Here is a 144,179-nt window from a genome sequence, read left to right as displayed (position 1 = left end):
GAATGTGGTTGTCGGAGAGCAGCAGCAGCAATCATCCAGGATCAACATCACCCAGGACATGCTCTGTTCTCACTGTTGCCACCAGGAAAGAGGTCTAGGTGCCACAAGGCTCATACCACCAGGTTCAGGAACAACTACTCCCCCTTCACCTTGCAGACTTCTGAACAACAAACTCACTTAAGGACTCTAACTTTGCTCATTATTTATTAATGAATTTCGGTATTTTCATGTTTTGCTAACATTCTTTTGCATACATTTCATTCTTCTAGAATACAGTTTACAGTTACCAGTAATTTAGAAATTCTGCCTGCCCCACATGAAAAAGAATCTTAGAGTTGTACTTGATACCATGTATGTACTCTCACAATAAATATGAACTTTGAATAAATCCCCAACTTATCTGCAGTGCCCAGATACTGAAAAACAAATAAAAATGTTGTAAAATCACCTTAGTGATTAGTGCCAAAAGACTTTGCAGAGTGTATTTAAAAGTAACTATTGCAACTGTAGGTTTTTAACTAGGACTAACTTTAAATTTAGACACACAGCGGGGTAATAGGCCGTTTCGGCCCATGAATCCGTGCTGCTCAATTTACACCCCATTAACCTACAACCCCCAACACGTTTCAAATGGTGGGAGGAAACCCCACGTAGACAAGGGGAGAATATACAAACTTCTTATAGACAGCACAGTATTCAAACCCCTGCCCCAATTGCTGGTGCTCTAAAGTCGTTGCCCTAACCACTAAGCCAAACGTGCCGTCCTAATGGGAATCATCAACCTTGCATTGTCTGCCATTTGAACTGGAGACATGTTCACTGTAAGTCATAGATGATAACTGTGGGGTGAGAAGGTTGTGGCTCCAAGGACTTGAACAGAAAGATCCTGGCTGATGTAATAGAGAAAAAAACACCTCTGACTGTCATTCTATTTGAATGGGTCGTGTAAACAAGGCTCCTAGAAAGTTTAAAAAAATAAATCTATGGTATTATTGTACAACAAAGCAGGGTATGTTTTCCACCACACATACGTGTTCCTCAACCAGCAGCTAAAAATAGATCCAAAAGCCAAATGCTGAAAATCAGAAATAAAACTGACAACTATGTAGATACTCAGCATGTCAGGCAGCCCATGTGCAGAGAGAAACAGAGTTCCATTGTTCACCCACCATCAGAAGTTTCGATGAAAGATCATCAAGTTGAAATGTTATCCCAATTCCTCTTTCCATGTGCACTGCCTAACCTACTGAGCATCTCCAGCACTTTAGCTAAACCTGGTTATCATTCCTATTCGAAGAAACTTACTGTGTGGGACAGAATTTCCCAATGACTACTTCAAAAGTAATTTATTTGCAATTTGGTGCTGTTGGACTTTGAAATTGTGAAGTACAAGTTGTGCTTTTTTTTACATATCCCAACACTACCTGACAGTTTCTCTTAAAAAATACCCTCTGGTCGAAACATTCAGCCCTTCACTCTGGCAGGCTAGCTTACTGGAATATACTGTACAACACATTTAATCTCGGATTCATTTAACACCATGAGGTCCTCATGTCAGTTTTGTTTATTAAACTTTCCAGCTGGCTCAGTTAAATCTAATGGGAGACAAAAAAAAACAGGGAAAAATTGCAAACAGCAATTATGCAGTTTCCTATTCTGTAGCTTTACTCGATTTCTTGCTGTGCATGAAGATGTTCCTCACTATGGATTATGACACATATATTTATTTTTCCTGTGATGATATTTAAGCAGTTGAAAGCCCTTACACGAAAAAACATTGCAGAGCAAATGAGTGTACTTGTGCTATGTTCTGATTATTTAATTAACTAAATTTAAATGTTTATATTAAATAAATTAAACATTTTAAATTTCTAATTAATTATTGATTTGTATAACGATTTAAACAGTTGGAAGCACTTATAGGCAGATGAAGGTTCCGGAACAAATCAGTGCACTTGTGCTAGGTTTTGGTTACTCCGTCTGATTATTACCACCTTTCTCTATTTCAACAACTTCTTCCTTCACAAAAATGTAAATTAATATGTGAAAGTTACAATTGAATCGACTTGCACCACTGTTTCAGAAGTGTTGCAACATTCCAACGGGATGATTTGTGTTTCGGAGAGTCGCAGCACTGATGGTCTCCCTATTGACCTATTATGCTTGAATGGCACATTGGCACTAATAGTCAAGCCACTGCCTTGCAGCAGCAGAGACCCACATTCAGTCCTGATCTCTGGTGATGCCTAGGTGAAATTTGTGCATCCTTTCTCTGTCCACAAAACTTTCCTCCAGGTGCTCTCCCACAACCCAAAGGCATGTGGGTTGGAGGTTAACTGGTTAAGAATGAGTAAATGAGTTTTATTGTCATACACAATGTATGGAAAGACTTGCTTGATGGAGGTTCTCAGTTACATAAAACACACGAGCAGCAATTAAAGTATAATTAAGACATACAATGAAACAAAAACATAATAAATATAAAAAGAGAAAATAAATAATAAAATTCAGAGTTAGCCAGTAGAGCAGAAAATGTTTTGTGCCTGGAGTGTTGAAAGATCTTTGGTGGACCTGAAGTAGTTTATGGTTCATCCTCTCCAACATTCTCCTCTCGGAATGATCCTCCCCCTAACCCCTGCCTGGTCTTCACCATCCCCCTCCGAACTTCCCCTCTCGGACGCAATGCACTGTCCTCAGTAGGGGCCACTTGTCCCCCTTCGCCCACACCATGACGCTGAACTCTTCTTCCGTAAGCTCAGTCTCCGAGCATACTTCCACAACTATAATTTTCCACCATCCCCCATTACAGATCCATTCTCCACTTTAAAACATCTTCCTCCTCCTGGACACCTTGTTCCAGTCTTCTACCTGCTCTAGTCCTTTGCCACCTTGACAAACTAGGTCATGATGGAACCATTCAGTATACTTTCCAAGGAACACCTGTAGAACATGCCAAACCTCCTCAAACTCGAGGTGCTGGCGTGCCTTTTTCACAGTTGCCTTGATGTGCTGCACCCAGGAGAGGTCCCCACACATGTTGACACCCAAGAACTACTAGCCCTCTCTTTCACTGTCCCTCCAATGAAGGCAGAAGTGTGGTCTCTTGGCTTCTCCCTCCTAAAGTTCGCAAGCATTTTCTTGGTCTTGCTGACATTGAGAGCAAGATTGTTGTCCGTGCAACCAGATTCTCCATCTTATATTTTGACTCATCGTTACCTATTAATTGGCCAACTACAGTGATGACATCAGCAAATCTCCCTGTTGGTGACTGGTAGAATCTGGGAAGAGTTGATGAGAATGTAGGGAGAATAAAATGGATTTGTGTACATCGCTGCTTAATGGTTGTACGATCATTGGGCCAAAGCCCCCGTTTCGATGGTGTTTAACTCAATAATTATTTTCCTTTGTTGGGAGTGAAGACTGTGGATATGGGGTGACAAACTTCCACTGTGCTTTCTGTCAATAGGACCTCCTGCAACCACAGTGTACCGGTGAGGGAAGGATTGATATTTAAGTTGGTGGATGTTTTCCAGTTAGTTGAATTGCTTTGTCCTGGAGCATATCCAGTCCCTTTGGTGTCCAAACCAGTGGATGTAAGAGGTGAGCCACAAATGGCAGGATGCACCACTCTATTCTTTTACTTTTAAATCATTCGTTTACCTATTATTATAGAATCGTAGAATTCAGGTTTAGGAGAAGGTTGTGAAAAATGTGCTATGATTAATCTTTAGTCTAACGTTAAAACTATATTTCAGACGTGTATATATATCTTAGCAAAAGTTCGTTTTGGGTGGTGTGGTGCACTATCGAACTGAAGCAAACACACAAAATATATTTGACATAAACTTCCACAGAGCTAGTTGTGAGGAGTGCTGTTGCAAGCTCTGAGAGTGTCTTCGAAGGGCCGGCTCTGGCTTATATCCCAGAGGGTGATTGACAGCCGACTGGGTGGGGCTTGGTCCATTCAGGTTGGCTGGTTGACAGCTGGCTAGGTGTCGTCTTGTCCCCGTGCTCTTCTGCAGGTACAGAGGTTGCCCGCTGCAGTAGGCCAGTGGTGGACCACCACAGGTGGACAGAGCTATTTACATTCTACAGACACACGTGGCTCTTTGAAGTTGGTAGCTGGCTTCAGCACAAAGACAACACATAAGCATTTTAAACACACATGGTTCTTTGAGATGGAAGATGGAGAGCCATTTGCAGAGACTGAATGGCTGCTGATGGAAATTGAGCCAAGAAATGAAAGGATTTAAGTTGGTTCTTGAGCTACTAAATACAATAGGCGTTATTTCTGAAGCACCGTATAAATGCACAGTCATTTTGTGTCCATGTGGGCAGACATCACAGAGGCATAAGTGGACTTGGATGCTCTTAGCACATCAGTGTGAAAAGATGTAATGAATTTCAAAGATAGAAATGATGTCACATACAAATGATGCAAGAGATTTGCCAGAAATATATTATTGAAATGGAAGTCAAAGAGTTTAGTTTAAGGAAACTTACAGTCCTGTTGAGACAGGATTGAAAGCAGCAATATTTCCTGCAGGGGGGGGAAAGCTGCCAATATTACTCCTGAAAAGGGGGAAACACGGAATAAGTGGCTTTGAAATCAGTCACTTTCCGACTGCTCTTTTAAGTGTAGCCTCATCGTGAAAGAAAACTGAAGACAGAAAACTTGACCTCCTGGAAAGACAGGACGTGTATTATCCTGCTCACAGGAGATACAACACAAGTGGCTTTTAAATAAGTAAGACCACTTCTCATTTGTGCCCAAAAGATGGTCACTCTTGTTTGAAGAATATCTCTGAAAGGCAGTTTATCAAGACTTGTGAGTTTAAAGAGATCTGAAAATATAATGTTTAAAAGGACTTTATAATTATTTCTGAACTGAAAATTTAAGATTCTTCAAGCGAGACCAAAATGATGCTGAAGTTTTAAAGTGGACTTTTCAGAGTTTGGGGCTTTAACACACACATATTTACATTTGCACATAGTGGGGGTTTAAATTTAAAGTTAGAGATAAGTAAGAAATGTCATGTTATTATAGTTGAATAAAAACTATTATTTTGAATTTACCACGGTCTGGTGATTTTTTTATCATTGCTGTCCCTTTGTTAGTGCTAACAATGTCCCTTTACTCCTTAACAAAGTTGAGAGGTAGTTAGTTCGTAACAAAGGCCATTTGGCCCTTTGAGCCTGCATCGTCATTCAATGAGATCATGGCTGATCATGTGACCTTAGTACTCCGTTCCTGCTTTCTCTGCATACCCCTTGACCCCTTTTATCATAAGGGCTATTTTGAAAATATATAATAAACCGGTCCCAAAAACTTTCTGTGATAGGGAGTTACACAATTTCACAACTCTGAGTTAAAGGATTTCTCCCCATCTCAGTCATGAATGGCTTCCCCCTTATCCATAGATTGTGACCCCCCCTTGTTCTGGACTTACCCAACATCAGGTACATTCCTCTTGAACCTAACCTGTCCAGTCCCGTCAGAACATTATATATCTGTACAAGATTCCCTCTTATTCTTCTAAATTCCAACAAGTAGAATGCTAGATTATCTATTGTAGAGGTTGTTTCCCATGGTGAGAGAATCTAGGACAAGAAAGCACAACTTCATGATTGAAAGGCATCTACTTAGAACAGAGATACTTAAAAATTTCTTCAGCTGGAGTGTGATAAATCTATGGAATTTGTGGCCACAGGAAGCTGTGGAGGCCAGGCCATTGGATGTATTTAAGACTGAGATTGATAGGTTCTTGATAAGCCTAGGCATCAAGGGATATGGGGAGAAAGCCAGGCAGTAGGGCTGAGTTGGAAAATAGATCAGCTCATGATTAAATGGGGACAGACTCGATGAGCTGAATAGTCTATTTCTGCTCCTATGTCTTATGGTCTTATTTTTTCTTCATATGTCAGTTCTGAGGTTAATCTACTAGGTTAAAGTTATTTACCAATAAATATTTTCCAAACTTTTCCCATTCCTTCATCAACACCATTTGAAAATTATGGAACTCCCTATCTTTGCCAGTGATACCAACATCCCAAGAATAAGAAAGACAGCGGATGATGCAGTTTATCCATTAATTTCCATTGCATTAAAACACCCATGAAGTTGACAGAAAAAAAAACACATATTTTGTTCCTGCTGTTGTTCACCAACTCATTTACTATTTTAATCATTTACATGTCAGATTAAAATATAAATTAAATACGCTGTTAGTAGACATGAACAGATAAATATAGATTAACGGTGCCTTGTGCCAAGTAACAATCTTCATATTGATATATATTTAGCTGATCCAAAGCATATCAAATCAAACCTTTATCTCCACTCATTAATATTGATGTTCAAAGTAAATTGTTGTTAACTTTTATTTAAATAAAGTACTTCAAATGTATACAAACATTATATTAATTGTTAATCAACTTGGGTGAGACCACTCATTGTTATCCAGGTAAATTACTTCCTCTCAAAACAAAATGATATCTAGGGAAAGTTCAGGGAGAAGAATTATGCCCTTTTGCCACTCAAAATGACAAAGCGTATTTACAACATATTCTGGGCTGTTAATGCATTCTCTGTTACCATATAATCTCTCCTGCAACCATGCCAATTCTTCCAAAACATTGTTGAGTTGTCAGAGAAGTAAACTTTCAAATTAGATGTTACATTTGACATCCAAATGCTCCCCTCAGGTGCACATAAAAAACCCAAACATCATATTTCAAAATAGAACAGGGAGCTTTTTCCTTCCCCCTGTCAAAGTGTCTAAAATCAGATTTCCCAGGCAGTGTACCTTCTTGTTTATGGGAGTTTGGTTTGCAAATTGGCTGCTGTGTTTCCGACCTTATAAAAATGACTAATTGTAATAAAGTTATTCTGTGTTTGTGACACATCCTACACCAGTTCAAGTTCCATTCATACCTCATACAAAGGAAAGTGGGTTGTGGTTGTTTTACTTGCTCCAGCAGTGCCTCTCATAGAATTCCTCACTGTACTGAGATCCAACCAGTGAATCTTTTTTAAAGAACTGTCAATGCTGGAAATCTGAAATAAAAACAGAAATGGTTAAATGCACAAAGCTGTCCAGGCAGCATCTGTGGCAAGAGATCAAGGCTTAATATTTCTGATCTACTGCATGGTGTACTCGATGTTGATCTCCTCTACATTGATGGGTCCAATGCAGAATGGGTGACCACTTCACCGAATACCTATGCTCTGTTTGCGGGTCTAAACTTGAGCCTCCTCATTTCAACTCCCTCAATCATTCCTACAATAACATATCTGTCCTTGGCCTCATTCATTGTCAGGGTAAGGCCAAATGTAAACTTGAGGAACAACACATCTTATTCCTCCTGGACTACCTTAGACATAATGACATAAACATTGATTTCACTCGGTAACAATTTTTTCAAAAGGTTTGCTTCCTGAAAAAAATTGTGGAATATGATGGGCAACTTCAAACTGAACACAAAGATGATTTCAGATTTGCTTTATCATGTAGGAAGTTGAAGAAACATTAATTAACTTTTATAGAATTTAGAATGTTTAATCACATAATGATGTTGATACATTGCGTTATTTCAACTGACCTAAAAATATTTTGCTGCTAATTTTCATTTGTATTCAGCATCTGATGCCTCTCTTGTCAATGTCCAACAATAGTTAGCCAGCAGTGATGGATTCTAGTTGCCCCGATACCACTTTTCCATGGTCGCAATATCCTGGTGAAAACTTTCACCATGTTCGTCATTGACTTCACCAAGATCAGCAGGGAAGTAGTCCAAGTGCGAAGGCAGAAAATTAATTTTCAATGACATTTTGCCCTTCATGTTTTTGTATGCTTGAAGTAGACTTAAAATATGAAAGGATATCAGAAAAATTGGTTATATCTAAAAAGCAGTATGTGGTAGGAAAATATAGAGGTGATTTTCGTGATCAGTAGCCCAAAATCCACAAAAGTGTTCAGGAAGCAAAATCTTTGTTGTCCAGTGTTTTTTTTTCATCTTTAGTTAACTCTCACCTCCATCTGGTTCCACTGTTTATCAATTCAGACAGAACCTACCACGACCTTGCATTCTCTCATGTAAGCACCTGCTGCTTCCACAGACAATATGGAGTTACATTTCTACAGAACCTTTTACATTCACTTTGAGACGTTCTAATAGCTTTACATCCAATGACATTGTTCAAGATATGTTCATTTCATACCATGGAAAGCAAATGAACCAGTTTGCAAGTTTGACAGAACTAGAAATTTTCTCCTCTGAATGACAAAGGATGAGAGTTGATTTAATAGAGGCATATAAGATTATGAGGGGCTTAGATAGGGTGGTCAGCTAATACCTTTTTCTTGGGGTGACAATAGCAAATACCAGAGGACATCTGTTGAATAGGGGAATGTTTAGGGGAGATGTCAGAGGTAATGGGTGCCTGGAATGCAATGCCTTGGGAGCTGGTGGAGGCTGATACAATAGGGACATTCAAAAGACTTTTAAATAGGCCTATGGATGTAAGAAAAATAGAGGATTATGGGTATGAGGTGGGGAAAATTATATTATTGTGGAGTCGGCTTACATACTTGAGAATAAATTCTGTTAAAATGCAATGGAAGAAACACTCCAGGTGTTGAGTGAGGTTCAGAATATACTTCCTGGTGGGATATAACAGAGAAACTCAACATAGTACAAGGCTCAAGACAAAATGCTCAGAGGCAAAGTGCCTGAATTACAATCACTTGTTTTCTCCTTCCTTGGATGTTATGTTTAATTGAAATTGGCTTAAACTTTCAGCCCAATTACTGCTATTATGGCAACTTAAAATGCAACATGTTGCAAATGGCTGAACTGACAGCAAATGATGAAATATACACTCCTACAAAATTACATCAAGCTTTAAATGCTGGCCAGAAAAAAAAAGCACTGAGTGTATTGTAGGTGTCCAACATTTTAAATTTAGACATACTGCAAGGTAACAGGCCATACTGGGCCACAAGCCCATGCTGCCCAAATAGACCAACAACTTCTGTCCTTTTTGAAGGGTGGTGGGAAACCAGACTATCTGGTGGAAACCCACACAGACATGAGGAGAACATACAAACTCCTTACAGACATGAACTCAGGTCAATACACTGTAATTGCATTGTGCTAACTGCGCTACAGCCTTACACTTAATGTGCAACACTTAATGTGCACATTCAGGAACTTTTTAAATGCACTGAAGGTCCCTGCCTTCACCACCCTTTAGGATATAGGTCTCCATTCTTTGAATACAGTGACCTTATCTCAACTCCGTTCAGGGGAAAGTTACTAGCCTAATACCTGGGTTGTAGCTTGATAAAAGGCTGAAGTTTAAATGAATGTGGCTAAATTGAAACACAAGACCCTCAGATGTCTTTGCAAGGTGAGTGTTGAGATGATATTTGCATCTTGTGGAATAATCTGGAACTAAGGGTCACTGTTTTAAAATAAAGGTTTTAAGATCGAGAAGTGACTAGATATTTTTTTTCCTCTGGGAGGGCCACATATCTTTAACATGCTCTTCCACAAAGCATGGTGGAAGAAGACTTTGAATTGAGCCAAAGGTAGGCTGGGGTGAAAGGCTCCCACTGGTATGATCTTTTGGGTTTAGTTTAGACATACAGCATGGTAACAGGCCCTCCTGGCCCAGAAGGCTGTGCACCCCCCAAATACATTAATTAAATGACAACCCCCGTACATTTTTGAAAGGGGGGGGGAGGAAACCTGAGCACCTGGAGGACATGCATGGAGACATGGGGAGAACTTACAGACAATACCAGATTCAAACCTGGGTTGATGCACTCTAAAAGCACTGTACTAACCATGTCATCCATGGGAAGCAGCTCAAGGTATTCTGTGGCCTTTTGCTCAAATTTGGGAAAAGAGCATATTGCCTTCATTATATAATTAAAGAATTCACGAAGTACAATTCACTCCAAGCAGTCTCATTTCACTTGGTAGTATGAATCCTCGAAAAGCCTGCTTCACTCTTCTACAATGTAAGATTATAGAAGCTGGCACAAAGCTTTCTATTCTTGAGCATGGAGTCTATATCATTTAAGGTGAAAGATTTAAAGAGGAGCTGAGGGGGTTTCACCACGCAGAGGGTGGAGGGTAGATGGAAGTGGTGAAGGTGGTTACAATTACAATATTTAAAAGACATTTCAACAGGTACACAGATAGAAAGGGTTTAGAGGTCTATGGGCCAAACAGGCAAATTGAACTAGTTCAGATGAGGCCCCTTAGTTGGCATGGACATTGGGTCAAAGGCCTTGTTTCTATGCTGTAAAATTCAATCAAACAGGGCCAGAATAAGCAGAGCTTCATCAATTTATAAAAATAAAACTAATTCTTCTCAACTCCAGCAACATCTACAGGCTTCAGCTTTAAGAGGCCACCCCTTCAAGAGTGGGTCAACTCCCACCCCAACCATTACTTTGGTCAGTGGTACTAGATTAAGAGTTGAAGTAGGACGCTTAGACAATCAAACGATTACATCAGTATTTGATGTTTTCTGCCACTGATACCTTACCAAAACTCAGTTCTGATGTTTTCATTTTATAAAATGAAAGGAGGACAGCTCATTCCTACTCTCAACTCTGACCACACCAGTTCCAACGGTGAAATTTCTTCCCAGTGCAGACCTCTCGCTGACCTTACTAATTTAACCTATTTCCAGTGATTGCATCAGCCACCTTCTCACTGGTACAATCCAGCCACCCTTGAACAGCTTCTTTTCATCTCTGCTTTTCAAGGGAGAGCAAAGAGTAATTTTGTTCAACTTCTTTAAATATATCAACTGTCTCAAATAATAATATTGATTAGATTTTAATATGTATATTTAACTTTTTTTTAAATATTCTTTCTTTTTTTTTAATGGCTCTCCTTAGGAGAGTTGGCTGAAGGGGGGGAGGGGGTTCTTTTCTTTTTTTTTCTTAGAAAAAAAATGTTCATGTTCATGTTTAATTGTTATATATGTTTTTTGAACGAATAAATAAAGCTTTTAAAAAGATTAATGGGCAAAACTCAAAAGGTTTGACCTGCTGAGTTTCTCCAGCATTGTGGCGATGCTTTGATACAACCTGTTCCCATCAGCTTTAGTCCACAAGTGGTTTTCTGGAATACATCCACCAGGAAGTGGAGCAAAAATGCACATGGAATTGTTTCAAGCAGCAATGAGGTGGGATGACCTTCATAATTATTGCTGTGGATTCAAAATGAGGGTGTCAGACACAAGACGACTGTTTCTAATTCTTCTAAATGTGCAGATTAATACTAGACTAAGGGTCACTATCAAAAATATTAGACTTCGAAACTTCAAAATACTTGAGTACAGAATGAGTCAAAAAGATGGAGGTGCTTCCATCTGCCCAATGAGTTGCTCGTTCTGTGTTGAAAACAGGCTGCCTCTGAACAGATTAGCAACCATCGCTGTGTTTATGGATTTTATTGAGGGTGTGACTTTCAGGTTAGAACAAAACCTGGCCTTTTGATGCTTTGGATCACATTTGGACCACCATCAAAAATAAATAATTTTTAGCTTGGTTCCAATTAGTAACTACATAATAAATGTTTTTAAACAACACAGATGAATACTTTCAAAGCTTTTCTGGAATAATGTCTGAAGTGCACCGCAAGAAAATCAGATGTCAGGGTCCACTGAAAAGAATCATATTTACTATTCTTCCTTCAGGCAAGTTGCTGCGTTAATACATGAGAATTATTCTGATCTGTTCTTTATAAATTAACCTTAAGCAGCCATTATATTTATTGCATAAAATTTAAACAGGATTAACAAACTCCTCTCTCCACAGAATGACAGTGTGTGTATACATACATATACACACACATTGTTTCTATGTGGCTTGGTAGTGGGGTATAATTGTGAGATCAGAATCAGAATTTATTGTCATGAACCAATCTCGAAATTTGTTGTTTTGCGGCAGCAAGTCTATGATCTACAGATGAGCAGCATTACATTCTAATATTCAAATGTGATTTGAAAATTCCAGGAGGAAGACAAAGATTTTGGGCTCTTGAACCTGCCAGCTTCTGACATAGAGGCAAAAGTGTAATTGCTCAACCAAGGTCTGCCAAACGAGGTGAATTACAAAACAGGGATCAGTCTGCTCAGTCCCAGTCAATCTCTGCTGTTGTGCAAGTTGAGGTCATACAATTAGTTAAGGTCACACAAGGAAAACATCCCAATGGAGTGCAAAATTGGGCGAACAAGAAAGGGTCAAAGATGCAGATGCTATAGTTGCCAATTTATATTTCATGCAGGAAGCTTACCAGCTGCTAACCTCAGTTCAATAATGATGCTCTTCCCGGTGACAAGTGAAAATCCAGAGGCTCGAGTACATTTTGTTGGCAAGTCCCAAGGAATCACAGTACTGTGTGCATTTCAGAATTGATGATACACTCCTTTCCCTTACAACTAGGGGGAAATAACCTTCGAGATATATTAAAAAGCAAAAGATCTCTTCCAGTTGTTCTGGCTAATATTTACCCTTCAACCAGCAATGTTAAAACTAGATAAGCTGAACATTATTAAACTGCTGTTTGCAGGTTCTGTCACTGTGAATTTATTTGAAGCAGCAGTCCAGTCATCCCTCAATGTCAGGAAACACAAGAAGTAAATGCAATTAATTCCTTAATGCACTTGGCATACCGTGTGATCAAGCATTTACTGAACAAGGCCTTAAACTAATTTGCTGGAACACAAGTATGGGAGAAATACTAACAACTTTAGGCAGACCATTCAAAGAACATGTGCTCTGTTTGAGGGCCAAACTGTTGAAACAAAAATCAGAATTCAATATTATTAACAGAATAAATAAGGAATAGGAATGACTTTCAGCTGTTGATAAACTACTATTTACATCTTTTAATTCATCTACAAAGGCGATGAACACCTACTATTACAAGGAAATGAATTCAAAATTCTTATACTTAATTAGTTAGAAGTACAAAATTACTTCCAAAATGATTTTTTTTATTTCAAGTCAAATATTTGTACACAAGTCCAGATCTGCCCAGAAATGCACTAAACTGGGGCAGGATTGTAACTGGTGTTTTTTTTTAAGGAATGTGGTTTATTTCAGTCAGGCAGTTGCTGGAGTGATTATTGTTTTGTGGATAGGACTTTCATCTCCTTTCCAGAGACATGAACACATTATTTAAGTACAAGAGGATAGGAAGGAGAGAGAGAATCTGGTGATGGGGTGTCAGGAAATTACCTCTCCCTCAATGTTAGCTAAAAAAAAAAGGAGCTGGTCACCGACTTCAAAAAGACAAAGCACACATTCCTGCACGGATCCATGGTTTGAAGGTGGAAATGATGGAGAATTTCAAGCTCTTAGGAATATAGATTACCATCAACCTAACCTAGTAGAACCAAGAGAGTGCACCAAAGGCTCCACTTTTTTGGCATGTCTCGAGGGTCTTTAATCAACTTTTACAGATGCACAATTGAAACCATCCTGTCCAATGGATCACAGTCTGATACAGGAACTGCTCTGCCCAAGACCCTGCAGGAAGTGGTTAAAAACATGGCTTCAGCCATCACGCAAGCCCTTCTCCCCACCGCCAACTTTGTCTACACCTCCTGCTGTCACAGGAAAGTTTCCAACATTCTCTTCTGCCCTCTCCTATTGGGTAGAAGCTTGAAAATACAAACTTCCACACTGAAGTTCCTTTCCTGTTGAGATCAGATTCTTAAATGGATCTGCCACTGGCAAAATATGATGCCAGTGCATTGGTTTTTAAACTGTATTTTTCTCAATGCCCTGAACTATTTCCCTTATTCCAGACAACTTGTACACTGTGGCTTACTTAACAGTTTATTTGTTATTACTATACTACCTGCTGTATGAGTGGACTTACCAAGACAATGCTCAAAACAAAGTGTTTTAATGTAACTTGGTACACATGACATGATCAATTCAATTATTGTCAAAGCTACTTCTCTAAGTGTAGTACAGAGGAAGGGCTCCACCTTCAGCAGTGCCATCCTTGGGCCAAGATATTAATCTCAGGGTCAGCAAGAATTCTCAGGCAGCTCTAAATAATCTAATTTCCCCATTTTAAAAAAAAGTTGAACCTTCCAGTTGCCCTTGAGAAATTTATCTCCCAACCCAAGTCACTAAAATAGAAAATTTAATCAGTATCACATTTGTTTTTATTTGTGGAAACTTGCTCCGTATAAATTAACTACCATCCTTTCTACTTTAAAACAGTCAGTCCTTCAAAAGTATTTTTATCTTTGTTAGGGAACTCCATGAAACCAATCATGTAAATACATGTACCTTCTTTTACTATGACCCAACTATTTTCCATCAATACGGGATTCAGTCCACAGCAGTTTTGAATTCTTGCCCAACATCATCGATCTTGCACAAAGGCTTATGAGCAGCAGAATTAAAAGGCGACTGGCCCTCAGAACCAGAATTGGCTGATACAGAACCGTTCTTCTCAGCAGCATTTTGTCTGCTTCACAGGATGTGATGCCCATTCTAATCACCCCCTCACATTTTATTCCAATACCATCAGTAAACAAATGGCAGTAAATAACACTTGTCAGAAGTAAACAAAAGCTTGACCCCAGACTGGTGTGCTGCAGCAGGAAGGGGAAAGAAGTTTCATTCATTTCATCTAGGTTTTGCAGGTACTGAGCAGTTTTGATTTTCCTACTGTAGCACATTGAAAGAACCAAAGACTTGTTGATCCAAACCAAGGCTTTTATTAACTAAAAGACTGGAGCATGTCACATGTAGGTTGATCAGTCCAGAATGACCTGGTCTGGTTAGGAGCAATCCTTTAAGACCTGCCAGTAGGTGTGGCTACACTCTCAGCCAATCACAGTCATCCTACACTTCTTTGGCTTGGCTTCGCGGACGAAGATTTACGGAGGGGGTAAATGTCCACATCAGCTGCAGGCTCGTTTGTGGCTGACAAGTCCGATGCGGGACAGGCAGACACGGTTGCAGCGGTTGCAGGGGAAAATTGGTTGGTTGGGGTTGGGTGTTGGGTTTTCCCTCCTTTGCTTTTTGTCAGTGAGGTGGGCTCTGCGGTCTTCTTCAAAGGAGGTTGCTGCCCGCCAAACTGTGAGGCCAAGATGCACGGTTTGAGGCGATATCAGCCCACTGGCAGTGGTCAATGTGGCAGGCACCAAGAGATTTCTTTAGGCAGTCCTTGTACCTTTTCTTTGGTGCACCTCTGTCACGGTGGCCAGTGGAGAGCTCGCCATATAACACGATCTTGGGAAGGCGATGGTCCTCCATTCTGGAGACGTGACCCACCCAGCGCAGCTGGATCTTCAGCAGCGTGGACTCGATGCTGTCGACCTCTGCCATCTCGAGTACTTCGACGTTAGGGATGAAAGCGCTCCAATGAATTTTGAGGATGGAGCGGAGACAACGCTGGTGGAAGCGTTCTAGGAGCCGTAGGTGATGCCGGTAGAGGACCCATGATTCGGAGCCGAACAGGAGTGTGGGTATGACAACGGCTCTGTATACGCTTATCTTTGTGAGGTTTTTCAGTTGGTTGTTTTTCCAGACTCTTTTGTGTAGTCTTCCAAAGGCGCTATTTGCCTTGGCGAGTCTGTTGTCTATCTCGTTGTCGATCCTTGCATCTGATGAAATGGTGCAGCCGAGATAGGTAAACTGGTTGACCGTTTTGAGTTTTGTGTGCCCGATGGAGATGTGGGGGGGGCTGGTAGTCATGGTGGGGAGCTGGCTGATGGAGGCCCTCAGTTTTCTTCAGGCTGACTTCCAGGCCAAACATTTTGGCAGTTTGCGCAAAACAGGACGTCAAGCGCTGAAGAGCTGGCTCTGAATGGGCAACTAAAGCGGCATCATCTGCAAAGAGTAGTTCATGGACAAGTTTCTCTTGTGTCTTGGTGTGAGCTTGCAGGCGCCTCAGATTGAAGAGACTGCCATCCGTGCGGTACCGGATGTAAACAGCGTCTTCATTGTTGAGGTCTTTCGTCCACTACCATCTGTACATGTACACATTGGTGATAGAATCTGTACTATCACACGTACATTCACCTTGATTTGGACAGAAGGCTTCACCAACATCCCACTGCTTTGCATAGACTCTCAGTGGACTAAATAGGGTCAAGTTGTGGGTGGATGACCAAAATCGACAATCATCCAAAAATAAGATTCATACAGAGTTTAGGAAGGAAATTTGAGCAAAATCCCCCAAATCACTTGGTGAAGATTTATCATTATTTAATTTGGGGAATTTTTTAAAAACGGCTGAGTTTTTTTTTAACCCACTCATTCTAAGCCACAAGAAAAAATATACACCACAGTAAATGACATTTTTAAATGAAACTGAAAAATGTGGTTTCAATTAGAAACACTTGCTGAGACAGAAAATTGGTAAAGAGCTCATGACATATATTACAGCAGTAAGTGCAGAAGTCAAACAAAGGCTACACCACCACAATGACCACAACCTAACAGTGTTAAACTCCCAGTGGTGCACAGACAAGTTGATGGACAGACTCATGGCAGATGAAGTTCAATGCACCTGCTGTTGGAAGAATGAGAGGCAGCATTCTAGAGCGCTGTAGACATAATTTATGTACATAAAATCTGAGGACAAATTAGAAAGTATTTGGGATTCTGAGAGAGTGCAAGAGCAAGGAGGCCTGCTGATGCACTAGTTTGACTACAAATGGAGAACTGTTCAACTGTTCCCAGTTTTGGAAGGGACCCTTTAGAAAGGATGTGAAAGCCTTAAAGGGAGGTGATGAAAAGATTTACTAGAATGGAAACAGAGAAGAGGGACCTCAGTTGCTTAGATAAACCACAAAAAGCTGTTCTCTTTGCAACAAGGAAGGTTGAAAGGAAATTTAATTCAGGTGCTCGTGATCATGGAATCTGAACTGATTGAGTGAGAAGAAATTGATTTTCCTGGTGGAAAATAATACACAAAAGTGTTGGAGAAACACAGGAATTATAGGAAATAAAGGGCAGTTGATGTTTCAGACCTGAGCCACGGATGAACTTTTACTTCCTATGAATGCTGCATGACCCGTTGACTTCCTGCAGCACTTTTGTGTACTGCATTGAACCCAAATATCTTGTTTATATCCGGTGGAAAGTTTGGGAACCAGAGATTGAAGACGTATTGAAAAAGAATGTATAAAGTTACCTTTTAATGGAATTCATTGCCAGAAAGAGAAGCAGCAGAGTCATTTGATGCTTTCAAAAGGGAACACTGAAAATAGGAGCAGCTAGCTGAGTCTGCTCCATTGTTTAAATAAGATCATGGGGTTGAACCGGCCATGGACTCAGCTCCACTTACCCCATAACCCTCATTTCTCCTATTATTCAAAATGCTCTCTGTGCATCTGAAATAGATTTAATAATGCAGTTTCTAATGAATCTTTATGCAGAGAATTCCATAGATTCGATACTTTCTGGGAGAAGTTCCGCCTTATTCCAGTCTTAAATCTTCTCCCCCACATCTTGCATCTCTGTCCCCTAGTTCTAGACTTACCTGTCAGTGGAAACAACCTCCCTACTTCTATCTTATCTATTCCTTTCATAATTTTATATCATTCTATTAGATACCCCCCTCATCCTTCTAAGTGTTCTGATGATGTCACTGTGCCCAAGACCATCATAGCTCACTCCAGTCAGAAGCCATGGATGACAGTGGAGGTGCGCGTGCTATTCTGGAACCGAGACGTGACCTTCAGTGCGGATGACAAGGTAGCCCTAGCTATTACAAGACCCAGGCTGTGTAAGGCCATCAGGGAAGCAAAGTGTGAGCATGCCCAGCTCATTCATGGTCACTTCATGGACAGCAAGGACACGCGACGCATGTGGAAGGGCATCCAAAATGCCACCAACCACAGGACTATATCATCTGCCAGGGCTGGTGAAGCCTCCCTCCCAGAAGCATTGAACAACTTCTATGCATGATTTGAAGCAAATAATGACATTGCAGCGAAGTAGTCCATCTCTCCTCCAAATGACCAGGTATTGTGCTTTGCAGTGGCCAAGACAAAGAGAGATCTAAGCAAGGTCAACCCGTGGAAAGCTGCTGAACTGGATAACATTCCCAGCTGAGTGCTCAAGGGATGTGCGGCTCAACTGGCAGATATTCTCACCGACATCTTTCATATCACCCTGAGAAGCGCCATGGTTTCAATTCAAAGCCATTACCATTGTCCCAGTGCTGTAGACATAATTTATGAACATAAAATCTGGTGGAAGTCACCTGTGTCCTGCCTCAATGACTACCCCTCTGTCGCAGTCACGTCTATCATCATGAAGTGCTTTGAGAGGCTCTTCATGGGGCACATCAAGCTCCTGCTGCCCCCGTCTCTGGACCTCCTGCAGTTCGCTTATAGACCCAACCACTCTACGGATGATACCATCACTACTGCCCTCCATCTAGCCCTCACCCACCTGGAAAACAAGGACATATGTTCAAAAGCTGTTTATTGACTTCAGTTCTGTATTCAACACAATCATACCTCAGTATCTGATAAGGAGGTTGAGCCTGCTGGATCTAAACACCTCCCTCTGCAAATGGATTCTCAACTTCCTGTCAGGGAGACCTCAGGTAGTCCAGATCAGTAACAGCACCTCCAAGACCATCACACTGAGCATGCCCCCCCCCCCCAAGAGTTGTGGACTTAGACCATTGCTGTTCACTCTGCTGACTCACGACTGTGCAGCTAAACACAGTTCGAACCACATCATCAAGCTCACTGACAACATGACCATGGTGGGCCTGATCAGTAAGGATGACGTGTCAGTGTTCAAAGATGAGGTGCAATTGCTAATAGAATGGTGCACAGCCATCAACCTGTATCTGAATGTTTAAAAAAAAACAAGAGATGGTTGCCGACTTCAGGAGGGCCTGAGGGGGACTATGCTCTGCTGACCATTGACAGCACCACCGTTGAGGTCGTCAAGAGTATCAAGAGCCAAGAAAGCCCAGCAGCACCTCAACTTCCTCCATCCTCACTACATTCTGCAGAGGATGTATTGAGAGCATCCTGTGCAACTGCATCATCGCCTGGTTTGGAAGCTGCACCACCTCGGACTACAGGGCCCTGCAGAGGACAGTGAAGTCAGCGGAAAAGATCATTGGGGCTCTCTTCCTTCCATGAAGGACATTTACAACACTCGATGCAGGTGAAAAACAATAAGCATTGTGAAGGACTTCACACATCCTTCTTGTAAACTGTTCTCCATTCTGCTATCTGGTAGGAGGTACTGCAGCTCTCCAGACCTTGTGTCCAGATTAGGTAACAGGTTTTTCTCCAAGCCATCAGATTCCTGAAATCCCAGAACATATGTGGATTGGGTACTGTGGACTGTTACTGTATATTCCTTAATATTTTAACTTCTATTCCAACTTATATTTATGTAAATATGTTCCATGGTCCTGGAGAAATGCTATCTCATCTTTACTGTGTGAGCATGGTATGAACGATAAATAAAGGTAACTTGACTTGACCATGAGGTGTGATGGATTATATCATATTTTATATTGATATATAGATATGTTTTTTGGAGGAGATAGATTGTGGGGGGTTTAGTGTTGGTCACAAACAAACACAAACACTTCACAACACAGATCTTATTTAAAATGCCAGAGCTTTACTCAAGCCAGACAGTCCAGGCTCCAAATGCCTTTGCAAAAACTTTGAAGAATGCCTATAAAGGACTTCATAAGTTGGACATGCTGCGGAGTAATGGATTAATGTTTAATAAGCAATAGAAGAATGGACTCAGAAGTTTGAGTCCGGTTCCACAATTGTCTGGTTGCAGTTTGCTGTTCTAGAAGGTCGTGGTTTTGCAAGCAGAGGGAGAGGAGACCAAACAGGCTTTGTCTAAGAGAAAGAGAGAGAACTGGATTTTGCAGTCATGCCAAGCTGGCAGCTTGTGTAAAACCCCATTTTGAAGATGGGTTGTAAGTTTTGAGTTCAGCCTGTTGAAAACACTTGTGGTCCATACAAGAGGAAATAACTGGCTGGAGTGTTTTACCTGAAATAAGGGAATCAAAAGGAACTCTGTAGTGACCTGCAGAAGAAGGTTATCATTTGGAAAACCCTGAAGGGGCAAGTTTCTTTGGCAAAACACTGAAATGGCTGAACAGAGGGAATCAGTTTGTTTGTATCCAATGATCAACAAATCTCTTTCAGAAAACCAACAAGGACTTTCCTGAGCAGTAACCATTTACCTTTAAGCACCAAAGCCTGGTGAAAATTCATAAATGTTAAATTCTGTGCACAGTATAAGAATTGGCTGGTGCCGGTGAACTTGGAGGAATGAGAAGTGAGATTGGACTGTGAATCAAAGTACTTTTCTGAACTTACACACATATTACATACACATGCACTTAGAATTAGAAGGGGGTTAAGTTAGGTTAGTTAATAGTAAAAAGTTAAAGTTTGATCCTGTTTTTATGTTTAAAGAAAATTAAAAATGATTTTTGTTAAAGTAACCATTTGTCTTGGTGAATTTCTATTGCTGCTTGGTTTTGGGGTCATCTGGGCTCATAACACAGACTACTCAACCTTTCCTAATAGGCAGGGGAGGTGTTAGCAATCTCGAGCCTCTTCCCAAACCACTAATGGGATTATTTTTTAGGTGCTAAAGGGTTTTAAATATTTCATTCTGTTTGCCGTCAAATCTACAACATTGTTGAGTTATTCATCATGTTGCCCATGTCCCTTAACTACCTCTACAAGAACACCATTGAAAGTATCCTGTCAGGTTGCATCACTGTGGGATAGGAACCGCTCTGCCCAAGCCTACAAGAATCTGCAGAGTTGTGTGCCTTCAGGAGAGTGAATTGGAGGAAACCATCTTGTTTGGACAGAGTACCTGGCCATCTATTAAAAACCTGTGCTGACCATCTTGTACATCTTCAACATCTCACTCTGGCAGGATGTGGTACCCACCTGTTTCAAACAGCTGTCAATCGAACCGATGCCCAAGAAAAGTGTAGTAATCTGCCTAAACGACTATTGACCTCGAACACTCATATCAACAGTGATGTATTGTTTTGAAAGGCTGGTGTTGAAGCACATCAGCTCCTGTCTGAGCGGCGACATGGATCTGTTCCAATTCACCTATTGTTGAAACAGGTCTATAGCAGGTGCCATCTTACTGGCTCTACACAAAGCCCTGGAACACCTGGACAGAAAATGATGCACATATCAGTATGCCCTTTATCACCTGCAATTCAGCATTTAACACCATCATCCTATCAAAATTGATCAGCAAACTCCCAGACCTAGGACTCAAAATCCCACTGTGTAATTGGATCTTGGATTTCCTCACCTCCAGAACACAATCAATGAAGATTGGTGAGAGCATCTCCTCCACAATATCTATCGGCACTGAAGCATCACAGGACTACATTCTTAGCCCCTGTTCTACTCACTCTACACCTATGACTGTGGTTTGGTACAATAACACCATCTACCAATTTGCTGACTATACTACAGTAGTGGGTTATATGAAAAGGGGTGCCGCTGTTTCTTGACCTACAGTCCGTGGACTGGTGATGGTCTATGGGTTTGTTATAGGTGGTCCATGACATTGGGGAATCTGTGTAGGAGGCCAGAGCAACAGCCAGACCCCTACACTGTTTGGTTGACTAGTCAAAAATTCTCAAAAGATTTTCCCGCAAGAACAGTGGTTCTCAACCTTTTTTGCCCTTGGCCCCACCTTAATTTTTCAAAAAACGTATGCCTCACCATTTGCAGATAAAAGTTATATATTCAAAAGTTTTAATTAAATCACCTACTGCAAGTATATCATGGTCAGGAACACACTGGAACACATATTTCATATTCAACTACTACTTCAATACATCAACCACCTCAAACACATATTCAACAATTGTCGTCACTTCAGTGGGAACCTTGCCCCTGACACTGGATGCAGATTTTTTTGATTCGAGGGACTAATTCAGTTTGTTTTGACCTTAAATATCCCCATTTTGTAATTTCCAATTGATTTCTTTTAGCTTGTAGCAAATCACTAACAGCATTGAAGCCACATTTTACTAAATAAGACTATGGAAAATGTATCAATAGTTCCCTTGCTAAAGTAGTCAAGTTTAGGTATTTCTTTTTGATCTCATTAGACAGTCATATCATGGTTCCTTTCAATTTGAAGAGTTTTCAGATTCATCATGTTGCAACTCAGATAACTCCTCTTAGGTTTCAGATAAGTCCACCAGTAATGGCTGAGTTAACCAAGAGGAAAAATCCATTACCTTTAAATCACAAAATCTATCGTTGAAGTCAGTAACCAACATTTTCAAATGGTCATCAATGACGTTTGTAACAGCATTAGGTACCTCACACTTAATCAACTAATAGAACTGACTGAAATTTCTTGGAGAAATATTCCTTTGGCGTAATTCTAGAAGTATCATGAATCTAAACATCTTTGTTTTTGCATCAACGAGCGTCATATTTGGTAAATAATGATCATCAAGTAACTCACAAAACCTTGCCATCTATTAGCAAAAGCTTCATTTCAAGTTTGTCCTTCAAAAACTTGCTGAGGAGATCAAACAGTTCCATAAACCCTTTGACAAAGTTTCCCTTTGACAACCACCTTACTTCAGTGTGAAGCAATAATCAAACATGTTCTGCATTTTTAATCGACACAAAACAAAACAGATGTTCATGTTTTGCATTAGCGTTGATGGCATTGATACACTTTATCCCAGAATGCAGCATCTTGTGTAGAACAAGGGAAATTTTTTTGGCCACTAAGTTTTTCAGTGGATAACACAATACACAAACAACATGTTTGGATTTTCATCCTGTTTTTTAACCCATCATAGCAGGTGCACCATCTGCAGCACAAGATGCAATATTTCCTTTTGGTATTTCATTTTCATCCAAATAATTTTTGAGCTTGCTGTAGATATTAACTGCAATAGTAGTTATTTCTAATGATTCACAAAACAACATCTCTTCTTGAAACTTTTACCGATCAATATATCTCACGTATGCCAATAACAGAGCCTTACTGTTCCAAACGGTAGATTCATCCAACTGTATTGAGAACTTTCATGATTTCAACTTCTCAATAAGCTGTTTTTTAACATTTTGACCCATGCCACCTATTCTGTTGCAGACAGTACTATTATGCAATGGCATTGGTTGGACATCTTTGTCATCCTTTTGCAGATCTGTTTTCAGAAACAATATTTCAAGTTTAATCAGTTCCTCCCCAATTTATGATTCTTCCCATGTTTTGCTATCAGCAGAGAAATTTCAGAGCTAACTTCAAGGGTACAATTCAGGGCTGTAGTTTGTGCAGCGAATAATATTCCAATTTTGAATTGACATGGTTAGGATGTTTTACCCTCAAAAGAGCTTCAAGATGGCCTGCTTTCATTGATTCATTTCTCAAAGTCTGTTGGTATAATAGGCAAAAAGATGCACATTCATCACACACAGCAGGTATGAACCCAAACTTAAAGAACTCCACTGAATATTGACGAACCTTTTGGTTGCTTGGTCTGCTCACTTTGAATATACAACAGCGCAAGCTCCCTGAAACAGATTAATACAACAGCGCGAGTTCCCTTAAACAGATTAATCAACATTTTATTATGTTTTAGAATTGAAAAATGTAATTAAAGTAATGATTGAATCAAAGGAAGAATACTGACCCTAAAAAACATGAAAAAAAACACTAGCATGGTTTCTGACATTTTTTCTTGCAGAGAATGCATCCAAACTGTGCTAGCTTTATGCTTTACTTTCTGGGGTCCCTATTTTTTTCTGATTTTGGCATCCCCCTCAGGCTGGCACCTGGAGCAGACCCCACCCATCAATATACTAGTGCACAAAGATACACACAGATACAGGTCTCATTCACTACTGAACTGAAAAAGTAAAGGGGTATGGACAGAGACATGATTGCTGAGATAATTTGGAATCCTCGTTGTCAATGAGATAATTTGGATGGATGATGATAAGACCGGTCAGCAAAAATATAATTATAAATGTTAACCAAGGATAACAACAGAAGAGCAAAAACAAGTTATGAAAATAAAAAGAACAAAATGATTTTACTTGGAAGTTACCACAATTGTGTTGGACTGACAGTATTGTCAAGTCACATCTTTCTCACCAACATAACAAATTTATTTTTTCAAACCAAACTTTTAATTATTTCCCAAAATATTCCTACACCCCACCAAAATATTCTTAAACCCCATGCCCCACCTTGAGAATCTTTAAGCTAGAACAAAGCTAAAATCCTGTTGGTTGCCTGGGAAGGGACTTGAGATTGCCAGCTCACCCCACCCCCCTGACACCGATGGTCTGCAAGTTTGTTATGATACTGTATGCAATAAGTAAAGGAATGCTTAAGGTGGTTCTGTGGGTAAAGAAAGATTGAGAACTACTGCATTATGTGATAAATCCACCATACCACTATGCTCAACACTGCAGTGAAATGCATGTCACTTGTATGAAGCCAAAGAATTCACTTTTGCATATCAAAAACCTGAAAGCTTTTAAGTAATGAATTATATTTAAAATTTGGCTTCTGTTGTTATTATGGAAATAACAGGAGTAGGTTGGCAGATGAAAACTAAGTGGAGCCCAATACTATGAACACCAAATCCAAGAATGTATATAGCAGTGTCAGATCAGATATCTTTCTGTATTATTTAATCAGGTCAAAGTATTATTATTGGGATGGTCACTCCTGCCATGATTGAGCATATTAATGCAATTAAAATGAAAATTTTACCTAAATTTTTGTATTTTTTTTCAATCTTTACTCCTAAATCCATTTTCAATTCATTAGATTTGATTATTTCCTTGCATATGTGGCAAGGGAAACAACCTCATACAAAAAAGATCATCTTCAAAAGACTTAAAGGAATGTGAGATTATCACTTCCAAATTTCACATTTTTTTATTGTGCTGTCAATAAATGCAATTTGTTATTACATTTTGATAATTTAGTCAATCACCCTTCGTGGCAATTTTAGGTTCTTCTTTACCCTTTTCTAAATTATAGGATAATCCGATAACGAGACACAGGTTGAGAATATGGGCACAATGTAGGAAACTTTTTGGATGTCATAGTTTTTTCTCTTGCCAGCCCTATTATATATAATCATCATTTTCAACCTTCCTTGTTAGACACAGGTTTTAAGGAGTGGAGCAAATTAGGCACAAAAGGTTTCAAGGATCTTTTCATTCGAGATCATTTTGCTTCTTTCAAACAATTGACAGCAACTACTTAATAGGCTTTTTTTTTTAGATACTTACAAATTAGGCATTTTCTTCAGTCTGGACTTTGATTTTTCTCAAATTCCCAAAATAATTGTTTTGATGTACTTTTTGATTTGAAGTTTTCCCATGGTGAATTGATATCAACTGTTTACAATAATTTGATGGACAGCCTCAGTGACTGGGATCAAGAATGAATGGGAACATAGGAATTCACCAGTACTGCCCCATCTGCTCAACATTTGAAAGAAGATTCACGTAGAAAGGAACAAAACAAATGATTAACTACCAAAATTAATATTGACGTAAAATCAACTAATCCCTTTCACAATAGATAACCTTTCCTTTAGAGCACACATGTCAAACTCTGGCCCAATTTGGCCCGCAAGATCATATCAAAAATGTATCAGAGGTGGCCCGCTGGCCGCCGCGCCAGTATAGTGCATGCACAGTAACCGCTGTGTCCCAGGGTGAGAGAGAGAGAGAGAAAAATCCTGGTCCTTGAAAAGTAGTGGTGGGTGGTTTTATAAACACGCCGTCGTGTCCCCCCGCCCACCCCCCAACCCTGGCCGGTGTCAGGGGAAGCCAAGGCCGCTTCCCAGCACCCGGAACCCCAGTGGCACAGCGTTTCTTGGAGCTACAGATGGAGTCGGGACGCCGGAGGGAAGATTGGGGCTCCCCGCCGGGCGATGGGGGCGCCGGCCGCCGGCCACCCTGCACCTTCCCACCGGACCAGCGGCGGGTGCCCGGAGTACACGTGGAGAGCGAAGCTGGTCAGGCAGGTAGGGTGGAACCCCCCACCAATCTCGGAAGTGGCGTGGGCTGGATCGGGATTAGCCGTGCTCACCTGCTCCTCCACCGCTGACCGGGATCCCAGCGTGGTCCTGAGCGCAGAGACTGCCCTGGAAAGGTCCTGGGACACCGGCACGGAAAGAAGAGCAGGGTCCGTAGAACATTACAGATCAGAAACAGGCCCTTCGGCCCTTTGACTCTACCTCGTGAAAACCCAACACTAGAGAAACTCAGCGAGTTAAACCGTATCCTTTATCCAGCAGAGAGGTACCTGACAATGTTTGGCCCTTGATCCCCCTCATCAATGTATGAGCGAAAGTCTGTGGTTCTCGTAAAAACACCAGAAGGGAGAAACTCAGCAGGTCAAAGGGGGTCTGGGAGAAACTCAGCAGGTCAAAGGGGGATCCGGGAGAAACTCAGCAGGTCAAAGGGGGGGTCCGAGAGAAACTCAGCAGGTCAAGGGGGAGGGGTCCGGGAGAAACTCAGAAGGTCAAGGGGAGGGGGTCTGGGAGAAACTCAGCAGGTCAAGGGGGGTCCGGCAGAAACTCAGGGGGGGCCTGACCTCGCCAGGACCGTTGCCCACTCCCCCTCCCTACCGCAGGCCGACCCACGACTCACGGTGACGGGGCCGCTGATCCGCCGAGATGCCGCCCTGCAGCGAGAGCCGATGCCCCCGCACTGTCGTTGTCCAACCTGATCGCCCGCAAACCCCGCCCTCCCGCACACAGGCCTGAGTAAGTATTATGAACTTTAATCTCAGGATAAAACGATCTTCCAATAGTTTCATGTCACAGTAATAAATATATTCCTGGTTAAAAATGGTCCTGCACCTGGATACAAGCTCATTAGGCATAAAACTTGAAAAGTGAGTAAATCAAAGGATATCTGTACCAATGGAAAAAGGGCATGGCAAATAACCCTGCTAGAGTTCATGCCCACAATCAGTCACCCATTTGATTGTTTCAGGAATCATGTTATTCTCCCACATTCTCAATAGCCCTCAGATTTTACTATTCGACAGCACACTAGCAACATTTGACAAATCCTCTATAGAGAAATATTATTTATTGAATATTTTATTTCTCATTTGTTAATGCTTCTGGAAAGAGTTTATCCAAAACTATTATTAAACATTTATTTTAATAAGAAAAAGTTTAACATTACATATGTTGAAAGAAGAGAAAACATGCAGATGTTGTTGAAAATTTTCAATAAATATTTAGTTCGGCCCTCGACTTAGTCCAAGTTTTTAATTTTGGCCCTCCGTGAATTTGAGTTTGACACCCCTGCTTTAGAGAATGGGAGAGAAAAGGGATCAAAAGAATAGAAAATTGTTTTTCGGGAAATAAATTATTATCTTTTGAACAAATGAAGGACAAATATGGAATAACTCACGGTACAATGTTTGCATACCACCAACTGAAAACCTACTTGAAGAACAAATTGGGAAGCAGGCTGAGGTTACTAGAAGGAAGAAATTTTGAATATGTGATTACAGACAGAATGATAATTAAAAGATTTATAACAAACATATACATCAAACTGCAAGAGAAAGAGAATGAGGAAACAAGCTGTAAACCCAAAGAAAAATGGGAACAAGATCTAAACATAAAGATAAAGAATGAAACATGGAAAAAGCTATGCTCCGGAACTATGAGAAATACAATGAACACGAGGTTACGCATGATATAATATAATTGGTTACACAGGCTATACACCAAAAGTTAAATAAATGGGACCCAACAGTATCAGGTAGATGTTTTCGCTGTAAGAAGGAAACGGGAACAACAGTACATGCAATTTGGGCATGTGAGAAAGTGGAAAAGTTTTGGGAAGATCTAAATCAGGTATTAAATAAAATCACAAAAAGCAACATACCAAAAAATCCAGAGATCTTTCTTCTAAGTAATATAAGAAGTAAAGAACTTGGACTCGATTTGGTGATAGCCTTAGCTGTACCAAAAAAAATGTATTATGTCAACCTGGAAATCAGAAGATAGCCTGAGAATACAGCAATGGTACATAGAAATTAATAAATGTATTCCATTGGAAAAAATAATATTTAATTTAAGAAATAACATCACAGTATTCAAACAAATTTGGGAACGTACATGGAAAACAACAGAGAAGTTCTACCAGGAACCTTCACCACCTAAAATGACAGAAGGAGAAGAAGACAAAATGAACTGACCCAGTGTATAAAAGTAGATGACACAAATTTCTTGTTTATTTTCATTGTGTGATGACATTGTTTAATGGGTTTAATGTATCATATATGTTGAACGTTGAGTGGGTGGGGAGGTGAAGGAAGGAGGGAAGGGAGGGGGGGAAAGGGAGAAAATGACACTGTGTATATTCAAGAGGGAAATGTTTGTGTGTATTTTGGTCAGTATGGTTCATATTGTGGAAAAAAAATAAAGGGACAGCCAATTAACTTGCAAAAAAAGAATGAATGGGAACAGGATTTGAATATATTATTTTCAGATGAGGACCAGGACACCACTCTTAATTTGATTAATGAACATCGTCCGTTACAATTTTAGGTGGTACATAGAATACACATGTCAAAAGTTGAATTCTCTCTATTTTATTCTGGTAATGATCCACTATGTGATAAATGTAAAATCTTTGAAGCTTCACTGATTCAGATGTTTTGGGAGTGCCCCAAATTAAATAGTTTTTGGAAACAAATTTTCCAAACTTTACCAGTGATTTTTTTTTTAAGATCAAATGAGAACCATCCCCTTAATTGCTTTGTCTGGTTTCTCTCAAGAAGATGTTCCACCCTTGACTTCAACTCAAAAAGAGAATCCTAGCTTTTACCTTGTTGATAGCCAGACGAGCAATTCTGATGAAATAGAAAGATAATTCTTAACGTACGCATATGCAAAGGTTGTATGATATTATGTTTTACTTAAGTTTGGAGAAAATTAGATATAGTATTAAAAATGTCAAGGTTGAATGCGGCAAGATGTGGGGCCCATTTTCAGATTACTATCACAACTTGAAGATTTTGTTGTGTGAATGTTCTGAGGATTCCCTGTCTGATGTCTGAGAGTCGCAATTCGATTCAGGTCTACTTACTATATGCAGGTTAACCTTGTTTAGTGGGAGAAGTAGGATTAGTGGGGGAGGGGAGGGGGGGTTCTTTACTTTTTTTCTTTCTGCTTTCTTTATTTCTAGAGAAAACCAATTAATAAGGACACATTATAGAATAGGACAAAAATTTATAGTCCCTATATGGGATTCTTAATTCCATCTTATTATTTTCTGTTTAACATCAGAATCCGAGGTTTTGAGCAAGATATGTTGCCTGATAATTATGGTTTACATTTTGAATTATAATTTATATATGTTATATTTATATTTCAAATTGAACTATGTAATCAGTTAGAAATCATCTATAAAGGGTTTTTTCTATTAAAATCAATTAAATATTTTAAAGAAATAAAAGATCAGATACTATTTATTGTCATGTTATAAAACAGATATGTAATATTTCACAAAATTGCCTTTTGCATTGCCCAGCACCCCTTACAGTCAGAGAAAGAGAAGCAAAAGAGATCACCAAGTGTCCGCAGCCACTCCAGCTGCACAAGACTTCAGTTCAATCTAACCATGGGCAATCCGAGTATTGTCAACTAAGGTCTTTTGTAAGGTCACAAAAAACAGCTAAAACAACAACTTGCATTTATAATCATTTATAATAGCATCAGTAAAACATTTAAGCGTTTCACTGGTGTGAAAAGAGACAAAAATGTCCAACAAAATCGTGTAGTCAAAGTCAAGTTTATTGTCATCTGATTGCACAAGTACAACCCGACAAAAGAGTGTTCCCTGGTCTTTGGTTCAAAACACGCAGATACACAACTAGACACAACATTCGTAAAAACAATACATATGTGGGACAAGTATTCATATATACAAATAAATTATTATTATTTCAGGAATATGCGAGTCTCCGATGGTTAGTTTGAGTAGTTCCTTTGATCATTCAGCATCCTCACTGGCCATGGGAAGTAACTGTTCCTCAACCAGGCGGTGCTGTGTCTGATACTTCTATTTCTTTTGCCCGGCAGGAGCAGCAGAAAGATGCTGTGTGCCGGGTGGAAGAGGTCCTCAGCAATTTTATCATTAGAAAAAATGTGACTGATCTGTGACCCATCTCCATCCAAGTACCTTTGTTTTATAACCAAAGTCACATGTACCTCCCCCAACCTTGTCTACTGCATTTGCTCTCCTGCTGTGGTCTCTTCCTACGTTGGTAAGGCCAAGCCCACACATGGACCATTTTGCATCTGTTCTGTCTGGAATGCCCATTCTGAGCTCCTGGCTGCATGCCATTTTAAATGCCCCTCTCATTCCCTCTCTGCCCTGTCCATCTTCACTGCTAGTGTGGGGCCCAATGTAAACTAGAGGAACAGCACCTTATATTCCACTCAATGGTATGAACATAGAATTCTCAAGTTCAAATAATCATTCTGATCCATATCTCTTCCATTCTTCCCACCCCCAAACTTTGCCCCTTTTCCCATATATCCCTACCCAAACCCCACCCTCTGGCTGGTTCCATTCTCTTCTATCCATATTTTGCTAACCTTCAGTTCCATCCGGTCCAATCTGCCCATCTCTCCATGAATAGTTTCTATTTATCACCATTATAGCCTTCTTTATTTTGATTCTAGAACTGGTAGTCACTGATTACCTTCCATCACCTTCATTCTGTGTGACTCATCTTCATTTTTTTTCTCTCTTGCCTCTTTCTCCCAACTCCTCCCCTCACCATCTGTCCATCAACCTTCACCCTTCCCTGATTCACCAATCTACCCATCTCAACCTTCCCATCCTGACCTCATTAGATGTTTTTATGCCAGGCCTTCGCCTCAAAGCCAGTTCCATCCACGGAGAAAATTTGAACTTACCTCTTTATGAAGCAGCCCTAAAAGGCTGCTCCTGCACTGCTTTTATGAAAAGTGACGCCTCATGACATCCTCCGGAGAACATGGAGATGGGGATAAGTGGTGCCATAGCGCAGGCTGTTGCCATGAGATCAAACATACACACCGAGCAATGGCCATCTTCATGACCCATAATCCCCCACGCAGGTGGAACTGCTCTGGGAAATGCGCTCTCAGTCTTGATGAAAGATTGCAATCCAAAATGTTGACAATTCTTTACTTCCTACTGGTGCTAATTGCCCCACTCTAGCTTTGAGCATTTTGCAGTCTCTTGTTTACAAGATCACCAAACCATTTTACCTTTGCAGCCTCAGGAGATTTTAGAAGATACAGATTTGGAACCTGCAATCAAAAGCACAGGGAAACAAACGATCTGTAACTTGATTGCTAATTAAAGAATGCCATGTCACTGTAACTTTGACAGTTTGTTGGTCACTGGTTGCAAGACTGATTCATTGACAGGCCTGCCAACAAATACATTCAACCCAAAGTCTTAAATACCTCAGAGTTTACATTTCAAAAGGGAGTACAAAACTGCCATAGCTATGGGAGTAGCTAGGAATTCCAAATGGTGCAGAGACAAATACACATGAGTAAAAAGTAGGTCTTTAATGGTGATGTTTACTTAAAAGGGCATGGGCCATGTGATCACAGGAGTAGAAAACCTGTTGTTTTCCAGGTAATAATTCAGACCATTTCTATCCAGAACCAGGAAAACCTGTTGTTATTATATTTTTTTTATTTTAGTAATAATACAGAATGGTAGAAGACCCTTCAGGCCCCATAAAACCCATGCCACCCAGTTACATCCAATTAACCTACCAACCGTACATTTTTGGAAGGTGGGAGGAAACAGGAGGACTCAAGAGGACTCAGAGGAAACCCACGCAGGTCACAGAGAGAACATTCAAACTCCTTATAGATAAGCACTGGATTTGAACCCAGTTTTCCACTTTCTGCGGCCTCTGTGCTCCTGGACATTTATGCTTCCCAGCCAGGTTGTGATGGGAGAAGGCCTTACAGGAAACCCTGTAAGGAATTCACTGCTTTCCCTGCAGAACAATCTGCAAAGAAAGAAATACACAATGTAGTAGAAACTCAGCAGGTCATACAGCATCCATAGGAGGTAAAACGTAATCAATCTTTTGGGCCTGGGCATGCCTGACGAAGGGTCCAGACCCAAAACATTGGTTACCCTTTACTTCCCATGAACACTGCACGACCTGCTGAGTTTCTCCAGCATGTTTCTTTGTTGCACTTGACCCCCCTCCCTCCCCCACCACCACCACCACCATCTGCAGACTTTCTTGCTTAACTGCAAGGAAAGTAGCCATCCTACAAATGGATAAGCACAGAAAAAGGCCCCACGGAACTTCTTCAAAATCTTGATCGGGGTCCTGACCCAAACATTGACTCTTTCCACCAGTGGATGCTAATTTATCCATCAAGCCCCTCCAGCAGTTCACTGCTTGCTACACAGCTTCCTGTCAGATGAGATTTGCATTTCTCAGTTAAACAATCACGCCTCTCTGGCAGAAAGAAGACCTGCTCACACCTTAAAGCAGAACAAAGGCCCACACGTTGCATGCCTGTGCAGTGTTAAGGCAGGGCTGGGCTAATCCCGTAGGTCCACACCATACAGTTGAACAACCTGGAACAAAATGTACACACTGAACAGCTGCCTTCTTGGTAGCTCCAGAAGACGACCTCATTCTAACATTAGCAGCAACCTGGTGGAAATGGGATGAAGGCCAGCCTCCGAGTCTGGTTTAATTAGGAGGAAAGAAAGTGAAGACAATATGGACTGGTATGGTCAAATGCAGGGTGAGAATATGTCATGTTACACCCATTACAGGCAACCCTATCATTCTGTGCTTCAGCGAATAACCTGCCACAGTCTGTGCAAATACCTGGAGGCATTCACAAATTGTTTGAACCACTCTCTAAAATGTAGACATTATTAGGACTTCAATGTCAACAACCAAGAGTAGAAAGGCAGCCCCAGCAATGGACATTCACAGCTGTTTGACCAGTCTTTGGCAGAAATCCCAAAATGCGAATAAAATTAAAATTAGAGGGATGAAGTATGCAGAGCTTTGGGGGGGGAAAAGGTGAAGAAATTGGAGAGACTAAATTCCTCTACAAAGGGCTAGCACAGACTCAGTGGGCTGAATGCCCTTGTTCTGAGCTGCAATGATTCCTATCATTTAATGCATCAGCAGAATCAGCTACAGGTCCTCTCCTTTGGGTTGTCTTAGAAGATTAGTCAACAGATACATCATCCTGAAGCCACCTCAGGTAGGTCTCGGTGGCTCCTGAGAACATAGTGTACTTTGTACTACGCTAATATTAAGTCATTAATTCAGCTTACACTATTACTTTTGTTCTTTATTCAACCATCAAAAGTGTGTGGCATCGTGCTAATGGCAACAGATCAAACAGCATTCTGCCTGAGTAATTTTAATAATGTAAACAACTAATGAAACCAGATGTTCTTCAAAATAGCTCATCCAGCTGTCAAACTGCTGCTGTAAGTAATCCCACTCCTTGCTACCAGCTGAGGGTGGGAGCAGGGATGTGGTCCAATTTTCACACTTAATCTTTGAACACCTCATCTTGAAGATCTGCTCGTTTCCACTTCCAACGCTGACAATTTCCTGCTCTACCTCCCCTACCATACCCTTGGGCTGGGAAGGAGGAACACAGAAAAACCTGTACAGGTGAAGAAATTAGATGTAAACCCTTATTTCATACTACCATCCAATTTATGGATTATTTGTAAAGTATCTCTCCTACCAACCTCATTTCACATCAATTGAGGTCAGGGAAAAAGGCAGAAGAAAGATGCATTAACCTAGCCCCTTTCATGTTCCATTCAAAATATTCCAAAGCGTTTTAAACCAATAAAAATCAGTTACTATTATAAAGTGGGAATGCTAAATGTCACCATATGAATATTATTTATTGGAGATTACGAGTGGGGAGACATATGCATTCCTTGTCACCACAGGTGACTTGAAACAGAGCAAAAACAAACTTTTATTGTCATGAAGAAATCTTGACCATAGGAGGAACCCCTACCCGACAAAACCAAATTCTCTCAATTCTACACAAGAAATATAGCAAAATTGCAGTGTTTAACTTGCCGCTGAGGGATTCCAATTCAAAACATTCTGACACCTCCCCCTTCACTAAATCAGGACCATGCCCGATGGGAGAAGTGTCTGCATTAACCTGGAGAAAATGACGTCAATGATTCACAGAATCACACAAGTCACAGAAGGAGTCCATTCAGCCCACTTTGTCAACCTTGGTTCTTTGTAGAGGAATCTAATTGCTCACACTAAATCCTGCAAAATGTTTATTTTATCAATTGTCTTTTATTTTCCACCTTTGAATATTTTTCTCTGAATCTAGGTGCTACCATTAACGCCGACATTTATTGCTCATAGTTAATTGCCCTTGAAAGAATGGTGGTGAGCCATCACCTTGGGCCATTGTGGTGATGGTTCTAACTCAGAGCTGGGGGCGGGGGGGGGGGGGGGGAGCTCAGGGCGCAAGGAATTCCATTACATACCCAGCAATAACGAAGGATAGCAATATTTTCCCGTCAGGATGGTAACTTAGATGGGGGCAACTATTGGTGGTGTTACCATGCACCACAGCCCATAGTTAGTTGCTGGGATGGAGATCATGGGTTTGGTGCAAATTGGAGAAACATTGCCTCGTGTTCCATCTGGGCATCCTCCATCGATCTCCAGTTTTGTGTAAGCTACTCTCCCTTCTGCCCCATCTCTTTCCCTATCCCCGTCTCCTTTCCTCTAGCTTAGTCTTTCCCCCTTTCCCCTCTGTCTCCCTTCCTCCAGCTCTGCACTCACAGAGCCACATTTTCTCCCCCAATCAGTTTTCACCTTTCCTCTACTGTCCTCTTATCCATGTTCAATTGTCAAGTGGCACGGTTGGCGTAGCGGTTAGCGCAATGCCTTTACAGCGCCAGTGATCAGGACTGGACTGGGGTTTGGATCCCGTACTGTCTATAAGGAGTTTGTACATTCTCCCCACATCTGCGTGGATTTTCTCTGAAGGCTCCGGTTTCCTCCCACCATTCAAAATGAACCAAGGGTGTAGGTTAAAGGGTGCAAATTGGGCAGCACAGACTTGTGGACCAAAATGGCCTGTTACTGTGGTGCACGTGCAAGATTAAATTTTTTAAAAATTAATTTTGCGTGTTCTCCTGTCCAAAACATTGGTTTTCCATCTTTACCTCTTACGGACACAGCAAGAACTGCTGAGTTCCTCCAGCTTTTTTGTTTTTTCTTTACTTACAAGATAATTTTGGGCTTTCTCCTGTATTATTACCATGAATTTCAATTTTGGATGAATTGTCTCAATTCAAGATTCAATTTTTTACTATGTAATAAAAACTGTCATATTACACCAAGTTGCCTGATGCACCTCTTACAGTTAGAGAAAGAGAAGCAAAAGAGAATCCCGCCAGAGTCACTGAGTGTCCGTGGATTCATCTCCAGCACTTCCACAGCCACACAGAGTCCAGTCCAAACCATCGGCAACCTGAGTTTTAGATTCGAAACTCCGACACGATAAAGAACCCTTTAGCGCCCTTGGCACCTTCTCGCATCCTGGTTCCAATACCTGGTACCCCTTCAGCCAGTTTTGAGCGAGTCCCTTGACCACAGTTTCCAGCAGCCCATAGCCTATGTGGGTTCCTCTCCTCGAGTCACCAACAGCTCGTGGTCTGTGTCACCTCACTGGTCCGCTCCCGAGGTCACCGTCCCTTGGGTCGTTTCCTCTGCTTCTCTTTCTCAGATGGAGGTTGGTCACCCTGTTTTCTGGTGCCCCATGCCAGTCCTCCATTTCCCCTGAGTCTGTAACCCCTCGAGCAGCTGCTGATCATTTGCGCCACCATCTTGGATGCAGACAGTACTTGTGTAGATTAAACTGCTTCTATCCTGATGCTCGTGTAAGTTAATTAAGAATATGAATCCCTTAATCCTCTTCCAAAGTCCAAGATCTTAGCTAATGATTGTGATGTTTCTTTTATTACAATAAATAAATGTGTTCTTTTTAAAACAACTAGATTTATTAACTAAGCAAACAGCATTAAAAACAGAACACACATGCAGACCTCATGGGAAAGCATCCATCTTGAATCTGCTAAAGATGCAACAACATTCGCAAGAAACAACATTCCCCAGATGCTGCACACTCCATCTCTGACTCCTCCTGGTGGTAGCACTCTATCACTACAATGATATTCTCATGAATGCCGATTTATTGCAGGTGCAGGTATTAACTATCACATTGAAAACATCAGGTATCCTTTATTTCAGTGTAACAAACATTTGCCTCGAAGCGACGACAGATGGGGCATTCAACTCTTAAAAATCAGATCTTAGCTCTTTAAACTACACCTCAACCGAGGAAGAGTGTTAGCACACCAGGGGATATCAGGGTTCTTTAAGTTGTATGGATGGTGGGAATGAAAGGGTTTTAATTGCTTCCTTTAATTTGTATGATCCCTTATGTTTTTGTCTGGCTGTTGGAAAGATAAGTGTGATTCAGCATACTTTAACAGCCTACGGTCCTCTTTAAAAGGGCACAAGACCACAAGGCTGCCTTTCAAGTAATAGTTTGGGGGTTAATGGCAAAACTAATAGTAAGTGTTACAGATCCTTCCATTGAATGCTATCACACCCCTATGTCTTAGGCATATACCTATCTTTTATCAACAACCTCAGAAGGCCTTCCACTATCCCAGAAGACAAATTATTCCAAATTGAATTCCACCTCATTGAACTCACATTTGGGACATACAACTCTGAAGAAGCATATCTTGTGTCTTTAAACAACACCAAGTGTAGGAACAACATTAGAATCATCCATAATACAGAAGCCCTAAAATCTAGACTGCTCAGGGATTGGGACAGTCTGGATTTTCCAGATTCTCAGGCAGTACTTCTGAAATTCAAATTCAAAGAGAATAGAGATGAACAGGTACATTTTGACAATAAATATTCAATAGCAAATACACCATGCTTCATTTATCAAAACAAGTAGTTTCAAAGAAAAATAAAGTCAAAGCATGACAAAAATATAAACAAACGTTTTTCACTACAAAAAAACACATGTAGTGCTTGAAATTATGTTTAAAAATGAACGTTGAAAAAGGAAACTGTAGTATACAAATGAATTTCTTTGAAGATTACCTGTATTAGGAGTAGTTTCTTGAGGAAGCGAACAGGAGGGAGACAGATCAGCTCGTTGAATGGTGCAACAACAACAACCTTGCACTCAACGTCAGCAAAACCGAGAGGATAATTGTGGAGTTCAGGAGGAGGCCAGGGGAACACGACCCAGTCCTTATCAAGGGCTCAGCAGTAGAGAGGGTCAAGAATTTCAAATTCCTGGGTGTCAACATCTCCAAAGATCTGTTCTGGAGCCTCCATGTTGATGCAATCACAAAGAAGGCTCGCCAGAGGCTATACTTTGTCTGAGGAGATTCAGTATGTCACCGAAGACCCTGGTAATCTACAGGTGAACCATTTTTAAATATTCATGTCATAAGATGATTATAATATGAACGTTTGCACGATGATGCTGATACAAAGCACAAAATTTCATGACATGTTTGATGCACCATCAATTACCACAAAAGACCGAGGTTGAGAAACTGATAGGCTTTCATTGACTATAGACTGGAGCAACACCCACCTCATCTACTGATCATGGCAGGGTGAATGGGGAGCATGCAAAGGGGTTATGGGTAGGATAGGTCTCAGGAGGCATGTCCAGCCAGCAGTAGTCAATTACAGTATAACAGTAGTTTACTATATTCACCTCTACTTTTTAATAAGTCTTTTGGGGTGAGAAAAAAGCAAATATTATATTACAGGTGAAGTCTGTTGTGGGGATCACCTCTGCCACTGTGTACAACAGGGTAATGGTTGGGGTGCAGCCGTGGCACCCTGAGCAGCCTGTGGGGTTGGTCTGTCGTTACCAGCATTACTGGTAATGACACATTCCAAGTGGAAGGGATAGTTGATGGGAGGGGGAGTGTGTGCTTGGTGACAACATTTGCTGGGGGTAGAGTGCGGTCAGCAACAGGTTCAGGGATCTCCAAGATAGGAATGGGGGAAGAGTGTCTGTTAGTGATTGATAGCAGTTACAGGGGCGACCGATGGTGCCAAATCACTGATCGAGACTGTGTCCTCGCGCCCATCAGGGAAGGCCATGTATACATACTGGGGGTTTGCATGGAGGAGGTGGACCCTCTCGACAAGTGGATCTGTCTTAGGTTGTCTGACATGCTTCTAAAGCAGGACCAGTCTCAGGGAGGTCAGCCAGGCAGGCATAGACTTCCTAGGGAAAGCAAACGCATTCATAAGGCGCATTGTTAGTGGCTGTACATCAGAGCTACTGTACAGAGTGGAGCGTGTCTGAGAGGACCTCTTGCCAATGGGAAATGGGGAGGCCCCATGACCACAGTGCCAGAAAGATGGTTTTCCAGACCATGGCATTCTCCCTTTCCACCTGCCCATTCCCTCTGGAGTTGGAGCTGGTGGGCCTGCTCGTAGCGATCCCTCTGGCCAGCAGGTACTGCTGCAGCTCATCACTCATGAATGAGATCTCCTGGTCACTGTGGATGAAGCAGGGGTACCCAAAGAGCATGAAGACATAGAAGAGGGCCTTGATGACTGTAACCGTGTCATGCCCGGGAAGGGGATAGCGAAAGGGAAGCGAGAGTATTCAATCGATGATGGTGAGGAAGGGAAAGGCCCCTTGAAGTCAATGCTCAGGTGATCAAAGGGGCGGGTAGTTTTGATCAGGTATGCCTTGTCAGGGCAGTAGAAATGTGGTTTGTACTCGACGCAGACCTGGCAGTTTTTAGTCATTGTTCTGCCTTCCTCGGTGGAGAATGGTCGGTTCCAGGCTTTAATGAAATGGAAGAACCTAGTCACTCCAGGAAGGCAGAGGTTGTTTCTGCAATCTGTCCATTTGGATACTGACACGTCCCACAGGATAGGGCATCCAAGTGCTCGTTAAGTTTGCCAGGCCGGTATAGGATATCGTAATTATGGGTAGACAGTTCAATTCTCAACCTGAGGATTATATCAGTGTTGATTTTGCTCCTCTGCTTATTATTGAACATGAAGGTGACCACCCACTGGTCCATGAGGAGGGCAAATTGTTTGCCAGTAAGGTGGTGCCTCCAGTGGTGTACTGTCTCCATGATGGCTTGGGCCTCCTTTTTGACTTGGGAGTGGCAGATTTCAGGGCCTTGGAGAGGGTGTAAGAAGGTGACAGGTCTGACCACTTGGTCAAGTGTGGCAGCCAGGGCGAAATCAGTTGCATCACCCTCCACCTGGGGACTCATCTATAGCATGCATCACTGCATTGGTGATGTCATCCTCGATACGGCCAAAAACCGTGTGAGCCTCTGCCGACAGTGGAAAAGAGGTGGCTTTGACCAATGGGCGAGCCTTGTCCACATAATTGGGGACACATTGAGCATAGTAGAAGAAACCAAGGAGCTCTTCAAGGCTCTGAGGGTGTGGGGGAAGGGGTAGCTCCAGTCGAGGGCTCATACTGTCGGGGTCGGGGCCAATGATGCCATTTTTGACCATGCAGCCGAGAATGGCTAGTCGGGTTGTCTGGAACACATTTCTCCTTGTTATAAGGTTCTGAAAGAATTTTCAGAGGTTGGCATCGTGGTCATGGCTGCAGATGGTCACATTATCAAGGTATGGAGAAGTAGCCTGCAGTTTATAGTGGTCCACCATGCAATTCATCTCCTGCTGGAAAATGGAGATCCCTTTGGTGATGGTGAACAGGACCCAAAGGAAGTGGTAGAGATGACCATCCACCTAGAACGCGGTATTCTGGCAGCTCTCTGGGTGGATCAGGAGCTGGTGATGGGCTGACCAGTTCAATCGTGAAGAACACCAGATAATGCACAATCTGATTAACCATATTGGATATGCAGGGAAGGGGGCACGCATTGAGCTGTGTGTACCAATTGATGGTTTAATCTATGATCATTCTGTTCTTTTCCCCATTCTTTACTATACCACCTAGGCCCTCCAGGTGCTATTGCGCCCCTTGACGATGCCATCACACAACAAATGCTGAACCTCCAACTTGATGAATGCTTTGTCTGCAGCACAGTTATGCCTGCTCCTGGTGACCACCAGCTTCCAGCTGGGGTGAGGTTCACAAACAGCAGTGGAGGGGTAACCTTGAGGGTCGACCTTGAGGGTCAAAAGCCCACAGATTGTGCACAGAGGGAAGCCTAGGAACTGTTCATTGAAAATGGTGAGGGGGGAATGGGGCCCATCAAACTCCAATATAATGCTCTTAAGTTGACACTGGAAGTCCAGCCCCAGCAACGAGGGCACAGAGCTGCTGCATGATGAGAAGCCTGAAGTGTTTGCAAACTGTGCCTCCAATGGTCTAAGTCACTACACAGACCCCATGGACGTCTACTGTATGGGATTTGGATGTGAATAATATCTTGTAGTTGATTGGCTATACTTTTGAAGAATAAGCACAGCAGTATTGGGATGAATAAAGCTTTCTGTACTCCCGCTATCAAACAGTTCATTGTGCGCCTATTTACCTGGATGTCCATCATGGACCTGGCAAGTTTGTGTGGTCCCTCTTGATTCACCAAGTCCCAGATCCTATCACAGTTCAATGAACCCTGTTCCCTTTGAACAATCCTTTCCTTCCTCAATACTGATCCCAAATTCCCATGAATTGGAACACACTTCTCCCACATCAATCTTTGAGCCACACATTCAACTCTCTGAACTTCTGGACCCTGCCCCAATTTTCACATGGCTCATGTAATCCAGAGATTAGCAACTTTTTGGAAAAAAAAAATTAGTCCCTAGCTCCTCAAACGCCCTTAGCAAAACTCCTTTCCTGGTTTTACTGACATCACTGGTACCCACATGGACCAAGACAACTGAATCCCACTGCAAATTCCTCTGCAGGTCAGATAAGATGTCCTGAACCCAGGCATCAGGCAGGCAATATTACCACCACATTTCTCTTCTCTCCCCACTAGTGAGTGGCTTCCTGAAGCACGGTGCCGCCTAGGTTGCTCATCCTTCCTGTAGCCCCCACTCCTATCCACACAAGGAGCAAGAATCTCAGACTTATGAGACAAGATCAAGGCTCCTCTACCACTGTCTCTTACCTCCCTCACATACAGTCACACTCGCTTGCCCCTGACCAGAGGCTGAATTTCAGGCTGCCATTATAATAGGTGTGACTACCTTCTGAAACACAGTGTTCAGGTACCTCTCCCCTGCCTGATGTGTCACAGTGTTTGAAACTCAGATTCCAGGTTATCAATTTTGAGCCTGAATTCTTCAAGCAACCAACACTTGCTGCAGATATACAACAGGGTCCGCCAGCTCCCACATCATGCAGATACATCACCTGATTCTGCAGGCCCATTTTATTTAATTACTTCTAATTTGGTGATTTTCATATTACATGGTATCAGTGCTATGCAATTGCTTAGCAAAAGGAGGTGTAAGGTGTTCCTTTAGTCCAATAGCCTACAGGTCACCCGTGGGTAAGGTGTACTTGATTAGCCTCCCAATCAGGGTTACATGAAGCCATGAATTGCAGATGGTGGATGGCTTTTACAAGTAGATTGGTATTTATGCTTGGAAAACTAAAAATGCTGGGCAGATGAATCTGCTGATCAATGGCCAGGGTTATCGGTCCAATATGGACACTGCAAGTGAAGAAGGCAATGGGAAACCACTTCAGCATTTCTCCCATGAATTCAACATCGACTTCAGTCTCAGCTCAAAGATGGAGCCTTCACAGAAGGAGAACAGGGGAGGCAACAACTACAATTCGGAGGATCAGAAATTGCGACAGATGAAGAAACATGATCACCCACACTAAATGGCAAGGCACCTGAATAAATAACCACTACAAAATCCTTGCCCTTCTCTTCACCTGTGTCTGCTCGCCAAAGCCTTGAGCCAAAGACTTGTTCCCACTATTAACATTGTCTACTTACACAAAGGGCTCTCTTCACTGGTCACTCTGCTTGAGCTTCCCCTTTTTATTGGTTACAGCTAATTAGCCAATGAGAAATTTAAATGAACACCTCTCCCATTGCTTTTTAAAGTCTTCTGTGCTCCTCTAACAGCCTTCTCTCACAGTCCCCAATGGGAATAAAAAGAGCACCTACCTCTCCAGCTAAGAGATTCCCATGAAGCTTCATTGTCAGAGAGCAGTATAGTGCAGTGTGAGGGCAAGTTTGGTCAAGGAGCAGTGTTCTGAAGATGTTGAGTGTAATGTCCATACTCTCACATGTTTTAGTGATAAAACTCAGCGCAGGTGCAAATACAAGTGTCATTCTACATACTGCACTTTTACTATGAAGGTTCAGGGAACCATGGTTCTGCAATGTAGTTGTTAATTTCCCATTAGTTTGGAAGATGTGCTCCACTCCTGTGGGAAGTTCATGGAGATGAAAAGCAACACTGCTATGAGAAAGATTGAGAGGTATATTGGTGAAGACCAGCATTAAACAACAAAATAACAAGATACAAGAGCAGAAGTAGGCCAATCAGCCCATCGAATTTGCTCTGCCATTCTATCATGAGTTGATCCATCCTCCCACTCAGCCTCACTCCCTGGCCTTCTTCCCCCATAACTGTTGATGCCCTGACTAATCAAATACTTGTCAATCTCTGCCTTAAATACACCCAATCACCTCACTTCCACTGCTGCCTGTGGCAGCAAGTTCTACAGACACACAACCTTCTGACAAAAGAAATTTCTCTGCATCAGTTTGAAATCGATGCTCTTTTATTCCAAAGTTGTTCCCTCTTGTCCAAGGCTCCCCTACCATAGGAAACAACCTTGCCACATCTATTGTGCCCAGGCCTTTCAGCATTCAAAATGTCTCTATGAGGTTCCTTCGCACCCCCACCACCACCAATCCTTCTGTCGTCCAATGAATACAGTCCAAGAGCTGAAAACGATCATCGTATACTAACCCTTTCATTCCTGGTATCATTCTAGTGAAACCTATCTGAACTCTCTCCAACACCAGCATATCCTTTCTCAAGGTGCCCAGAATGGTGCACAGGACTTCAAGTGAGATCTCACCAGTGTCTTATGGAGTCTCAACATTACATCTCTGCTATTCCTCTAGAAATGAATGTCAACATTGCATTCGCTTTCTTCACCACCAACTCAACCTAGAGGTGAACTTTTCGAATATCCTGCATGAGGACTCCCAAGACCCTTTGCACCTCTGAATTTTTTCCCAATCTAAATGATAGTCTGCCAGTCTATTTCTTCAACCAAAGAGTATAACTGTACATTTTACAAAACTGTATTTCATCTTCCACTCCTTTTCCCATTCTCCTAATCAATCCAAGTCTCTCTGCAGGCTTTCCCTATCCTCAGCACCACCTGCCCTACAACCCATTTTGGTAACATCTGCAAATTTGGACGCAAAGCCACCTATTCCAGAGTCCAAAACATTGATATACAACGTAAAAAGTTGTCCCAACATCGACCCCTGCGGAACACTACAGGTAACTGGTACCCAACCAGAATAGGATCTCTTTATTCCCATCGGTTTCCTGCCGACCAGCTAATGCTCTACCACGCTAGTATCCTTTTTATAATTTCATGGGCTCTTATCTTGTTAAGGAGCCTCATATGTGACACTGTGTTGAAGGCTGTTTTAAAGTCTAAATACACAACATCCACTGCATCTCCCATCTTTCCTACTTGTGATCTCTTCAAAACATTGCAGGTGGTTTACCAGGCGTGATTTTTCTTTCAGGAAACCATGCTGACTTGGGCCTATCCTGTCAGGCGCTTCTAAGTACTCTAATTTCATCCTTGACATTTAAAAGATATTTGGATAGCTATCGCATAATCTTGACTGCACTCACTTCACTTCCCAGAGATCCTTGCGAGTTCAGTATAGTATTATGTCCACCGCAGTGAAGATGGATCCAAAATATTCAGTTCTTCTGCCATCTCATCTCCCAGCATCATTTTCTGTTTGTCTTATACCTATATTTCTCTTACTCTTTATATATTTTAAAAAAGCTTTTAATATCCTCTTTGATGTTATTTGCTAACATCCTATCATAATTTCTCTTTTCCTTCCTAATCAACTTCTTCATTGTCTTCTCTTGTTTTTTTTTAAGTCTCAGTCCTCTTTCTTCCCTCTATTTTTGCCTCCTTGTATGCCCTCTCTTTTGCTTTTACTTACATTTTAACTTGCCTTGATCGCTACAATTGTCACATTTTTCCATTCACAATTTTCTTTCTTTTTGATATGTTCCCGTCTTGCACTTTGCTCATCTCTGGCAGAAACTCCTCCAGTCCACCCAAGAAGTTTTCCCCATTACTGTGTTTTTCCAATCGACTTTGGCCAGTTACTCTCTCTCTCTTTCCTTTACTCTACTGAACTGCCAACACATTGGACTTCAGCCTCTCCTTTTCAAATTTCAAAGTGAACTGAATCATGTTGTAATCACCTCTTCCTAAAGGTTCCTTTACCTTAAGCTCTCCAATCACCTCTGGTTCATTACATAGCACCCAATCCAGAACAGCCAATCCTTGGTGCACTCAACAAGCTGCTCCAAAAAGGCATCCCATAGATATTCCACAAACTCTCTCTTCCCTGAGATACCACACCAACCTGACTTTCCCAGCCATTTTTCATATTAAAATCCCCCATGATTACCATAATGATGTCCTTCTGATATGCCTTTTCTAGTCCATTTCCTGGCTACTGTTTGGAGCCCTGTATCCAATTGCCATTATGGTCCTTTTACCTTTACCACTCAACGCTCAAGGATACTACCTCTTCTAATTCCATATCACTTCTTTCCAATGATTTAATATTGTTGCTTACCAACAGAGCCAAGCCATCCCCTCTGCCTACCTAGCCTTCTGATACCCTTGGATGTTCAGCTCCCCATGACATCCATCCTTTAGCCACAAGTAAATAAAGGCCACATCATATCTTCCAATCTGTAGCTGTACTGCAAGATCATCCACCTTGTTTTTAATGCTACATCCATTTGAAGATTGGCATCAGAACAGTACAGTCCCTTCAAACCATGTTGTGCTAACCTATATAAACCTACTTTACATCAATAAACCCTTCCCAAACAGAGCAGTTGGAAAGGGAAATAGTAAATATAGGGAAAAAAAATTAGCAATGAAGGAAGATACAATTAAAAGAAGAGAATTGGCAGATAAAAAAATAAAATATGAAACACTACAAACATATAAGGTGGAGAAGAATATAATGAAGACAAAACAGAAATATTATGAACTGGGTGAAAAAACGCACAAAATCTTAGCATGGCAGCTTAAGACAGAACAAGCTAAGAAAATGGTATTGGCATCAAGGAAAAAAGACAAACAAATTACATATAATCCAAAAGAAACTAAGGAAAACTTTAGAGAATTCTATGAACAATTATACCAAACTGAAAACGAAGGGAAAGAAGGGAAAATAGATGAATTTCTGACTAAAATTGAACTACCAAAATTACAAATAGAGGAACAAAATAAATTAACAGAACCATTTGGAATAGTAGAAATACAAGAGATAATAACAAAATTACCAAATAATAAGACACCAGGAGAGGATGGATTCCCAATAGAATTCTACAAAACATTTAAAGACTTATTAATTCCGCCCCTCCTGGATGTAATCAACCAGATTGATGAAACACAAAGCTTACCAGATTTATGTAAAACAGCAATAATTACAGTAATACTAAAGCAAGGGAAAGATCCACTCTCACCAGCGTCATATAGACCAATATCTTTACTTAACACAGATTATAAGATAATAGCTAAACTATTAGCAAACAGATTAGCAGAGCATGTACCGAAAATGGTAAATTTAGACCAAACTGGATTTATCAAAAAAAGACGCACAACAGACAATATTTGTAAATTTATTAACTTAATTCATGCAGTAGAAGGAAATAAAGCACCTACAGTAGCAGTTGCTTTAGACGCAGAGAAGGCCTTTGACAGAGTAGAATGGAATTATTTGTTCAAAGTATTGCAAAAATTCAGTTTACCGGAGAAGTATATTAATTGGATTAAAGCATTATATAAGGGACCGTTAGCGAAAGTGACAGTAAATGGACATGTATCAAAGCAATTTAACTTAAGCAGGTCAACGCGGCAGGGATGCCCACTATCATCTTTATTGTTTGCGTTAGCTATAGAACCACTAGCAGAATTGATAAGAATAGATAATAATATAAAAGGAATAAAAATAAAAGACAAGGAATATAAAATCAGTCTATTTGTGGATGATGTTATAGTGTACTTAACAGAACCAGAACTATCAATAAAAGAATTATATAAGAAATTGAAGGAATATGGAGAAGTGTCGGGTTACAAGATAAATGTAAATAAAAGTGAAGCAATGCCTATGAATAATGCGGATTTCTCAAAATTTAAGAAGGAATCTCCATTTAGATGGCAAATGCAGGCAATAAGATATCTAGGTGTACAAATAAACAAAAATCTCGGCCAACTATATAAACTCAATTATTATCCACTAATGAAAAAATTACAGGATGATTTAGAGCATTGGAAAGATTTACCACTAACACTAATAGGAAGGATAAACTGTATTAAAATGAACATTTTTCCAAGGATATTATACTTATTTCAGGCATTGCCAATACAACTGACAGAAAAATTCTTCAAGGAGTTAAAGAAAATAATAACGAAATTTTTATGGAGAGGGGGGAAACCGAGGATAGCACTAGATAAATTAACAGAATGGTATAAACAAGGAGGCTTACAACTGCCAAACTTTAAAAATTATTATAGAGCCGCACAATTAAGATACCTATCAGATTTTTATCAAACAAGGGAAAAACCAGACTGGACAAGATTAGAATTAGATAAAATAGGGGAAAAGATACCTGAATACATATTATATAAATGGGATGAAAAATTGGTACAACATAGAAGTTCTCCAGTATTACATCATCTCCTCAATATTTGGAAGAAGATTCATGTAGAAAGAAATAAAACAAATTATCAATTACCAAAACTAATATTGACGCAAAATAAGTTACTCCCTTTTACAATAGATAACCTTTCCTTTAGAGAATGGGAAAAAAAAAGGGCTTAAAAGATTAGAAAATTGTTTTTCAGGAAGTAGATTCTTATCCTTTGAACAAATGAGAGATAAGTACAATATAACTGGAGATACAGCGCTGGCATATTACCAATTGAGATCCTACTTGAAGGATAAATTAGGAAGCAGTTTGAGTTTGCCAGAGGGAAGTAACCTTGAATATGTGATTACAGATACAATGTTAATCAAAAGATTTATAACAAATATGTATATTAAACTGCAAGAAAAGGAGAATGAGGAAACAAATGGTAAAACTAAACAAAAATGGGAACAAGATTTAAATATAAAGATAAAAAAAGGAAACATGGGAGAAATTATGTTCTGGAACGATGAGAAATACAATAAATACGAGGCTACGTATGATACAATATAACTGGATACACAGACTATACATTACACCTCAAAAGTTAAATAAATGGGACCCAACAGTATCTGATAGATGTTTTCGATGTAAAAAAGAAATGGGAACAACAATTCATGCAATCTGGACATGTGAGGAAGTAGAAAAATTTTGGGAAGATCTCAATCAGATATTAAATAAAATAACAGAAAACAATATGCCAAAGAATCCAGAGATCTTTCTCCTAAGTAACATAAAAAACAAAGAATTTGGAATTGATTTGGAGGATGCACAAAAAAGATTTGTTAAGATAGCTCTAGCCGTAGCAAAAAAATGTATTATGTCAACCTGGAAATTGGAAGATAATCTGAAAATACAACAATGGTATATAGAAATGAATAAATATATTCCATTAGAAAAAATTACATATAGTTTAAGAAATAATATTGAAATATTCGAACAAATATGGGAGCCTTACATTAAATACAATAGCGAAAACACACCGGGGACAATCATTACCTAAGTTGATGGAAGGAGAAGGAAAGAAAAGAATGGACTCAGTAGAATTTCTGGTGTATTTTTGTTGAGTGACAACATTGTTTGACTGGTTTAATGTAACCTAGATTGTATACCTTAAATGGATGGGAGGGGGTGGGTTGGGAGGAGGGGGGGGGGGAGAAAATGTCACTGTATATGTGTGAAAAGGAAAAAGTGTGTATCATGGCTAATGTGATTTATGGTGTGAAAAATAAAAAATTTAAAAAAAAATAAACCCTTCCCACCTAATCATTGAAGTTTCATACCATGAAAATTGTAAAAGGAAACAATACTTGTGAGTGGCAAATTTGAGGAAGGGGTTCTATAGATGGAGTCAAAAGCTTAACTGAAGCAAAAAAAAAAAGCATAGTGGATGTTCCCTTAGTCCTTGCATGATGTTGATCCTGTCCACTGTAGATCCAGCTGAATTGAATCCACAAAGTGATTCATGTAACAGCATTCCAACCACTGGTGTCAGAGAAGGATCTTGGTGATGACTTCCTGGAGGGAAGATGGCCAGACCTTAACTCCGCTCTTGTACCTCATTTCAGTTGTCTTCTTCCTTGAAGACAGTTGTGATCACGGTACCTCAAAAGTCCCCAGTATCCCTCTTTCCAGAAGTGGACAATGAGATTGTGAATGTGACTGGAGCTTATTCACTGCCAAGTTTTAGAATTTCTGCAGGAATTCTCTCTCTTCCTGAGGTCTATTTTTTTTTATTGAGTTGGAGTGTGACCTTGTCAGTCATGAGCGGAACTAAAGTCGACTTAAAATGTTGATGTGCAATGATGTCAATAACATTCACTTCAAAAGGCAAGGTTAAGATTGCTCCAGTGGATGCTGACCAATCTCTTGGTCCTTGATTAATTCATCTCTGTTCTCAGCCGAGGTGGGGGCTTGAATATCAAGGCAGATGACTGCGAGAGTGATGAAGACCCTGTGAGTGCCATCGCTGTCAGCGAGTTGTGGAACCCCTAGTCTTTAAGCATTCCTTTTTTCTTTGCTGGTCTCTGCCTTCACATCCCTGTAAAGCCATTTCCTTTTCCTTGAGGAATAGCAGATATTCCAAACTAGGAATGTTCAACATTTGGCATTAGTTATCCTCTGCTCATTCTCAAATTCCCCAGCCCTCAATGTTCTTGCAAAGATGCCAAATATCTCTTTGAAGGTGCCAGATATTGGACTTAAATCCTGTGACTTGCTGTACAGGTAGTTATACTATTCATGTCAACTGGGGCCCTACCCTCCAGCACTTGCCATCATACCCCCTCCTCCCCCCCCCCCACTCATGCTAGGATACCACAGCACATTCAAAAGTCTTGCTTTATTTTCACCTTACATGACAATATTTTTATTTATTTTTGCAGTCAGTAGGAGAGAAGTAAGGAAGAAACCAAAACGTGACTCAATTGGATGGGATTCCAAAAGATTTACAATCCTAAGGGGGCCATAACCCCAAAAAAAAGGTCGAGCATAGCTGAAACACCACTTATCAAGTTTCAACTAATGCTATTATTACCATGAAAGGGTTCTTCAGTAAACAACATGATCTTTTTGAGAAAAACACATCCATACAAGACCTTTCACTGCCTTAGCAATTTTACTTCTAAAGTGTAGCCATATGTGTAAATTACATCTACTGGGATAATAATACCACAAACTGCAGTTGTACCAAACCAATTTTCAACATGACACAATTTCAATTTAATTTGTGATATTTGCTACTTAAAAACATCATTTTTCAAGCTGGGGCATTTTCCCCCAAAGGAGACAGCAAGGAATTCCCAAAAAAACTGTGTGGTTGTTGGCTGACTAGAATGTTATTTCGGTGGTTGATACTAACTAATGTGATAGAGTTTCATTGCCAGAAGTTGTACGCTCCAAACAATAGCTCTCCAACCCATCCTCCATGCATCATTTAACAGAGCAACTATCCGACTGCAACTCCACCTTTATGGACACTATTGTTTGGTATATTATTTTTGCTACTCGTGTTAATGGGGAAGGAGGGGAGGTGGAAATGATACAGGCAGAACTAGTTTGGAGAATTGATCTTAGAGATGGAATATCAACCACTTTCCAATTTACATAATAAATTTATGGATTGTACAAAACTTTCAGACAAATGGAAGTTAAACTGACCAGTCATTTATTTGCCACTCTCACCTGTTAGCTGCTTTCATTTAGCTGTAGAACGATTTTCAATGTCCCTTATTAATTATGGATTTTGGCAGAGAATCAAAATCACTATATATTTTTCTAACCTGGCAATAATTCAGTAATTGAATAAACCATGCAAAGAATTCTGTCCCTAACCATCGCAGCACACAATTGTTTATTTCTAGCCCAAGTCCCCATGCAAATTTAACTTTTTAAAAAACTTTATGTAAGGCGTTGTTTTGCTCTATTGTACACTTTCACCATGCATTAAATTAGTAGGCCAGTTAACCCCTCAACTTCCTCCACCATTCACCAAGATCTTGGCTGATTTGATTGCCATCAGGCTCTTCAGCCCAGTTTTGTGCCAACCTACTCAACAATCTCATTCTTCCCTACCTCACACCCATTTGTCCAATTTGTCTTTCTTTTAAATGTCCCTATTGTAACCAGCCTCCACCACCACGCCCAGCAATTCATTGTGTAAAAGAAAACTCATCTCCCCTGCACATTTCTCTACTCACCTTAAACAGACATCCTCAGTTTAATGTGGCCCCAGGAAAAAGGTACTAGCTGTCCTCCCAAACCACGTCATTCATAATCTTCTAGACCTACATTTACATATAGTGTGTAGTTACCAGTAATGACCTTGTGGCAAACAATTCACTGCATTAGATAAAGACCCATTCATGACTTATTTGGATTTCCTGTTAACCAGGCAACCTTGTGTGCCCACCGACATTACTTCCAACATGAAGCTTTTATTTTCAGTAGCCTTGATGCAACACTGCATCAAATACCTCCACCATTTCTCACCAAGATGCAGTGCTACCGTAGCTGCTGCAGACATACCACCCAAAGGCCATGTGCAGGTTTAACTTGACTTGACAACGTCCCACATTCAGCAGCCCAGATCTCAAAGGTTATGGGATATGAGGGAGCAGTGGACCAGTGCAGAGCATCAGAGTGGGAGAACACCTCCCCACCAAGAAGAGGACCCCACAGAGTAGGAAGTCACAGCAGCATACCAAGATGAAGCTTGGGACTCGGCAGCCGAAGGCATCACACCAGGCTGCAGTCTCCTGGTGTCTGTTTCTGAGAACAAGGTATCAGGACCAGGATTCATGATGGGCTGATAATGAGCAGATCCCAAAAAGCCCCAGGTGCCAAATGCTAGTGGGGTTCAGAACCAGGGGTCAGGGATGTGTGACTTGGATGTCTTAAGCTCAGGTCCACCACTAGGCAGGACAGGAGCCCATTGGTTAGAGAGTGTAGGAGGCAATGCTATTAGAAGAGGCAGTGGACCTTAATGTCTCTGAAGGAATTCCTGCTTTTTTCTCATCTTGATAGCACCTGTGTTTGTGCCTTTCCAGAATAAAGGAAAAACTGTTCTATTTGCATAACAATAAACAAAATCTGGATTCTCATTTATCTACAGGATTACTTAATCAGCCAGGAAAGTGTTCATCATCTGAGCAGTTTCATGTCATGATTCCCTACCTACTATTCTCAAAACAGCCACCTGGGCAACGACAAGCAGGGAAGTTATCTTGCATAGAAAATCCAAGTTAATCATTTAATCTCGGATGCCTCAAGGGGCTCCATCCAATTGCATAACTGGCTGGCCAAATTGCATTTAGTTGAGAGATTTGTGAAAATGAGAAACTGTAAATCTGGGCATAGAATTTCAGGTACTACAGGGCACTAAAAGAAATTCAATCACAGTGTATTAGGGAAAGAAAAAGCTGAACAAACAAGCAATTATCAAGTTCAGGAGAGTTGACAAATGTCAAAATAAAAAAAGTTACAAAACTAATCATTATCTCTTTGCACTGGATATAGAATATGCTACTTAAAACAGAAAATACTAAATTTAAAAGTAATCCAATAGTAAAATTAATCTATCCATTTATCCTCCAGTTCATTTGGATTGATTTTCTACTACCATTTAAAAAACCTTCACCCTGCTACGTCATGAGTTTTTGCTTAACAATGTGCTTTTATGCAATAGCACAAAAACACCTGGTATTGAGATACCTTCACCAAAGCTGGTATGTTTTAAATAAGGAGATCAGAACTGCACACTGTATTCCAGATACTGTCTCATCAGTACCCCGTACAGTCACAGCAGAACACCTAGTATTGAGATACCTCTTACGCAACAGGCTGATTTTCAAAAACAAATATATCAGGTAATTCTGTTGCAAAAGAAAAATATTGCTGGTGGAAATTTGTCTTATAATTGATCATTCGAGTTTATTAACTCAACTGATGCTGTCTGATCCACTATGCACTTCTAGTATTTTCTAGATTGAGATTTCCCTCACACTGCTGTAAATGGCCACACAATTTTACAGCATTTAACATATAAATTAATACATTTAATCTGTATTTTGAAACAGATCTATACACCAAATTTTCCAGCCCTTATGTAGGTGATGGATATGCATTAATTCACCAATAATTTTATTCATCTGTTTTTGGTGAAAACAAGTTAAAACTCATAGGCTCAGCCTGAAGACTGAACAGAATTCACCTGTAACATGGCCACAGATGGTCATGACACTTTCAATCAACATGCTGCTTAGACACACCAATCAGTCCAGAGGCAATAATAAGCAGGAAGGTAAGTAAATGGAGCAAAAGGCTTTCAACAATATACTGGCAGGGAGAAATAAAGTAAGAGGCAGGAGATATGAAGAGCAAACAACATCAAGCAGTTTAAATGAATGGCTATTTCCACAGTCTGAATTCAATGAAAGAACTTTTATGCGTTTTCCATTTACCCATCGAAGGGCCAATTTAATTACCTTTATTGTCTGAGTGTAAACCATGTTATCAAAATATTTTTATACCATTTACTGTAAGTAGCCAAGATTTGATCATGTGGTTATGCTGTAATGACCAGAAAATGTTAAGTGAATGGGTACTGTGATTCATTAAAATTTAGTATACAATACCAATTAAACTGAATTTACTGGGAAAAGAATCTTTTTAGACTAAAACAGCAATTCGATTTCAATGTCTAAAAACAATGAAGCAATTCAAATTTAAAATAATGCAACTGCAAAGCAAGCAGATACAATGGGTTATCAAGACGACAAATGGGATGCTGCCTTTCATTGCTAGAGGGACTGATTTTCCCGGATTCTAAGAGCAGGGAGGTTCTGCTGCGACTGTACGGGGTACTGGTGACACAGTATCTGGAATACAGTGTGCAGTTCTGGTCTCCTTATTTAAGATATACTGGCTTTGAAGGTGATGCAAAGGAGATTCAAGGGATAGAGGCAGGAAAATTGTTTCCACCGATTTGAGACTAGAACTAGAGGACTTGACCTTGAGATGTGAGGGAACAGATTTAGGATAGAAATGAGGAAGAACTGCTTTTCCCAGAGAGCAGAAAATCTGTGGAATTCTCTGCTCAGGGAAACACTGGAGGCTGTCTCATTGAATATATTCATGATAAATGGATTTTTGCGGGTAGGTGGAGTGGAGTTCATGGCCAGGGCAGCCAAGATCTTATGAAATGGCAGGGCAGACTCAATGAGCCGAATGGCTTACTCCTGCATCTTTTTCTTGTTATGTGAAGTTCATTATCATATTCTTTAATAAAGGTCACAGTACTTCATGAAATTTACTGCAGCTATCATTAGGAATAAATTATTAAAGCAAGAATGAAAATACTAAAAATACAGATTTTTCTAAGGAGAAGGTATGAGTAAAGTGAGTAAATTGAGTTGAGACACTGTTCATCTTGTCTAATTCAATGATAGAATAGACTGGGAGTTGAATTATAAACTTGCAAGAACTGCTGAATACCTTTTACTGCAGACACTCTTATAGACTCTCTCTCTTTTTGACAAATGGCGATTGGCCCAACACATCCAAGACACGTGTTTTTCAAATTCCAGAGTTCAGGTCATCAATACCAATCCAATGCAAGAATCCCATTTCCATGAGTCGTGGACTTGAAGGGCTAAGATGGCCTGTTTCCATGCCATAAACTATTATATAGTTATATTAGAAGCAATGCATCTGTTACCTAATTTCTCATTGATACTCTTGCATCTTTGAAGAAAGATTGTCAAAAGCCAATGCAATCACTAATATAATTTTGTATTGTGAAGTGCTCAACCCTTCAAATTGAATATAGGAGAATCCATTATTTTTGTTTGGAATTGTAAAAATCAGCTTGCAGATGTGCTTTAATTCCTTCAATTGACACATTTAAATAAAGGAACGGGAATAAACCAAGCATATTGTAAATGCAGTTTCCACAATCTCAAAATATTGTACTGCAGTTCATAATGGTTCAGTCACAGAACTGAAATATTTTCTCAGGAACACACAAGAAACTGCATATTCTTGAATCTGGAGCAACAAAAAATCTGCTGGAGGAACTCAGCAGGTCCATGAGAAATAATACTTTGCCCATCGAGCCAACCCCGCCACTTAATCATGAGCTGATCCATTTTGGGTTGGTACAGTTGTTGAGGCGGTTAACACAATGTCTTTACAGCTCCAGAGATTGGGACTGGGATTTGAATCCAGTGCTATCTGCAAGGAGTTCGTACGTTTTCCCAGTTTCTGCGTGGGTTTTCCCTGGGGTGGGGGGGCTCCTGTTTCCTCCCACTGTTCCAAATGTACCAAGGGTATAGGTTAATTAGGTGTAAATTAGGCAGTAGGGACTCGTGGGCCAAAATGGCCCTATCACTGTGCTGTATTTGAAAATTTTCCCACTCAGCCCCACTGCCTGGCCTCCCCATAACTTTGATGCCCTGGTGGAGCAGAATCTATGGGAGAAAAAGAACTGTCAACATTCCAGGCTGGAACTCTTCATCAAGACAAAGTGCAGAGGAGAGATGACCAGTATAATAAAGATGGGGGCCTGAAGAAAATTGGTGAACCAGGGAGGAGTGAACAACGTCATAGAGGCAGATGACTGGAAGGTCTCAAACAAACAGAGAGAAAGGCAAGAGAAAGAGGTCTGATAGTGGAAAAGGATTCATACAGAGTGGAAGGGGTGATAAGTGGGACAAATGCTGCCAGTACAAGAATGTGAGAAGAGGTGAAAATATATTCTCAACAATCTAAAACCACAAGGCACTCTATTAAACTTTAATCAACATTAATGTCATATCCACTGGTGTCTAGCAAAAAGCTTTATTGTAGTAAAGTCACAGATGTATGCCGATTCCATTAACCTACTGCTACAAATACTCATGCATAGGCTTTAGCTGTTATTGCCATTCTAAATGCACAAAATACCAGTACCATTGAAATGGTGCTGTCAACTGTGGTAATTCTACTACTGGAATACCCAGGCTGTTTGCCTGATCGTTCAATGTGCGGGACTCTGGCACATTCATTCTATTTTAATTGGTCAGCCAGGTAAACCCAAGAGTTGTCCAAGTGGACCCCGAGAATAATAAGAGCAAAAGTTTAAAGTGACAGCACTAACAAAATAATAATTTGTGATATTTTGCACCATTTATAGAACAGACATCACCACCAGGGAAATACAAGACTTATGCATTTGAAACTGAGTCTGTCAAGTTGTAGAACAAAATTCTTCCATTCTGGTCCAATATCTTAACACCAATTTTTGAACATCTTGGAGAACCAGTTATAACAGAAGAATTTCCATCATCCAAAGAATGAGCAACTTGCTACTTTATACAGTTGTTAGGATACATATTGCTGCATTTGAACTATGCATGAATTTGCAGGACATGATGATCAAAAGACTAGAGGAATGAGCTGATAGAGATGAATTAAGAATGGCAGTAGTGCATGTGGGAGGCTCATGTGAAGATAATACATGGTACAAACCAAGTAGCCTATTTTAATGCTATGAATTACCAGTAATCCTGTACAGCTTGTGTTGTATGTGAGATCGGAGAGTGGACTCATTCCAACCATTCAGGCCACTCTAATGCAAGGAATTGCACACTATCAAATAACCAAAGTATACATATGACATGAAACATACATGTTGATACAAAGTATTTCAAATTAGTTGCTCTTGATGTTGAGGGAGTGTCAAAAGAAAGTAAACAACATACTTTACTGCTGAGTAGGCAGTGACAATGGGACATTTTCAAGTCAATGAGGTTCAGAGTACAACCAGCAACATTCAGGGTTATCCACTGAAACTACTTTACTGAAGAGTCAGGCAAGCATCTTGTTACTTCTAAGGGGGGAGGTGGGGGAAGCATTAAGCAATTTTATCTTTCATTTTTGTCATTTTCAGAATTTGGACTTTAGTGAAAAGATCATCGTTCAATGGCCCACCCCAATTCCTCTCGAGAAGTTTATGCGCTGCAATCCCTTTGGTGAAGGCATGGCCACTGCTGTTAGGGTAGGATTTCCAACAGCTAGACTCAGTGATGAAGGAAAGGTGTAATATTTCTCAGACATGATGGTGTGTGGCATGGAAACTCCTGGTGTTGATATTCCATTGGTAGACTTCTGTTGGAGTAACCAGAATGAATAACTACAATGAGCTTTATGGATTGATTGCTTTCATTCAGTTGGAAGGAAAGAACATTGAGGGTGGGGGACACGATGGGAAATCAAGTGGGCTGCTGTCTCTTGAAGCCTCTTCAGCATTTCAGCTGCCCTCATCCAAGCGAGTAGAGGGTATTCCACGTTAGTCCCAACTTCTACCTTAAAGATGGTGGAAAGAATCTGTGGCACTTGGCAAAGCCACAGGAGATGAGCATCTGACTGCTCTTGCAGCCAGAGGATTTCTGTTCCAGTTCAGTTTCGGTCTGATGGTGATGGAATTCAATAATGGCACTGAATAGACCCTCTCTGCTGGAGCTGGTCATTGCCTGGTAATTCTATGGCATGAATGCAACTAGTTTGAATTCTCTCTGGATCTTGTTAAGGCCATGAAGCAGAAGCAGAGTCTTTTCATTCCAGAGCATAATATCCAAACACGTCAGAAAGTGCGCACATAAGTACACACTCCCCTTCTACCCTGAATGGAAGACAAGTACCTCCATCAGATTTCTCTGCTGGTAGGATACCAATAATTTAAAATGTTCTTGGTGGACTGAAGGTATTTTCACCACATATTTGGTGTTTCATGTGGATTAAGTGCTGATTTTTAAATGTCTAAAAGCTTCCTGCCCAACAATGTTTTTATTCACTGTAAGCCTTCGTGGAAATCATAAGTGTGCCAATGTCAGGAGACAGGAGCATATAATTATCACCTGGTAAATGAGATTCCATTCACTGCTAATGTTAAACCATGCTTCACTGATCTCTGCAAGATACTGTGCATCCTTAACAGCCATGGAAACCTTCTTACAAGAGGAAACAAAATGATCCTGTATCTGAAACTGCCTGCATACAACAGAGATTAATTAAATGGCAGGAAATAAACAGTCTCTAATCACTGTCCCCAGGATTAAGCAGGAGTCCAATATAAAGACCACTACCTTTTCCATTAACAGTAACATGTTGGAGAAACAAAACTCATGTTACCACATGTCTTTTGCAGCTGCTATTTTTACCTCTTCAGTTATTCCTTCCAAGTAAGTTCAACTGTTTGCATCCGAAATGGAAAACAAAACACTACTTCAGGAATGAAAGCCACTCAATAGTCTGGAGAAGCAGGGCCAAATAAGTCTGAACTCCAAAGAAAACAGGAAAATCTTAATTTTATCCTTGGATACAAAGAGCAAGAAAATAAACTGCATTGTGCAAAGAATCATTAAATATGGCAGACAATTCCCAGACCATTTGAAGGGCTTTCCAATCACAGTCCAAGGGATTTCCGCACAGTTTGCTGGGCAATTTTGCAGAACTGTACCCGGTCATCACGCCACATCTTCGAGGCATCCACATTAGCCCCACTTTCATCATTAGGCTCTGTGGAAAGAATGTCAGAAGCAAAGTAAGTAGCGAATAAAATGACAGCAACCGCATGTCTAGAATGTTGACTATAACCAGAGGCACAGGAGTACAAGAGAAAACTTTGGTGTTGTATCTACAAATCAAATACAAGAATATGGAGTGATGAGAATAATGAAAGAAATTTGAAATCAAAAAAGATGAGGAGCTTAAGAGTTGCACATCACTAAAAAGGCCAGAAAGCACAAAAGACCCTAGGTAAACAGTGATTGGCCAAGTTCATGTATGGGCAGAATTTTAGATTATCTCGTGATGAAGACAATAGAATGAGGGAGGTCAATCGAAGGGCCTCAAACAGGAAATTCAGGTGATACAGGCAAAAATTGGAAATACTACATATTTAAGGATTTTAAGAAAGGAGAATGGACATAGGTGTCAGCTTCCAAGGACAAGAGGTTAGCAAGCGACAGTAAAATTATAATGCCCAAACAAGGAGAGCACGTGGCATCCAAAAAATGTGATAAAAAATATAATTTCAGAATGGTGCAAAATATCTGAAAAAAAATACCAGGTGCCCCTTCTGATCTTGGAAGAACCGACAAGTTTTACCTGCCAGCATACTGACAACAGAAAGGAGAATCTTCTCAACACTCTGCACAGGACTCCATCGTTCTGCACTGCTCTCGTACCCCATGGGGTCATCACCTGGTGCGTGCAGAATCGAGATGCAAACTCTCCCATCAGGGTAAACTGTGGCAATAAATCAATGATCAAATGTGAAAGGCCACCTCTTGACACAATTAAATATTCACAACTTATTAAATTGTCCCATGATGTAGATTCCCAACAAACAAGAAGCAAAACCTTCCTATTAGAACCACAGAACAAACACTAGTGCATAGAAACAGGTCCTTCTAGTCTGTGCCAAACTATAATTCTACCTAGTCCCACTGACCTGCACCCAGACCCCATTCCTCCATACCCTTCCCATCCATGTACCTGTCCAAATTTTTCTGAAATGTCAAAATTGAGCCTGCATTTGCCAATTCAGCTGGCAGCTTGTTCCACACTCCCTCCACTTTCTGCATGAAGTTCCCCCTAATGTTCCCTTTAAACTTTTCCCCTTTCACCCTTCACCCATATCCTAGAGTCTTTCATCTCTCCTCACCTCAGAAGAAAAAAGCCGACTTGCATTTACGTTATCGATACCCATCATGGTTTTGTATACCTCTATCAAATCTCCGCTGATTCTTGCAACTCTGTTCCTCAGGTTCTGGCAACATCTTAGAAATCTTCTTGGCATTCATTGAATATTATTGATATCTCTTCTGTAGTTCTATCTCTTCTGCACACAATACAGTAGAAGTCAGAAAATCTGAACGGTTCGGGGATTGGCTCGGTCTGGATTTTGGGATTTTCCAGATTCAAATTTAAGGAGGAATAAAGAAGAGATGAACAGGTAAATTTTGATCGTTCATTCATTAGCAAACACAGCATGCCCCATTTATCAAAATGAATAGTTTTAAAGAAAAATAAAGTCAACAAGCATGGTCGCTTGTTGCTGTTGTGCATCTGTGGTGCTTATACATGCGCACACACACATAAAAGCCTGCTAATTTTTTTAAGTTTGGGAGTTTCAAAAAGTCCAGATTCTCAAGTGATCCGGATTTCTGCCATCCGTTTTTTTTAAAGACTTCTACTGTACTCCAAATTTCATCTCACCAATGTCTTATACAACTTCAGCGTAACATCCCAACTCCTTGTGTTGGAGCCACTGTTAATACTCTTTGTATGTGTATGGCTGGCTCACTCCTTGCTGATTCTACCTATAACTCCTCCCCTTTGATTTCCCTAATAAAGGCGGTAACACCATAACCCCTTCCCCAGAACAAGCTCAGGTCTCGGGTAAGCAACATGAGACGTGCCTTCTGTTTATGGTAATAAAAGCCCATCAGTCAGGTAACTTCTAGTCTTTGGAGTTATTGATAGAGCATCAATTTTATTACCATAATTTTTTTGGAATGGACAAGTTGCTGCAACCAGAGGGGCTGGAAATCGACCCACGATCACTGGAAGCATCTGACATGTTCAAACTCTGGCTATGTTGCTTCAACACGTTGCTGCAGGCCTCTTAAGCGATTGTCCAATCCGATGCAGCCAAGCTGCACTTAATGTTCTCACGGGTTTGGCATTTACCCGATGGTCAGAGACTGTGAGACATTCACTGAAGCAATGGACTTTCTGAAAGGCCAGTACCTGGCCCAGGTGTGAATGAGGTCTACGCCAGGCACGTCCTCGCCACGAGTAAGCAGCAATCCGGGGAGTCGATCGATGATTACCTTAGGGTCTTGCGAGACCTTGGGTGGGACTGCAGCTGCAAGCCCGTATCAGCAGAAGAGTACACGGAGAAGTTGATCTGAGATGCCTGTGTAGCAGGCATTCACTGACTGCTAGGACAGGGTGAGCTGAAGCTACAGAAAGCCATCGAGCTAGCTAAAATCTGGAAGTAGCCCTCTGCTACGTGGACTATCTTGACCAATAACACAGCCGCCATGTGGGGAACGCGAGGGTCACCATCTTGGGACGCAGGATCGCAGACCACCCCACGTCCCAACCTGACTACAGCCGCCGGCGAGCACCCGAAGTGCTACTTCTGCGGCCAGCAGAAGCATCCCAGGAAGCGCTGTCCAGCGAAGGACGCGGTCTGTTCCAGCTGTGGGAAGAAGGGACACTATGCAAAGGTTTGCAAATACAAGCAACCTTCTAGCCCAAACAGCGCTGTGTGCGGGCAGCAGGATCTACTGACATCTTTCACTACCAACAAACTACAACAGCACCACACATTGGCCATGGGAGCCACCATCTTAGACTCCGCCATCTTACCAGACCACGAGCCAGTCCAGCGGATCAGACAGCGACGCTACTCTGGCTTCAGTTATGCTCAACCAAAGCAGCCCTTATTAGCTTGCCAGATCATTGATGGACATAGAGGCAAATGGATGCAAGACAAGCTGCATGTTCGATAGCAGAAGCATAGAGAGCTTCCTACACCCCAACACAGTGCAGTATTACTCCCCCGTGGTGAGAGCAGTGAGTCTCCATGGCCTCTAAGTCCCACTCGGCAGAGATCCATGGCAGCTGCATAGTGACGCTGACCATACATAGCATAGAGTGGAAAATTTTTAAACTCCTTGTGCTGCCGCAGCTCTGCGCGGATGTACTACTGGGGTTGGACTTTCAGTGTCACCTTAAGAGCCACCATGGAATATGACAGGCCCCATCACCCCCTCACAATTTGCAACCAACAGCTTTTAAACTGCCCGCCCTCCTTTTGAAACTTGTCTAAACTGCAACCCGCGATCCACCCTCTGTGCACGACCTACGGGCTCTCCACCCTCGGGATTTCCCTCCCACCTTTGTTCGCTAACCTCACGCCCAACTGTAAGCCCATCACCAACAGCAGGCAATAAAGTGCTGGGGACAAGGCCTTTATCAAATCAGAGGTGAGGAAGCTCCTGACTGAGGGAATCATTGAGCCCAGTACCAGTCCCTGAAGACCTCCTATTATACCCAGTGGGTCCCTAACTATGCAGATAAGGCCCACCCACTCAAAAGCCACCTCCTTTCCCCTGTCAGCAGAGGCCTGTGAGGCCTTCAGCCACATCAAAGGCGATATTACCAAATGTGCGATGCACACTGAGAATGAAGCCATCCCGATCCAGGTTGAGTGCGATGCGACCAATTTTGCTCTAGCTGCCACACTTAACCAGACAGGCAGACTCGTAGCATTTTTCTCCACACAAAGGCCCCGAGATTCGGCGGTCCTCCATCAAGGAAGAGGCCCAGAATATTGATGAGGCGGTGCAGCACTGGACGCACTATCTTGCCAGCAAACGATTTACTCTGCTGACTGACCCTTGTGCAGTCATTTTCATGTTCAATAACAAGCAGCTGGATAAAATCAAGAACGACAAGATTCTGAGGTGGAGAATCGAACTCTCTACCTATAACTATTGTATCTTGTAATGGCCTCGAAAGCTCAACAAGCCTTTGGATGTCCTGTCCTGAAGAACTTGTGCCAGTGTACAAATAGACTGTTCACAAACACTCCACAATGACCTCTTCCACCCTGGGGTCACCAGGTTCTTCCATTTTGTTAAAGCCCGCAACCTCCCCTATTCAGTTGAGGACATCAGGACGATGACAAGAACTGCCAGGACTGTGCGCAGTGTAAACCACATTTCTACCAGCCGGACAGGTTGCACCACATTTCTACCAGCCGGACAGGTTGCACCACATTTCTACCAGCCGGACAGGTTGCACCTGATTAAGGCCACCTACCCATTGGAGCACCCGAGCAAGATTTCAAGGGACCCCTGCCCTCTTTGAATCACAATGTGTACTTCCTCAACATCATTGATGAGTACTCACATTTCCTGTTTACCATTCCCTGACCAGCCACCATTATTAAAGCCTTGCACAATTTCTTCACCCTGTTCATATACCCCTACTATATTCATAGCATACGGGGCCCTCCTTTAGGAGTGATGAGCAGCGCCAATATCTGCTGACCTGAGGTATCACCACGAGCAGGACCACCAGCTACAACCCCTGAGGGAATGGCCAGGTGGAAAGGGAGAAGGCCATCATCTGGAAGGCATCCACCTAGATTGGAGGTCAAAAGGCCGGCCTGCCTCCCACTGGCAAGTGATCCTCCCCAAAGCGCTCCATGCAATCTGATCCCTCCTGTGCACTGCCACCAACACCACTCCACATGAAAGGTAGTTTCCCTTCCCCAGGATGTCCATAATCAGGGACTATGCTATGGTTGACATCCTCAGGGCCAGTCCTGCTCTGGAAGCATGTGATAAGTCACAAGTCCGATCCACTGGTTGAGAGGGCCCACCTCTTCCTTGCCAACCCCCAGACGGGCACAAGGACTCTATGTCCTTCCAGGACCTGGCACGTGCAGAAAACCCCAGGACTCCAGCCAACCAACGGGTACATCCACCTCTCCCACTATCATCCACCACATACCATACCCCAGCCCCAACTGTGTCAGTTCAGTTGTCAGACACACAACCCACCGACAATGACCAGACCACACAACAGCTGAGCCACAGCAGGTGCTACAATGGTCACGACGGCAGACAAGACCACCAGACAGACTGAATTTGTGATGGACATAGAACACATTTCACCCTGCCGGACTTCTTTTAAGGGGGGGGGGGGTGGGTGGTGAATATGGTGGAACCACTATTAATACTGTTTGTGTACAGCTGGCCCACACCTTGCCGATTGTCCCTTTTGATTCCCCTAATAAAGGCAGCAACACCATAACCCCTCCCCCAGAACAAGCTTGGCTCTTGGGTCAGCAACATGAGATATGCCTACTCTTTATGGTAATAAAACAGTGGTTCTCAATCTTTTTCTTTCCACTCCCATACCACTTTAAGTTTTCCCTATGCCATAAGTGCTCTGTGATTAGTAAGGGATTGCTTAGGGTGATAAGTGAGTGGAAAGGGAAGGTTGAAAACCACCGTTTTAATCGTCCCTAATTGACTCGTTATGTGCACGGTTTCCTAACTGCAAAGGAAATGGGCCAATGACAATTTTTCTCAAACAAAATATTTCAATAACAATTGGGTCCAGAGCAGTGATTCTCAACCTTCCCTTCCCACTCACATCCCACCTTAAGCAATCCCTTACTAATCACAGAGCACCAATGGCATAGGGATTACATAAAATGGGATGTGAGTGTTAAGAAATAGGTTGAGAACCACTGTAATAAAAGCATATCAGTCAGGTAGCATAGTCTTTGGAGTTATTGATAGCGCATCCCATACATAATACTTTGACTTGTGAAGGCCAATGTGCCAAAAGCTCTCTTTTTGACCCTACCTTCCCGTGGAACCTCTTTCAGAGAACTATGTATCTGTATTCCCAGATCCCTCAATTCTACTGCATTCCTCAGTGCCCTCCTATTTACCACATATGCCCTTGCTTAACTTGTCCATCCAATGCGCAACACCTTCCATTTGTCTACCTTAAATTTCATCTGCTATTTTGCAGCCCATTTTCCAACTGAGAAGTAGAAGCCATCAGGAGTATACAAAGAATGGCTTACCATTTGGGTGAAACATTTCTCCGGTGAAACGCATTTTTGGTGGACTCAATGGGTAATCGTGTGGGAAACTTAGTATAGCTGGAAACACGCCACCTTCAAAACACGTATCCTCGGGGCCCCTATTGAACAAATGGGAGACAGATTTATGGCACAAATGATTTACAGGGATCATATCCATTCCTACTTCCCCACCCCACACTTATTTGAAGTTGCTAAGATTCAACTACAATGGTATCATATTTTAACAGAACAAGATCATGTTTAGCTTGCTTGCAGCTCATGAGATCACAAATCAGAAGAATGCTTCTAGGTGTCAGGTTTATTCAACTCTTGTTTTAAGGAGAACATGGTAGTCCTTTTTCATTTGAAATTGCCATTCACAAATTGTACCAATAATCTCTTTGGCCTCCAACCCCTTTCCAGATTGATTTTTACCCAGCTCTGAACCTAGAGTTATTTTGTCAACTACTGTAATTAGACTGGCTTCAGATCAACTATCTTAAAGCAGAATAGTGGACTTGCAGGAGGGACCGTGAGAGTTCTTAGAAAGCCTAAATTAAAACCTCGATATATGAACTGAGAGGCAATTCATAGGATAGATGAAGGACATAAAGTTTGCCTTTTATTTAAAAACACAACTCCACGCACCACATAAATAGATCACCGTCATATATTCAAAAGAACAAGACTCACCTCAACAATGCAGTTAAAAAGGGTAACATTTTATGGTTTTGCCTATATGAAGCCTGAGAGCTAGCAAAAGGCTGCCAAAAGCAATAATATCCTAGATTTACATTTTTTTTTAAATCAAGACCAGGGAGATATGCATTTTGGAGAATATACAGCACAGAAGACACTTGGCCCAAATGCTTCAAGCAGGTATTTACAAACCTTATCCCATTCAACTATTGGCATAACTCTAGATTTCTTTGAAACATATTTATATGAGCCATCTTAACCAAGTAATTTGTTCATTCTCACTATCTGGTTTTTGATTTCCCCGTGGTATTTCTTACTGATAATCTTAATATGGTTTTGCTCTTGCCCACAAGTAGAAGCTCGCTCTCTCTGTGCCCTCACCTAATTTTTTTTTTTCTATTTTTGAAAGGAATCTATCATCCTTGCTTGATGAGTATATCTTTACAATTCTGGTATAGGTTAATCTTTTCTGCAACCTCTCCCCCATCATAATCATGCAGTTTTGTTGCATGCAAATGGGCCCTTTGGCCCAACTCGTGCATACTGAGATTTTACCCAAGCTAGTCCCATTTGCTTGCATTAGGCCCTTAACCCTCAAGTTTTTTCTTGGATAAGAGGGAAAGGCTTAAAAGGATTCTGAGCAGCTTTTTCACATAGAGGATGAGGACTATTTGGAACTGTATGGATACCTAGGTAAATATTAAACATAATTGTCCACAACTACCACTTTCTCTGGCAGCTAATTCCATATAACCACCGTCCTCAGTGTCCAGCGCTATCTATTGATTTATCTCACAGTTTAATTTGATCACAACAGTGTACAAATTGATTACTGTGATGGTCGAGAAGTACATTCTGAAAGCACCCTTTACGTCCATATCAAAGCAACTTAGTCAACTAGGTTTTTAAAAACTTTAGTCACTGATTTACCAAAGGCATGAACCAATTTGCTCACAGTCTAACAGCAAGTGGCTAGTTACGGTATAATCTGAATTTGAAATGTTGCAGATATGCTGAAAATACTCTGCAAGATGGACAGTATACGTGGACGAGGAAACAGCTAAGCATTTCAGTTCGCTGTCCTTTCAATTATTGACGTGCCCTGAGTCCAGGAGTTGAAAGATTTGGAAACAGGAATCGTCACAGGGTTTCACAGCTGGATTCCTCTAAAATCAATGGCAGTGCCCAATCATGTGAGAATTATGGAGGAGAAAAAAAATCTTCCACATTCCTGTAACAGCAAAGTCTGACACTGGACATTGAGTTCAGTCTGATTCTCGATCAAGAGGGCAAAGGAAAGCAAACTTTACATTTTAAAAATATTTAACTATATCCAAATTCTCTGCCACTGCTCCCTTAATATTGGATACAGCAATTACCCCAAATGGAAAAAAAAATATCAAGCTAATTGACCTGTAATTTCTTGACTTAGACTCCCTTTTGAGGGGCAATAAGTTTACAGTTTTCCAATCAGCCAGAATCCAATGCACTTACAATTCCTGCAACCATTTATTGTACGAATTTTGGACACAGAGGTCCAGGGAGCATGGCACGATAATAGGAATAACTGCTGATCAGTAAATTTTCACAGTTATTACAAATTCTTAAAGTTCTTCCCTCATTTCTGCTCTTTTTTTAGTCGTAGACCAATTTTTTTGTATATTCTACTGTGTTGACATATACAAAGTGTAACGCTTAAAATGTTGCCATTTCCCATTACTCTACATTTCTTTATATACTTGTGAAAATAGACAGCAAGAGGCTCAATTTCTTTCAACCTTATTCATATGATCTTACCTCCATTTTGGTTTAAAAATCATACATTAGTGTTTTAATTTTCCCTCCCCCAAAACTACTTATTTTTATTGCTTTTCATGAATTCAGTTAAAGAGGGTTGTTCTTTTGTAAATTCTGTATTTTCTGAGCCAGTTTTTAATCCTGCAATTTACACCCGATTCAAAAGCAAACTGCTGAAAATCTGCAACAGAACAGAGAACACTAGAAATTCTCGGAAAGTCTGGCAGCATTTATAGAGAGAGAGAGAAGACAAAAATAACGAATTGGATCTGGCCAACTGCCTGAAATTGTGCAGTAGAGCAAAGGCCAAGATCAACCTAGCCATCATCTTTCTGAATGGTAGTGAGGGCTTGAGGGGGCCCTGAGGATTGCTGCTATCATTTAACATAAGCTTGGTATGCCAGAGACAACTCCAATGCTATACTTCAAGAGGCTCATGGAATAATTTAGCACTGCACAAGTGTGTGAGGGCTTCCGTTTATTATGGACCTGAAAAGGAACATCTCCATTGGTAGTTGCATGGTTAACATGTGTATCATCCCAGATTTTGAGCTGAAATGCCTGGAACAGCAAGGACAAAAATGCTTTAAAGTTAGCCACTGTTAACTCAATGCTTCTGGACAGAATGAGAGTGCATTGTCATATACACAAGAACAATGTATAATGCACCAAAATTCTTGCTTGATGCAGCCACACAGGAGCACAATGACAATAGCACAAATATTACTCTTGCTACTGTTGAAAGCTACTGGAGGTCACAGTTTGGTTGTCTTGCACGAGTTGGAAATCTAGGCCAAAAATTGTTGAAAGGATATTTTCAATGCAAAATGTCTCGTTTAGTGGTTTAACATTAGCTTGCATAGAACGTCAATGCTAGAGTGTCTCATCGATTGGCAGGGCAGCAACAATGCTTTTAGCTTCCATCAGAAGGATTATTAATGAGGCCTCTAATAAAAACATCATTTGGCTGTTCCTCTTTAGAATGATTGCCCAGGACAAATGGTCAGCTGATGAGCAAATATTTGCCACTTGATTAAATCAAGAATTCCCTACCTCCCACAGGATCAAGAATAGGGAATTTGTCCTCAACCCTGTTCTGTCATTTAGTTATAATGCAAATAGTTAATAAAAATCAGTCTTTGCACTAACCTATATTTAGTGGTGTTTCACTTCCATTCAAACATGCCAACAGCAAATAGAGATAATTCAACTCCAACTAAGTCTCTTCAATTACATTGCACTTCTCAGCCCCCAGTCTTCATAATCCTTAATACCTTTACTCAACAACATTCAATCAATTTCACTTACAAAATTCTTCACTGATTCCTGGCAACAACTGAATTTTCCATTCTATTTGTGCAAAGATATTTCCAGCCATCATCACATAGTGAACTCTATTTTATGGTGGAGCTCGTTTATTCTGGACTTGCCCACAGGACAAAATAGTTTCCATGTACTATGCCAAATCCTTTAATTGTGCAAACATCTCAACCAGACCATCCAGGCAAAGTGTTTTCATAACTTAACCTTCATACTTTCGTCATTCTCGTCAATCTGTGCTGCATCTCTTCCCAGGCCAATGCATCCTTTCTCAGGTATAGTGTCCAAAACGGACTCTAAATGGGGTCGAACCAGAGTTCATCTATCACAGGAAGGTCATCCCACTTTAAGACAGTGCCACTAGCGAACAAACAGGTTCCATTTTTATAAATGCCCATCTCAATTTTCTCTGCAAGTTGGGAAATACACACAAAAAAAATCAAACATGGTAACAATTCCTCCATAGTGTGGTGATTAATGACATCAAAAGCAAACCATGCAGACAAGAAAGGACAAGTACTGAAAGAGAGGAAACAGGTTCTGCTGTTCAAAGAAACAGAATTCTGAATTTAATAACATTATGGAAGCTCGTTCATATTTGAGTGGGGGGGGGGGGGTGACCATAACCCAGGGATAGTCTAAACTTCAAACATCTCAAGTTACTGGCACTGTAAATGAAGCTTGCTTTAAAAGCTAACCTTAGCTATAATAAGCCTAACGAGTGCCTTTGAAACCCATTTTTGTTTGGAAAGCTAGCACACTCCCTCATTAAATGCATTTCTTTCCACCCAGTCACCTCAATAGCCCCTTACTGCAATTGCAGACAAGAGAAAAAGTTTTTTTAAAAACTCTAATTTCAATACTCTAGTTAAGAGCAGTTCTATCCTTTTCATATAATTATGACATTTTTTTGTTCAAAGTCAACAAATAGAATTTATTTTCATGAAAAATACACTGTACATTTGGTACCAGCAGTTCTGACATTTGGAGACTCACCAAAGGACTGAGCCTCCAGTGATGTGTGATGGCACAAGTCTTGAACTGTTCAAAAATCATATCAGCAGTAGAACTCTTTCACCAATCATAATGTCCTTAATTCATATCCCACTCCACTGACTCAAGTACATTACCAAGGATGACAATCTAATGACAATACGAGGGAGCACTTCAGCATTCACCATTGGAAAAAAAGCGGCACTAACGGAGCTGTTGTAACAGCAGTGCTGCCGCTGGTGCAGACCTGCAGAGAGTGGGGAGCAAAGTCACAGCTCTCCCCCGTAGGTCCAACTGCCCAGTCCGACTGCTGTCAGCTCTGCATAGGCTTTAAATGGCCTGTTAAAGGAGCCAACAGTGGTTTATTTTAAAATTCTGCAACCCTGGGTTCTGGACCCAAGATGGCAGCACCAATGATCAGCAGTGGCCACAAGGGGTTGCAGACTCTGGGGACGTGGAGGACTGGAGCAGGGTACCAGAAAAACGAGACCACTCTCCCACCCCATTTAAGGAGAAGCAGAGGAGACAACCCATGGTGCAGTGACCATGGCGGAAGACCAGTGAGGGGCTCGGAGGCTGAAGAATAGAACACACAGGCAGTGGTGGGCTACTGGTGACTTGAGGTGACGAACTTACACAAGCTGCTGTAGACTGCCGGTGACTGCGGTCAAGGGACTCACACCAGGCTGCGGACTGCTGGAGACTGGCTCAACACTGGCTGAAGGGGATACCAGGTATGGGAACCAAGATGAGAGATGGTGCTGGAGTGTTCCTGATTACATCAGAGTTGTATACCTGGAGTTCGGGGCACTGATTATATGGACCATAGGTTGGGTGGCTGCGGGAGAGCTGGAGGCAAAGCCATGGACATTTCATGACTTGGTGGGATTGGGGGCAGGGGGATGAAATCTATTTTGCTTCTCCTTCTCTGGCTTCAAGAGACACTGGGCAATTTTTGCTGAAAGCAAATCTTTTCCTGCCTTATGGTAAAGGAAATTTTATGTAATAAACACATTTTCTGCTTTATTACATTGATAATAAAATAATCTTGAAAAGAATAATCTTGAACCATGGCTGAAGTATTCTTCCTCTCAATCTCATTATCCTATCATCTCCCCATAATTTTTGATGGCTTTACTAATCATGTCAACCTTATCAACCTCCACTTTAAATCTAATCCAATGATTTGGCTTCCACAGCAGTCCGTGGCAACAAAGTCCACATTCAGTACACTCTGGCTGGAGAAATGTTTCCTCATCTCTGTTTTAAAGGGACATCCTTCTATTCTGAGAATGTGCCCTCTGCTTTCAGATCTCCCACTACTGTAAACATCTTCGACACGTCCACTTGATCCAGCCCTTTAAATAGTCAGTATATTTCATTGAGATTCCCCCTCACCCCCATCCTTCTATTCTCCAGTAAATACAAGCCAAGATCAATCAAATGGTCCTCATATGTTAATCTTCTCACCCCTGGGATCATTACTATAAATCTCCTCTGGACCCTCTCTAACACTAGCACAACTTTCCTGAGATGGGGACCAAAACTGCTCACAATACTCATGTGGTCTGACCAAAACCTTACAAAACCCTATCATGACATTTATATTCTTGTCCTCTGGAAATGAATTTTCCTTCCTTACTACTGACTCAACCTGCAAGTTAACCTTTAGGAAATCCTGCACAAAAGATACCCAAGTTCCTTCAACCTCTGCTTTCTAAATTTTCTCCCCAGTTAGAAAATAATCTAGGCCTTTATTCTTTCCACTAAAGTGCATGACTATACACTTTCCCATGCCGTTTTCCATCTGCCATTCTTTTCCCAGTTTTCCAACTTGTTAAAGTTCCTCTGCAGGCTCCCTGCTTCCTCGACACTTCCTGTCTCTCCACCTATCTTTGTATCATCAGCAAATTGGCCAAAAAACCATCAATTACATCATAAAAATCATTTACATACAAAGTATGTAATGACCACTGTAACATTGCCTTTCTTTCAAAGTCTGTATACAACTCCCATCAGGGACTTTTTTTTTACCCTTCCAGTTTCCCAACTACCTGCAAGGATTCTACATCCTCTGATCCAAGGTCTCTTCTTGCTAAGGATTTAATTTCATTTTTTAAACTAACAGAGCCACCCCATCCCATCTGCCCACCTGCCTGTCTTTTCTGTAGGATGTATATTGGATGATAACTGTGATCCTCTTTCAGCAACATCTCCATCACTCCCTCAACATCGTACCTGTCAAGCTCATCTACCTTGTTTCGTACAATGCATGCATTCAAATACAACACCTTCAGTACCGTGTTCAGCATCCTGCTCTCATTGACTCCATGTTGCCAAAGTTTAAATGATCTCTTTCTAAACTTTGTCCTTTTATCCACCTTCCATATCCCCCCCCCAATCATTCTGGACACTTCCATAACCGGTCCTGTGCTTGCCTTCTCTTTCACCTTAAGAGTTTCCAAATCCTTGCATCCACCTTGCCACTATTTAGTTTAAAGCTCTATCTACAGCCCTAGTTATCCACAAGCTATGTCCCTCCAGCCTGAAAAGGCACCATTTATTCCAACTCTGTTCACTGCATGACAGCCAAGTTTCAAGCCACATTTACACACTTAATTTAATACCTACAGCTCATAATTTATACACCAGCCACTTTGGTGCATCTTGCCAAATGGCTTCTGAATATACATCTACCTGTTCCCCTATCAAAGTTCCTTATCATATGGTTAAATAATTTGAGCAAATTTATCTAACATGATTTACCCTTCATAAAACCATGCTGACTGAGTTAATTATATTGAGCTTTAGAACTATAGAATAATACAGCATTGAACTACTAGTCGCACTGACCTATAATACAATACTTGCATTGAAAACATTTCTACCACATACAACCTGCTGACTTATAATGGTGCATGAAATTTTCACATCATCTTTTCCCTTCTCACACTTCTATCCGTTCTGGCACTCTTGCTCCCATCCCCCTGCAAATCTAGTGATTAGTAAGGGATTACTTAAGGTGGTATGTGGGTGGAAAGATAAGTTTGAAAACCACTGTTTTATTCGTGCCTAATTGACTCGTTATGTGCACAGTTTCATGACTCCAAAGGAAATGGGCCAATGACAATTTTTCTCAAGCAAAATATTTCAGTAACAATTGGGTCTAGAGCAGTGGTTCTCAATCTTTCCCATCCCCACCCACTCACTAACCACTTAGTAATCTTACTAATCACAAAGCACCTATGACATAGAGATTACTGAAGGTGGAATGTTAGTGGAAAGAAGTTTGAAAACTACCATTTTAAATGAATCCGAAATACAGCATCTGAACAGGTAAACACTAGATTAAAATAATTGAGGTGTCATGTGATTTGTACATCAGATAAATCTGTCTGCATACCATACAAAAACAATTGTTTTTCTATCTAAAGTATTAAACATATTTTTTAAAATGCTTTTAAAGCACATTCTTTTCTGGGTGTACCTTTGCATTATAGTCAGAATTATAGAACATATAAATGGGCACTTCAGCCCAACTCATCCATGTGACTACACACTTACTTGAGCTCGTCCCATTTGCTTGTTTGGCCCATATCCCTCTAAATATTTCCCACATTTTGACTGAGTCTTTCATATTGTGAAAGAGCAGGATGCCTTAGAGTTTGTCAAATTTGTTGAGGAAAAACTTCTAAGTCAATACATCAGTACCAACGCTAGAGGGTGCAATACTGGATCTCCCATTAGGAAGTGAGACAAGACAGGTGACAGGAGTACATGTTGGAAGACAGTTTGGGTCCAATGATCATAATGCTATTAGTTTCAAGATAATTATGGATAAGGTTAGGTCTGATTCTTGGGTTGAGATTCTAAATTAAAGAAAGAGAAAGGAAAGTGTGGATTGTTTTCTGGAAAGGATAGGGTCAGTAAGTGGAAGCCCTTCAAAAGGTGAAATTTGGAGTGTTCAGAGTTTGTCTGTTTTTGTCAGGATTAAAGGCAAAGTTAACAGGCATAAGAAACCTTGGTTTACAAGGTGTAACAAGCCCAGAGGACCCCAAAACTAAGCAGCAATAGAAATTCACAAAGATAAATGGTTACTAAAATAAAAGTTGCTTTTAATTTTCTTTAAACATAAAAACAGGATCAAACTTTAACTTATTATTATTAACTTAACTCCCTTCTAATTCCAAGCTTACATGTATGTAACGTGTTCAGGAAAGTTCTTTGCTTTAATAGTCCAGTCATTCACTTTCCTAAGTTCACTGGTATTGGGCAATTCTTATACTGTGCACAGAATTTAACATTTATGAATTTTCACCAGGCTCTGGCGCTTAAAATTAAATGTTTACTGCTCAGGAAGGTTCTTGTTGGTTTCAGAGAGATATTTGTTGCTCATTGGACACACACAAGCTGATTTCCTCCAATCAGTCACTTCAGTATCATGCTGAAGAAACTTGCCCCATCATGGGTTTTCCAAATGATAACCTTGTCTTCCAGGTCACCACAGAGTTCCTCTGGTTTCCCTTATTTCAGGAGAAACACTCTAGCCAGCCATTTCCTGTGTAAGGACTACAAAGGTCTTCAATAGACTGAACTCAAAACTCACAACCCCTCTTCAAAATGGGGTCTTTCAACAAGCCTGTCAGTTTGCCATGTCGCAGCCTCAAAAGCGACTGCAGAATCGACTTCTCTCTATGAGAAGAATACGGTTTTTCATTCCTTTCTCTCTGCTTGTAAAAACCAGAACCCCTCCCAAGGCTCCGATCCCAATCCTTGAAAGATCTTTATCAGCATTTGAGCCTGGATTTTTCCATTTGCACCTGCTTTGGAAATTCTTTCCAAAGCAGTTCCATTGTCTTTGCAAAAATCACTGGAGCCTGAATGTCCAGCTTCAGCAAAGCTCTTACATTTCAAATGAGATGTGAAATGTAAGTATCTGTTTGTGAAGTGACCTACACTAAACCACCCCAATCTCTTTTAAAAACATATTTATATATAATATAACCTGTAACAAGAGATATTAGGAATCTGGTCAAGAGAGAGGTGTATAGCAGATATAGGCAACAGGGAGCAAATGAGGTACATGTGGAGTATTAAAAAAAAGAGCATTAAAAAAAAATAACCAAGAGAAAAATCAGGAAGACAAAAATTTGCTTTGGAGGTGAAAAAAAATCCTAAGGGCTTCTGTCGGTATATTAAGAGCAAAATAATAGAAAGGGACAAAATTGGTCCTCTTGTATGGAGCCATAAGAGATGGGGGAAAAAAGTTCTTAGGGGTCTTTTTTTTGCATTTGTATTTGTACTTTGCATTTGTATTTTAGAGTATAGGGAAGTGAGGCAAACAAACAGCGAGGTCATAGAACATGTACAGATTAAAGGGAAGAAGGTATTTGCGGTCTTAAAGTGAATAAAGTTGGATAAATTCCTAGGGCTTGACAAGGTAATCCCTTGAGGAAGGCTAGTGCAGAAATTGCAGGGGCCCTGGCAGATACATTTAAAGTGTCCTTAACCACAGGTGAGGTGCCAGAGGATTAGATGGTAGCTTGTATTGTCCTATTTTTTTTATATAAAAGGTCCAAATATAACCCAGGTAATTGTAGGCCAGTGTGCGTGAGATCAGTAGTTGGCAAGTTATTGGAAGGTATTCTACAAGTATTTGGATACCCAGGGACTGATTAGGAATAGTCAGCATGGCAGGTCGGATTTAACCAATCTTAGTTTTTCAAGGAGATTACCAGGAAAGTTGATGAAGGAAAGGCTGTGGATGTTATCTACATGGACTTTAGTAAGACCTTTGACAAGGTCCCACATGGGAGGCTAGTCAGGAAAGTTCAGTGGCTCAGTATTCATGGTGAGGTATTAACTAGATTTGACATTAACTATACAGGAGAAGCCACAGGGTGGTAGTGAATGAATACCTCTCCGAATGCAGGCCTGTGACTAGAGATGTGCGTTAAGGATCTGTGCTGGATCCTCCATAATGTTTGGGACAAAGACCTTTTTTCCTTTAATTACAAATTTAAAATTGGAGCTCAGAGGTAATCAAACAATTCACATGTAATTATAAGTGCACATTCCATAATTTATTCAAGGTTATTTATATACATTTTGGTTTGACCATATAGAAATTACAGCACTTTTTACAGCCATTCAGTAACATACGTCAGAGTTTCGTTCTGACAAACATTCGGATCTCAAAATGGGCGCAAATCAGACGCATGTTAGCTTGGCATGTAATATCCATGCTATCAGTTCCCACATTGATCCCACTGCCCTGTGCCTTCCTGACAGTCTGCTATGTCCCCACAGTGATCTCAGTTCCCCGTGCTCTCCCAACATCCCGCAATCAGTACCCACACGAACCCACTGCCCCACGCTTTCCCGACAGCCTGCTATCAGTCCACATACTTATCCCATTGCCCCGCGCTCTCCTGACAGCCCACTATCAGTCCCCACACTGATCCCACTGACCCATGCTCTCCCGACAGTCCACTCCACCTGTACAGCATTCTTTTTAATTATGAGAACTGAGAGAGATGCTATGACGTACAGAATGCTGGATATCGTCTGAGTCACTATCGTACACACACAGCCATTAGCAATGGTGGATGTACGACCAAGCATTATTTTTATATTTAAATTTTTTTTTTAAGTTATACAGTATTTTTTTGGTCAAAGATTAAGTTTTGAGAGTACAGAGTATGTATGTACCTTTCAGGATCAAAGACAAGGTTAGAAGGTATAGGGAACCTTGGTTTTCAAGGGATATTGGTGATCTGGTTCAGAAGAGAGAGATGTGTTACAGGTATAGGCAGCATGGAGAAAATGAGGGACTTGAATATAAAAATGCAAGAAAAATCTCAAAGAAATCAGGAAGGCTAAAAGACACGAGGTTGCTTTAGCTACAGGTATATTAAGAGCGAAAGGGACAAAATTAGTCTCTTTGAAGATCAGAGTGGTTGGCTTTGTATGGAGCAAAAAGAGATGGGGGTGGGGGAGGGATCTTCAATTTTTTTTCCCCCCTCAGTATTCATTCAGGAAACAGAAAGTCATAGGAAGTAAGGAAAACAAGCAGTGATGTCATGGAGCCTATACAGATTAAAGAGGAGGAAATGCTTGCTGACTTAAAGATAAGGGTGGATAAATCTTCATGGCCTGAGAAGATACTCACTCAGACCTTGAGGGAAGCTAGTGTAGAAATCGCACAACCAGACATGTTTAAAATGTCCTTAGCCATGGGTGAGGTGCTGGAGGATCAGAGGGGAGTTCATGATGTTCCATTATTTAAAAAAGGCTCTAAAAATAACCCTGGAAATTATAGGCCAGTGAGCCTGACATCACTAGTAGGTAATTCATGGAAGATGTTCTAAGAGATCGGATATACAATTATTTGTATAGCCGGGGACTGATTAGAGATAGTCAACATGGCTTTACGCATGGTAGGTCAGGTGTAACTAATCTTAATAGCGTTTTCCCAGAACGTTACCAGGAAAATTGACAAAGGAAAGGCTGTGGATGTTGTCTACATGGACTTTTATAAGGCCTTTGACAAGGTCCTGCATGGGAGGTTAGTCAGGAAGGTTCAAATGCAAGATATTCATGCTGAAGTAGTGAACTGGATTTGACAATGGCTTGACAGAAGCCAGAGAGTAGTGATGGATGATTGCTTATCAGATTGGAGGCTTGTGACTAGAGGTGTGCCTCAGGGATTGGTACTGGGACCATTGTTGTTTGTAATCTATATCCATGATCTGGATGATAATATGGTAAATTGGATGAGCAAGCTTGCAGATGACACTAAGACAGTTGGTGTTGTGGACAGCGAAGGTGGTTTTCAAAGGTTGCAGAGGGATCTGGACCAGCTGGTAAAGTGTGTGGAAAAATGGCAGATAGAATATAATGGAAACAAGTGTGAAGTGTTGCATTTTGAAAGGACAAATCAAGAAAGGACATACATGGTAAATGGTAGGGTACTGAGGGGTGAGGTAGAACAGAGGGATGTGGGAATACAGATACATAATTCCCTAAAAATGGTGTCACATGTGGATAGAGTTGTAAATAAAGCTTTTGGCATATTGGCCTTCATAAATCAAAGTATTGAGTACAGGAATTGGGATATCATGTTAAAGTTGTAGAAGAAATTGGTGAGGCCGCTTTTGGAGTATTGCAGTTTTGGTCACCTAACTGCAGGAAGGATATCAATAGAGTAAAGAGAAGACTTACTAGGATGTTGCCTGGACTTCAGGGATGGAGTTACAGGGAAAGGAAAGGTCAAACAGGTGAGGACTTTATTCCCTGGAGCACAGAAGAATGAGGGGTGATTTGATAGAGGTGTTTAAAATTATGAGGGGGATAGAGTAAATGTAGTCAGGTTTTTTCCACTGAGGGTGGGTAAGATTCAAACAAGAGGACATCAGTTAAGGATGAAAGGAGAAAAGTTTAGGGGAAACACGGGGGAGAACTTCTTCACTTAGAGGGTGGTGGGAGTGTGGAACAAGGTTCCAGATGAAGTGGTAGATACGGGATCGATTTTAACATTTAAGGGAAATTTGGACAGGTACATGGATGGGAGAGATATGGAATGTCATGGACTGAGTGTAGGTCAGTGGGACTTGGCAAGAAAAAGTGGTTCAGCACAGACTAAAAGGGCTGTTTCTGTGCTATAATTGTTTTATAGATCTATTTTTGGAGAGTCATAAGTCACGTAGGTCGAAAGCAGGGGAGAGGCTATATACATAGTCTCCCCATTTCATAGCACCATATGTTTGGGACATTGGGCTTCACAGGTGTTTGTGAGTACTCATTATGTTTAATTGTTTTATTGGTGCAGTTATAAGAGAGCTACGTTTGCCTCTAAGCTTTTGATCATCTTTGGAGTCTGTAGTTGTCATTATTCTACACGAGGACCAGAGATGTGCCAATGTACATCATAGAAGCCTGACTTTCATTGGAATAATTCTGGTCCTCATGTAGAATAATGGCAACTACAGACTCTAAAAATTATCAAAAGCTTAGAAGCGAGCCTAGCTCTCTTATACCTGTATTAATGAAGCAATTAAAAAACATACCTTTGTACTCAAAAATACCTGTGAAGCCAAATATGCCAAACATTATGGTTCTGTGAAATAAGGGGACTATGTATAAAAAGTGTTGTAATTTCTACATGGTCAAACCAAAATGCATACAAATACCCTTGAATAAAATCAGGAATGTGCACTTTAATTATATGCAAATTGTTTGATTACAATTTTAAAACTGTGGAGCACAGAAGCAAATAAAGGAAAAACTTGTCTTTGTCCTAAAAATTATGGAAGGCATTGTACAAAAGAGTATTTATTTATTTGTTTGTTTGCATGGATGAAATCCATGTCATGCATACATATTGTTTGTCTGTATGCGTCCCATGTCTGGTTGTGTGTCTGCATGTTTTGCACCGAAGACCGGAGAACACGGTTTTGTCAAGGTGTACTTGTACAATCAGATGAAAACAAACTTTTAAAAAAAGAGCTTTTGGCACATTGGCCTTCATAAATCAAAGTATTGAGTATAGGAGTTGAGATGTTATGGAGAAATTGTATAAGACATTGGTGAGGCTAAATTTGGAGTATCGTGTGCAGTTTTGGTCACCAAACTAAAGGAAAGACATCAATAAGATTGAAAGAGTGCAGATAAGATTTACTTGGATATTGCCCGGACTTCAGGAACTGCGTTACAGGGAAAGGTTAAACAAGTTAGCATTTGATTACTGAGAGCATACAGGAATGAAGGGAGATTTGGTAGAGTTATACAAAATTATGATGGGTATAAACAGAGTAATGCAAGTAGGCCTTTTCCACTCAGGTTAGGTGAGATACAAACCAAAGAACATGGGTTAAGGGTGAAAGCGGAAAGGTTTATGGGGAACATCAGGAGGAATTTCTTCACACAGAGAGTGGTGAAATGAGCTGCCAGCTGAAGTGGTGAATGCAGGTTCAATTTTGACATTAAAGAAAAATTTGGACAGGTACATGGATGGAAGGGGTATGGAGGGCTATGGACTGGGTGTAGGTCAGTGGGTCTAGGCAGAATAATAGTTCAGAACAGACTAGAAGGGTCGAAGGGATTGTTTTCTGTGCTGTAATGTTCTATTTACCTGCTCCAAATGTCGTTTAAATATTTTTTTAAACTTTAATTATTCATTCAAAAAACAAATATATGACATATGCAGCAATTAAACATAAACGTTTTTTATATATATATATATATATATAAAAAAAAGAAAAGAACCACCCCTCCCCTTCAGCCAACTCTCCTAAGGAGAGCCATAAAGAAAAAAGAAAGAATATTAAAGAAAAAGTTAAATATACATATTAAAATCTAATCAATATAAATTGAAATGTAAATATTCTGAGTATAACAACCACTTATTAATAAAAATTTATAATTATCACACAAAACATACGTATTTTTTCCATTATTAAACAATATTTCATCTCATTATGCCATCTATTAATATCAATCATATTTGTATCTTTCCACATACTAGCAATACATTTTTTCGCTACGGAACAAGCTAAATATACAAAAGCAAGCTGAAACTTATCTAATCCCAAACCTTTCAGAGGTTGCAAACTACCCAATAAAAATACTGTTGGATCTAAAACTATTTTAATCTTATACAGGTATTCTAAAAAAGATTGAATTTTCTTCCAAAAAGATTGTATATGTATATATAACCAAACAGCATGAAAAAAAGTTCCAACCGTATCACCACATCTAAAACACAAATCTGATTCGTGAAAACCATACTTTTTTAATTTTTCAGGTGTCAAATATAATTGATGTAAAAAATTGTAATTAATCATTGCATAACATGCATTTATCAACCTCGTTACACTATCATAACAGATATCTAACCAATCATCTTCAGAAAAAATAAAACCAATATCCGCTTCCCATTTAATTTTAGATCTATCTCTTTTTATCCATACGATCCTGTAATATTTGATACATAGATGAAATATAACCCCTCTCTGGTACCTTCATAAGAAATGTCTCATATTTAGTCATTTAGGTAAAATCATATCTCTACCAAACATACATTTTACCAAAGATCGAATTTGGTAATAAAGAAATCTTATCAATACCAAAATCTTCCCTCATCTGATTAAAAGATAAAAACTTACCTCTTTAAAACAATCTCCCAAATTTTTCACACCTTTAAATCTCCAATACAATAAACTTTGATTATGTATTGAAAAAGAAATAAGTTGATTATTATACAACGGAGTCAAAGCCGATAATTTACTCCTAGAGCCTGTCATTTTATTTTTCTTTATCCATAACTTCATTAAATGTTTTAGTATAGGCACATTATATTGTTGTAACAAATTTATATTCCATCTAAACAAAAACTGATGTGTTTCAAATTCAGAAATACTTGCCATCTCAATTTTAAACCAACTAGGAGACCGTACCAAATCCATCAATGAACTAATAAATTTAAGTTGGGCTGCTTCATAATAATTTTGAAAATGTAGTAAATGTAGTCCCCCAACTCATATTTCCAAGTTAATTTATTCAAAGCTACTCTCGAAAATTTACCTCTCCATAAAAACTCCCTAACCATTTTATTCAAATCTCGAAAAAAATTTTATCAAGTAAATACGGAATAGATTGAAACAAATATTGTATACGCGGAAAGATATTCATCTTAATTGTATTTATCCTACCAATTAAATTAATATGTAAATCTTTCCATTTAATCAAATCAGTTTTAATTTTTTTTATTAATGGAGCATAATTTAATTTATATAAAGATTGATAATTAACATTCAAAATTATACCCAAATATTTAATTCAATCAGTCCACTTCAAATTAATAATATTCTTATAAACTGAATAATCTCCTTCACTTACTGGTAATATTTCACTTTTTTCCCCAATTAACTATATCCAGAAAGACATCCATATTGTATTAAACATTCCTTCAAGTGCAAAAGTGACTTAGCTGGGTTTATTAAATACACCAATACATCATCAGCAAATAAATTAATTTTATACTCCTCATCTAAAACTTTCATACCTTGTATCTGTATATTTTGTCTTATCAGCTGTGCTAAAGGTTCAATCACTAACGCAAACAAAGCTGGTGATAAAGGACAACCTTGACGAGTTGATCGAGTTAACTTGAAGGATTCCGAAATCAAACCATTCGTCAATACTCTAGCTATAGGTTTACTATATAGAGCCCTAATCCAACCAATAAAAGGACCAAACTTAAATTGCTCCAAAACTTTAAACAAAAAATTCCATTCAACTCTATCAAATGCTTTTTTTGCATCTAAGGATATCACCATCGGGTGATCCGAAGATTGTCGAAATCTATTAATCAAACTAATCGCGTGTAAAATGTTATCTGAAGCATATCTATTCTTTATAAAACCTGTTTGATCAATATGAATCAACTTGGGTAAAAATTTAGCCAATCTATTCGCTTAATATTTTAGCTATTATTTTATAATGTACATTTAACAACGAAATTGGTCTATATGAAGATACTTTCAAAGGATCTCTATCTTTTTTAGGAATTACTGTAATTAAAGCACTAGAACAAGACTCAGGTAATTCATAATGTTCTCCAACTTGATGTAATACATCCCCAAACACTGTAGAGAAATCATCATTAAAAAAAATCTTTTAAATATTGTAATTGTATTCACCTCTTCCACTTATGTGGCAACTCATTTAATTGATGCACCACCCTGTGTGGAAAAAATTACCCCTCAGGACCTTTTAAATCTTTCCCCTACTCACAAACATAATTTGTAATAAGTTCATAAAAACAACAATGCAATCATGGCCAAATATCCCAATTTAATAATGTTAATTGAGGAACGATTAATTTTGGATTTGATTGACAATTGAAATAAGGGGAACTGCCTGTAATTTTCTTTGAAATTAATGTTTAAAGTCTAATTTGTAATCTTTACAGGATGTGGGAGCCGATTCAATTCTTTTTTCTTAAAATACAGCGATTCAATCTTGTTCCATGGCTTCTCTCTGCAGCAATCATTTTTATATCAGCAAGTACATACACAAGTAGTTTAAGCTTTTCCAAGCTCATGCCACTCGTGACAAGAGTGGGTTGTGAACGATCCCAGCTTGTCTGTGCCGATCAACGTTCCTTCTTGCTTGAATCCCACTTGCCTGCATTCAACCTATACCCATCCAATCCCCTCCCATCTATGCAATTATCTAAGTTTTTGTTTCAAAGGAAACTAATATATTTTCCTCCACCACTTTGTCTGGCGGCTCGTTCTATATCTCACCACCCTTCACGTTCCTTCCAAATCCCACCCCCTTTGCCTTGTAGTTATAACCTCTTAGATTTTCTAAGAGACGGACTTTCACTATTCAACCCATCAATGGCCCTGATGATTTTGTAGACTGCAAAAAAATCTCTCCTCAACTTCGAACGCTCCAAGGAAAATAGACCAGTCTCTCACTAGAAATCAACTTCCTTAATTCTGCCAACAACCTCGTAAACCTTTTCTGTACCCTTTTCAACTTTGTAACAACTTTCCAATACCTCAGCAACCAAAACTGAACAAGTGTGGCCTCACCAACATTCTGTATAAATTCAGCATGATGTCCCAATACTTTTATTTAATGCTCATCCTATGAAGGAAAGCATCCCAAACACCTTCTTCGCTACACTGACCATCTATGCTGCCATCTTTAAAAATCTATGTACCTGCTCCATAACACTCATTAATAGAGCAAGTCCTGCCCTGGTGTGATTTACCTTGCACTCCAAGCTGAACTGGATCCGACATTCATTAACCCAGTTCCTCATTTGGTCTAGGTCCCATTGCAAGTCCACATAACCTTCTTCACCGTCTACCGTAGCACATAATTTTGTCTGATTAGTAAACTTACTCAACTTGCCACAAACATCTTTGTCCAAATCATTAAGGGTCCAAACCAGCAAGGGTCCCAGTCCCAAATCCTGAGACACACGCCTGATCACAGCCCTCCAGTCTGAAAAACTGCCTCTACTCCCTGACTCATATGACTAAGCCAGCTTTTTTAGCCAGTTGATTAATTGGCCTCCTATCCTGTATGTCCTCCCTTCCATGGCAACTTATCATGAAGGACTTTATCCAACGCTCAACTAAATTCTAATAAATAATATGAAGTGCCTTACCTTTGTCCACCTTGCTCAAAAATAATTTATTTCACTCAAGAGATAATTTCCCATGCACAAATGATGCAGGCTCTCCCTAATTTTCCCCTGCCATGTAGATTCTATCTCTCAGAATTTGCTAAAGCAGTTTCCCTGATGTCAGTGGTAATCTATTCCTGTTTTTCCAGTTATAACGCATTGCATCTGTTATAATATAGTAAGAAATTGCAACTCTAACATCAATTATTTTTAAGTTAAAGTCATTGTTTGATCATCAGCTTAAAATGTTCAGTTTCCCTCTCCCCAAATGCTGTCTGTCATTTCCAGTATCATTGAAAAATTCCTTCAATTAATTAACAATATTTAAATCACTCTTAAAGCACCATTGTGAATTCATTTTAGATAAATTGTGGGATGTTTAACCCTGATCCACGAGGAGGAGATGAAGATGTAATTTTTTTTTTTCCTAGCATACATCAAGAGAGCTATTCATTCTAGATTGCAATCCAAGATATCTCATCCATGCACTAAATATGAAATTGATTCATTAGATTTGTTGTCTATCAGCCATCAAGTAAACCTCACAATTAAAAACACAATGCTGGAGAAACTCAGCTGATCAAACTGTATTTTAAGTAGCAAAGATACATAACCAACATTTCGGGCTTGAGCCCTTCATCAAGGTATGGACAAAATTTTTAAAAACCTCACAATTATGCTGGCAGCATGCTTAGCGAAGCGGTTAGCACAGCACTATTACAGCGCCAGTGACCCGGCTTGAATCCATTGCTGTCTGTAAGGAGTTTGTATGTTCTCCCAGTGTCTGCATGGGTTTCCTCTAGGTGCTCCGGTTTCCTCCCACCCTTCAAAAACATACAGGGGTTGTAGGTTAATTGGTGTATTTGGGGGGGGCACAGGCTCGAGGGCCAGAAAGGCCTGTCGCCGTGCTGCACATCTAAATTTTAAAAAAATAATAATTTTTAAACAAAAAATAATACATTAATCACCAGATAGATCCATGTACGCTCATGAACACTATTGAAGGTAAATGTCCAGCGTCATGAATTATACACAACAAGAAACTGGAGATCATCATATTAATTTTAGCTTCTGATAGCTTCATTTGTGGTCGGAGAGGTGAATGTTATGTCCAACAGTTGCTTTGTACGGATGTCTACTTGTCCCAAAAGCGTATCATAGGAGCTCTATGCATCCCATCAAGGTGCTCCGTAAAGCACCAACGGACATCCACAAAATGGGTTAGGTTAGTTTGAACAATGCAGAGATGGGGTGAAACTATAAACTTTTAACCTTACATGATTAAAGCCTCCCATTCAAAGAAGTTCTCCTCACTGATTGGACCTGTGAACCATGGAAAAATAGAAAATTTAAATATTGCACTTTTCAAGTACTATGATATGCAAAATAATTTTTAAAAATTTGTTATAATAATACCAAAAAAATTAAATTGAAGGGGAAGATACGTAATTTAAAAAAATACTGCTTCAGGATGGATATTAGAATTGAGTCAAAGGACCAATAGTAGAAATGCATAAATCACAGCTACACATGGTATACATTTTTCGCGAGAGCAAATTGATTTACAGACGGACAAAAGGAAGAGGGAGTTGTTGGAAGTTGTATAATGTTGCATTACTTACCTGCAACAATTCCTTCTGGTGGATTTAGTGTTAATTCTGCAAAGGAACATAAATAGGTTACATTAGGAATCATTGCGCCATCAAAGCTTATTATGACATACTTCAGACTTTGGCAGATGCTGGGAGAGGGGTGGAAGAAAGGGTATAAAGAGAAACCAGTAATCAGGTAACCATGGTATGGCCAGCAGTGACTCGATGACAATATACTGCCTGCCACTGGCAATTCCTTCACTTTACTTGGGAAGGGTGGAATATTTCATTTATATGACATTGTTGCTTCACTCACATTTTGTTGACAAGAGTCTGCAAAGTTGGAATCCAGAGCAAACAAAAAACAAACAGCTGGAGGAACATAGCAGGTCAGGCAGCAGTGCAGATACAGGATCTGTTGACTATTTCTTTCCCTCCACAGATGCTCCCCGACCTGCTGAGTTTTTCCAACTGTTCAGTGTTTTTTTTTTACTCCAGATCTCCAGCATCTGCTCCACAAATGGCCTGATTGTTACACAAGTTAATTGTGCAATCATTCTGTGTTATTTTCCCAGTAATTTTTTTTTAAATTTTGTGAACTTTGTTCAGAGGGATGTCTACCAGTGAGGCTTCCTGCTGCGCTTCAAGAATACTTTCATGTGTCTATCTGATACTGTTGGGTCCCATTTATTTAACTTTTGGGGCGTGGTGTATAGCCTGTGTAACCAATTATATTGTATCATGCGTAACCTCATGTTTATTGTATTTCTCATAGTTCCGGAGCATAGCTTTTTCCATGTTTCATTCTTTATCTTTATGTTTAGATCTTGTTCCCATTTTTCTTTGGGTTTACAGCTTGTTTCCTCATTCTCTTTCTCTTGCAGTTTGATGTATATGTTTGTTATAAATCTTTTAATTATCATTCTGTCTGTAATCACATATTCAAAATTGCTTCCTTCTGGTAACCTCAGCCTGCTTCCCAATTTGTCCTTCAAGTAGGTTTTCAGTTGGTGGTATGCAAACATTGTACCGTGAGTTATACCATATTTGTCCTTCATTTGTTCAAAAGATAATAATTTATTTCCTGAAAAACAATTTTCTATTCTTTTGATCCCTCTTCTCTCCCATTCTCTAAAGGAAAGGTTATCTATTGTGAAAGGGATAAGTTGATTTTACGTCAATATTAATTTTGGTAGTTGATAATTTGTTTTATTCCTTTCTACGTGAATCTTCTTCCAAATGTTGAGCAGATGGTGCAGTACTGGTGAATTCCTATGTTGCACCAGCTTTTCATCCCACTTGTATAGTATATGTTCAGGTACCTTCTGCCCTATTTTATCTAGTTCTAATCTGGTCCAATCTGGTTTTTCCCTTGTTTGATAATAACAGTACATGCAATTTTGGCATGTGAGAAAGTGGAAAAGTTTTGGGAAGATCTAAACCAGGTATTAAATAAAATCACGAAAAGCAACATACCAAAAAATCCAGAGATCTTTCTTCTAAGTAATATAAAAAGTAAAGAACTTGGACTCGATTTGGATGGAGCACAAAAAAGATTTATTATGATAGCCTTAGCTGTAGCAAAAAAATGTATTATGTCAACCTGGAAATTAGAAGATAGCCTGAGAATACATCAATGGTACATAGAAATGAATAAATGTATTCCATTGGAAAAAATAACATATTATTTAAGAAATAACATCACAGTATTCGAACAAATTTGGGAACCGTACATGGAACACAACAGAGAAGTCCTACCGCGGACCTCCACCACCTAAAATGACAGAAGGAGAAGAAGATGAAATGAACTGACCCAGTATGTAAAAGTATGACACAAATTTCTTGTTTATTTTCATGTGTGATGACATTGTTTAATGGGTTTAATGTATCATATATGTTGAATGTTGCGTGGGTGGGGAGGGGGGTGAAGGAGAGAGGGAAGGGAGGGGGGAAAAGGGGAGAAAATGACACTGTGTATATTCAAGAGGGAAATGTTTGTGTGTATTTTGGTCAATATGGTTCATAGTGTGAAAAATTAAAAATTTTTAAAAAAGAATACTTTCATGTGTTATGCTCTTTATGAAATATAATGTTTATTGTCAAGTACTATATAGAGGCACTGAAAATTTTGTTTACTTCCTGAGGGTGTGAAAGGAGCTAGGGATTGATTTGAACTGTAAAATCACTCCATTAGCAACCACAAAAAATGCAAGAGTTGCCAAACAGAACTTAAGCTTCAGGTCACCTTGGCAGGATTTTAACTTTTCTTCAAACTTGAAACATTAACAATGCTTTTCTTTCCATTAATGCTACCTGCCCTGTTGAACAGTTCCAGCACTTGGTTCTTATTTCGGTTTGCAATTATCTGCAATGTTTTGCTTTTCAAAAAGAGGCCAGATTGTTAGACTCATTCTCACTGGAGGGAGTCATGGCCTACCACTTTGGTGGCACAAGCACGTGCAAAATTTGAAAGGCATGAACAACCTCGTCTGTCAGATTTATGATGGAAATGATTATTGTGCAATCATTAGTGAATGTTTCCAGCACAGATCACATGGCGTCAAGTCAATGAACAGGCAGCTGGACCCTGAAGAGCTCCTGGAGCTGGGATGACAAAGAACAAAGAACATCCATCATCTTTTATGCAAGGTACAACTCCAATCTTTTCCTCCAGCACAAATTCAGGTGTCGCAAACCGTCTGGCAAAACTCTGCATGAAGTCCCTTGGTTCAGCTTGACCTGCTAAATTCCTAGAACCCGTAATCTGCTGACTAATCCTTTGTCAGGTTCGACGTGGGTCAAGATCAATAAGATCATCAATTTGAATGAGCAGTAATGACTCAGGGGCAGGGTGGTGGGGAAAGTGAGTTATATTCTGGTTGAGCAGTTGTGTTAACTTGAATATTTTAATTAGAGTGGCTTTAGGTTTTTTTTAATAGTTTAATGGCTTTGACTGGCCTCCATTTTAAAATGTTTGAAATCCAGTTTGAATATTGTCACAGTTGACTTTTGCTTACCGTATAGTTTTGTCAGATTTAAGTTCCAGAGAGTGCCCATTTTCTGGCAGGCTGTCTGTACAGCAAACAAATCTGAGCTTTTCACTACATCTCTGCATACCTGACAAAGTATTCAAAGAAAAGATAAACAGTATTCTTCTGCAACAAAGTTTTACCATCTGAATTTCATCAGGGAATCGGCATTGGAAAGAGATTCTTCGCCATTTTAGAAGAGAATTTGATACACACGATAAACAGAAAAAATTATGCTGGGCCTTGGGGAAAGGTGCAGGGAAGTTCTCCCACCCCCACTGGCACCACACACAATGGAGTGAAGAACTTACATCTGCATCACATGCCTGATTCTACAACTCAATAAAAGCAACAACAACTGACAGACATGACAATACAGCTTAGTTAAAAATCAGACAAGCTCTCGTGAAAACAACTTAGACGAGAAATGCAATCAGGTTGTGCAAGGAATGAAATACTTGTAAGGCATTACAATTTTTTTTTAAATTAAAAAGGACTGAAACTAATCAGTGCAGCAATGGCTTGTCATTTTAAAACTGGAGGATATATTCAGATTTATTGTACACATACACAAGATTCTTTTTACTGCAGGCAAGGCAGAATTACCATTTATTGGTAGTGTAAAGAAAAACTGTACACAGCGTATACATGTAAGTAAATAAACTATAAACAGAATGAATGTAAAACTGCAATATAGAGAAACAAAATCAATAAAGTGCACAGGATTCCTTAAATTTTCACATATGCATTAAAATTGTACATAATTGTCTTGTTCAAAATACTAATAATTAATACACAAGGATTTGAACCGCCTTTCCTCCCCTCCCTCCCCCTATAGAATTCAGCCCCAAAGAAAAAAAGGAAAGAAAGAAGAAAACATCTGGATATTATTGAATAAAAATAAAGATTTATAAAGCATATCTTGATTTTAAAGAATCAGAAGACTTCGGTTGGGTGATTACAACCTAATTCCTGGTTCACAAATCTTCACATTTATTCAGTAAATTATATTTAATCTTTTCAAGTGGTATACAACTATGTATTTCAGCATGCCATCTATCCATCCCCAAATAAACATCAGATTTCCACATTACTGCTGTGCATTTCCTAGCCACTACTAGGGCAATCTTTATAATTTTTTTTAAATTCAATTCCAATTATGTATCAAATATACTCCCAAGTAGAAAAATACTTGAATCATGTGGAAACTTGACTTTTGTAACTTATTCTAAAAATAAACCCAGTTCTATCCAAAAAGATATTAATTTTGGATATATCCAGGTAGAATGTAACAAAGTACCTACATCCTGATTACATCTAAAACATTTATCTGAAAATTTTGAATTTAATCCATTTAATTTCTGAAGAGTAAAGTATAACTGATGTAAAAAATTATATTTTACCATCCTATAACATTTATCGTATCGGTTATACTGTCTCAACAAAGTTCTAGCCAAGTTTTCTCCTGAATATTTATATTTAAATCTATCTCCCATCTTTGACTTGACTTATGAACTCCTTGTTTGTACATATCTTTTTGTAAAGTTTTATATGTAATTGAAATAAACTTTTTAATAGACGTTTCTGTAATTAAATTTTCCAAATAACTTTGTTCAGGAAATAACAGAACTGGCCCTAATTTTTCCCTTAAATATGCTTTAATTGATAATAAGAGAATTTTTTGTATTCCATATTTGTTTTCAATTGTTGAATTGTCATTAAAGTTGTACCCTGAAAACTAAATAGGAAAAAATTGATTACTTATTATAAAAGGCATAAGTTTATTTGAGTTAATATCATTCTTGATATTGATAATTTCTCATTCCCATTTCTAAATGTATTTTTACTCCATTTTTTTTTTAAAATGTTTTAACGAAGAAGTATCTCCACTTAACAACTTATCGTTCCATTTATATATATAAAATGTTCTGAAATTTCTTCTCCTATTTTGTTCATTTCTATCTGAATTCATGCTGGTTTCTCTCCCTCTTCAAAGAAGGTAAAGAAAAATCTCAGTTGCACTGCCCTATAATAATTTTTAAAATTTAATTTATATAGATTATGTACATTTTATCCATTTTAATACCTAAATATTTAATTGCATCTGTTTACAATTTAAACTAACTTTAATTCATACAGTGTGTATAATTTGCTGTAACCATAGGCATTATTTCACTCTTGTCACAATTTATTTTATAACCAGATTCTACACCATGTTCCTTTAATCTTAAATAAAGTTTATGTAATGATCTTTCTGGTTCAAATATATTATAACAGCATCTGCAAACAAACTGATCTTATGTTCTTTTCTATCCATTCTAAAATGTTTTATATCATTATCAGATCTAATCAATTCTGTCCAAAGTTCTATTGCTAAAATAAATAATGAAGGTGACAAAGGACATCCTGAAAAAAGATTCTGATATTTGCCCATTTGTTATCACTTTTGCTTTAGGTCCATTATATAAAGCTTTAATCCAATTAATAAACGCAGGTGCTATCCTAAAAATTTCTAATACTTTAAATTTTAAAAATCCCATTCTAACCTATCAAATGCTTTGTTCAGCATCTAAAGAAACTGCTATACTTGGTTCTTCTCTTATCTGTGCCAAATGTATCATACTCATTAATCTTGTCACATTATCTACTGATTTTTTTTTTTAAAAACAAATTCAGTTTGATCCATATTTATTAATTTAGGTAAATATTTAGCCATTCTATTTGCTAGCATTTTAGATATTTTATAATCAGCATTCAATAATGAAATAGGTCTATATGATGATGGTTTTAAAGGATCTTTCCTTTTTTTTGGAATCACTTATTGCAATCTTTGGAGTTTAGACTAGCAGGAGAGTAGCTACGTCATATACCCTAGACTGACGGAGCGGTCCTCTTCGAGAGGGCCATCCTCTGCGATCGAGCACTGAACTTCGGGGGGTGGGGGGGGGGGGGTAACGATGCACATGGAACTGTGAGTGAAAGGCCTAGCCAGCCAGCTCAGCCAAATTATCCCTAGTGATCAATGGGGTGACAGATGTTGCAGTCAGATCTTTCTCACACCCAGTTATTATTACAATCTTAAATGACTCTGGTAAATCATGCATCTCTCCCACCTGACCTAATAATTCCATAAAAGGAGAAATTAATAACTCTTTAAATGCTTTGTAAAATTCAGGGGGAAACCATCTTCTCGCAGGGACTTATTATTTTGTAATGAACCCAATGCTTCTTTAACTTCTATCAAAGTAAATGGAACAGCCAATACTATTTGATTTTCTAGATTTAATTTAGGTAAATTTACTTGAGATTTTAAAAATCTATTTTATTTACATCCTTTAGAGATTCTGGTTAATGTAAATTTTTTATAAAACCTTTTAAAATTTTCATTTATTTCTTGTGATTTATAGGTTATTTGATTTGATTATTTCTTGGTTGCAATAATTGCCCTACATATTTGCTCTGTTTTTAATTGCCATGCAAGGACCTTATGTACCCTCTCACCCAGTTCATAATATATTTGTTTAGTTCTCATTATGTGTCTTTCTATTTTATATGTTTGCAAAGTATACTGTAAATTCTTATTTATCAATACTTTTATCCTTGTTTGTCTATGTAATCCTTTTTGAACTCTGTTTTTTTTAATTGCTCTATTCATATAATTTTTTTAATTTTAGATGTATAGCTTATTATTTGACCTCTTAAGTATGCCTTCAATCGCATCCCACAAAACAAACTTATTCATTACCGAATTAGAATTAATTAAACATTCTTATTTCCTGTTTAATTAACTCTCAGAAATCTTTCCTTTTTAACAACATTGAGTTAAGCCTCCATATGTAAATCGATTTTTCTCGATCTTCCATTGATATTGCTACGAATAAAGGCGAGTGATCTGACAAAATTCTTGCTTTACATTCAACTTTTTTTAATCCTTCCCTGCAATTGTGCTGATATTAAGAAAAAAAATAATCAATTCCAAAATAAAAATCATGTCTCTTCGAATAAAAAGAATAGTCCCTTTCTCTTGGATGAATTCTCCTCCATGGGTCTACTAATCTCATATCTTTCATCAATGATAGTGTGACTTTTGCTGCTTTATTTCTAATAACATTTCTACCAGATCTATACAACAATGGATCAAGACAAGTCCCCTCCTATAAACACATTTTCATTAGCATTTGCTAAATTCAAAAATGTTTCCTGAATAAATTTATCATCTATATTTGGTGCATATTTATTCAAAGAGGTCCAAAATTCTGAAAAAATTTGACAATTTACCATTACATATCTACCCATTGGATCAGTAATAACATTTTGTATCTTAACTGGAAGGCTTTATTCATCAAAATTGTTACCCCTCTTGCCTTCGAATTAAATGAAGACGCTACAATATATCCTACCCAGTCTCTTTTCGGTTTTTGGTGCTCAGTTTCAATCAAATGTGTCTCTGGTTAAAAAACTATATCCACTTTCATCTTTTTTTTAAATATATGTAACAATAGTTTTTTTTCCCTTTTCACCAGATTTTTAATCCCATTAATATTAATACTTACAAAATTTAATGATTCACCCATTGAATATTATAATAATTATACCATAACTCACCCATACCCCATCTCTTCCATTTCTTAATTTTACTATCTTGATATATTCAAAGCTATTATTGTTCAAGATGAAAAATAAAAAGGAAAAAAGAAAGGAAACTATGTAAAGGAAGGAAAAAAGAAAGGAAAGTATGTAAAGGAAGAAAAAAAGATAGCCCTTATGTAATGCACATCGAAAGAACCAAAGACTTGTTGATCCAAACCATGGCTTTTATTAACTAAAAGACTGAAGCATATCACAAGTAGGTCGTCCAGTCCAGAATGACCTGGTCTGGCTAGGAGCAATCCTTTAAGACCTGCCAGTAGGTGTGGCGACACTCTCAGCCAATCACAGTCATCCTACACTACCATCTGTACATATGTACAAAGACACATTGGTGATAGAATCTGTACTATCACATCCTACTAATGTTATTAACACAGCAAACAACATTACCCCCCCCCCCTCCATATTACGGACAGTGGCTTGCACCACAAATGCACGCATGAATTGGCAGCTATCAGCCCCTCCCTCCCAGCTCTCCCAAATTTTATTTACAGATCATCCCTTATCAGTTACATATATTGTAATTCACAATGTCCTTCAGATCACACTTTGCTGCTCAGCAATCATCTCTTCACAACTGAATATCTGGCAAAGAATCAACATACTGGTTTGCTTTTCTTGGTTCAACAAAAAAATTGTTTTGATCTCCTGGAACAAAGATATTCAAGGACACTGAATATCTCAAAATGCCTTTTTTCCATAGAATATTTTTAATTGGATTAAATTCTTTTCTTTTTTTCAACAATTCAAAACTTATGTCTGGATTTTAAAAAAATTATTTCCATCCTATTCTAAAGGACTTTGTCTTTCCTTTGCTTGCCTCACTGCCAATTCTAAAACCTTCTCTCTTATTGATAAAGGAATTTAACCAGTATTGGACGTGGCTTTTGATCTGGTTGCGGTTGAAGTCTTAAAGCTCAATGTGCTCTCTCGACCTCAATATCTCCCTGAAATTCATTAACTCCAAAACTTTGTGGAATCCAACGTTGTAAAAATAGTTTAATATTGTCTCCTTCATCCCCTTCTTTAAGTCCAACAATTTTAATATTATTTCTTCTACTAAAATTCTCCTAAACATCCACTTTTTGGGCCAATTGATCTTGAACCTTGGAAAAATTGGTTTGCATATTTCCCATTTGTTCTTTGATTAATTCAATTTCAAATTCTATTCCTTAAAACTTTTTCCATTTCAATTTTTTTTGCATACTTACTACTACTTATACATGTTTATTTCTAGCTTCTGAATTCAGTACCACAGCTCCAATGTTTTATTTCTTTCATTGATTTATGCAATTGTTATGAGCAGCGGCGGCCCCGGCCCCGGTCCGGGCGAAGGGTAGACGGCGGCGGCCCCGATACGGGCAGGAGCAAGGGGGAGACGGCGGCCCCGGCCTCGGTCGAGTGAGGCAGACGGAGGCCCCGGTCCGGACAGGGAGTGGGAGGCGGCGGCCCCAGTCCAGGCACAGGGAGAGCAGCAGCGGCCCCGGCCCCGGTCCGGGCGAAGGGTAGACGGCGGCGGCCCCGGTCCGGGCGAAGGGTAGACGGCGGCGGCCCCGATACGGGCAGGAGCAAGGGGGAGACGGCGGCCCCGGCCTCGGTCGAGTGAGGCAGACGGAGGCCCCGGTCCGGGCAGTATGGACCGACCTAGGAGGGGAGGCAGGCCCCTCCAGCCCGGGTAAGAAACCTGCATAGGAGAAGGCCACTCCGATATAAAACCTCCGACCCAAGGACCTCGCTGCCACGTCCCAGCTTGCTTGGCCACGGCACACGAACCATGGGTGTAAAGGGTGGGGCCAGTACTGCGCGCACTGCACTCCACCTAAAAGCTCCTTTGCGCAGGCCCGAGGACAGGTCCACGTCCTCCCCCTCCACGTCCTCCCCCTCCACGTCCTCCCCCTCCACGTCCTCCCCCTCCACGTCCTCCCCCTCCACGTCCTCCCCCTCCACGTCCTCCCCCTCCACGTCCTCCCCCTCCACGTCCTCCCCCTCCACGTCCTCCCCCTCCACGTCCTCCCCCTCCACGTCCTCCCCCTCCACGTCCTCCCCCTCCACGTCCTCCCCCTCCACGTCCTCCCCCTCCACGTCCTCCCCCTCCACGTCCTCCCCCTCCACGTCCTCCCCCTCCACGTCCTCCCCCTCCACGTCCTCCCCCTCCACGTCCTCCCCCTCCACGTCCTCCCCCTCCACGTCCTCCCCCTCCACGTCCTCCCCCTCCACGTCCTCCCCCTCCACGTCCTCCCCCTCCACGTCCTCCCCCTCCACGTCCTCCCCCTCCACGTCCTCCCCCTCCACGTCCTCCCCCTCCACGTCCTCCCCCTCCACGTCCTCCCCCTCCACGTCCTCCCCCTCCACGTCCTCCCCCTCCACGTCCTCCCCCTCCACGTCCTCCCCCTCCACGTCCTCCCCCTCCACGTCCTCCCCCTCCACGTCCTCCCCCTCCACGTCCTCCCCCTCCACGTCCTCCCCCTCCACGTCCTCCCCCTCCACGTCCTCCCCCTCCACGTCCTCCCCCTCCACGTCCTCCCCCTCCACGTCCTCCCCCTCCACGTCCTCCCCCTCCACGTCCTCCCCCTCCACGTCCTCCCCCTCCACGTCCTCCCCCTCCACGTCCTCCCCCTCCACGTCCTCCCCCTCCACGTCCTCCCCCTCCACGTCCTCCCCCTCCACGTCCTCCCCCTCCACGTCCTCCCCCTCCACGTCCTCCCCCTCCACGTCCTCCCCCTCCACGTCCTCCCCCTCCACGTCCTCCCCCTCCACGTCCTCCCCCTCCACGTCCTCCCCCTCCACGTCCTCCCCCTCCACGTCCTCCCCCTCCACGTCCTCCCCCTCCACGTCCTCCCCCTCCACGTCCTCCCCCTCCACGTCCTCCCCCTCCACGTCCTCCCCCTCCACGTCCTCCCCCTCCACGTCCTCCCCCTCCACGTCCTCCCCCTCCACGTCCTCCCCCTCCACGTCCTCCCCCTCCACGTCCTCCCCCTCCACGTCCTCCCCCTCCACGTCCTCCCCCTCCACGTCCTCCCCCTCCACGTCCTCCCCCTCCACGTCCTCCCCCTCCACGTCCTCCCCCTCCACGTCCTCCCCCTCCACGTCCTCCCCCTCCACGTCCTCCCCCTCCACGTCCTCCCCCTCCACGTCCTCCCCCTCCACGTCCTCCCCCTCCACGTCCTCCCCCTCCACGTCCTCCCCCTCCACGTCCTCCCCCTCCACGTCCTCCCCCTCCACGTCCTCCCCCTCCACGTCCTCCCCCTCCACGTCCTCCCCCTCCACGTCCTCCCCCTCCACGTCCTCCCCCTCCACGTCCTCCCCCTCCACGTCCTCCCCCTCCACGTCCTCCCCCTCCACGTCCTCCCCCTCCACGTCCTCCCCCTCCACGTCCTCCCCCTCCACGTCCTCCCCCTCCACGTCCTCCCCCTCCACGTCCTCCCCCTCCACGTCCTCCCCCTCCACGTCCTCCCCCTCCACGTCCTCCCCCTCCACGTCCTCCCCCTCCACGTCCTCCCCCTCCACGTCCTCCCCCTCAAAAGATGCTCACAAACTCAAGCTAGCATGCTGGAACATCAGAACCATGCTAGATAAGACTGACAGCCATCGACCTGAACGTCGGTCTGCCCTCATTGCACATGAACTCCTCAGACTTGACATCGACATAGCCGCTCTCAGTGAAGTCCGCCTGGCAGATGTAGGCAGCTTCCAAGAACGCGGCGCGGGCTACACACTCTACTGGTCTGGCAAGCCTTCGGATGAACGACGCCTATCTGGTGTAGGCTTCATGGTCAAGAGCTTCATTGCCTCCAAACTCGAAAACCTTCCGACAGGCCTCTCGGACCGAATCATGTCCATGCGACTCCCACTTCAAAACAAGCGTCACATCACCCTCATCAGTGTCTATGCTCCAACCCTCCAGGCGGAACCAGCAGAAAAGAACAAGTTCTACACCGACCTGCGCAACCTCATCCAACGTACCCCTACAGCCGACAAGGTTGTCATCCTGGGCGACTTCAACGCTCGTGTCGGCAAAGACTCAGAAACCTGGCCAGGAATCCTGGGCAAGCATGGCGTCGGCAAGTGCAACGACAATGGGCGCCTCCTGTTGGAGCTCTGCGCAGAACAGCGGCTTGTCATTACAAACACCCTTTTTCAGCAGAGGGACAGCCTTAAGACCACCTGGATGCATCCCCGATCCAAACACTGGCACCTCCTGGACTACATCCTGGTGCGAGAAAGTGACAAACAAGATGTGCTCCACACCAGGGTCATGCCTAGCGCGGAATGCCACACTGACCACCGGCTGGTTCGCTGCAAGCTCAACCTTCACTTCAAGCCAAAGCCCAGGAACAACAAAGCCCCCAGAAAGAGGTTCAATGTTGGAAAACTGCAGTCAGACGAAGCGAGAGGAAACTTCCAGGCAAACCTCAAAGCAAAGCTCGACGTTGCAACCCGCCTCACGGACCCGTCCCCTGAAACCCTCTGGGATCAGTTGAAGACTACCATACTGCAATCCACTGAAGAGGTACTGGGCTTCTCCTCCAGGAAAAACAAGGACTGGTTTGACGAAAACAGCCAGGAAATCCAGGAGCTGCTGGCAAAGAAGCGAGCTGCCCACCAGGCTCACCTTACAAAGCCGTCCTGTCCAGAGAAGAAACAAGCCTTCCGTCGCGCTTGCAGCCATCTTCAGCGCAAACTCCGGGAGATCCAAAATGAGTGGTGGACTAGCCTCGCCAAACGAACACAGCTCAGCGCGGACATTGGCGACTTCAGGGGTTTCTACGAGGCTCTAAAGGCTGTGTACGGCCCCTCACCCCAAGTCCAAAGCCCGCTGCGCAGCTCAGACGGCAAAGTCCTCCTCAGCGACAAGATCTCCATCCTCAACCGATGGTCAGAACACTTCCAATCTCTTTTCAGTACCAACCGCTCAGTCCAAGATTCCGCCCTGCTCCAGCTCCCTCAACAGCCCCTAAGGCTAGAGCTGGATGAGGTTCCCACACTGGATGAGACATATAAGGCAATCGAACAACTGAAAAGTGGCAAAGCAGCAGGTATGGATGGAATCCCCCCAGAAGTCTGGAAGGCTGGCGGCAAAACTCTGCATGCCAAACTGCATGAGTTTTTCAAGCTTTGTTGGGACCAAGGTAAACTGCCTCAGGATCTTCGTGATGCCACCATCATCACCCTGTACAAAAACAAAGGCGAGAAATCAGACTGCTCAAACTACAGGGGAATCACGTTGCTCTCCATTGCAGGCAAAATCTTCGCTAGGATTCTACTAAATAGAATAATACCTAGTGTCGCTGAGAATATTCTCCCAGAATCACAGTGCGGCTTTCGCGCTAACAGAGGAACCACTGACATGGTCTTTGCCCTCAGACAGCTCCAAGAAAAGTGTAGAGAACAAAACAAAGGACTCTACATCACCTTTGTTGACCTCACCAAAGCCTTCGACACCGTGAGCAGGAAAGGGCTTTGGCAAATACTAGAGCGCATCGGATGTCCCCCAAAGTTCCTCAACATGATTATCCAACTGCACGAAAACCAACAAGGTCGGGTCAGATACAGCAATGAGCTCTCTGAACCCTTCTCCATTAACAATGGCGTGAAGCAAGGCTGTGTTCTCGCACCAACCCTCTTTTCAATCTTCTTCAGCATGATGCTGAACCAAGCCATGAAAGACCCCAACAATGAAGACGCTGTTTACATCCGGTACCGCACGGATGGCAGTCTCTTCAATCTGAGGCGCCTGCAAGCTCACACCAAGACACAAGAGAAACTTGTCCGTGAACTACTCTTTGCAGATGATGCCGCTTTAGTTGCCCATTCAGAGCCAGCTCTTCAGCGCTTGACGTCCTGCTTTGCGGAAACTGCCAAAATGTTTGGCCTGGAAGTCAGCCTGAAGAAAACTGAGGTCCTCCATCAGCCAGCTCCCCACCATGACTACCAGCCCCCCCACATCTCCATCGGGCACACAAAACTCAAAACGGTCAACCAGTTTACCTATCTCGGCTGCACCATTTCATCAGATGCAAGGATCGACAATGAGATAGACAACAGACTCGCCAAGGCAAATAGCGCCTTTGGAAGACTACACAAAAGAGTCTGGAAAAACAACCAACTGAAAAACCTCACAAAGATAAGCGTATACAGAGCCGTTGTCATACCCACACTCCTGTTCGGCTCCGAATCATGGGTCCTCTACCGGCACCACCTACGGCTCCTAGAACGCTTCCACCAGCGTTGTCTCCGCTCCATCCTCAACATCCATTGGAGCGCTCACACCCCTAACGTCGAGGTACTCGAGATGGCAGAGGTCGACAGCATCGAGTCCACGCTGCTGAAGATCCAGCTGCGCTGGATGGGTCACGTCTCCAGAATGGAGGACCATCGCCTTCCCAAGATCGTATTATATGGCGAGCTCTCCACTGGCCACCGTGACAGAGGTGCACCAAAGAAAAGGTACAAGGACTGCCTAAAGAAATCTCTTGGTGCCTGCCACATTGACCACCGCCAGTGGGCTGATAACGCCTCAAACCGTGCATCTTGGCGCCTCACAGTTTGGCGGGCAGCAGCCTCCTTTGAAGAAGACCGCAGAGCCCACCTCACTGACAAAAGGCAAAGGAGGAAAAACCCAACACCCAACCCCAACCAACCAATTTTCCCTTGCAACCGCTGCAATCGTGTCTGCCTGTCCCGCATCGGACTGGTCAGCCACAAACGAGCCTGCAGCTGACGTGGACTTTTTACCCCCTCCATAAATCTTCGTCCGCGAAGCCAAGCCAAAGAAAGAAGAATGTAGAAAGAGACTTAACAGTTTTACCCTTTCTAGCCTCTAGCAGTCTCATGGTTCTTTTTAATTCTTCTTCTTCCGATTGTAGAACTTACTTCTTTGAAGGAGTCCATTTCTTTGTCTGATTCTTCTTGAAGCTAGAGTAGTTGATAGCTACTTCCAACTCACAGCACTGTCCCCATTTTAATGGCTCTGCACTTTCAAGACTCCTCGCACAAGTCTTTTGGGACTTCCGGCCATTTTTAGAGGCGGCTCAACGTCGCACCATCTTGTGGACTTCGCTGAACAGGTCACTACTTTCTGGGAAGCCCCCAGATCCATCTTCAAGGAAAGCCTTTCTTCTTTGTCTTGGTTTGCTTTTTGCTGTTCTTCTTACAGGCTTGCAGTAGCTTTATTCTTCTTTGGAGATATCCTTAGTGTGTTCTCTGTTGATTTAAATATTGCTTTCCTTCTGTCTCTTTCCTTTCTTTTCACTTTTAAAAAAAAACTTTGTTCAGGAGAGCTGGGTTTATCCAATCTGATGCTATAGCATCACGTGACGGCCCCCCTTAATGAATCCTTGATTAGTTTGTTGTTGAAGAATCTGACGGAAGGGTAGCAGCTGTTCCTGTATCTGGTGGTGCGAGTCTTGTGGCAACTATACTTCTTTCCTGCAAGAACAGAGGGTGTGCTGGGTGGTGAGGGTGTTTGATAATTGCAGTTGTTCTCCGACGGCAGCATTCTCAGTAGATGTTCTCGATAGTGGGGAGGGTTTTGCCTGTGATGTCCTGGGCAGGGTCCACTACCTTTTGGAGGGTTTTTACGCTCAGGGGTATTGGTGTCCCCATACAAGGCCAAGGTGCATCCATTCAGCACACTTTGACAGGTTTCTGGTGTCATACCAAACCTCCACAAACTCCTGAGGAAGTAGAGGCACTGACACACTTACTTCACGATACCATTATGTGTTGGGTCCAGGAAAGCTGCTGAGACAGTGACTCCCAAGAACTTAAATTTGCTCACCCTCTCCACCTCTGATCCCCAATGATCACTTCTGGTTTTCCATTCCTGAAGTCAACAATCAGCTCCTTGGTTTTGATGACATTGAGGGCAAGGTTGTTGGTGCACCATTCGGCCAAGTTTTCAATCTCCCTCCTGAATACTGAGCTATCACCTTTCTTTATACAACCCATTACTGTGGTATTGTCAGCAAATTGTACATGTCTTGACTGTAGAGCAACCGAGCAGAACAGTTCTGCTACAGCATCACAGAGCAGACATGAAGCAATAAAACAGGATTTAATTCTACACAGAACACACAAAAGTTGTAAATGCAGGAATCTTGAACAAAGAACTGTTCAAAGAACTCAGCAGCTCAGACACCATCTGTGAGTAGAAAAGAATCAGTCATTGTTTTGTCTGGACCCTTAATCAAGGCTAAGAAAGAACAGGTGAAATTACACATATAAAGGGGGAAAGGTGGTGGAGGGAGGGACCTCAGAGGTAATGGAATTATAGGACAGGAATTGAAGGTGGAGAGATGGGGGGTGGGGGAAGAGAGATCGAGATGGAGAATACAGATAAAGATGGAGAATATAGATAGAGATGGAAACCTCTCTCTCCAACTCCACACCTTTTGTTCGATATGCTGTCACCTCCAAGCTTCCTCCCCCTTTATTTGTGTAATTTTACCTATTCTATTTTAGTCTTAATGAAGGGTTCAGCCCAAAACAATGACAGATCATTTCTGTCTGTGGATGCTGTTGAGTTCCTCTGGCAATTCTTTGTCTGCTCCAATTCTATGCAGATACATTTGCAAATAATTGGTGTTTCTAAATCCCGAGCTCAGAAAATATATATATATTTTTTTTTTTTAAAAAGAACTGGCACAAGTGAAAGGGATCAAATAAGCTATTTAAATGTTGAAGCAGGCCAGAGTAGAGAAGTACAGGAGCCCTTTGGGGCAAATTGAGAAGTAATAGTGATCTGGAAGTGTCAGGTATGTCACAGTAATTCTGCCCACCAGCTTTCAAAAACATGATCAAACTCCAGACCTGTTCATATTGCCTCAGGAGTACAGGAGAGGTGGAAATCAGCAAGTACAGAAAAAAAGTATCAAGTGTCAATGTGGCACTTGAACGTACTAAAATACAGTGAACAGCAGGCCCATAAACTCCTTTGCTGTGGATTGAAGAAAATATTTTCATACAAGAATTAAGGCATGAATACATCAAAAAGTAGTGAAACATGTAGTCACATATTTTACAAGATAGCTCAGATAGAGTTCAAAGAGTTAGCTTAAGCAAATATCACCTCACAAGATATCAAGTTATTTAAGAAACTACATAAATGGACAAAGTTAAATACGTCTGGAAAAATCCAAACTGATGGTATCCTATATAGTCCAAGTTCGGCATGTAACAATTATAATATGATGGAGCCGCGTGGATTTAATTGTGCACTAACCAGCAGGCTCCAAACAATCCTTAAAGGAGAAAGAAAAGAGTGAATTAGGAGCAGGTTCCCTTGTGAGTTTCTATAGGCTTCTTCAGGTGGATTCTCCGCTAAGAATCCACCTGAAGAAGAGGAAGCGGCCCTTTGAATTGTCATTCAGGTGGCAGCACTAAAAGCACAGCGCTGGCCACCTGAAGGGACAGCTGCACCGGGATGCACATCTGAGTGCATTCTGGCTCCTGTCCCTTAGGCTGTCAGATTTGGGATGGCTAGCTGTCAGAGCTGGGACAGCCAGCCAGGGGACGTCCCACTCGCAGCCCGATATCATCCCCACACTGTGGGGCGGACATCCCCACACTGTGGGGCGGACATCCCCACACTGTGGGGCGGACATCCCCACACTGGTCCTGCTACCCCGTTCTCTCCCCACAGTCCAATATCAGGCCTCCTGTGGTGTAGACTAGAACCCACCCAAATGCTGAGTCTTATATGTAATTTTCATTCGACAGCTCCAACCCGTCTGCTGGTGTGTGTGTGGGGGGGGGGGGGGGGTGGTGGGGCATTCGCCATGCATCAAAATAAGAGGGTCCATGGAATTTCTCGGAATTGAAATGAAAGAGGAACGTGATTGCCCGGAGAATGCTCGGAATGTGGAAAGCGACACAAAAATTTATACATATTTGCAAGTCCAACCAGCTCAAATAATTCCCATGTCTAATTTGTGTAATTGTTTTTTTTTTTTAATTAAATGATTTGTGGTCAAAATTGTTCACGTTTCATAATCCCTGTTCTGTGAAAACTATGTGGTCATGTATACTCGTCTTGGGTTACATTTTGTGCATACCTTGATAAAGGGCTCAAGCCCGAAAAGTTGGTTATGTACCTTTATTTTTGTTATATAAAAGACACTGTTTGATCTGCTGAGTTTCTTCAGCGTTGTTCTTTTACCTATACATTAAAATAGGTATCGTCAAGGGGATTAAGATACACGGAACGTAGCTTTTAATTGGATACAGATTTAATGCACAGTTTGGAAGTTAAACATTTGAGGCTCCCAGGTTGATACAGACTTCACTGCTCCAGGTGTCTTCATAGTTATTCTTTTCATCTTACTCTGACCAAGTCCTGGATAACAAGGAACTAGTTTAAGCAGTCATGTAAAAGACTGACGGGTCATTTCAAAGACCAGTGGCTATCGCTGATATTGGGCTGTGGGCGGGACCTCCCCGCACTGACAGCCTGCACCAGCTGCCCCTGCCCTGACATCCCGTGCCGGGAGAAGGGGCAACTAGGAGAGGAGCTGTCAGGTGCTCGCCAGCTGACTGTCATCCCGAATGCAGCCGCTTTCAGGCGGCTACATTCAGATGGCTGGGAAGACTATTGTGCTGCGGCAATTATCCCTCAAGGAGAAGGGTTACAAAGTTCGCCTCGCAGACGCCTCCTGCGCATTCACGTGGCCTCCCAACAGCCACATATTGCCAAAATATGCGGCTTTACAAGCGGGGCAATTGGCCATCTGAAAGTGGCTTATGAAAGAGCATTAAATGTCCCATGCCACTATTTCACAGATTTCCTGAGTCGCTTCTGCAATCAACAGCACAAAACCAGATTGCCCAGTCTTCAACTCTGGTTTTTATGTGGCATCTTGTTTGGCAAACAAGACAAATTTTTAGAACACACTTTCACTGGTAAAGGAGCTACAGAAATCTAAATCTTTCCTTCCATATCAAATATGACATGAGAGCAATTTTAGTAGTGTACAAGACTTATCAATTTACCACCCTCCAATCCATGCAGAAGGCCTGTCCAAATGCAGGTTCAAATTTACTGTCAAGTGATAGTGAAAAGCATTCTTTTGCAATCAGTCCAGCAAGTCAACTCTTACATGCTAGAGCCATACAAACTAGAAGAGCAAGACTACAATTAGAGGGTATCGTGTTACAGTGAAAGATCAATTAGTCCCAAGGACAGCATGATAGCACAATTTTATTAAAGACCCTGAGTGCTGTGGGAAAGAAATCGTCTTTAAGCCTGTTGATGTGCGTGCCTGGTTGGTGTACGATTTCACACTCTTGAACCTTCTCCCAAACAGGAGTTGAGTAGACAATAATGACAGGGATGGGTCCTTCAGAATGTTAGTTCTGGAAGAATCCTCCTAAGGAGTTTGTGGACTTTTTAAAAAAAAAATTAATTGCATGCTAAAGGAACTTACTAATGACTACAAAACCCTTCACATTACCTTTAATGTACATAGAGCGCTGCCAAAGCCTGAATACATTGCAATGTTTATAGGCACATTGCATTCCAAACAGAACAGATGCAATGAGGGTATTCCAAATATACAAAAATATTTCTCCTCTTCTGAGGAGAGATCGAGAGACTAGGCACATTAGCTCTCAAGGTAATGAAAAAAATGCATTCATCTTTTACTGCATCTAAGTTTAGTATTTCATATGGAAAGGTAGCAACAAGACTCCCTCTGCAAGTTGGTACCCCCAAATGCTCACATTGCATTTGGTGAAAGTCAAAATGTGATCTAACATGCACTCAGTCTGGATTTAATAACATCTTTCAGGGTCTGAATGGGAAAGTTGCATTCCATTTACAGGTTCTGGGTCGAGGTAGTGAGGGAGGTAGAGAGACAGGAATGGAAAGTAATCCCATTGTAATTAATACTAAAAATAGGGCTTTTTTTGTGATAAGCAATAACAAAAGGTAAAATGAGATCTTTAAGAATAAACCTTTAAACCCAACTTTGAATTCACTGTTCTTCCTTGTGTTTTAAAAGGAAGAAAGGTGACCTTCTTCACCAACTATATAGCTGCCACTAAAATTGGAAGAGCATCATGCTTTGTAAAGCTGACATGCAAGCACATAGAAATTGAGTGGTACCTCAGTGTGCTATGCTGCCACAACAGAAGATAAGAATAAGCACAAAACTGGAAAGACAACACAGGTTTTGTTAGTTGATAGGACTTCTTATTTGGTTTTAGTTTAACTGGGTGCGAGTTCCACAGCCTGTACCTCTCACACCTTCAGAAGTTGAAAATGAATTTATAAATATCAAAAGATAAAGTCAATTTTATCAGCAGGTTCCAGGATTTTGGAGGGGGGGGGAGGGGAGAGAGAGAGAGGGGGGGGGAAGAAATAGAAAAAAGTGAAAGTAAAAAAGAACATTTCAGGTTCATGACCTTTCATCAGAATTGGAATTAGGTAAAAACAAGTTATAAAAACAGGAGAGATGGGGAGAAAAAAATTAAAAGAATAAATGGAGAGATAAAGGTCAGAGCAAGAGGTAAAAGCATTAGTGAATAACAGAAGGTAGATAAAAGAGATGATAAAGCACATGGAACTGAGTAATAATGCTAGAACTGAAGTTGATCTGAACTTGGACATACACACATAAACCCCCAAATAAGCTTGTTTATTTTCCTACTTTTATCTGATTATATCTCTCCAGGAGGTATAATCTCAGTTAACACTTTCTGTAGCATGAAGAAATCCAGCATGATCCTGCTTTTAGCCCCATTTGGTGATGGAAACATTAAGGGTTTGAATCCATTCACTTCTGAATCAGAAAGAGGCATAACACCAATAAGCCAAGTCAACCATTAGCTTGCCTTTGGAGTCAAATAGGATCACAGAGATACCATAACTTCATTTGAAAATAAAAAGGTCCTGGAAAGTACATTATAGGTTAGGCAGTTCAGAAGGTCCAAAACCAATACGAAGTCAGAATTCAGAAATGTCATTTCATTTGAAGTGGACTGAAAAATTGACCTCATTACCAGCATTAGCTCAACAACTGTTGTTCACCTAGAATAGCAAGCAATTTATTATATATTTTAGGATGAAGGTGAGCCATTTTGTTGATATATTGTGCCAATGGCTGGCCATATTCTTCCAGGTAATCCACTGGCATGAGATAACATGGAGAAGAGTGAAAGATGAAAGTCTGCAGACACTGTGATTGAAGTAAAAACACTGAAATGCTGGAGGAACTCAGCAGGTCTCACAGTGTCGTTCGGAGGTAAAGCTGTTCTTTCTCAACTTCTCAACAGTTCTCCAACAACAGGTAGAGAAATAAAGAAGCCAATTATCCACTCAAGTTCAGCATTCAAGTAGCACATGTATGGGTATATTTTGGCAGCAGGTTGTACACCAAGGAAACAAAGAGAAAATGTTCATGTGCACTTTCTATCAATCCAAAATGGAGATCATCCTTTAATCAGAACCAATTAACATTTCATTACGAGTGAAACAAAACTTGCAGATTCTAGAATCTTACGCAAGCAAAGAGAAACCGGAGGGACTCATCACATCAAACAACAGCCAACGTTTCAGGTTGGGATCACTAAGCAAGACTAGAGTGGGAAGAGAGATATCAAGTACATAAAGAGAGTGGGTGGAGGCCAAGGTGATGTTACAGGCCCAGAGGACCCCAAAACCCAGCAGCAATCACCAAGACATTAGGGTTAGAGTTACTTTTAATTTTCTTTAAACATAAAACCAGGATCAAACTTTAACTTATTACTACTAACTTAACTCCCTTCTAATTCCAAGCGCACATGTATGTAATATGTACAAATTCATAAAAGTTCTTTGGTTCACAGTCCAATCTCACTTCTCACACCTCCAAGTTTACCGGAATCAGGCAATTCTTAAACTGTGCACAGAATTTAACATTATGAATTTTCACCAGGCTTTGGTACTTAAATGGTTACCACTCAGGAAGGTTCTTGTTGGTTTCAGAGAGATTTGTTGCTCGTTGGACACACACACAAACTGATTCCTTCCAATCAGCCACTTCAGTGTCTTGCCGAAGAAACTTGCCCCATCAGGGTTTTCCAAATGAGAACCTCTTCTTCTGCAGGTCACCTCTCTCACCCTTCTCTCCCCCTCCCCTCTCCCCATGTCTCTCTCTTTCTCTCTCCTTACAAAACCACATGTCCTTCTTAGAACAGCAAATTGCATCTATACAGATTGCGGCACTGGACCGAAACTTCGGAGTCCATTCATCTATTGCTTTCAATACAATAATCCATTTACACCTGCTTTTGAAATTCTTCAGCAAAGCAGTCTCCTTGTTTTATCATCTTTGCAAAGGCTCTCGGTTGGTGCCTGCACAGCTCACTTTCAGCAAAGCTCTTGCATTTTAAAATGTGATCTGTTTTTTGAAGTTTTTGCGTCCTACACTACCCCCACAATCTATGTCCTTCAAAAAAACATATCTATATAAAATATGATATAATCCATCACAGTGATAAGGTACTGGACAGAAGAAGAGTGGGAGTGGTAGACAGAAAGGACCATTAAAGGGGCCAAGACTAAAGAGAAAAGTGCCATCAGGAAGCAAGGAAAAGAAAAATGGAAACAGTGGAAATGATAGAGTTGGATGGGGGGGGAGGAAAATCAATGTTTAGGCTGTCACAGAACGTTACAATACAACAAAGAAACAGGCCACTTAGCCCATCTAGTCCAAGTTATTTTAACTTCATCCCATTTACCTCCTTTCCAAGAGGAATGCCATTTGCTGGTTTATGTTTAGCCTCACTCTGGCAATGGATGAGCAAGAGAACCAACTTCATCATCTCAATCAATGGTCATTTTCACCAGGATTAACTTGGTACAAATAGGGCAAATGATTTCTTAGGTGCTCCAAATCTGTCCAATTAAATACGCTGTTGATTGCTATTTAATAGAACGTCAGTCTGAATGTAAAAATATTTTGTAATGATATTTTTAACATCTAGTCATGAGCTTATCTGCAGTTAATTTGCCATTTTCCAAAAAGGTCATAGGTTCAAGTCACAAGAGAAATAGATTAGGTAAATGCAGTGTTTTGCCCAGAATTTTTCTTTGGGGGGGGGGCAGGGGAATGAGTAACCAGAGGACCCATTTAAAATAGGGATGGGAGATGGAAGGAGGTATATTTAATAGGAGCTGGGGGGGGGGGGTAACTTTACATATATATATATATATATACACACATACAAACACTGAGGATGTATGGAACAAGGGAGGTGGTTGAAGCAGGTACTATTGCAATGTTTGGCAAACATTTGAATGGTTGAAAGGAATATGGCCAAATGCTGGCAAATTGGAACTTTTTGGTTAGAATGGGCAAGTTGGGTTGAAGGACCTGTTTCCACATCCTACATCTAAATTGCACTCCAGGATTTATAATCTATGCCTGTGGTTTTCAACCTTTTCCTTTCCACTCACATACCACTTTAAATAATCCCTGTGCCAGAGGTGCTCTGTGATTAGTAAGGGATTACTTGAGGTGGTATGTGAGTGGGGGAAAAAAGTTTGAAAACCACTGATCTATGCAGTACTGAGGGAATGCTCCATTGCTCAGAAAGATATCTTTTGGATGAAGCAAGTCAGCCATCTTATAAAGGGAAAGAGCACAACACTTAACAGCACCAAATTTAGAAATGCAGAGGCACTCAGAGTGGAGGCAAAATATTGAGGGTCCACATGGTTCAGTAATTAAATCTAGGTGCATCCACTCTCAAAAGCCACTCAGTTCACTGACCCACCACTAACATCAGCATACACCAACACTGGAACAGGGCACATTCTCCTCCCAACTTGGATATTAACTATTCCTTTATTGCCGCTGTCATTACTAGCATCATGGCAGCACCAACCTTCAAGCGTTCAGTTCAGCACCTTATCAGCAACCTCATGACATCAACTACAGTTGAACAATTAAAAACTGCTTAGAAAAAAATGGCACTGCTGCCAGAACTGATAATAACAGCAGTGCTGCCGCTGGGGAGAACGGGAAGCGGAGACACAGCACTCTGCCGAGGGGTCCTATCTCCCAGTCCTACAACCAAGAGTTCCATACAGGTTATTAAAGGACAGTGTTTTATTTTAGAATCTTGCAACCACGGGGTCTGGGTCCAAGATGGCAGCACTCGTGCTGGCAGTGGCCTCAAGGAGAAGCAGAGGACTGACACAGAGCACCAGAAAACATTCCCCATTTGAAAAGGAGACAACTCTGCAGGACAATGACCACAGTGGCATACTGTGGCTAAGAACCCAGAGGCAGCGGGCTATCGGCAACTCGAGGCAAAGAACCCATGCAGGCTACGGGCGACTTGCGAGCAAAGGACTCACACCAGGCTGCAGACTGCTAGAGACTGGCTGTAGGGGTACCATGATATGGCAAAGGGGCTCCCAAGGGGCCTCGAGTGCTGAAGGTTTCCTGATCTTGTCTGGATCTGGAGCTCGGGTAGCCAATGGATCGAACAGGGGTCTGTGCATCTGAGAAGCTATGGGAGCCTTCAGAAGAATCCACAGACACTTAGCGACTCCAAAGAGACTCTTTTTGCTTCTTTCTTTGACCATGAGGGTGCTGGGCAAATCTGCCTTACAGCAGATGATGCATATTTGCAATATTACATGACAATAAAAGAATTTTGAATCTTGATCAGGCTTAGACTAATGCTCTCAAACGAAAATGGAATAAACCAAAGATTATCGACTTGGGAAGAGGGACATGAGGGGCAACAGGGGACCTAAAGGAAGTAAAGAATCAACATTTATAAACTAGGAAACTCTCAGCAATCATGATACATTCAACTTTTAGCTACAGCCATGAGAGGTCGAGAAGGAATGAAATTCTACTCGATCATTCATGCGTTCACCATAATTTCTAGCAGAAAGCAAGAACTTGACAGACACTCTTGCCACAGTAATAAAAAGTAGTGTACGGCACAATTGGTGAGAGTATGAGAAAGAAGGAGAGTTTGGCATATGTTAGAATTGGATTTCTCTAAATATTACTGAAATAAACCTGCCTGGTGAAAATAATCCAAAAGCAACAGTGATCTGATGAAACCCCAAGATAAAACATGTGCAGCAGCACCCTCTAGTGCCTTTACTGTAAGAATGGCATGCAATCAGATTATACATCTTCACTTCATCTTCTATAGAGAGAGATCAGCAAACTATTCATGTTCTTGACACAACATTAATTATGTAATTGAAGGGCAGATTCTCACAGGAAATCAGATAGTCACACAAGTACCAACATTATGTAACTGTAACTTCAGAAATTTGTCACACTGTTTTGATGCAAAGTAGCTGTTAGTTGAAATTAATCCATGCTGCAAGTGTGATGACTACATTGCTGTTATTTCCTGTACCCACAACAAACTGCCAACTTCCATACTGACCTCAAAGTAATCTCCGGTAATCTCTCCCCTTTCTTGATCGCTCTGTCTCCATTTTGGAAAACAAACCAACTACGGACATCTACTATAAACCCACCAACTCCCACATTTGACTGCACCTCTTCCCAGCCTATCTCCTGCAAGGATTCAATTCTTTTCTCCCAATTTATCTGTTTTCACTACATCAGCTTCAAGGACATCTGAGATGTCCTTCTTCAGAAAACATGGCTTCCCTTCTACTACCATTAACTTGGCCTTCACTTGAATCCATTCTCCGCACATCTGCCCTGGCCCGCTATAGGGATCTCTCCCTCCCGACCCCTTCATCCTCTCCTCCCTTCCCACCAATCGCCCCCACTCCCCCAAGCACGGTGGGAATGAAAGAGAGTATGACTGGGGTGGAATGAGTCTTTCATAATTTTTAAAAGCTCTCTCTTAACAGCAGGAACATTAGATGGAGTCAGTGGAGGGTAGGTTGGTTTCCATGATGGCCTGAGCTGCTTTGAACACTCAGTCGTTTCCTGCAGAGCTGCATTAATCAGGGAGGTCATGCACGAACAGAGATTCAGATTTTGATGCAAAGACCCAAAAAGGAACAGAGTCCTCTGAAGGTCCACAAAGGTGCCAAAGCTCTTAATGCAATATAATGGAACTTGAAAATGAAGCAAACAGGATTTTTTTTTTTAAAAAAGTATGGAAATACTCTCCTCTATGCTGCTTGCTGCAATTATTTCTTTTCAGAATGTCTGCCAATAAAATCTTAACTTACTGCAAGAGCAATCTTATAAAGCAACAGGAATCAGAGTAGTGGCTGGAGAAAGCTGCTTTTCAGATGCAGGAAGTGCAGAAGGGTCAGTATAGAACCATTGCTTCGACTGAAATGCATTACATTTCGACAGTGGATACAATGGACACGAAATTCTAATTGGGAGAGGACACAGTGATTGGAAGACACAAGAAACTGCAGATGCTGGAATTTGGAGTGAAAAAAAAAACAAACTGATGGAAGAACTCAGTGGGTCAGGAAGCATCTGTGGAGGGAAAGAGACCATCAATGTTTCAGATGAAGACCCTGCATCAGGACTGAAAATATAAAGATGAGATAGCCAGTTTAAAGAAGTAAGGGAGATGAGAGAGGCAAGAGCTGGCAAGCAAAGGTGAGATGGGGTTGATGACATTTGGAGCCAGGTGGAGGAGGGACAGGTGGAGAAAAAGGTGTAGCGAACTGCGAGGAGGACTGGTAATGGACAGGGTTGTGAGATGGGCAGGTGGATGCCGCATGAAATTTAATGCAGAGAAAAAAAATTACATTTTGATAGAAAGAATAAAAACATAAACAAGAGGCTATAATTATAAAAGGGGATAAAAGAGCAGGGATTTGGAAGGTTTATGTTCATGATCAGTTGAAATAATGGGGCAGATTCAAGAGAATATTTTAAAATATGGGGTCCTGGGATTTAGAAACGGAAGAACAAAGAATAGGAGCAAGAAAATTCTGTATAAAATTTATTATTAATCCAGTTCGAAGGTCACATATTGGGAAAGACATTTTTGATAGCATGCAGAAGAAATCTATTCAACAGATTCCATCAATGAGGAACTTCAGTTATGTCAATGCCATGGAGAAACTAAGGTCTAAGTCAAGATTGAAAGAATACAGACAGTAAACAAGTCTGGAGATGCTGCAAAACTTTACCCGTCTAAACTTATCAACTCAACTCTCTTCTCCCTTTTCCCCTCATTTTGCTACTAACCTTTCCTTTCAGTATATCTATACTACAGTAAGACTCCAGATACCCGGAATTCAAGCAACTGGCAGCCTCAAGCAATGCTCAATTTTTTTTTTAAATCAAGGAGAATAAATTTTTAAAAATTAAAATAAATAAGAATAAAATAGATAAAAAATGTATGTTTAAAATGGTAAAAGTAAAATATTCTCTGAAGTAATGCAAAAATTTGGTGAAGGGGGGAGAAAACATTCAGGCAGCAAAATGCCTTGGTTGTGCTTTTCTCACAGCAGCTGTTTGAATAAAGTTGTGTGAAACAACAATAGCATCACCCAGGATGAAGAGCTGGTTAATTCAGATCGCTTTGGGGTGAATCTCTTACAAGTGTCTCCTTATCTCAGCTTAGTAAGAGTCGCCCCGGTCAGAGGCTTCATCGGTCAACTTGGTGGGGATAGTTAATTATCTATCATGTTATTGTTGGTCTTTCAGTCAGCTCCTTGGAGGGGGAGGAACCTGCAAATGTGACTGAAACTATCACTGACTCCCCACTCAGGTCTGGATCACCTAGAAAATGGTACTCATATATACAGCTGCTCTTCATTGACTACAGCTCAGCCTTCAACACCATTATTCCCATAGTGCTGGTCAACAAGCTCCTGGATGTCAACATCTCCAAGAATCTGTCCTAGAGCTTCCATGTTGATGCAATCACAAAGAAGGCTCACAACCAGCTATACTTTGTGAGGTGTTTGAGGATATACAGTACGTCACCGAAGACTCTTGAAAACTTCTACCGTATAACCATTGCACTCCAATGGAGAGCATTCTGCCTGGTTGCATCACTGTCTGGTATGGAGGTGCCAACGCTCAGAAGAAAAAACTCCAGAGGGTGGTTAACTTGGCCTGTGACATTACAGTCACTAGACATCACTCCATTGAGGACATCTACAAGTGGCGGCATCTTAAGAAAGCAGTCTCTATTCTCAAGACCGCCATCATCTAGGTCACGCCCTCTTTACTCTGCTACTATAAGGAAAAAGGTACAGGAGTCTGAAGTTGAGCAAGAACAATTTCTTCCCTGCTGCCTTCAGATTCCTGATCAATGAACCAAAGACACTGCCCTATTTTGACTTTTCATGCACTAATTTTATTTATTATTGTAAGATGGTTTATATAAATGGTCTGTGATGCTACGCAAAGCAACAAATTTCGTAACTTGTTCATGACAATAAATTCTGAAATAAAGTAAAAATGCTTTAAGGTTTATATATTCATGCAAATGAAGTTTGTTCAGTATTAAGTACAGTATAGTATTTTTAATCTTTTTAACTTTTTTTCTCAATGCAGGTGGATTAGTTAGGCATTGTAAAAGTCTTAAGCCACCGCAAAATACACTTATACACCATCTACCAATCCCCATAGGTGTTGGTTACCAGGGGTTTTACTGTATTGGTTTCATTTAGAAGTACCTGTATATGGAATTTGCTACCATACTTCAGAAGTATTTTCAAGATAATCAAAAAACGATAGGCTTGAGATTGTTTCCATTTGGGGGGGTGGAGGGGGAACCTTCCACTTCGCATGCATTTCCAAAAAATTTATGATAATTTTAGACCTTTAAAAGGCCAACCCAGCCTTCATTTGTCAATGGTTAAAAAGTCCCAAATCTCTTCACCATTTCCTATTTTACCAATATTTCTTGTATCATCTTTTCCCACACCCTTTCTCATGACTCCAATCCCTTTTATCAATCAACAATCCCATTCCCAAGATGGCACCTGCATTCCACAAAATATTTTGCCCTCATTTCATTTTCTTAACCTCTCGAGAGTCACAATTGAATCTACTCCATTTCCTCTACAGCCAGTGAATTTGATCATCACATTCTGATAGAACTGATCTTGCTACTTGTCTTCAACAATATCCACAATAATTGTCTCCCTTTGTTATCATAATCAGTCCCAGAGTAATGCAAGGGTTCCATTCCTGAGAACTGTCCATAAGCCAATTTCTATGCTAATCAGAAAATGGTTTTCAACTGTAACCCAGATCATATTGTTCTATGTACACATGTGAGAATTTTTTTTTCTTTTCATCGAATATTCACTCTAACACTACCTATAATTAAATTATTGAAATATAGGCTGTAACCAGAAACTAATAAATAGCACAAAATTTATGGAGAAGAAAAAATGCATGGGAGGATTTGTGTCGTTGTTGATTCTCTGTAAATTGGAGACACAGCAGATGCTGGAATCCAAAACTAAAAATCACCTGTAAGCCCATGGCTGGTTGAGTATTTTGCATACATTCACATACTTCTCTCTCCTCATCAGCTAACACTATCCAGTATTTCCACATCCAATATCAGAATCTCCAGTGTCAGTTGTTCGTCACAAGTAGATGGAGTTGGAATAATGCAGATTCAATTTACACTTAAGACTAGAGTTCACAACCTTTATTATTATTTCACCGTACAACCTAAATGAACTTTAAATCCTAGTCCCATCTGATGAAGTAACAAGAAAGTTTCTAGTGCAGAGAATTCTTCACTCTGCCATCATCAAATCAATTCTCCAATCAATTGATGCAGTTGCCCAGCACACAATCTTGAAGCCTCAAATTTAGATATCTATAGAAGTAGAATTATTGGAGCACTGGAGACAAATTCACAGACTCCGAGGGACTCGCTTTTGCTTCTCTTTCTCTTGTACTGTAATGGGTGCCAGATTACTCTAATGAAGACTCTTTGATTTGAGGAAGGTAGATCAATTTCATGTAATATACATTCTGTCCTATTACATGACAATAAAGGAATCTTGTCTCTTCAGCTTATGCCCCCCCACCCCCCAGTCACTGACCCCTTTTCTGTGCACTTCATTGAATTTCAATAAACCTCCCTTCAGTTTTTAATACTCAAAAAAAAGAACCAATATTGCCTCACAAACAAAATTCTCCAGTTCTTACAAAAAGAACCCCCAATCGCACTAGTCACAACCCCTTCTTGCTGCTCCCCTCAGGTGGAAGGTACAACACAACTTGCATACCTTGACCTGAAGTCCAATGCATCATGTCTCAAGAAAAGTTTTTATTCAACAGCTCTTGAACCTCCTACTTTTCCAATCTCCGTGTTACTTCCACCCCTGCACCTAATGTACACTATTTCCCCATTAATGAACTCTTGGCATTCCACAAATAGCCTTCACCCCCCCACCCCCACCCCCCATAACCTTCAGAAACATGGGTACTGTTTTAGATTCAGAATGGTATGCTGCAATATTTGGTTCAAATACTTTGCTCACAGCATTTTCGTCTATTTCCCCACCCAGTTCTGACACTTTTTATGAATTTGAGAACTTTTACCATTTTTTTAAAAACTATGCACAATCTAACATGAACCCACTCTCAATGGTATTTTAGCTTCTGACCTTGATGACCAGATACATAAAACTACATCCACAAACTCCACCCACAACCACCACTTTAGTAAAATAAATCATCCGATTCTGTCCAATGTACCACCCCCCCCCCCCCCCCACCCACCCCCACACCCCGGCCAGAGCCCAATTAAGAAATAAGGCTGTGAAAAGATGGTATAGCTGCAAAAGTTCAAAAACCTGAAGAGCTTCAGTCCCACATCCATTGTTCTCATCAGTGAGAAGCACATGCTAAGGGAAGGACATCATCACCACCTTCAAGAGACAATTCTGACTCAGCGACAGGGAAAGTTATTACCAGGACCTGAATCACGATTAATACGACGTCGAGGAGCAATGCAGAGTGGGGCTCAAATACAGTCTTTTTCTCACCACTCGATCAACCCAGAGAAAAGGATCCCGAGTCGAAACTGAAGCCTGTATAATCCTGGCGGGGGACTCCGGGTGTGCGACAAACCTGGTTTTCCCTCAGTTCTCAAACACTCATTTTCCCTCATTAACACTGACTAATTACTTGGAAGAGCGGGGCCCAGAGCCGCGGGAGGGGACCGGAGGGGGGGAGGGGAGATCCCGGCCTGTCAGGTCGGCCCCCGGTCACCAGCTGCCAAAGCCTGAGCACTCGGTCCCGACCTTTCAATGACGAGGACACCCCTCTCCCTTCACCACTCACGTTTATACTCGGCCATCAGTCGCTTCAGCGCCGTCCCCGCCATCGCCAACCCCCCGATCCGTCACTGCGCCACACAGGGGACCGGTTACACCGACACACATTTCCGGTTCAGGGAGCCCAGGCTGGGGGAGCGTGATCAGCGACGCACAGCGGATCATCGGCCCCCGCTCTGATGGCCGGGTCGTGGCTGCGTTTCGTCGCCTCTTGCCGTCTTTGTCTCGTCTGCTTGGTGTGTTTGGAGCCGCTGAGCCGCGCTCGGCAAGCAGGGAATGGAGGAGCCTTCAGCCCCGGACAGACGGCTCCCGGGGACGTGTCTGCAGCTCAGCAGCGCAGGTCATGGAGGGGAGAGGTGGCGAAGAAGAGTGGGGGAGTGGGAGAGGGAGAGGGAAATGAGGGGAGGGGGAAATGAGGGGAGGGGGAAATGAGGGGAGGGGAAATGAGGGGAGGGGGAAATGAGGGGAGGGGGAAATGAGAGGAGGGGAAATGAGGGGAGGGGGAAATGAGGGGAGGGGGAAATGAGGGGAGGGGAGAAGGGAGGGGAGAGGGGGAAGAGAAGGGACAAAATATTGATGACATCTGCCCTTATAATTTTGGTCTGTAGCTGACGGTAGAGTTTTTAACCAATCGATAAATACTCGGCCCATTCCAGACTTTTCTAATACTTTAAATAAGAACAGTCACTCTAGCCGGACAAATACCTTTTCTGCATCTAGAGATACAGTTATACTTTGGTTTGATCTGGGCTTAGCCAAATGAACTATATTAAATAGTCTGTTCAAATTGTTGTGTATGCACTCACACAATTAAGTCTCGGAGACGTGGTGCTTTCTCGTCCCTTACTTCTATTAGACTCACCTGGCTACTGACACACAGGGTTATATATCTATATACCAGCAGAGGGCGGGCTTCTACCCAACACTCTTCCCCTGTGTGACAAATGCTGACTGGGCCCCTTCGAACTAACAACAATCAGAACACATCTCATGAGTCATTATAATTAGAAAAGGGAAAGTATTTAATAATAATTAGGCACATAGTCCTTAAAGCGTTCAGGTGGTCTTCTTTCTCTTTTGGACCGTCTCGGCGAGGTTTGCTGTGCCAGTCCTTGCTCGGGGACCCATAGTCGGTGGTGAATGCCCGTCTTCGCTGCCCTTCTGGCTGCGTGTCTCAGTTACTGGACTCCGCTCCACAACGATCTCTGCCCCCCCCCCCCACTCGGCCTGAGGGGCAAGTCTGGTTCCACCTCCTCCAGCTCATGAGGCAGTTCATGGATCTTAGTGTCAATGCTTCTTCCACAATCGGTCCCTCACAAGAACAGAGTATGAGCAGGGGCTCAAATTTTGTAAGATTACTCCTACCACCCATGGGTCTTTATATTGTTTATAATCTTGTGCCAGAACTCTCTCGCCCACTTCCAATGTTCTACATGAGGTTTGTGGTGATGCTTTTTTTTTGCAATCGAAGACCTAGATCTGGATGAACTATGGACAGCCTGGTCCACAGGTTGCGGCCAAACATTAGTTCTGCTGGGGTGCATTTTGTGGTAGAATGTAGCGTGTTTCTGTATTCCAATAGGAAATCTACAATTTTGTGTGTCCAGGAGGCATTTAGAAGTTTCATGGTTTTCATTGCTTTTTTGAATGTTTGAACAACACATTCTGCCTCTCCATTAGTACTTGGGTGATAGGGTGCGGACAAATATGTCTCATATTGTTTATGCACATAAATTTTTTTAAATGTTCCGATGTAAATTGAGGCCAATTGTCTGTAATTAATTCATGAGATAATCCGTAAGTGTCACTCTCTATGGAGGGCCACCAGACATGCATCCAGCCCAATGCCTTCATTTGTACCATTCCCGAATGGTGTATTTCTGATAACATGGTAGTTTGCCATTTGGCTGGAATAATTGTACAGGTACCCCATAGTAAATATCCTTCTTTGAGTTCATGGTGGCATGATCTTCTGGAATGACTTCAGGTTTGAGCCACCCATTAAGGGTGAAGTATAGGATCTTGCTTAATGTTGCCTCTTTTCGGGTTTCCTTTGCGATCATCTGGGTTGTGATGGGCAGTTGCTGAAGTTGTTCTTTGATGGCTGCTGTCCATTTAAAAATTTATTCTCTTTGTTCTGTCTTGGGTAGTGGCATGTGTGATAAGGTATCTGCATGGCTATTGTGTTCCTGGTTTATGTTTTCTATCATAGTTATAAACCGCTAGTAGCATGGCCCAACTTTGAATTCTGACCACAGCTAATACTGGTATACCTTTGTGTGGCCCCAGGATTAAACTAATTCTTGTCTGTGACAAAGGTGAATTTTCTTCTGTAAAGATATTGGTGGAATTTTTTTCCACCAAAATTTATTGCCAATCCTTTTTCTAGTTGGGCATAATTGCATTCGCTTGGGATAGTACCGCTCTTAGTCCCACTGGTGAAGCATCCAGTGGGACTAGGAGCACCTTATTTGTTGACATTAGTATTTCCTTTAGTTGATCGACTGTGTTCTTAGCTTCTGTGTTCCAATACCACGTTTGATCTTTCTTGAGTAATTGGTTCAGCGGACTGCATAATGTAGACATATTAGGGATATGTTTTTGGAAATGATTAACAAGTCCTAAGAAGGACTGTAATTCCGATTTGTTGGTTAGGTATGGAGCCTTGTGAACGGCTTCTGTTCCTGTTGAATTCATTTGCACCCCCTATTTGTCGATGTTACTGAAGGGCACATGAAGACACATTTGTCCTTTCATAATCATTTATTAGCCTGTTGTAGTCTGGATAAAACCTTTCAAGGTTTTGTAAGTGTTCACTGTCGTTTCGGCCCGTGGTGATGATATCATCGAGGTAACATCCAACTGAGAGTCCATGTAGTAATTTGTCCATTGGTGCTTGAAGAATCGCAGGTGTTGCTGAACTTCCGTAAGGCAGATGTGTAGGTGAATAGTCCCAGATGGGTATTGATTGTCACATATTCCCTTGATTTTTTTTTGCCAATTCTATCTATTGATATGCTTGTGACAAATCTAGTTTTGTGAATTTTTGTCCTCCATTTAGTGCTTGGAACAATTATTCTGCCTTGGGCATGGATTGTTCGGGTATTTTGAGTGATGGATTGATGGTGATTTTGTAATCGCTGCAAATGTGAATTTCGGTGTTTGATTTTCATTCGGGTATGATGGGCGCTGCCCAATTGGTGTATTGTATTGGTTCTAATATGCCTTCATGTTAAATTCAGCCTCAATTTTACCTTTCATAGCAAATGGGACTGTTCTGGCTTTGAAGAATTTTGGTTCTGCATTATCCTTTAATTGCAGTTTGGTTTGAATACCTTTGATTTTCCCCAATTCTTGTTGGAAAACCACTGCTTGGTTCTTGAGGATTTGGTCAAGTTCTGGCTGGAAGGTTTCTTCCGAAAAGTGCTGGTCCCTGGGTATCTACGATGTAGAGAGAGAGTGTTTTTGGTTGCTGTTGTTTGTATTGTACTTGGACCGTACATTTTCTAAACACTTCGATTCTGCCTCCTGCACCAGATCTTAGAGTTATTTCAGTTGTTTTAACCAGGACGTGTGGTAGCAAGTGTTCCTTTACATGTAACGGTATTAGGGACACCTCTGCTCCTGTGCCTAACTCCATCTTCAGAGGGTGTCCTCCATTTATTCCTCGGATGTGTAATATCTCAGGAGTTTAAATTTCAGGAGCTTGAGTGCTCCACCACTCAAGGTCCGTCGTTGGGCTGTTATCATCATCTTTGCTAGGTTGACTCTCTCTCTGCAATTGTTTTGACTTTAGCTGCCTGTTTGTTTGTGTTTTAGAAGCGAACATTTTGCTTCAATATGTCCTTCTGTTTTGCAATGGTTGCATTTAGAATTTTTGAAGAAAAAGTTTTCTGGTCAGTCATTGTATTTCCCACAATGGAAGCATTGTTGGTGGGAAGACCTACTGACCAGTAGGTCTTGTTGACCCACATCCAAGTTTTTATCTGCCATTTCAGAGCTGCAGGGAACTCTGTATGCAATATATAGCGTAACATCTTCATCCATTGCTAGTAATTTTTGCCTTGCTTGGCGATTTGCCAGCCCCATTACTAATCTGTCTTATAGTGCCTGATTTAGAAACTGCTTGAAATGAAAGTGCTCTGCCAGTTTGCACAACAATGCCAAATATTCACTTACTGTTTCTCTTGGTCTTGTGTCCTTTCATAGAATCGTTACCTTTCTGCCATAATTGGTGGTTTGGGGCTTGAATGGTTTCTTAGAGATGTGCATAATTCATTGAATGTGTTCGTTCCTGGATCCTCCAGGGCCAGCAAGGTCTTAAGGAGGTTGAATGTTTTGTTGCCCATTATACTGAGGAAGAGGGCATGTTTGCGGTTTACTTGACCTTCCACACAATATTGTGGGCTACGCAGTAGTGATTAAACTGTTCTACGTAGTTATCCCAACTTTCTTATACTTCATTGAATTCCCCAAACTTTACCTCCGCCATCTTGTCGCACTTTTGGCGCGAATTTGTTGGGGTTGTTAAGTAGTTGTTTTCTACCTTCTGTTTTCCTTCTTGTAGTTGGGGCATGAAGTATGTGTAGGGTTTGTTTCATTATCCCATCCTCGTCGCCACTGTATGCACTCATACAATTAAGTCTCGGAGACATGATGCTTTTTCATCCTTTATTTCTATTAGACTAACATGGCTACAGAAACAGGGTTTTATATACATATATATGTGCATGCATGCGTATGTGCACTCACGCGCGTGCATGTATGTGTGTATTGTTCTGCCTGCTGCAACAGTAGGGACCTCCCAGAAGCCAACCATTTTAATTTCACACATCATTGCCACATCATCATGTCTATTCATGAGCTTATCTACTATCAAATCAAGGGTACCCACAAATTGGAGGAACAACACCTTGTATTCCATCCAGCATTAACATCGACCTCCAATTTCCCCTGCCCCATGTTTCTCTCTTTCCCTATCCCTCTGTCTCCTTTCCTCCAGCTTCCCATCCCTTCCCTCCCTTTTTGTATCAGAGCTACCCCCCTGCCCTCTCCCCCATCACTTTTCAGCTTCCTCTTCTACCCTCCCATCTGTATTCATTCTTATTTGTTAGCCTGCACTCTTCCTCCTTCCTCTCCTCTATCTTTTTATTCACGTGTCTGTCTGGTTTTTTTCTTATACCTGACAAAGAGCCCAGGCCCAAAACATTGGTCACCCTTGACTTGCTATGGATGCTGCATGACCTACTGAGTTTCTCCAGAACTTTTGTGTGTGGCACTGAACCCCAGAATCTGCAGATTTTCTTATTTAATTTGCATGTGGATTGACCTTGGTTTTGCTCATAGTGTGATAGAAGTCATCCAAGTCAATTTCTTTCTTCATAAATCCTGACACACAATCTCAGGGGCAATGGTATGGGCATGAAGTACAGAGTGTTACAAAACCATTTTCTGCCCTTAGGTATTTGTTATACGATGTGAATCCACCTGAAGGATTTAATCTTCGGCGAGATGTTTATCTACGCATGGCGTCCTTGATGAAGACTCTGTTGAAGAATGAAGCATGGGTTTTGGTCCTTCCTCCCTGGGGGCACCTCTACCATTGGCAAAGTAAAGGCCTTGAACAAGTTCGCATTCCATGGTCTGCATTCTTTGATGTGCCCAGCCTAAACAAGAACATCCCTGTCATTGAATACGAGGAGTTCATTGCAGGTATCTGTCAACTTGATGTGCCTCAGGAAAGTCTGGTTGTCTGTTGGTTTTGTTAAAACATAAATAAGAAATCTAATTTTACTTTAATGAGAGCTTCCTGGTCCATTTTGATTTGGGTTGTTTTAATGTTTTATTCAACAATGCCTTTCAGATGCAGTCTTGTGTTGCAGCAAGCACTGCATCTTGATCAAAACATTTCTTATTTTAAAGACTTTAGTTAGGTTACCTTTTCAAGAGAAAAGAGATCTAATGCATTCATTCTTTCCTGGCAGTAAAAATAGCACAGCATATTGAGAAATACTTGTTGCTTCTACTCTGCCTCAGAACCAAAGATGGGCATAGTCCTCCCAAATATGGTCTATCCATACATCTCCCACTGCCTAGGAAAGGCAGCCAACATACCAGGACCCATCACATCCCAGGCACACATCCTTCTCCCTCCTTCAAATCGAGGAGAAGTTGTGCTCTTTATGCAGCTGTATGAATGTTAGACGTCACCTGGTAGTTTGCTCACAGAAGAACCCTTCTCTCTATAACAATGTTAAGTTTGTCATGAGAAGGTGGGAAAACTCAGCAAGTCAGGCAGCATCCATGGATAGAAATGGTCAGGCAATAGTTCCTCCAGCAGCTTATTATACATTCAAGATTCCAGCATCTGGATTTGTGCGTTTCCGTGGCCTAACCACGTTTAGCATAATTTCTCCACTTTTCAATTCTGCCTTTCACCCGAGTGTTGTGGTCTGCTATAACCCGAGTCACTGCTTAATGCCTGATTTATCTGTGCATCTTTTATTCCTCCTGCCTTCTTGCTTTTTTTTTAATTATTTTACTGAACAGCTTCTTTTCTTGTCAAGATAGAATAGACGGACGTGAGCAAAAGTTCACTTGTCAATTATTTGCTGATTCTAAGTTTAATGATGCCTTGTAATTTAATATAACCACATCTGAATAGAATAATACTCCTTTCAAAGTCGGTGCCATTTTGGAAATTTAGATATTGTTTGAATAAGCCCACAAGAAACAGGTCATTTTGTTTCTCTGAAATTTCATCTGCAGTATTTTCTAGCATCAAGGGTACGTCTAGGTTGAAATTTACTTATTTTAAAAGTTGGATCTCTGTTTACCAATCCGTCTCCCTGTTGCTCAGAGTCCGGTGGACCGTTCCTGCAGCAAATCTACGTTCTGCAAGGATATGCAGAAGGATGGACGGAAGGCCACTGGGAAGAAAAGGTGGATGAGCGGCTTTGCATCGAGGATCTTGCATATGTGAACGACAAACAGGGATTTTACAGGTGATTGGCTTATTTTAAACTCGTATGTAAGCTTCTTGCATTTCCTTTTCATTTTTTTTCTTGTAATATTTGGAGCTTTCCCAACATGCTTGGTGTGACTTATAAAATCATACAGCACAGAAGGAGACCATCATGCCAATCTATTAAAGGAAAAAAGTGGAAGCTTTGGAAAGAGTACAGAAGATCAGTTCCAGGTTATTGCCTGGATTAGTGGGTATGAACTATAAGGTTGGTCAAGCTTGGGTTGTTGGAGCAGAGGGGAAACACCAGGGGACATCTTTACAAAGTAAGGGGAGGAAAATTCAGGGAAGACATCAGGGGGGTAAGTTTTTTTTTAAACACAGAGTTGTGGGTGCCTGGAATGCATTGCCAGGATGGTGGTGGAAGACCAACACAAAATAGTCATTCAGGGCCTCAGCTATATCTGCATTACCTGATATTCCCCTCCAAGCCACTTGCGTTCACTTTAACCATTTTGTGTTTACTTGCATAATCTTATTTATTGCCTAGTAGTTGTTTTGTAAAGTTTTCCTAATCTTCCATTATCGAAGGCTACCTCTTCCCATCCTTTAAACTCTAATAAGCCTCCCTCTAGTTTTAGATGCACTCACTGGCTATCTAACGTATCAATGCCCCTCATAATTTTAATTTCTTGCTCTTTTACTGTCATATTCTTCTTTAGCTTCACCTTGTGGAATTTTAGAATTTGGACCATTGGTGATAATTGTTCTTTGTCATCATATTATGCACATTGAAAGATGAAAGGAATCGGTTGCATCTGTTGCAATAAATGGCATAAGAAAAGTAATTAGGAGGGGGAATGTGCTGTTCCACCACTTTATAAGATCATACCTAATTCTCATCCTCAGCTCCACATTTCTGCCTGATTCTTGTATCAGCTGATTTCCTCAGGAATCCAGGCTCATCCTTAAATATTAGAAGGCAACTGACCACAATCTTCTGGTAGAAATTTTCCAAGTTTCTCCACCTTAAGGAGGGAGGGTGAAGAATTTTTTTCTTGACCTCAATCCTAAATGTTCAAATCCTTGTCCCTCAAAACTTCATAGAGGTTACCAACATTCTCAGTTATTGTTAACAATCCGTCATCAGGTATAAAGTATTAACTTTGACTTTGTTTTGCAGAAATGGTGCATAATCTTAAAGTATGAGAGTATTTTCTGTTTTTGTTTGAGATTAATGGCTTGGTTTTAAAGTTGATGAAATGGATAGGCTACAATTATTTATCTGCTCATACATTGAACTTCAAAAATCAAAAGATTTACTTAATGTGCAGGGCACGTAATGGTTCACAAGTATATTTAAAGTGAGACTAGGATAGTTGAGGACCCAAATGGGTTACAGCCAGAGATGATATTTCATTTTTTTATATATTTCCTTGCTGCCTCCATATGGCAGATAACATTATGTAATGTATGAAAATCAAAGTACAGTCCATATCAGGAAAATGTAATTGACATCACATATTAGTGATCTTCATTTTAACAAGTTATTTTCCTGTGATTGGGTTAGAACTGCTATTCTCTCATTAAACTTTTCATTACAGTTGAGCCTTTATTCAGTGATATGTTGCATCAGGGAACCCAGGTGGTTCTCTATTTCTTGTACTTTTGAGCTTGTTAGAAAATTTATACTCCAAATAGCAGCTTTGGATCTCTTTGGAAGCAGAAATCCAGAAAGCAACATGCATTAAATCATGATCTCTGATCTGATTGATTCAAAACGATACCATGAAAGCATCTTTCCCATTTGAGTACTTATCTTGGAGCCCAGTAAAAAGGTAGCAGTCTCCCACATGAAAAACCTCTGACCATTTCTATCCCCTCCGAGAAAGATCAAGCAATTACAGTTTTGCTCACAGATTCTTTTTTGGCATCATAAGGAAAGCATTTGGACATTTTTGGTCTTAACCACTATTGATTTCCATTTGTACCATAACAACACAAACCTTTAACCTTTGCAAATTAAGCTGCAAAGATGGTCTGTTTGGCTAAGCCACTGACCCAGTATTTAAAAAAGCAGACAGTGCAGTCACATCAAAGTTTCCATCAAAGATATGCCAGTCTGTAGAGTTGGATCTTGTAATTTATAAATCTCATCTTGTCTTTATAACTGAAATACTTATGAAATGTACAAATTACAGCTTCCCAATGGCATGCAGGAAAGCTGTACCAATCATGATGTGTGAATGTACAGGTGTCCTGTTTAGGGCTTGACATGCAGACACTCATGGTTCTGATACACTTAGCTATGACTGATAACTGAACCCAATACTGTCATTGCCTATCATCGATGTTAGAGGAACTTCTAACTTGGTATCAATCAGAGATGAAACTCGTGCATTTCCATCAATATAACAGTTCCTGCAATTCTAATTATTCATTCTAAAGTGCTTTGGGGTGCCTTGTACATCAATTCAAGCTATTCTTTTCCATTCTTGGCATAACACGGAACCAGTCACTCTAGATAAATTGACTCTGACAAAAAGAAAACGGCCATGGAAGGACAGGGAGTTAGTATGCTGCTAACCATGACTTGTATTTCTTCTCTGTGGCAGAGGTTGGTTTTGGGGTTACGAGGAGACTAGGGGCCTCAGCGTCGCCTGCGTGTCAGTGCAAGGTTCAGCTTCCATCATGGCACTGGTCCTTCTGAGAAACACCACAGCACAGTGAGTGAGTGACCTGTATACAGGAACCAAATACTATATATATATATATATATATATATATTTACCCTTGTGTTTTGGAGATTTATTTATTGTTGTGTAATGAAACAAAACTGTCAATCTACCATTAGAACATTTGGGAGTGTGTCATGCACTTTGGCAGAAAAAATAAACGGGCAGACTATATTTTAAATGGGGAGAAAATTGAAAATACCCAGAAGCAAAGGGACTCTTGCAGGATAGCCTGAAGATAAACTTGTAGGTTGAGTCAATGGTGAAGAAGGCAAATGAAATGCTGGCATTCATTTCAAGAGGAATAGAATGTAAGAGCAGAGATATGATGTTGGAGCTTTATAAGGCACTGGTAAGACTTCACTTGGAGTATTATGAGCAATTTTTAGTTCCTCATTTAAGAAAAGATGTGGTTCGTTGGTGAGGGTTCAAAGAAGGTTCACTAGCATGGTTCCAGGAATGAAAGAGTTATCATATGAAGAGTGTTTGACAACTCTTGGCCTGTACTCATTGGAATTTAGAATAATTAGCAGAGATCTCACTTGAACATTTTGAATGTGGAAAGACAGAGTAGATGTAGAAAGGTTGTTTCCCATGATGGGAAGAGTCTAGGACAAGAAGGGACAACTTCAGGATTGAAGAGTGTCCACATAGAACAGAGATGCGCAGGGCTTTCATTAGTCAGAGGGTAGTAAATCTGTGGCATTTGTTGTCACAGGCCAGGTCATTGGGTTATTTAAGACAGATTGATAAGTTCTTGATTAGCTGGGGTATGAAAAGTTAAGGGAAGAAGGCTGAGCAGTGGAGCTGAGTGGAAAAATGGACCAACTCATAAACAAGTGGTGGAGCAGACTCGATGGGCTGAATGGTCTTTTTCTGCTACTAAGTCTTATGGTGATCGAGAGCCTCCACATCATGTAGATCTAGTGACCTGGTGGAGGAAAAAAACGTGTTGCATTCATTTAATGCATTTCGAGCTGCAAGAGCACTGGTTAAAGTCAGGCATTTGGCCACCCTACCCACCCTCCTAATTTTCATTAAGGTCTTGGCTCATATTCTGCCTTGTACATTTTTATACCTGATCTTGATTCTCTTGGAATCCAAGCAATTATTATGATCTAACTTAAACATCTCAGCTTGCACACGTGTTGTGCAACAGATTGTTTCAAAATTCACAAACCTGTTTCTCCGAAGTTCTAAATGGCCCACTCTTGTCTCCCTTAATTCTACAAAGTCCAGCCAAATAACACAGGTTTGCAAGTATCCCAGGATCTTGTGCATCTTAAAGATATTGCCTCCCATTCTGGCAAGCCCCACTGATTGTATGTATTGGTTGTCTCTGCCTTAAGGATGAGCTTGCACTGTATACTCAGAGCTGTTTTGAAGAGCAATGACTGGAACCAATCAGGAAAGATGCTGTTTTAGACCTGATCATGTGTAATGAAAAATGATTAATTAACAACCTTGAAATAAAGAATCCACTGGAGAAGAGTGATCATGAAATAGAATTTCATGTTTTCTTTGAGAGTTGAGGTTTGAAGTTTAAATGAAGGCTGTGGCAATGGTGTGCAGGTAGGGTTGGCTGAAGTGAATTTAGAAAATAGATCAAGAGGGAACTGACTCGATCACATTACAATATTCTGAGTGACCTGCTACTACTTTCTTAATAATGGATTCCAAACTTTTCCCAGTGACATAATTCAGCCAAGCTGGTTTCTGTTTACCTTCTTTCTTAAAAAGAGCAGTTTTCTAATTTACTGTAACCTTTACCAGAATCCAGAGAATTTCAGAAGATCAAAACCAAAGTATCAAATTACTTTCAGTCCTGAGGGTGCAGGCTATCGAGTTCGGGCAAACATTCACCCTTCAGTTCCAGTATCTTTTCTCTAGCAATTGTAATTGTTTTAAGCTCCTCACTCAGATTTTCTGCTATTAACTAGAATCCCTCAAGTATCTTCTAGCAAAGAATGATGCAAAATACTTAATCGATGTCATTTTAATTCTAATTTCCTTCTCTCGTCCTCCAAATGAGCAATGTTTATCTTAACTAACATTCTTCATTTATACACTTATAGAAGTTCCTACTACCTGTTCTCAATTTTCTTGCTAGCTTATTCACATAATGCATTTTCTCTCCATTTTTCTCCCCTTTGCTAGTTTCTAAAATATTCCCAATCATCTGGCTACTAGTTTCTTTACAACACTTCATTGCCTTTGCTTTCAACTTGATACCAAATGCTGTGAGTCAGAGATTGAGTTCAAGGATGTAGTTTTAGAAACTAGTAAAGTAATGCAGTCTTTGAATTTTTAGAAGTAACTTGATAATGTGCCAAATAATAAGTTACTGAACAAGGTAAGAACTCAGCAATGGTCTGGACAGAGGACTGAATAAACCATTTCTGAGATAAAATTAGTGGGGTGCCTCAGAAATTGGTGCTGGGAATTCAAAGGTTTATATTATTTATGAAAGATTTAAGTGATCGGCTGAAGTGTAGTGTAGTCAAATTTTGCAGCTGGTACAAAGATAGGTCGGCAAGTAAGCAAAGATGCAGAGAATCTGCTGACAGATAAAGACAGGTTAAGCAAGTAGGCAACAGATTTCACTTGAGGTGAAATGGGCATGTGAGTTTATCTATTTATAGGAAGCATGGGAGGCAGCATGGTTAGCATATCAGTTATCCAACTGCATGAAAACCAACAAGGTCGGGTCAGATACAGCAATGAGCTCTCTGAACCCTTCTCCATTAACAATGACGTGAAGCAAGGCTATGTTCTTGCACCAACCCTCTTTTCAATCTTCTTCAGCATGATGCTGAACCAAGCCATGAAAGACCTCAACAATGAAGACGCTGTATACATCCGGTACCGCACGGATGGCAGTCTCTTCAATCTGAGGCGCCTGCAAGCTCACACCAAGACACAAGAGAAACTTGTCCATGAACTACTCTTTGCAGACGATGCCGCTTTAGTTGCCCATTCAGAGCCAGCTCTTCAGCGCTTGACGTCCTGTTTTGCGGAAACTGCCAAAATGTTTGGCCTGGAAGTCAGCCTGAAGAAAACTGAGGTCCTCCATCAGCCAGCTCCCCACCATGACTCCCAGCCCCCCCACATCTCCATCGGGCACACAAAACTCAAAACGGTCCACCAGTTTACCTATCTCGGCTGCACCATTTCATCAGATGCAAGGATCGACAACGAGATAGACAACAGACTCGCCAAGGCAAATAGCGCCTTTGGAAGACTACACAAAAGAGTCTGGAAAAACAACCAACTGAAAAACCTCACAAAGATAAGCGTATACAGAGCCGTTGTCATACCCACACTCCTGTTCGGCTCCGAATCATGGGTCCTCTACCGGCATCACCTACGGCTCCTAGAACGCTTCCACCAACGTTGTCTCCGCTCCATCCTCAACATTCATTGGAGCGACTTCATCCCTAACATCGAAGTACTCGAGATGGCAGAGGCCGACAGCATCGAGTCCACGCTGCTGAAGATCCAGCTGCGCTGGGTGGGTCACGTCTCCAGAATGGAGGACCATTGCCTTCCCAAGATCGTGTTATATGGCGAGCACTCCACTGGCCACCGTGACAGAGGTGCACCAAAGAAGAGGTACAAGGACTGCCTAAAGAATTCTCTTGGTGCCTGCCACATTGACCTCCGCCAGTGGGCTGATATCGCCTCAAACCGTGCATCTTGGCGCCTCACAGTTCGGCGGGCAGCAACCTCCTTTGAAGAAGACCGCAGAACCCACCTCACTGACAAAAGGCAAAGGAGGAAAAACCCAACACCCAACCCCAACCAACCAATTTTCCCCTGCAACCGCTGCAACCGTGTCTGCCTGTCCCGCATCGGACTTGTCAGCCACAAACGAGCCTGCAGCTGATGTGGACATTTACCCCCTTCATAAATCTTCGTCCGCGAAGCCAAGCCAAAGAAGAAGATTACAGTGGCAATGACCCGAATTTGAATCCAGGGCTGCTGTAAGGGGTTTGTATATTCTCTCCATGGCTGGCGTGAGTTTCCTTCAGGTGCTCTGGTTTCCATCTGAGTTCCAAAGACGTACGGATAATTGGTCACATGGGTGTAATTGGGCAGCGTGGGCCAGAATTCCGTGCTGCATCTCTCAATTGAAAATAAGGAAAGCAGAATTTTATTTATTACAATCAAAAAGACTGGAGGCATAGGATATCTGAAATAAAAACAAAATACAAGAAAATATTAAGAGGTCAGGCAGCATCTGTGCAGGAGAAACACGTGTTCCATGGCTGAGACTCGTCAACCGACAACCCTGATTCTGGAAAAGGTTACAGCAAATGACTTGATGGGGAGAGACTGAAATGTTGCTGCTGTGCAGAGGGATTTATATGAAACAGAAAGAGCTTACAGGTACAGCAAGTAGTTATCAAAGCAAATGTTGGCCTATATTGCAAAAGATTTGGAGGGTAATAATAGTGAAGTGTTGCCACAACCTTGCAGAGTCTTGGTAACCATGGTTGGAGTGCATCTAATGGTTTTAGTCTCCTAATTAAGGAGGGATATGTAAGCATTGGGGGTTGATCAAAGTGATTCACTAGGCTGATTCTTTGGATGGAGGGGTTATGTCATGAGGAAGTGTCTTGCATTTTCCTATTACACAGAAGATCATTAGGCTTATCCTGGAGAAATCCCATTCCCCCACCCATTTCCTGTCCTGGTCTTCCAGACCTTGCTTATGAAGGTTAGCATATCTTTTCATTCTGTATAATAGTTATAACGTTAAACTCGTTATCATTATGACACCATCAGCTTTGAGTGTCTGCACAGTTGCAACGATGCTTCCTGGCTCTCGTATTCCATTCTCTCTACAGTAAAGGCCAGTATACCTTTGCCAACAAAAGTACTCTATTTACATACAATTATTCTCTCCTTTGTATACAAGAAACAAGAACTCTGCCATTTTATAGTTTTTCACCATTTTTTAAAAATGACTTTTCTAACTCCCACTGAAGTTAAACTCTCCATGTCTCAATGCAGATGTTTCATGCTTTTGCCTTGAATCAGGAAGGTGAGAAAGCAGACTCTTCATTTCACTCAGCAAAGACAGGAAGCCTCACATTTAATCATTATTGCACCCCAAAATTAACAGATTGTACTCACTTGCAAATGTCCCAGCAGTGGGGCAAGGTTTAAACTAATTTGGCAGGGGTATGGGAACCTGAGTGAGAGGGAAAAAGGTAGGGAAGATAAAGAAATGTCCAGGAAAAGTAAAATAGGAAAAGTAATGTTGGGAGGAGAAGGTAAAAAATCAGATGGTGCAGTGAGTTTTCAGGTCAATGATAGTGTTAAGAAAATTACAAAGAAAAATCAAAAGCAAAGGTTACAGAAGTCACTAGATATTAAAAGGACAAAGAGCATAAGGGCACTTTATCTGAATACCCGCAGTATTAGAAATAAGGTTAGTGAACTTGAAGCGCAAATCGGTACCCATGCCTATGATTTGGTAACCATCACGGAAACATGGCTACAAGGTGACCCTAATTGGGAATTAAACTTTCGCGGGTATCAGGTGGTGCAAAGAGATAGACAGGATGGTAAGGGAGGTGTAGTTGCACTCTTAATCAAAGATGAGCTCCAGGCAGTAGTGAGGAATGATATAAGATCTAAAGAGCATAATGTTGAGTCCATTTGGGTAGAGATAAAGAATGACAGGGAAAAAATTATTGGTGGATGTTATCTATCGCCCACCAAATAACAATAGTTTAGTAGCACAGGAAATAAATAGAGATAAGTGAGGCATGTAATAATGATACGGCAGTAGTCATGGGGGACTTTAACTTCCACATAGATTGGGAAAATCAAGTTGGTCATGGAAGTCTGGAAGAGGACTTCATAGAATGCATCTGTGATAGCTTTCTTGAGCAGCATGTTAAGGAGCCAACAAGAGAAAATGCTCTCCTGGATCTAGTGTTGTGCAATTAGATAGGTAGAGTAAATGATGTAATAGTCAGAGACTATCTGGGAAATAGCGATCATAGTATGATTGAATTTCTCATTCAGATGGAAGGGGAAATAGTTAGATCTAAAACTAATATATTATGCTTAAACAGGGGTGACTACCATAGGATGAAGGAGGAATTGGGCAGAGTGGACTGGGAGCACAGGCTAATTGATGAAACAGTTGAGGAACAGTGGAAGATTTTCAAATAAATATTTTGTAATGCTCAACAAAAATATATTCCGGTCAGGAGAAAGGGCAGCAAGGGAGGGAAAAATCAACCGTGGTTAACAAAGGAAATAAAGGAGAGTATAAAATTGAAGGTGCAGGTGTACAAAGCTGCAAAGAGCAGTGGGAAACTGGAAGATTGGGAAAACTTTAAGAGACAACAAGGGGTTACAAAGCAGGTAATAAGAAATGGGAAAAAGGATTATGAAAGTAAATTGGCACAAAATATAAAAACAGAAAGCAAAAAATTTTATAAATATATAAAACGCAAGAGGGTGGCCAGAGTAGAAAACTGGTAGCAAAAAATGAGGAAATGGCCGAGGCATTGAACAAATATTTTGTGTCAGTCTTCACGGTGGAAGACACGTCCAGCATGCCCAAGTGCGGAGTTAAGGATGCAAATGTGGGGAGGGCCTTGATAAAATAGTTGTTACTAAGGAAGTAGTGATGGAGAAACTAATGGGACTAAAGCCAGACAAATCACCTGGTCCTGATGATATGCATCCAAGGGTTCTGAAGGAAATGGCAGAAGTTATAGTTGATGCATTGGTGGTCAGAAACCACAATTCCTTGGATTCTGGGCAGGTCCCGGCAGACTGGAAGAATGCAAATGTCACGCCACTTTTTAAGAAGGGATGTAGGCAGAAGACTGGAAATTATCGGCCAATTAGCTTGACGTCTGTAGTTTGAAAAATGCTTGAAGCCGTCATTAAAGATGAAATAGTGAAACTTTTGGAACGTAAGGGTTCAATCAGGTAGATGCAGCATGGTTTAGAAAGGGAAGATCTTGTTTGGCAAACTTGTTAGGATTCTTTGAGGATATAATGGGTGTGGTGGATAGAGGGGAACAGGTTGATGTTGTATATTTGGATTTCCAGAAAGCGTTTGATAAGGTGCCGCACAAGAGACTTATCAGTAAGTTACAGGAATGTGGAGTCCGGGGAAGTATATTGGCATGGATCGAAAATTGGTTGTCTGACAGGAGGCAGAGAGTCGGGATAAGTGGGAGTTTTTCAGGTTTGCAGAGAGTGGTAAGTCGAGTGCCGCAGGGGGTCGGTGCTAGGCCCACAACTGTTCATCATTTACATTGATGACTTGGAGGAGGGGACAAAATGTGGTGTAGCCAAGTTTGCGGATGACACCAAATTGAGTGGAAGAGCAAATTGTAATGAGGATGTGGAGTCTGCAGAGGGATATAGTTAAGCTGGATGAGTGGGCAAAGGTCTGGCAGATGGAGTACAATGTTAGTAAGTGTGAGGTTATCCACCTTGGCAAGAAAAATAAAAGAGCTGAATAAAAGAGGGATAAAAAATAAAAGAGGGACTTGGGAGTGCTTGTGCATGAATTGCAAAAAGTTAGGTTGCATGTGCAGCAGGTTATTAAGAAGGCAAATGGAATGTTGGCCTTCATTGCTAGAGGAATTGAATTCAGAAGTAGGGAGGTAATGTTGCAACTGTGTAAGGTACTGGTGAGACCGCACCTGGAGTACTGAGGAAGGATATACTGGCTTTGGAGGCAGTCCAGAGGAGGTTTACGAGGTTGATCCCTGGGATGAAGGGGTTAACATAATGAAAGATTAAATCGTCTAGGATTGTATTCGCTCGAGTTCAGAAGAATGAGAGGAGATCTTACAGAAACATGTAGGATTATGAAGGGTATGGATAGGATAGATGTAGGAAGGTTTTTTGAGCTGGCTGGGGAAACTAAAACGAGAGGACACAGTCTCAAGATTCAGGGGAGTAGATTTAGGACAGAGATGAGGAAATATAGTTTTTCCCAGAGAGTAGTGAATGTTTGGAATTCTCTATCCAGGGAAGTGGTTGAGGCTGCCTCATTAAACATATTTAAAATTCGGTTAGATAAATTTTTACACGATAGAGGAATTAGGGGATATGGGGAGAAGGCAGGTAGGTGGAGTGAGGTCATATATTAGATCAGCCATGATCGTATTGAATGGTGGAGCAGGCTCGATGGGCCATTTTTGGCCTACTCCTGTTCCTACTTCCAATGTTCCTATTATTTGTCCTGTTTTCTGTTATTTAAAACTTGACTGTATCTATGCAAATATATTAACCCCTGCCATGGCCTTTTATTTTATATAGCCACTGATTTTTTTTTTAAATTCACAAATAAAATCATTTTTTGTGAATATTGGTATTAGCATCAATTATGGATTATATGTAATCCCTCAATAAAATTTATGCGTGAATGACTGAAGGAAATCCTGAGCCCACATGATGACGCTGGGATGCTGGCCTGCGAATGGATGGTGCAGTAAGGGCCCGTGGGCGAGGGAGGTGATGGCTATCCCGTGGAAGGAGCCTCTTGCCTTCCAGAGGGTTGGGGATAGAAGAGAAGCCAAGGGTTTCTGAATCCACTGCCTCTGGGTACTGGGCACAGGAAGGGATCGCACAGTTTAGAGATCTGATGCAAGGGTGCCGTTATTGCCTGGGGATTGGGTGCAGATTGGGGCGGGGCTCTGCCTGGGGATTGGATGCAAGTTGGGCAAGGGAACTGCTTGGGGCCTGGAGAATCAGACACTCTGGTTTGAGCATAAGTCAAGCAGGTACTGGCTGGTGATCTGGAAGGGGCATCTGGGTACAGATGGTAGTGTCTGTCTGCTGCCTGATATACTGTGCTCACTGTGGAGGAAAAAAATTGATTTTGTTAAAAATGACTAGTTTTTTAATAGCTTGAAACTGGTAATTTTCCAAACCCCCGCAAAGGGCATGCGCCCCCTTTACCCCCCGCTGTACACCTCATGTAAGCGCTCAGCTCTTGTCCCCTTTTTTTGACCTCACTCACATGCTTGATGTGTTCAGAAGGCTTTCCTCCAGTAATGTGTAAAGGATCCCACACCAGAGAGAGCAACGCTTAATCTAGTCTTTGGAAATTGGGAAAGGTAAATGGATGAAATGTTTGTTGATGTGGGGACCAGCAACCATTATTCCATGAGGCTCAAGATAGTTATGGAGAAAGACAGGGCAGGACTGCAAGTTATCATTCAGAATTGGGGCAAGGCCAACTTTGAAGGTAGAAGACAAAAATGAGCTCCAGTTCATGAGAACAGGTGGTCAATAGAGAAAATAGAGATCCTGGTGATCTTTTAGTCATGTACTTATATTTCTATTTGTAGGAATATTCTTCAGTGATATATTTATCACATGTAGAAGATAAATTAGAATAGAATTTGGAATAGTGGGTTTGATGTACTACCTTAAATTCTAATAATGTCTAGCACAAAGAGAGAATGAATGCACTCGTTTCAGAATAGAATTCCACGTAGTTTCAGGAAATAACTTGAAAATTCTGTTCCCAAAGTTTTTTAATTCTGTCCAGAGAACTGTTGCTAGAATTTAAAAGTAATTCAAAAAGCTCCAAATCTGTGAATAACGAAAAAAGTACTATCTAGAGACATAAATTTTGTGGTTAATTGTTCAAAAGAAGCAAGATTTTGGTCAGTAAAAATGCCTAAAAAGGATTGGATACCTAAATATGACCAATGATGGTAACTGATGTCTTGAACCAAAGATAAAAAGAAGGAATTACCTAAAATAGGACTGATTAATAAGAATCTATGGTACCCAAAATGTTTCCCAAATTGAAACCAGATTCTCAGTGTATGTCTCACAGCAAAATTATCAGTTAATTTGGAGGCCAAAAAAGGTAAAGGTGCTCCAAGTATTGAAAGAAGATAATACTTTTTGGCGGATTTAATTTCTAAATTAATCCATCCTGAAGTACTTCAATTTGCCTTGTGATGAATCCAAAAAAGAACTGAAGAAGGTACACAGTATCATATATTCTGGTTATGTCCTTCTCTTTCCAATGTTTGGGAAGGGGTATTTCGTACCTTGTCTTTAGTTCTTAATATTACTTTGACTTCAAATCCTTTCTTGCTCTCTTTGGAATAAGTGGGCAAACAATTTGATATTGCCTGCTTCACAATCCCATGTAGTTCCCCTCACCTCCCTTATCATTAGAATGGCCATATTAATGCGATGGAAAGATGCTGCCCTTCCCACTCACACTCCATGGTTGTCTGAGGTGATGGCATGTTTGACTTAGGAAAAAAATTAAATGTTCCACGACTGAAATGAAACTTAGCTTTGTTTCTTCATGGAGTTCCTTTCTCAATTATTTTCAAAATTTGTAAGATTAATTTAGTTTCTGGTTTTTGACCCCCATTGTGGACCTGTTTGTGTTTAGCCAGTAGGCTTCAAAGGGAGGCGATTGATAATTAGATAACTAGTATAGTGGGTTTTTTTTTAACTTTTCACTGTAACATAGGTTTCAGTACCATTTTTAATACTATATAAGATTTGTTAATTTTTATTTTAATGTTATTTGCCAATGTAACATTTATTTGATGAAACCAATAAAAATATTGAAAAGTATTTGTAGGAATATGCTGTGTGAATAGTGGATGCTGCAATTTGTACATTAACCCTAATTCAGGTCATTTTCAATTGCTGCAAGCATTTTAGAATGTCTGAATTCTATTTTTTTTTAAGTTCTTTAACTATTTAAATTTTTGTAACCTCTGATACATTTGGGGCATGGCAAATTCGAAATGGACCATTGACTACAATGTTGGATGTGCAAGGATTCCTGAAGAGGTTTCTGATTGTGTTCTAGGTCTGTAATGTTAGACAGAGCAGAGAACCTCCTTCATGACCATTACGCAGGGAAAAGTTACTGGGATGTGAGTACTATAATTATGCAGTTTAGTGATTTATCTTCAGCAGTAGATATTCTCCCCTGAGAACACCTCTGTCGCTTAAAATTCCTAAATCGTAGAAAAATGGTGCTTTGCTAATGCATGGCCACTAACAGTTTCAGTGTACATAATGACAGTGTTGCCATCAGCCATATTGGCCTTAATAGTAAGTCTGCTTTATCAACCTCTTTTGACTTTACTCCCTAAACATTTTATTTAAAGTGTGGCACTTTTCACCCTCTCCTAAAATTTTGTCAAATGTGCTCATATGAGGTGTCTCGGGATCTTTTACAGTTTTGAAAATGTTTTTGCGCAATGGTTCTTCAAAGCCATGATCCATGCTCCACCAGGTCTCACACACCTTGAATCTATTGTTATCTATTTTTGCAAGTCTCCACAATTTTCTTGTAATCAGAAATCCACCAATTATGTTATTGTTTTGTATCTTTTACGCAAGCTCAACCTATGTTTGACCAAATTATCCACTATGTTTCACTACCCCTTCCCACTCTTGCAGTCTACAGAACAGGCATTGCTCAAACTGGCTGCCAATTTTCTCTTATTGTAGCCGCGGTCACTCAAAAGCAGATCCCTGGCCAAAACATAGTTTGGGTCATTCAAGGATTGTGGAAAGAGCTTCACCAATCTAGGTTTTGTCTTTCCTGCTGTTCACAGGCTCGGAGAAGCATGGTGTTTGCCAAACATCTACGTCTAGTTGGAGATGAGTTTAGGGCAAAGTATCTAAACTCTACAGATGAATTGGACAACACTATTTATAATGAGGATTGGATCAAGATGAAGGTGGGTTGTGATCAGCATGAGATATAAGAATATGGAGCGAGATTCACAGTGAAGGTTACATAGTCCTTCACCAGGGGTGAATGGATATCAGCTTTCAGGGGATGGCAGTGTTGAAGATAATGTCGTTCATTTCTGCTTGTGGGTTTTTGCTGCATTTCTTCCATTATACTCTTGACAGATTTATTTATTATTGTCACAGGTATCGAGATTCCTTTGTGTGTCGTACAAAGGCTGGCAAAGAGTTGCAATGATTCAGCAAGGATAGAAAAAAAGACATTTTGTATCAATGAGAGATTAAGGATTACACCACCTCCTCTGGTTTAGCCACTGTCTCTGTAATCACCACCACCACTTGTTCCTGTGGTTCCCAGATATTTATCTGTAGTTCATTCATTCCTCCTGTTACAACAGTATTTTTGCAAGTCTTTTTTTTCTCCAAGCTTTGTGCTTATGAACCAGAGAACACAGCTTTGTAATCAAACATCTTTTTTTGTACTGTGGTGCATTTTACGATATCTGACCCTAAGCTTTTTAATGCCTCTGCCACAGGTGAAATTGGGCACTGCCAAAGGTGGCCCATATTTGGGTGTGCATCTAAGGAGGAAGGACTTTATCTGGGGCCACAGAAAGGATGTTCCGAGCATCAAGGCAACAGCCAAGAAGATTAACAGCCTAATGAAAGAGCTGAAATTGGACAAAGTCTTTGTGGCCACAGATGCTGTTGAGGACGGTAATAATTCCAGTGTTGTCTAGTCAGGTCAGCGCCCGTCAGATATTCCCTGCTCAAAATACTCCATCTTATTACTCCTTCAGGTTGCATTTGGGAGCACCAGTCACTTGATTGATGTCTGCTTTAACTATCTGATTTCCATAACCCTCAAATTGCAAAACTTTTAGCTTGATTACCTAACTCCTTTTCTGTATTCCTCACTTAAAGAAAAGTTTCCTCTATCTGACCTCAACAAGATTTGTATTTGAAGGATATACAAATGTAGTTTATATAACTTCATGGAGTCCTACAGCCCAGCAACTCCCCAAGATCTTAACATTAATTTTGTGTGTCCAAGCCATAGTCCTTAAGTACATCACCTGCACTTACTGGGATTGAATTCAGTCTATCATTGCCCAGCCTATTTCACCAACTGATCATTATCCTCCCCATTACCAACAATGTGATCAACTTTCATGTCACTCATGATTTAATTCTTCGGATCCTTGTAATATTTTGTGTTCACTATGTCACCATGACTCAAGGATATAGTGTACGTTCTTTCTGAGATGCAGTACCCAAAATATTATATTTACTTGCTTGTCGCACAATTTAACCAAGGATAAAAGCTAAGATTCCATTAATTGTGGTAATTATTATGTACACTGATGTTCTTCCTCATTGCTCTGAAATGGCCAAAGACAGAATGCTTGGAGGAAAGACTGGTTGATGATCAAAAGGAGGGTTTGCTGGAAACTAAAAGCTCCATTAAATCCAAGTTTGATACATCTGTTTATAACTCCATACTTATTTATTGTCAGACTTTATACATGACATCAATACTATACAACCATGAGATTCTTTTTCCTGTGGGTGAGGCAGAGTTACCACTTAGTAGTGCCAAAAAAAATCTGTACTCAACGTCCACATGTAAACAAATTGTGAAATACTGGTTTTTGAATCAATATAATGCTAAGAGTCCTTGATTGAGTTTGTTGGTGAGGAGTAGCACCTGATGGCATCTATACCTCTTTGCTAATGGTAGCAGTGAGAACAGGGCTGAGTGATGTGGATCCTTGATAATTGCTGCTGCTCTCCGATGGTTGCGTTCCCTATAGATGTGGCTCTCATACTGGCAAAAGATGATACCTTTGCATGATTTTTGTGTACTTCCTTCATACCCTGCACTGCTGTCTTATTATTGCTTGCTGTATGAGTTGACTTGACTGGATAGTATTTTGGTACACATGGCAATAAAAAAAATTCATTCATTCAAAATTCCAGTTTGCTTCTATTGTTGGATGAAACAATTCAGCGACACGACAGAGTTCTGGAAAGGGAAGGCAGATAAGAATTACTACACTTGGTTGAAGACAGAAGTCTATTGATTGAGGTAGATGTGAGGAATTGGCTTTGAGATGGAGTGCAGTTTTTTTTTCCCAACCTAGGCATCCCTAATTTTGCATCCTTGCATTTGTTTCAGACCTGAAGGAGATGAGAAGCCTTCTACCGAAAATGATTCGATTTGAACCAAGCCGAGAGGAGCTCCAGTTGTACAAAGATGGAGGGATCGCCATCATCGACCAGTGGATCTGTGCTCATGCCAGGTAGAAGCAGGGGTTGACTGGGGTTAACAAAAAATACGTGAGAAAAATTTGGCAGGGAGAGAAAGAGGCAAAAGATAATATAGTATCGGACAGAAGGTGAGGAGACAGGCAGACAGAGAGAGAAAAGTGAGAATGGGAGTTGGAACTGTAGAACCAGACAAGGGGACATTACCAAAAATGAGAAAAGTTCAACGTTCATGCCATTGTGTTTAAGGCTGTCCAGGAGGAATGTGATATTCTTCAGCTTTATGTTTGGCCTCACCCTGACAAGAGGTATTAGGCAGAGATGTGTCTTGTAGGAACAGTGAGGAGAATTGAAATGAATGGCAACTGGGGATTCCAGCTTGGACCTCCAGCCAGAGCACAGGTGCTCTGCAATGCCATCACCCAATCTGTATTTGTATCTTTAAAGTCAGGAGACCATGCCAGTACGCCAAATGCAGTCAGTTATTTTGGACAAGGTGAGTATTGAGCCCCCAGCCCCTGCCCACACCACCTCTCCCTGATCTCCCTCTACCCTCCTCCTCTTCCCCTTTTCTTTTTTCAATCCCTCTCTCCCAACTCATCTTTTTCCCACCTGTCTTCCCTCCTTCTCTTTTCCCTTCTACCATTCCCCTTCACTCTTTCCCTCCTGTTCTCCCCACTGCCTCCCCTTTCCCTCCTCTCTTCTTTCTTTCCCCTCTCAATTCAATTTTGTACCTTTGCAGATTTTTCATTGGAACATCAGTCTCAACCTTCTCCTTCCGTATCCATGAGGAGAGGGAAATCCTTGGCTTTGACCCAAAAACTACTTACAACAGACTGTGTGGTGACCAAGAACAGGAATGTGAGCAGCCCACGCATTGGAAGATCATCTACTGAGCATGTTTGGGTTTCAGTGCCAGAGAATTACCTCAGTCATTATAAATTATCCAGATGGCTCCAAGAAAGTCAAATGTGATGTTCACAAAAGGCCTAGCGCACCTTTTGCAGGCAGTATGTAATTCCCCAGCAGCCACTGGTGCCTTCTTCTCATAGGAGTTCCCAAAGTGGGATCTTCTGCCGAGGACTTGAAGCAAATTCCACACAGGTTGTTGTCTGCTCTCATGGGGATACTGTGAAAAATTGAGGACTTTCAGTCAAACATTATCTTCAGAAAAATTCCTTCTTTTCTAATTATGCTACGTTTCACCTCTGGATTAGAATGTTAACGCTGTAGAAATAAAAAAAAATGTTACCAATGTCAGCTTAGCTGCACAATTTTCAGATCTGTGATAGTATAGCTACGAATTTAATTTGGTTGGAAACACAACGCCCATGTGCTCTACAGCAAGTGAAGCCTACCTTAATGCTTAAATATTTTTGTTAAAAAAAAATTAAATAACAACCATTTGATTAATCAACATTGTCCCCAAAAAAAAAACACATTATCTGTGTTACTGCTTCAGAGTTCAGAAAACCTGGTTAAACACAAGTTTACACTTTCATTCTGCAATTAACTCATTGGATTTACATTGCAAAATATAAAATTTGCATTGTTTTCTTATTTTGGGCCATCTTTAAATGTTCTGTGGTTAGAAGTTACAATGAATTGAAGGGTAAACATCTAGGATTGTATGATACTTCCAATCTCCTCTTTGAAATACCAGTACTCACATCACTGGGCAACAATAACAACTAGCCTGTTCATTACTTATTTTCTACTAAGACATCTCTGTCTAAGTTTCCATTCCAGCTCAGTCATCACATTTCCAAACCATGAGAAGCTTAATGTTTCTCATACATTGAGCAGTTCCCAGGCAAACGTCGTGACTTTTGATGCAGTATTTATAAAAGCAATTTGTATACTATTTTTGAAATAAAAAATTGCACAATCTAATTATTTCAGCTCCTCAGTCTAATCGTGGCTTGCTAATTGCAACAGAACTCTCAGTGACCACATCAAGAAATGGTAGACAAACCTTTTCAGATGTTATTTATTGTACTACTGAGATTGATTTAGTCAATGCAACTTTGGAAGTGATGCTTCTCCAGAAATTTGAAGAGACTGGGGCTCCTTCCTCTGGAAAGGTGATCTTTAAAATTTACCAGTGGGGCGCAGTATAGATTACCAGAGTGTTTCCAAGTGGCAGTGGTCACAAAGCAAGTGAATAATACACTGCTGAGGAAGCAGTGTATTGTCCACGTATGGACAATAACCATCACCCTCAGTCAGCATTATTTGGCTGAACTTGATGTTAAACTGAATGAAGGAATTCTCTCTCCCAAAGTGACCATGCTTTCAGACTGACTGTCAGGTTATCTCCATGTTGATGTTAACCTACAATTTTAGCAACAACCTGCACATTGTAATCTACAGGCAAACATTACAGGGTGGGCTGCGGGAAAAAGGTTTATTTTTTGTACATTTTTCAAATATTCCAAGGGAATAAATTTTAATTCCTATTTCAACTTTTTGGGAAGTAATTTGTGAATTCCATAAAGGAGAATTTCCATCCCCCAAGCAGCCATAACACATCACCTATACAAAATTACATGTTTGGGACAAAGATATTTTTTCCTTTATTTGCCCCTGTACTCCACAGTTTTAAATTTGGAATCAAACAATTCACATGTGATTAAAAATGCACATTCCAGATCTTATTAGAGGTTATTTGTGTACATTTTGGTTTGACCCTGAACCTTGTGGTTCAGCCAGGGTCAACCTAAGGAAGGGAATCCCTCAGGCTAAACAAACAAAAGATCAAAGAGCATTTCAACTCCTCGGCATGTCCTACAGATCATTACTGACTATAAACCATCTAGTACTGCACCCCCTTTCTGGCTGTGCCTCCCTCTCTGAGGGTGCTTAATTATTTCTACACTCAGTTTAATCAAGAGAACAAGGAGCTCACCTTCAAAGTGGATCTTCCACCTGATGAAATGCCTCTTTCACTTTCCATCTCTGATGTTTGGGCCTCCCTGAGTAGGGCAAGTACAGAAGGCAGTTGATCCAGATGGTATGTCTGGCCATGTGGTCTTTATGGACATTTTCAATCTGTCCCTGGCCTAGGCAGTTGTTCCCATGAACTTTAAGATTGCCACCATCGTGCTAGTGCCGAAGCGTTCCACTACCATGAATTTGAATGACTTCTGTCCAGTGGCACTCACCCTCATCATTGCAAAATGCTTTGAGAAACTGATTTTTTATCAGTTTCTCATATACTGTTTGCCCATCACCCTGAACTCTCATCAATTTGCCTATCATTCATAGGTCAACTGAGGGTGCTGTCTCCACAGCACTTCACTCTGCCTTGACCCACTTGGACAGCTCCAGTGCTGTTCATTGACTTTATTTCAGCATTCCCTCCAAACCTCATCAGCTTGGCATCAACTCATCTCTCTGTCATTGGACTTCCTGACGAACAGACCCCAATCTGTTAAGTTAGGCAATCTCATCATGAACCAGGGCAATGTGCTGAGCGCTCGCCTGTATTCTCTTTTCACCTCTGACTGCAATCCTATATATGGTTCGAATTCCATAATCAAGTTCACAGATGACACCACGGTAGTTGGCCAGATCAGAAGGGATGAGGTCCAGCACCTGGCTGCGTGGTGTTTTGCCAACAATTTGGCATTTAACTCGGAAGACCAAGGAGATCATTGTGGACTTCAGGTGTGCTGGAACATCAATGGAGTTGTGGTGGAACATGTATCAAGCTTTAAATTCCTTGGTTCCAATGATCTCACCTGGTCCCTGAACTCTTCCACTCTGATCGAAAAGGCACAACAGTGCCTTTCATTTTTATGGAGCATAAAGAAAGTACACCCCTGTCCCAGGATACTGATGGATTTTTACTGATTTACTTCCCAATAGCACCTCAGTGTGGTACGGCAATTGTCTTGTATCGGATCATAAAGCACTTCATTGGGTGGTGAAAACTACCCAGTGGATTATCAGTATTTAATTGCCCACCATAGAGAACATCTATCAGGAACAGTCTGGCCAGGGTGAAGAGCATCATCAAGAATGGACCCCACTCAAACTATGGACATTTTACTCTTCTCCCATCTGGTAGGCACTACAGGAGCCTTTGAACTCCAACCAGCAGGTCAAGAAATGCTCTCCCCCCCCCTCCCCGGGCTGTGACCCTGCTGAACCTTAAATCACTGCACTGAGTGGTACTGAACTCACATTGTACTGTCGGTACTTCTGTAATTGTTTGCTTGTTGAATGCACTGGTTTTTATTTGCATGTAGTTATTTGTATATAGCACTATTTTTTTAAACTTCTGGTTGGATGCTAATTGTATTTCATTGGCTTTTTATCTTACTGGCACAGTGACCATAAAGTTTAATAAGAAATTACATAATTTTTTATGCATCGTCCCCCATTTCAAGACACCATAATGTTGGGAACATTTGGCTTCACAGGTGTTTGAGTGCTCAGGTATGTTTAATTGCTTCATTGGTGCAGGTATAAGAAAGCTAGGCTTGCTTCTAAGCTTTGATCGCCTTCAAAGTTTGTCATTGCATTTTATAACATGAGGACCAGAATTGTGTCAATGAAACTCCAAAAGAAGCCATTATGAGGCTCAAAAGCAAAAAATTAAAACAATAAGAGACCCAAACCTTAGGATTATCAAAATCAACTGTTTGGAACATCATTAAGAAGAAAGAGCGTCCTGGTGAGCT

At 41.0% G+C, this 144,179-nt stretch overlaps 2 protein-coding genes across 7 annotated transcripts; one reads left to right on the top strand and one right to left on the bottom strand.

Annotated features, from left to right (window-relative positions):
- Positions 1-55,429: 55,429 nt before the first annotated feature.
- ube2g2 (ubiquitin-conjugating enzyme E2G 2 (UBC7 homolog, yeast)) lies at positions 55,430-115,902 on the bottom strand. Of its 3 annotated transcripts, none has more exons than XM_069934245.1 (6): positions 115,793-115,902; positions 84,910-84,945; positions 84,565-84,610; positions 64,273-64,391; positions 58,755-58,895; positions 55,430-58,163 (listed from the first exon to the last, which is right to left on the bottom strand). In XM_069934245.1, the coding sequence occupies exons 1-6, from the start codon at positions 115,833-115,835 to the stop codon at positions 58,051-58,053; spliced, it is 498 nt and encodes a 165-aa protein (XP_069790346.1). In that variant the 5' UTR covers positions 115,836-115,902; the 3' UTR covers positions 55,430-58,050. The 3 variants fall into 3 exon arrangements, with proteins under 3 accessions (XP_069790346.1, XP_069790347.1, XP_069790348.1); XM_069934246.1 differs by lacking the exon at positions 115,793-115,902 and adding an exon at positions 87,897-87,996; XM_069934247.1 differs by lacking the exon at positions 115,793-115,902 and adding an exon at positions 83,960-84,111.
- A 5-nt stretch (positions 115,903-115,907) lies between these two features.
- Positions 115,908-143,857, top strand: pofut2 (protein O-fucosyltransferase 2). Of its 4 annotated transcripts, none has more exons than XM_069934241.1 (9): positions 115,908-116,125; positions 121,247-121,497; positions 122,645-122,789; positions 125,365-125,475; positions 136,328-136,394; positions 137,085-137,210; positions 137,760-137,940; positions 139,403-139,526; positions 140,234-143,857. In XM_069934241.1, the coding sequence occupies exons 1-9, from the start codon at positions 115,965-115,967 to the stop codon at positions 140,385-140,387; spliced, it is 1,320 nt and encodes a 439-aa protein (XP_069790342.1). In that variant the 5' UTR covers positions 115,908-115,964; the 3' UTR covers positions 140,388-143,857. The 4 variants fall into 4 exon arrangements, with proteins under 4 accessions (XP_069790342.1, XP_069790344.1, XP_069790343.1 ...); XM_069934243.1 differs by lacking the exon at positions 140,234-143,857 and adding an exon at positions 139,204-139,312 and having other exon boundaries at positions 139,403-139,488; XM_069934242.1 differs by lacking the exon at positions 125,365-125,475.
- Positions 143,858-144,179: the final 322 nt, after the last annotated feature.

The sequence above is a fragment of the Narcine bancroftii genome, chromosome 4, assembly GCF_036971445.1.
Source record: "Narcine bancroftii isolate sNarBan1 chromosome 4, sNarBan1.hap1, whole genome shotgun sequence".
Taxonomy (NCBI): domain Eukaryota; kingdom Metazoa; phylum Chordata; class Chondrichthyes; order Torpediniformes; family Narcinidae; genus Narcine; species Narcine bancroftii.
Note: the sequence above shows the minus strand (reverse complement) of the source record. Positions and strands in the feature narration are given on the sequence as shown.

Excerpts from the sequence above, each read along its gene's own strand:
- ube2g2 (XM_069934245.1), bottom strand. The coding sequence starts at position 115,835 with ATGGCGGGGACGGCGCTGAAGCGACTGATGGCCGAGTATAAAC. Across the intron at positions 84,946-115,792 it reads ACTGATGGCCGAGTATAAAC|AATTAACACTAAATCCACCA; the intron begins GTGAGTGGTGAA and ends GTTCCTTTGCAG. Across the intron at positions 64,392-84,564 it reads GAATGGGAGGCTTTAATCAT|GGGCCCCGAGGATACGTGTT; the intron begins GTAAGGTTAAAA and ends TTTGTTCAATAG.
- pofut2 (XM_069934241.1), top strand. The coding sequence starts at position 115,965 with ATGGCCGGGTCGTGGCTGCGTTTCGTCGCCTCTTGCCGTCTTTGTCTC. Across the intron at positions 116,126-121,246 it reads TCTGCAGCTCAGCAGCGCAG|GTATTTGTTATACGATGTGA; the intron begins GTCATGGAGGGG and ends TTCTGCCCTTAG. Across the intron at positions 136,395-137,084 it reads CAGGGAAAAGTTACTGGGAT|GCTCGGAGAAGCATGGTGTT; the intron begins GTGAGTACTATA and ends TGCTGTTCACAG.